Source organism: Osmerus mordax, chromosome 24 (assembly GCF_038355195.1).
Source record: "Osmerus mordax isolate fOsmMor3 chromosome 24, fOsmMor3.pri, whole genome shotgun sequence".
NCBI classification, from domain to species: domain Eukaryota; kingdom Metazoa; phylum Chordata; class Actinopteri; order Osmeriformes; family Osmeridae; genus Osmerus; species Osmerus mordax.
In genome coordinates, this window is record NC_090073.1 from 4,480,346 (window position 1) to 4,601,653 (window position 121,308).

The window sequence follows — 121,308 nt, forward strand, 5'->3', positions numbered from 1 at the left end:
TTACTTGCTTGAATAAACCTTTTTACCGTCAGAAGTGGGACGCGGGGTTGTCCAGTGTTGTGTTTCAATGGCCTCAATAATGTGAGGTGAAAGGGACATATAGCCACCCCTAAATATTTAATCCTCGGTCCATTTTTAATGATCAACATTTTAAGGGCTTGCTAGATCTAATACCAAAAAACAATGCAAGTTTTTTTTTTAAGTCGATAATAGAGTGGTCATTAAGCAATATTCGTTGGAAAATAATGATGGGCCTACCCTTTAAATAGGTTACCATTAAAACAAGTTTTTGGAACCATTACATTCAAATGTGGGTAGAATAGAAAGTAAACGTGTATTACTTTAAATACATGTTACAGCCCTGTGTTTACATCTGCTTACAAATAAGATGCTCTCATTGCTTTTTAGGTGGAACTTTGGATGATGTTTAAATGCCAAACGCGATATAAGCTATAGCACTAGGCCTATATATATAGCACTGTGCGAAATCTGCCCCAATTGTAAGGAAAACATGCTGTCATATGCCCATTTGTGTATTTAATCAACAACAGATAAAAATGCATGCACCCATCGCCTTGCGGGTCCTCATTTATTGATGATTGCGTATGAGAATAAACATGTATGGCCTATAATGTATTCTCCAATTAAAGGAACCATTTAGGCTATTCAACATTTAGTTAGGTTGCATGCGTCAATGAGAACGTATAGGGTACAGTAAATGAGTGCCTCCCTTAAACTTGCTTTGCGAGTATTAGTGTTGCTGGTGATGGTAGCCTATTTGGTTACCCGTTCTCATGAATGCGTTTCAGATTGTATGATGCGTGTGTTTATTGCGAGCAGAGGTGGATCCTAGCCTACAATCCAGCATCTCTCATCATGCGTGTAGCGAGCCGCTAAGGGGTTTGATCTTTTGACTGGTGGGCTGACAACACTCTTCACCACACATTATCAGATGCACTTGTGCCTCCAGCTTTGAGTAGCGAGCGCCTCGTGTGAAAAAATGAATGGCTACGGATCACCCTACCTCTATATGGGGAGCGCCGTGTCCCAACCACGAGCACCTCTGCAGAGGACCCCCAAGTGCGCGCGATGCAGGAACCATGGGGTGCTTTCCTGGCTGAAGGGACACAAGCGCTACTGTCGTTTCAAAGATTGCACCTGCGAGAAATGCATTCTCATCATCGAACGACAAAGGGTCATGGCCGCACAGGTAGCGCTGCGGAGGCAACAAGCAAACGAGAGTTTAGAGAGTCTCATCCCGGAGTCTCTGAGAGCCCTGCCCGGCATGTCTGTGCCTGGGGGCGCTGAGATGAACCAGAGACCACCGTCGCGCACCGGGGACTTAGACCTGAGATGGACTACAGAGCAAGCGGCGAATACCCAACTTGTCGCCGGTAAGAGATGCATTTTATTTATATTTTTATTTATTCATTTAATCCCAAGATCTGACTAGCCTATGTCACATGACTGATAGATTACTTCTACTTTTTTAAGTGGTTGACATTGAAAATACTCTAATGATAATTATACTCAGTTATTGCATCAAAGGTGTTATAAATTACATTATTAGTATTAGTAAACAATTCCTGATTTAAAAGTTCTCAAAATACATCGAATAAGTCCTTAATTTCTCCATGTATTGTAAACAAAAGTTGTTGAACCTTTCATTATTTATATCATTGTTATTATTGGGGCGATCATTGTCAATATTTGCTGAGGCTATGTTTCATATTATGTAGGTCTAAACCAGCATTTGTATGAAGCTCACCTAAAATACTGAAAGTGAAATAATGAAATAAAAATGGTGTTACTATTTCATAGGAAGGAACCTTTAATTGTGTATTTGATCTGATGGTATTAGGCCTTCTATGTGGTCACAGATTGACTTATTCATAACTTATATCAGTAACCTTAAGCTTCCATCAGCTTCCATCAGTGTTCAGGAGTAAGGCTTGCATACATAGTTTAATCATCATGTTCGTATTCTGATCAATTGAAAATTGTTGCATCAAATTTGTACAGTAATATAGTATCAGTAGTTCAATTATTGCAAGTGGATTCTCATGCCATATTTCTAATTCCTGATTCGTTAACCAACATTCCCTAAATTCATGAGGAATAACTGGGATTGTACTTTATATTCTTTTTACCTGAAGCTTACCTAGAGAATTATATAAGACACTTTAGCAGGGGAAATTGCCGTTGGCAAATTTAGAATTGACGAGTACACTTCAGTGAGTTAAAAGATTACAGTAAACAGTGCTGGACAGGGTAGATCCAATGTAATCAGCAAAAACTTTGCAGGAAGTCAACTTCAAGTGAAATGTTACCAAACAACAGGCAGTCAGTTTACAAAATGTGGTTAAAAGGTATTGACTGGACATTCCTCACAGGTCAGCACTTTCTGCTAATAGCTTTGGAGAGGGAAAATCCTCATAAATCACAATGTCGGAAGACAAATGTATAACTTATAACCTGCATGTTGCCAATCTCTCTCTTTGATAAGGTTTGATCAAGTCATGGCATTAAACCTCAATTAAGTGCTTGTAAAATATGTATAATATGTAAATGTCTGTAAAATAGTATGTTCTCCCACAAAAAATTTATTTAAATTGTATAATTATGGTCTTAAAAGTCAATTCAATGTTTATATTTGATCTGCTAGGATGTTTAGCAAAATACAAGAGAAGACGAATCTAAAACATGAAAAATAAGAACTCTCGCTTATGCTCTCTATTCTATTTTAGATCTGAATGAGGATGTGTCTGGCGAGCAGTCTGGAGGTGAAAACGGGGGGACTTCCAGCGAGAAGGAGCAAGATCCTAGTAGCTCCCCCGAAGGCTCCAAACCAAACTCCTGCTGCAACCAGGAGCCCCCTGACATCCCTTCCCAGCCCGAGGAGGGAGGTTACACCCTGTCCAAAGTCTGCACCGCCGAGCGGGAGCCTAAAGGTGAGAGCCCTCCCAAGTACCCTGGAGAACCGAACCTGCTGATCGAAGGTCTTTCTGGGTCTGTCTCCCTACCGTTCAACCTCCGGTCCAATCGCCCCCCACTGGAGGTCCTCAAGAAGATCTTCCCTGCTCACAAGCCCCCTGTCCTGGACCTCATCCTCAAGGGGTGTGGAGGGGACCTGGTGGGGGCCATCGAGGTGCTTTTGTCGAGCAGGACATCAGACTCCAGCCGGCACCCCGACTCAGACTCTCACTCTGACACCCTCATGCTTCCCTCCAACGGCCATCTCTTTGAACACACCCTGGGGTCCTACCACCCCATGTCCAGCTCTGCCAAGTGGTCGGTGGGCTCAGCGTTCCGGGTGCCCGAGTCTCTCCGCTTCTCCTCCGATTCGCCCTCCAGCATGGTGCCCACGGGCGCCCTGGGCATGCCCCTGCAGCATCCCTCCTTCCCCCAGCCGCCCCGCTACCCGCTCATGCTGCGCAACTCGCTCACGCGCTCCCAAGCCAGTCCCTTCATGCACAACGACGTGACGCTGTGGAACACCATGACTCTGCAGCAGCAGTACCAACTCCGCTCCGCCGCCCAGTACGTCTCCTCGTTCGCCCCCTCCGCCGCGGCAGCCTCCGGGGGCGGGGTGTTTCGCGGCTCCCCGGTGCTGTCGTCCCGATCCCCGGAGGACCACCGGATCATCATCCAGGAGGACGGCTGCCCGGTGGTCAACCCCAAACCCAGCATCTACGCACCGGAGGAGGAGTACGATGAGCGGTCCGATTCTTCAGACTCACGGATCTTAAACTCCTCCACCTAATCATGAATGAATACTGCTATACGGCAATGGAGACACCAAAAAATGTATTGGGATGAAGATCAAATGAGTTTTATTGCAAGAAATATATTGAAAAGGGTACTTTTGTTTTTTGGACTTAACTTAAGCAGCTGCCTACTTGAATGTTGAATAGATATTATCCCGTAACATTATGTCATCATGGTATTTATAATATATCCAGTTAGCAAATGGATATGACCAAATTATTAATGTAAAAGTAAACTTGTGTTGTGAAAATCTTCATCTCCAGTATGCATGTGTGAAACTGAAATGTAAAGATCTTCAGTAATGCATGTCAATAGTATGCCATATAAACCTTGGTAATGCCACATTGTTATTAATTTATCCACCAAATAATATAATAAAATATATTAAGATATCAAGTATTTCTGGATGTTGAACTATTTTGCTGGATGCTGTGCACGTTCTGCACTGGGGTTTGAAATCTTATAATCTTATAATCCCATTTATTAAATATCAACTCGCATTTTCAGTTTTTTATTTGTCTGACAATGCATACACTCAAATGGTGTACCGTTGATAAAATGTCTTTGTATAAGAAATAATAAAATGGGTGGCCAAATCAATTTCCAGACCACAAACAATGGGCTATTTACTGAAAGGAAGACTATTTGATGGTTTCCTTTTACTGAATTTTTGAACACATCACCATCAGATCAGTCGTAACATTTTTACATTACTAAACTGTGTTTAAATGATGTTGTCCTCAGCCAATATAATGTTGTCTTGGTAATTCCTGATGATAGCCTATATAGACTTGCACTCATCCCCAATAACACATTCTCAGCTGAACATATAGTTCATGCTTGCAAAGTGCAGTTAGAAAATATTTAGACTCATAACATTTTAGCACAATTCAAGACAGAAATATCATATTTACATAAGTATTTAGACTGTATACTCAGCACTTTTAATTTCCTTCTGATTTGTGTTTACAGTCTTGACTCTTCTTGGTTGAGGTCCTGAGTTTTTTGGAACAGCTTTCCATAATGCAGACCATAGTCTCCCAGTCTGTAGGGACAGTATTGTCCAGGTGATGAGGAGTGCCTGAATTCCTCCAGACATCACATTTGGCATTCAGGCCAAGAGCAGTAGTAAATCTGGATTATCATGGCTTGAGGGTCCTTTAGGTGCCTTTTGGCAAACTCCAAGTGGGCTGTCATGTACCATTTATTAAGGAGTGGCTTCATCTGGCCAAGCTATCATAAAGACCCAGATGGTTGAGAGTTGCAGAGATGGCTGTTCTTCTGGAAGGTTCTCCAATCTCCACAGAGGTTCTCTAGAGCTGTCAGTCACCATCAGGATCTTAAATGGAAACAAGATGCACCAGAGCTCAGTTCTGAGTGTCACAGCAAAGGAATTACTTTAAATATTGTAGTTTTGTTCAGTATTTCTATTGATTGATGAGGAAAACAGTGAGTAAACATGTTTAATACTCATGTACTGCTAAACAAACAAATCCTGATTGGAATGCTTCTAATCTATCCGAAAGATAAGGGTGACATTTAATAACTCTTTAACAACAAAATGTGGAACGAGGGAAAGTGTCCGAATGCTCTCTGAATGACTGCGTTGACTACATTTTCATGCACAAACAAGATGTTTTGTGATCTTAGTACAGTACACCAACATACCTACAGTGATCTCACAAACAGGACACTGTATGAAGTTTAAAATCTGCCGGTGTATTAAGGATGTGCAGTGCTGCAAGTGACGTTGCTTGGATTGATTTTCGCGTTTGCGAAAAATAAATGGGCATGCACTATAAATACGACCGCGATGCCTAATGGTCTAGTTAATTTTTAGGCAAACCGGTCATCCAAACATATACACGCGACACTATTAAGTCGAAATTCTGTAGTTGTAGGCCTACTGCTCGGATGAATGATTCGTTGGATTTTAAAGTGCATAGCTTTCTGACAAACTCATTAAAGACAAGCGGACAAGGAAAAAGCACAACAGAAACATTGCCCCGAATTGAGTGTTGCAGGGATTATGTATGCTTGCCTTGGCGATCGGCTGGAACAGGATGATTGGAAGTAGCTGGCCGCTTCAACAATTAGAAACAAAACTTTTACTGAATAAATCTCATTGTATCTTTAGGCTTTTCGAGACCACCCATGAAATGTAACTGATCCGTTTTAAATGTGTCATCTTCGGAGAAACTTGGACAGCCTATAACTAACGTAATCAATTAACCTAAACTGAATATGGATAAACCAGCAACATCAGAATAGAATAGGCCTACTGGAAAGATTGACATAGGTAGAAGGTTAGAAGTGTTTGTAAACAGTCACAATGATCTAATAATTCAAATGACACACAACAATAGGTAGTTACATTTATTGCAAAAGAATGCAGATAAGACCTAACGTTTTAGAGAAAGTTATGACAATGATGCGCTACTGTAGTTGGGGATAACAAAAATAGTTCCAGTATTGTAATAGGCTATAGTGACATGGTTACGCAACGGGAAAGATATTTATGTTGTATTGCAATAGTATAGCCCCTCTACTAGAGGCACTAGAATTCTAGAAAATGTAATAAAAAAGTACATGTATGGACATCCTGCCTAAATGTCTATCTCTGTTTCCATCCCGTGCTATTCGCGTTCCTTTCCTTCCTCTCGTGCTTCAGATTGCTCAACTAGGCTTGACAAGTTACCTTCAGACTATTCCCAAAGAGGATTGGAACCTCCTAACTTCCACATGTATGGTTAGGTGGGCCAACCCAGATATCTGGCCCAGATGTTTGATGGTTGCTACACCTTCATGGCTTAGCACGGCAACGCTATGGGTGAAGGAATAACATCGTACAGATGGTTAGGTAGGCTACTAATGGGATGGGAAATGAATCAAGACAGATCTAATAACCCCTTGGTTACTCACTTATGTGGGACATGGGGCAGCAGATGTTTGGGTAATGAGAGGTTGCCATTATTATTAATTATGTATATTATTATTAGAAAAATTAAATGATAGGATTGACCAGTTGATGTGTACCGTATAATGGTAGGAATTGCTTGATTCATTCACAGTTGGTCGTTATGTGTCACAGTAGGCTACTGGCATTGGCCCCCTCACTTTTAACCCCAGACCTACTTCCTAGTAATTAGGTGTTGAACAGGAGCTGTGAGCTTTCACGAGCCATGGCCCAAACAGAAGCTCCTGCTCCTGTTTCAGGAATTCTGATACAGCTCAATCCTGCCCCCAAGTGGCTAAGAGAAGTACTGTTCTACATCCTTCTCTTGAGTATATATGCCTGTTTTATTTACTTCCTGTTCTAAACTGTTTTAACTTAATTACGTTAAATATTTAAAAAAAATATTGATATGGGCTAGAGGAAACATTATTTGCAATATAGTGTTCAATACATGGAATTGAATCGGAATATTAGGTTAAACGTTGTGAAAGTTGCCCATTCATTCCACAAACTTCACTAAGGGAACCTGAGGGGAGTATGCTAGTTTGCAACATCAGACACGTGATGACTTGCAGTCACTGCCAACTTTAACCATGTGTTCCATTCTGCGATAAGCATGGTCCAGTCCACAGCCGATTTCTCATGGAGACAAACATGTACCACTGTAGGCTATTGTAGAGGTGCTCAGGGTGTGCATAACTGATAAGCTGTTATTGTAACCAAGCCTACATCTTTTGGCATTTGATTTGAATTACATTTAAAACTGTGTTTTTTTTTAAGGCTCCTAGACGTTAATGGATGAGGAGGGACATATAATCCTACTTAGTATTTTAAATTAACAATGTGAAATAGACAAATATTTTGTGCAGACTTCCGATCTGCCACGATCTTCTTCAAAGCTAATTAACATAACGGTACCAAAGATCCCACATAGCCAACCTCTTATGCGTAAACAGCTCAAGTTTCACTTTACTGCGAGGCGAAAGAGCAACTTGTATAGCGAGTCCCACGAGAACCAAATTGCAAGACATTTGTTAATATGACTAGCGTATGGTTTTCGCTCAGCATTAGCAATTGCCCAACACCGATTAATATCTACATGATCAACAGATGTATATCAGCTCAGTTTCTCGTGTAGAACAGATAGCCTAAATTTAAAGAATTAGCATGTTCTATTTATAAATAGAAAGTCGGTCTACTTGATGCACATATTTTGAATCGTTCATATAAAGTACAGTAGCCTGTAAATGGCTTGAGGTCGCCCTACCTCTGAATAAATAAAGAAAAAACGTTTTTTTTCTTCTTCTTTTTTCTTCCTGAAAGGCCAACACCTCACAAAGACTTGATGCGGTACTCATAATTAGCCATCTATCTATTTTGAAGAGAGTGACCGGGCAAGATCAAAGCATTCTTTATAAGGATTGCACCCAGGGTAGCTCTCAAGGTAGCTGGGTCGTAAACTTGCCAATAAATTAAAGAAGACGAGGAATGGCGAAGCTACACCTGCATAGCTGACGTCTTCACCACATGTGAAAGTCCAGCATGTCTCAGTTAAACCTTGTGTTTTCGATATTCTTATATTTTATCGGATAGACCTAGTCTGTTCATCTTCCTGAAATACAATCTACATCAATCAACCAGGTTTATGCAACATTATAACCTTGTAATAATCTATTGATGTTATGTTATCTCTATACAATAACATTAATCTATCTATAGCCTATTATGTTACAGATGCTTAATAATATCAACCTAAGGCTACTCACGTTTAGTTTCACTCACGCTAATAAGTAGCCTATTTATGTTTGCACAAAAGAGGAGGGCAATGATAATGAGATCATCATGCATTGCATTTGGACGAATTACAATATTTTAGGCTACATCAAGGCACTATGTCCTAGGCTTAAAACATTATTATCATCGTCAACAGCCAAACGGATTGAATGTGAACGAAGGCTAATTTAGCCATTATGACAATACGTGTGCTATCAATAGAAAATGTAGGCCTACTGTTATTTAAACATTTTAAGTTTACTGGCCAACAAGGTGGACACATTAGAAGGTTGAATTAAACGTTCTGTAGTACACTAAGGCAAACGGAAATGTAAAATATATTCTGTAAACTGTAAGCATGTATTTCTTCGCATGCAGTAGGCCTAGCCTATGGTCTCGTAGATTAGGTTCCCACAAGAATAATGCTTGAATTCCACAGATGTCACATTTACATCGCATTTTCTTTTCAGGCAAAGGGCGTTAAAGTGGTGATATTGATGACTAATTTGATTTCACACAAAGCCGGTGACATGGGGCAGTGAAAGTTTTGTTTTGTGTCCCGCATGCTGACAATGTGCTTTTACAAACGCGTTTGTTGTGAAAACATTCTTATCCCGTCTCATCTGTAGGCCTACTCAGTCTCACCATAATTTGTTCGTGAATACTGCCCAAAACAGTTTGAAGCCCAAACAGAACAGTTCAAAAGCTTATCAGCCTCACAGGTTAGATAGGCGATACCTGATCAAATAACTGTGGACATGGCATCAACTTGTCACCACCTGATCCATTCTCATCGAACTAATTCATAAGAGGCTTAGATTGTGTTTTAACAATGTGTAGAATGTGTAGAACTAAACATAAAGTGAAAAAATCTCATGTGACTTCAAATTCAGAAAGTTTATGAAGTCGATAACTCTTGTATTGAAAGTAGAACAAGAATGGGCAGCATTAATCCTCGCAATGTTGCACTAGACCCAGGGATATCAAGCTATTAAAATAGCGCATCTAAGAAAATTACACAAGTCTACAGTCTATATTCAATAAAAGTTCCAGTATTTCTTTGTGTTTATTCTTTTCATCGATACTATTGTGCACGGTCTGTTTAAGACAAATTCTTATAGTCATACCTCTTAAAATGCGTAATTCGTAGGCTAAGACACTTGCATATCCTAATTGTTTATTAACTATTTACTTGTTTTAATTTGTAACATCACGTCCCCAACAAGAAGGAAAATGTAGGGGCAAATAAGATCGTGATGTTTAAAACCAGCCAATCAAAATGCATTCAGCACACTCCCAAATTCCTCATAGGGGTGGTGCTTTCACCTTGCTTTGGAGAAAACTTTGGAGCACATAGAAGTGACAGCATCACGGACAAGTCATTACTTGAAGTGCAGAAATGAACACTTGAACAACTTATTTGACCTGGCTTGGAGAATTTATAAAATCTATTGTTTCAACATTTTGTCTACTTTGGCAAAAACATGTAAATATCTGGATTTTACAAAGGCTACTATACCTTGAACCATTGGCCATCTTCATCTTTATATAAAGGTAAGATATTGTTTTACGCATTTATTCTAAAAGCAATTTTCAGAACTATATGCCATATGACTTACGAGTCTTTGTTGTAAGCTATATAATGCAAATAAAACTATGTTTGTTTGTGTGAGTGTGTGCGTAAGAACCCGTAACAGCCACCCTACGCGTTTTTTACTGACTTTACTTTCTGTGTTTCCGACAATTCAGGGGGCCCTGAGACAGACCGAGGCCACGGTTGCAGACATGACGGAGATCTCCGGACCCGAGTTTGAAATAGATGTGGAGAGCTTGGAAACGGAAAGTGACGACCAAGCAGAGTGTACTGTCTCAACATTATCCGTCGCAGGAGAGGAAAATGCTGGAACCAAAAGCGATGATAAATCGGGATCTATTATTTGTTCGGGCGACCAGAGGAAACTGAGCCGAACACCGAAATGTGCGCGTTGCAGGAATCACGGAGTGGTGTCATGCCTTAAGGGACATAAACGTTTCTGTCGCTGGCGTGACTGTCAGTGTGCCAACTGTCTGCTGGTAGTGGAAAGACAGCGCGTCATGGCAGCGCAGGTAGCACTTCGCAGACAACAGGCGACAGAGGTATGTATTTTCCATAAAGGACTTAGGTGTTCCATGTTATGTCTTCATGTTCCTAGTTTGAGAATTATTGCCAGATAATTTTTATACTTTGAATGTCATCGTTAGTCGTGTATAAAAAATAAACTGTTCTTAAAAACCTTTAACTGTTTGGATATTCACGAAAAATAGAATTAATAGGGCATGCACAATCCTAACGCAAAAATAAAAAAATACTAATTTATTTAAAATGTATTAGGATAAGAAAGGCATTACTGCTAAGCAGAGTCCGACTGAGAGGAGGACTATATACCAAAGACATATTCGACCATCAACTATGCTGGCAAAAAGTATTTTAGAAGGTAAGTTCTAAAATTCAATTATCTTTTTTTTTTCTTTTTGTTTGTTTGTTTTGATTTGTTTAGTTGAGTTTTTTTTTTCTAGAGACCAAATACTGCATCATGCTTTCTTCAGGATCTTACTTTATACTGTACATCCTTTATGTGTTCTTTTCTAATTTCTCTTTGTCTTGGATATTTGTCCATTTAACTTTTCACTAACTGTTCATGTAATTTTGGTGGCACATACATCTTGGTTTAAACAAGCAAATAATGTAGACATTGATACACTGAGTTGCATGACAGCACCACTCAAAAGTGACTGAACCATAACATTAGTTTCAGCATAGGTTTTAACATTGGTTCAGCTGTGACCCTCATTTTCTTTTACGATACATGCAAACACGTATTATCGTTTTATATTTTCAGACTTTTCTTACTAGTTATCTTGACTTTCATTCAAATTTTTATTTTATTTCAAAAAACAAACTGACGCTAACCTTACACCTTGCAGGATACCGCCCGGTTCAGACAGACCCATATATGGGGGGCAACCCATCTCTCCCTCCACCTCTGAGCGACAGGATGAGGAAGAGAAGAGCCTTCGCCGACAAGGAGCTGGAGACCATCATGCTGGAGAGGGAATACAAAGAACGGGAGCTTCTAGAATCCAGCCAGGCCGCTACGGCCTCCCTGCTCTTCCCCGGCAGCATGGTCCACCACGCCACCGAATACAACTCCTACAAGTCTGCTTACTCATCCGGCGCGCAGATGGAGCCCCAGCCTAAGGACATGTGTAACTTCTTAGGGCCCAACTGCCTGGATCTGTCCATGCAGTACACGGCCGGCTCGGCCAACGTGGAGCTGATCTCATCCAATGTAAGCGTGGCTACCACCTACCGGCAGTACCCCCTCCACCCGTCGCGGGGCAGCTTCATGATGTGGCCGCGCGGCACCGCCAACCTCAGCGATGCTCTCCTCTACCAGCAGTGCCTGCTGAACGCCACCGCCATGCAGAGCATGAAGCCCGCCGCCGCTCTGGAGGCAAAGATGACGCCCGCCGCCGGCTCTGAGAGCGCTCTTCCGGAGCAGGACGGCGCTTCCAAACTGGAGGGGTCACGAGCTGCCCCTCTCCCCGACCCGGACGTGCTCCAGCACGGGGACCTCTATGCCATGGTTGCCCAGGGGGGACCCAGAGAACGATCGGCTTTCTCCCCCCCCAAGAGGGGCTTCGGACAGGCCTTCCCCGTCACCCCCCACCCCCACTCCAACCCCAACGCCCCCGGCCACGAACGCGTCCTGGCCAAGGTGAGCAAAGACAGTGCGAAGCACTCGCTGTCCGTGAAGCTCAACTCGTTTCACTCTCTGTTCGAGCAGAGCCTCAGTGAAAAGGTCGGGGCGGGAGCGAGGGTCGGGGTCGGGGCCGAGCTTAGGGGCCCTTACTGTAAAGAGCTCCTGGAGGAAGCTGCTCGCAAGTACAGAGAGGGCTCCAGCAGAGACAGCCACAGCTTGAAAACAACAGGCACGGACAGGTACGCTAAAGACTTTCTGTCCAAGCCAATGGGGACCAAGATGGCATCCAACGAGGCGTTGTCTTTTTCAGTCGAGGCCATCCTAAAGAGACCCTCGCCTTCTATGAATCGAGCGTTGCAGTAAATCCACGGGATTGTTTCTGGTGGTTTATGCTGTCAGTTCCACCCCAGGCTATGTTACACCTTTAATTCCTTTTCTTGTCTGAAATGAACGCTGGTTTCTGAAAGTCACTGTGCTAGTAGCAGTTGTGGGTCCGTGTTTTAATGCACTTATACAGTGTCTTGTCCCCAAAAAAATACACACACACGTCGTATTTTATATCAGCATTGTAAATTACTTTATCATAAAATATATTTAAGCATATGATTTAAGATGTTTCTTTTATGTTTCAATAAACATTTTAAAGAGTAATCTCCTCTGGTGAACTTCTTTGTATTTAATATTATGCTTTAATTAACCACATCAATTTAATTTAAATGTTCTTAATGTTTGCATGAAATGGATGTCATGTTAATGACACTTTTGTGTGAACCTACGCATTTCATTACATCAAGGGCGGTCGTGTATGTGTTGTAATGGAAAATGCAGTAACGACATCTGATCGCTGTAGTAAAACATCCTTTCGGTTTTCTGTAATTATGGAAGGTAACAGATTACTATACTATCAGTTCTAACTATTGTGCTGCTTGGTGTTGAAAGAGCATCATATTAGTGACTGGCCATTACATTTTAGAATCTCTTAAATTAACTAGACATCCCAAGATAAGGTAGTGATGGGGAAAATAATTGATGAAGACAATTTTCTTTTTTGGGGTCATATGCTATTACTTTTCCTCTGTGGTACGAACTGTTGACATTAATTGGAATCCACAAACAAGGATCTAAAATATCTTGCTGTTTGATATCTGTTGATGTCTGTGTTATGAACCCCTCTTTCGAGTGTCGTACACTATACTTGCAAATTTAAGTAGTAAAAGTAGCCTTCTAAACCTTACTCCATTATTTAGGCAAACAAAACTGAATATAACAACTTGTTGTCATTAGTGGTTATCCGCTAGAGTCTGAACCATGACTATGTGACAGGCAGTGTGGCCAAGGCACTATATGTTATGACGGCAATATGAGAACACCAAACATTATATAGTATTCTAAAGATTGTATATTTTATTTAATTCTAATTCCACTTAGTACTGCTAGTTTATGTACCCTTAGTATAGATAGTCCACATATTTAAATTTTAGCTTCCTATATGTTTATTGTATGCACCTTCCTGCCAAAGCATATTCCTTGTCTGTGCAAATTTTCATGGCGAATAAATCCCATTCTGATTCTAAAATACAATTCAAAATTCTAAAAGCTTTTTTTATCTTGTTTGTTTGAGTAGCAGGCTTATGTGGGAGAACGTGAGAGGCTCGTGGACGAGTGACCTGACAAAGATGGCTACCACAGGCCCGGTGAGGGGGTGAACACTGATCCACGGGGTGTAAACGAGACACCGAAGAACCATCAGGTAAATCTACCCAGTAAGTACAGTTATCTGTAGTAAACAGTCAGTCGATTGGAAAAAGGTCCAGTATTCTGGGTCTGACTTACAGAGAGTGTCTGTGTTGCCAGAGAAGGATGCACACTCATATTCAAACACACAAACATACTCTTATGAATTACTGACACATAAAGTGCATGAGATACAATTATGTATCCATACTGTGTTATACACATACTGTACATTAGCAAAAGATTGATGCATATGATTAAATTAAAATAATTGTTTTAGATACAAGTAAAAAATAATTTTTTTATTTTAATTGACCAGATTTGTTTCAGTGGGGTTGTAGTTCCATTCCCAAAACATGTGTACAGATTCTTGATGTAAGTTAGAAACAGGAAAGTTTTAGCAGGTAGCTAAAATAGAAGCTGATTAATGGTGACACGGGTCATGGTTAGTTGTTGCCACTTGTGAACCAACAACTAGCTTTGGGTAAACTGTCAGTACTGGAAGGGAGTCTTCATAAGATAAGATATACTTGTTCATAAGCATTCCTATCACCTTAGAGCACAATCACACTCAGAAAACAGAAAGGCAAATTGCCCGAAAGCACTGGAAAGAAGCAAACCAATGCACACAACACTGAAAACCATGCAAAGCACAACTGAAAACTGTCCAGCCATAAGAAATAAGGCAAAACCAAATGTTAAACATGGAAATGTTGCTGTTAGGGCCTCAATAAAGGTTGTTCAGTTATTAGTTGTTGTTATTATGGCCTGATTTCAGCCTTTTCCATTATGTTACCACTCACCTGAAGCACTGTTGCAACTATCCCGGGCCGTGATAACACATCTACTGTCATTTTGAACACAACACCTGGCATTTGTTTGATTTACATATTTAATGACCACATAGATTTGTAAAGGACAGATGTTGTCTGTTTGTATTACATTTTGAATACAAAACAATAGTGTCTGAGAAAGAGACAAAAAAGGATTAAAACAGCTATACCCATTCTCCCCTGTCAGCTCTTACTTATTCAGATGAAAAAGAGAAGTCAACATTATTAGTCTCCAGGCCCTTTTGTTACTTTTCATCATCCCATCAACATGCTATGTTTGATCTGAATTATATCATTGTAGTTCAGTAACATTTGCATATGAAAACAAAACAAAACATTCTAGTGCAGTACTCTACACTTCATAAACTGTTAATGGTGGATTTTCTGTGTCTGCTTGAGGATTGAGTCTAAAAATTGATTTGACATCTGGTCTTGATGTCATTTCATTCAATGTGGATTAGGGTTGCGGCCAAAGGTGGAGAGGATTGCGCAATTTCCCTATCAAGTCCACAACAGGTCTATTCATCTCCTGCCCATATTACATTTGGCTGCCCTGCTTGTGACTTGCATTCGTTTATTTCTTTAACCCAATCTCAGTGTCCATAACCAGCCCCCCCCTCTCCACCCCTCCCTCTGTTCTCCCACCCCGATCCTTCCCTCTACAGGTGTTAATCCAAATCACCTATCCCCTTGTTGACTTTGTCACTCCAATAACTCACAGTAACACAAAGGTATCTGATTTGCTACAATCATTTGCACGTTAAGAATCTATTAATCTAAGATGTATGCAAACTCCCTTCTGCCGCACGATACGATACAGATGCACACACGGCTGGTTATTAGACAGACACGGGCGCGCGGCAGGTTATTGGATACACATGCACACACACCGCGGGTTATTTTGACTTGGGAAATAAATGGCACATGCTGTATTTTGCATTGGTGTGAAACAGGTGTGAAGAGCAGGGTTGGATCCCTATTCATTTGCCCTCAGGTTGACAGGACTGTTTTCCTTTCGCCCGCCAGCAGCAAGCACAGGAACACCAGTCTGTCCACATATTCCTCCTCCGAAACTTGTAATCTAATAAGACATGTGTAGCTTTGGAGCAGTTAAGTACCAACCACTTAATTTAGACGTTAGCTGGGCGGATAAGAGTTTGGGGGGCTGAAAATACCTATGGAATTACACCAGATTGTTCGTGTTCATCCACACATGCACATTACTCTCACACTTGTATGTACTGTTAGTGCACACACTCACACACACATTAACACACACTTATACTCATACACACACACACACACACACATGCATGCACATGGACTCACACACATGCACATACACACATGTACTCACACACATGCACGCACACACACACATGCACTCATGGACATGCACGCACATACACACACTCACACCCACACATACACTCACACATATGCTTGAATGCACACATGCACATACATCTCATCTCTATCACTACATACTGAGAAAATAGTGTGTCCATTTTAGTGTGGACTGCACTAGCTTTTGGCAAGACAGCAACATCTAAATAATCTGTGTACCTCTTAATTAACCAGTAATTTACTTTTGTTTCACGTGTACAATTCCTTAAGTCTTATGTATTGACTGTTGCTTTGACAGAAGGGTGGATTTGTGTTACTGACATTTACTGTGTTTTAATGTATAGCTATTTCCGACAGCACTCATTTATACTTCTTTTAGACCTACAAGAAAATCAAGGTGAAATGCAAATATCCGAACTAAACTAAGTTAAGAAAACAAGGACATTTGCAAGTTCATGCAAATAGTTGAACATCTATGAATACATTTTGGAAGCCTCAAATGGTAGGAAAGAAAAAAAAAACGTTGAGATCCTGCCTTGCTACTTGCCATCCAGCATACAGTGAACATAGCAGTTCAGACACTGAATTACAGTAAGTCTTCGCTTAATTTAGTATATGATAGATGTTTCCTAATATCTTTGCACCTAGTTTGCGCAAATACTTTCAGAATCCCTTATCGGTGCGACTATTGAAGATGTTGTTAGTGTGTAGTGTTTCCATTCCTTCTACTGAGCCATGGCACTGCATTTGCTAGTCTAAAAGTAAATGTAAATTCTATGAAAAAGTTCTTTGTGTTGCATCTTCGGCCAAAGAAAACACTATCGTTGTCAATGTAGCAAGTGGTTGCAAGCAAGTCAGGAATAATTGCACGGCTATGAGTATTGTTGGGACTGTAATAACACCACCATTCAAGTTATCACATTTACATGGGAGCAGTGGGGCTTGTAGCAAGCCTTGCGTGTCCAACTTGTTAGGTTCACAGCTGTAAGGGGAGAATCATGTTGATAAATGACCATAGCACCTGGTTTGTGCTGTCTTAACACAAGTAAACACGGGGAATGGCCAGGTTAACACTTAGATATACGGATTTGCATAACCTAGTATAACTTCATTCAAATATATTCCCTTGTGCAAACAGAACATGCTGTTTAGAGAAGTAAATATAAGTTGTTGTTTTTTCCCTCGGGCTAGAAAGATAACAATATAGCACATATTCCAATAGAAGCCATGGTTCTCAGCGATGGTAAAAATGACTTGAAATTTGTCTCCTGAAGTTTGTGGAGTTTTACATTTGGTGTGTAGAAGGCGATTCTCAGCATACAGAACATTTGAGATTGATAGTCAGGGTCTGTACTACCTCCTACCTAGAGCGATAGCATCCATAAAAAAAACTAGTAACATGTCATCTCTACCATAAACCTCCCTATGTATTGTTGCTAAATCCAAAGGTGGGGCTCATCCGTGACATTTGGTCTCCATAACGTTCAGTTGCTTGTTATCAACTAGTTAACAGTGGCCTCAGCAGTGTTCTAAGAAAATGGGACCCCCTTCCTGCACTCACACTGTCAGGGTTCACTAAAGTCGGCAGTTGGGACGTGTAATGACTTATTGATGATAGTTTAATTGATATCAGATTCATTTTTTCTGGGTTTAGTAGTTCAGTATCAAACATAATGGGATACGACCAACCAAGTTGACCAAGTTTCAACATAAAGTTCTGGTGAATAATAATGGAGAAAGTAATTTAGCCAGATAAAGAATACTCTCTAATCTAATCTCATTCCCTTTATTCATAATGTCACATATTCTCTTTGGGGGTGCAGACTTGTGGGAACGAGGGGTGAGATGTTACGTGGGTGTTTGTGTGTATTGGAGGATTTGGGGAGGGAGTCACTTAATTTTCACAGTGAGGGACAGACAGGGACTATTTTACCTAAGTGTTCATGTGCGGTGTTTGGGTGGAAGCCAGGTAACATGGGATCTGGAGTTTGTCACTGCTGACTGATTACTGACTACTGGCCATCAGTAGCCAGATATATAGACTTGGAAAACTGATGTGTAATATTTCACAGAATCTATTTAACCCTGTGTAATCCACAACATAGGAAGGTTCCAGAAAAGCAGGATGAACATGCTCGGCCACTAACTTTCCAAAACATTTTCTAGAAACATTTAATATTTGTGTAAATAGCAATACACATTTAAATTGACATGTATTTGTACCAGCAACACTACAAGTACATTTTTTGTTTTGCCTTATGTTTCTTAGTGTTTTTGGATCAGTTGACTTCAGTCGGTATTTAAAGTTGACGTCTGTAGAAAAATGTAATTCTGATGGTGTTTGAATATGGTTTAACCTTGGAGGTGAACTGACAGAGCCGGTTGCCACTGTGACACTTAAGCCCTGTTTTGTCAACAAAGAGTGTGCTATTCTCAGTGTTTTTGCATAAACACACCTTGTTTCCTGTACAATATAGTCTGAAGAACAGAATAACTCACATACAGTAAACACACATTGTATCCTGTACAGTACGGTCTGAACAGGTTTATATTTCTTATCTCCTCGGGTTTCCAGAAAGGGCAATAGTATTGGTATGGCATGTTTTGTCCTAAAGGTCTAACAGCAGGGTTTTTAATTTCTGCAATCAATCATGTACCTGAAAGCCATTTCTTAACATGTTAGAAGTTACACACATCTTGACAAATTCTTGACTGCAATGGAGAGGGTAATTCGGGGAATCAAGTGGCTGAGCGATGAGGGAATCGGGTTAGTAATCCGAAGGTTGCCAGTTCAATTCCCGGTCATGCCAACTGACGTTGTGTCCTTGGGCAAGGCACTTCACCCTACTTGCCTCGGGGGAATGTCCCTGTACTTACTGTAAGTCGCTCTGGATAAGAGCGTCTGCTAAATGACTAAATGTAATGTCAATTCTGTGTTTTCACTTTTGAGTTCATACCTTTAATCTCACCTTCACAATCATCAGTTATATTTTAAAAACAAACAAATATATGATCATTGTGAATGTGATATTAAATATGCATTTGCTACAGCTCAAGTAAACGTCTAACTTATATCTAGACTATAACAAAAAAAAACTTATATATAGCTCAGCCCAGTATAACTCAGAACATTGTAGTATCATCCAATAGTTGCTATATAACTTGCTTAGTAAAAAAAGTTTTCTTGATGATTCAGTTATGATGATAGTACCATTGCAAACACACTGGTGAGAGAATTTACAGTTTGCTTGTTTCATTGGTGGAACATATACTTGAGTTGAGGGCACCTCAATGTCTGTTGATCTCACCTTCAATTTCTAATTGAGAAAAAAGAACATAAAAAAATATTTCTGAAAATTAAATGCTTGTTTACAAACATTGTTTTGAAACAAATCTAAAAGCTTCTATTTATCTCCACCGTACAACTTTACAAGTGACATTTTCATTGAACTACACAAAGTGGTTTTAGGGACCTGCACACAGACACACAGGGGCTCCATCTTGGAAAGGGAGTTTGCACAGTTCTTGACTTGTGCAGTTCATCACCTGTAAGTGTCTCAGCAAACTCTTCATTGATCTTAATGAATGCAAAGTTGACCCAATTTCAAGGAGACTGATTGTCCATGTTACAGAATAGCCACAGAAATGGCATGTATTTGTCATAATATGTTTTCAAATGATTTACCACTTGATTTATAGTGGACTTAATTTACAATAAAAGGACAATAGTAATGAAACATGACTGGTGGTATTTACTGTGAGTAATTCACCCTAACCAGCATTCTATCCTTATGTTCAAATATTGCTTTTATGGACCAAAATATTTTTTGCCCAACTAATCCTGCCAGACCATTCTTCACAGTCCAGAACCTTCTGTGTGTGTGAATGTGAAGACGTGTTACTTCAGAATGATGCAGCTTTCATGGTACAGTTATGTTAAAGTAAGAGCAGTTTTGACACTAACTACGTTTTTTTTCCTAGGCCCCTTTCTTGACATAACCTCACACACCTCTGCTACACTGCCATTTTATTTCCCGGGCATAAGAACTATTAGAGTTGGTATAGAATATTAATGATGAAATAGGATCTTTGACGTTCTGGCATGTCAAGTTCATAACTGTAAAGTTTGATGTGGTGATGTGGGTCTGATGTGAACTGATTTATACTGCAGATCTCATCAGTGAAAGTAATGAGGCCTAAAATCTCCTTACCTACAGAACTATTCCTGGTACTTGAATCCATGGAGTATATCAAGAAACCAAAACCCCCATTATCACTCCTGTGAGAATGAACTGCAAATGTGCAGTGCATCAGATAAAAGGAGCAGACCTAATAATGTCCCCTTTTAAACTCACAGGGGAAGGAAAAAAAATGAAATGAAAATTGAATAAACTACGGTTGCATTATGGATGTTAAAAAGGCAAACTATCAGCTACATTTATCAAATTAAAGAAACAATATTGTGCATTTCAGTAGCTCACAAAGTTACCTTTACTTGGAATTTTTTTATGAAGAGAGCGTTTGGAAGACAGCGGGAGGTCTGCTAACATGTGCTGTTCAGATGTGGCTCTCGGCCTGAGTTGTGGGCCTGTGCCTTTCAGAAGAGATGTTACTTGTGTTACAATAATGGATGAACGATTTATGCTTGTTCTACAATGCTCTTCCAGTCCCCTTGCTTAATTCGGTGTTAAATGTTTCTTGTCAATAACATCACCCTGATGTCATCCATGTTTAACAACTTGACTCCCAGAGCCACAGGACCTCTTTGTTAGGGTTCATTGGGTTGTTGGCCACCTGGACCACATGGCTCTGCTTGCCCAGTTGTGTTTAGCCTGGTGTCCATCTCTAGGAATGTTGGTGGTTTCAAACTTGTTTAATTTCACAATGATGGAATCCACTGTAGCTAGTTTTATAACCTTCTCTAACCTCCTTGGAGGACTATGGAGAGTCCCTAAGACTTCTTCACTTGTCCATTGAGTACACGATGTTTAGAATACAATAGACCAACATACAATGCTGCGACAGGTGTGTAGCTGTGGGCTGTAAAATCCTTGTTTGTGCATCAGTAGTTAGAGTTGTATGCGGCAATTTGATTGGTCATTTTCTTTCATTTGAGACTTTTCACAAACATTGACCCAGAACTTTACGTGTCGTTAAATGTAATATTTCTTTGGGCTTTGACAGTTGATGAAAACATGTTCCACACTAGCCTAGGGCTAGGATGTAAACACAAAGGACTTCTGCTTAAGTGCATGATTGTCAATATTATTATTTTTCTTTTTTCCCCCCTGTAAACTCCCAACCCTCGTATGCCCTTACCAATGAGGGCTTAACCATGGTAGGCTTCTCTGTCGAAAGGTCACATGATCAAATCAGCCAATGGGATTTTGCTGTAGCATTGACGCTGAAGTAGGCAAGATAATGACGGTCCAATTTTGAGATTTTGTGGCCAACTAAGAACATAGAAAATAAACACTATGCTTCCACAGAGGGTTGGACGGATTCATCCAATATGACGATGACAGCTCTTAATGACGAGACATACAATGTGAATGATTCAAGTTGCTTGGACTTGATAACAAGGACGCCATCCTGATCGGATATCAAGAAGATTCTGGCTCTGACCACTAAATTAATGGGAAAGACAGACACCATGTGTACTATTTTACAGAGGGCTGCTCTTTTGTTTTCTCTGTGGAAAATCCTTCTCCATACCACCGTTTCAGCTGCTAAGCGAACAGGAAGGAGTTATATAGGCCTCTAGCATGACACGTGTAAGTAGATATAGCTGCATTTGAAGTTTTTAAAGCTTCTGCCTGAAAGATTTAGTATTAAGAGGGGGAATGGTATATGGCACCCTTGCAAGGCCGCTTATAAATTGGAATCAAGTTTTCAAAGGAAATAGTAAAAACGATTTTTCTTTTCCCATCGCAGTGCCACGCTGATGGGTCCTTTCAAAACCTTCTATCGACATTCTTTTACGATTACCACTAAGTATCCTTCTCAAGTCTCTACCTTCAGTGTCAGAGCTCTCGGGCTGAGGTAACCTTTTTTAACAGTCCAATTTGACCGATTTGTACATCACATTATGATATATATATGTGGTATTGTTTGGAAAGGGCAAAGAATAATATTGGGCTGCAGAGGATTATAAAGCCATAGACATCCCTACAACTTGACCAAATTGATGATAAAACCAAAGTGTGTGTAATGGCTTGGATGGCTTTTTAAAGTCCTTCTTTTGATTATGGTGATGTCATACAATATTATATGCATGCTGTTGCCTCCACATCAAAATCGTTTGATTCAATTTATCATTGCGCCATTCGCTTTATTACAGGAGATGCATTTAGCATGCACCATTGCTGAATCAAAAAGTGAACATCACTACTTATTAGCAGCCTGACACTGGGAATTGTTGTTGCCATAGTGCCGAAAGATAGTCCTCCATAGCTGGTGTTGTTGTTTTCTGGGCGATCTGTTGGGTCGTCATGTGGATGTTTCCGGTTGTGTTGTAAAAATGACTGTGACGCACACACGTACACAAGAACGCATCTTTTTCTGAAATATTGTAGCGAGTACATCTCAGCAAGCACAGTTGGATTTGTAAAAAGTGTCACTCGTCCAGAACAAACCATGGGAAAAAAAGGAGATTATACTTCTGCATGAACTGTGAAGAAAAACCAAATGAAGATGCGTCCCACTTTCCAGTCCTGTCTGGCCACAGGACCTCATCGTTGTGCCAGGTCATGTTCTCTCAGGTTGCAGTCTTCTGGCTTGTCCTCCTCCTCTCACTTTCACTTCTTCTCTGCCTCCATCTGCACAGTTGGCATCCATTGTTCTCCAAAACAGAAGAGCTCACCTTTGGCTATTTTGCTAACGCTGTTATTGCAACTGGTGACCCATGTGAGGACTCAGTATGTCAAATTAGTGATCTGAGTTTAGCATTCTGAATGGCCGTGTTTTCCATCGGAACACAAGATATTTCATAATTCAAGATTTATTCTTGAATTGTTTGTATTGTTTTGGAAACAATGTGTTTTAGAACATAAGTGAAAATATGGTAATATGTTTGAATTTGTGCTAAATAGATGATAAGGTGCATGAGTTTCAGGTTTTGGTCATTGTGTATTCAGGTCCAGTGTGTTGGTGTGTTAACAGTTGAGAAAAAACTGTAAAAAATATCTATTTATTTGCTGGTGTGCATGTCATTTAAAGACACATTTTCCTCTGGACAAGACAGCATCGTTTTGAACAATGTTTGTCATTGCAAGAGATTTGTGGAGTTTGGGGTATTGTATGCAAGTTGATTTGTGTTTTAAGTTATCAGACATGCTTTCAGAAAATGTGTGTAAACAATCGAGGAAATCGGTGACTTCCTAGCTCAAGGAACCTTCTGGAACTTTTACTTTCCCTTTTTCTATTATATCCCATAATGAGCCAATAAATCAGTCCACCAAAGCTGCATGAGTGGCCCAAACCGCGTGGGCCCTATGTTATGTTTGCAGGCATCGCCAGAAGGTTAAGTAGCTTGTTATTTGATTATCTCTAGGGAGTGGCTTTATATTCTGGAGTCCTTTTAGTCCATGAATGAAAAAACGAAAGTGCAGGCCCATGGCAGGAGAAGCTAACCTTGTGAAGCATCTTCAACTCTCTCACGTCCATATTGTCTTTCGCTTCATTTACCTCTGTCTGGATTCACTTTCTAGCACATCCCTTTCTCCTCGCAGTCATTCTCTTTCTGTCTTTCTCTCGGCTGAATCCATGAGTGATGGCCTAACAGCGTGTAACCCAAGTGGTCTTCTTCAAACATTATTCAACGTCTCGAACGCTGCTCTAAACATTGGCATGTCTCCTCGCACACCTTTGAGACCGGGGGCCAGTACCCTTCTTTAACACAGCATTTGTTCATGAACACTGTGACGACAAGTGTGTGAATAGTGAAAACATCCAATTCAATTGACTGGATTTGTTTACTACCTTTACTTCGAAAATCAGACACTCGTTTGGTTTTATGCAACCTCTTACCTTGCAAAGCGCAGCAAACAACACATGATGACATATTTTGCCAAATTGTCTACATATTGAAGGATGTGCAGTAGATGACTGATCTTGTATACCTTAGGCATATTTGTTCCCCGACATGAGTACAAATCACTGTACATAATTGTCTCTTCAGTGTCTGCAGACTAAGCATGGTCCCACGGGATATCTTTCATTGTCTGAAACCTATAGGCCTCCCAAAGCCTGATTTTTCTAAACCCTCCCCTATCGCTTTGTCGTATAGCCTTACAACTTCTTAGCCATGCTAAGTCCGTATAGGCCTGGAAAGGTAATCCTTAAGGAGACTGATGCAGAAGCGCCTGAAACAGAGAGGCTTAGTCTTCGATATCATTGACCATGCAAGCCTCTGCACGCCCCACCTCCACACGTACTCATACACACAACACAATACCCAAAGACAATATTGCGCAAAACTCCCATACAAGGCCCATACAAAGTGACACCGTTGAACACTTCTGAATGTGCGTTTGCGTGTGGGAGTGCTTGAAAGAGGGGTAGCTCGAGAGAAAGTGAGAAAGTCTTTTTAAATGGTGGTAAAACTGGATAATAACACAGAGTTGATTTTTTCCAAACTCTTAACAAAGTTACTGGAACAGTTTGCAAAACTACAGCCTCTATGGACTAAACAGTTTTTTTCATGGCTTTGGATTTGACAGATCTTTGCAGATAATCGCCAAGTGACGGATCATGCATGCAAAGACATTTGTTCCCTGGTGTATTGCAATAGAGAACATGGGCTTCATGTGGATGAGAACTTGTGGCTAAACGCAGAAGACAGGATTGAATAGTATCCCTGTATAGCTATTTCTATATCAATTGGGATCCGACAGATATGGATAGTTTTTAGACACTTTACTTTGTGTCACAGTATTGGCATTGCTGTTGTGTATGTTGGAATGACAGTACTCTATGCAAAACAAAACTAAAGTATACAGAAGCATATTTCAGAATCTATGATTAGTTGCTGTTACCATTGTTGCCATATACTGCAGTATTTTGCAATGCAGTGAGTTGCCATTCTCATTTTATAAAGGAATGTTATTATTTACGAGATCCACAACACAAAGTGAGATTTATGCAGTGCAAAGTTGCATGATCGTGAAAAGAACTAAAGCAAGAGTTTTAAAAAGTAAACTCGGTATTGAGAAACGCATCTAACCACTGTTTATGACCCAGATCAACACAATCATCTCCTAAACTGAAACCAAACGCAGTCAAAGACCCTTCCCTCCTTCCTTGATTACAAAGAATATCCCTTCTCCAACTAGTGATGTTTTATGCATGCAGATTATCTTAGACATTAATATTGCAGTTAATGTGTGTGTGTGCAACAGAGAGACAGAGATAGAGATGGATTGTTTATCAACGGTCCCTCCCTAACAACACACGTATCGCCCCTGCTATTTGAACAGCAAAGCCCCTGATGTTGACCCCCTTCTCCTCAACCCTTGTGTTTATTCATTAGGGTGAAGGAGTTTGCTTTCACTCTCTGGCGTCTATGCGAGTGGTGTTGCGTGAGTGATATCTGTGTATCGCCCCTCTGGTGTGTGTGTCTTCTCCCCTGGTGGGCTGCTGGACGTTAAAGTGCCCCTGGGCCCTGCTGAGAGAGGCCTCCTCCCAGGTCAGCGGCCCTCCCCCCACCCCTCCCCCCACCCCACCCCTCCCCCCACCCCCAATCTAGCCTGTACTGCGATGACTAATCAAGCTGTGTACACAATCTACTGTGTCAACAGAGGACACAAGCCAAATGCAATAGCAGGCTACTTCATTTAAGTCGCCGTTGCCGTTTAAAGAGGCAGTTGTTTGGGTGAAAAGGGACCACAAATCAAAGAAAATTGCCTCATTACTTTTGTATGATAAATGTTACATGGTGTTGATTGATTTGAAAATGTGAAAGATGATTTATCGTTGAGAGAGCTATGGGAAAACTGTGATTGAACAAATGATTAGGGCTAACTAATGACATTTCCCTATTAGCTTTTAACTAATTCACTCTTTGACATCTAGTAAAGCAACAGCTTCAGTCAGATCTCAGAGAATCTCATTCTGCCCATGCACGATGGTTTTTAATTAAATGTAATGCTGTCATGGTACTCCATCATACACAGGTACACAAACCTGGCTGCAGTGTGACATGGTGACATATGGAACAAAAAAATCCCCTATAGCAATGTGATCTAAATACATTTCCATATTTTATCATTATCTTTAAATTACTATTACATTTGCCTATACTACTCAAATATGAAATATTAACGACATTTACTTTCAAAACCTGCTTCAAAAACAATAATGTGTTATAAAGGTTGTTGTGAACAATACATCAACACTGAATGTTTATGTCTGATTTGATCTCTTTGATCACTTCATCGTGAGATGCAGAACAGTGTCCTAAGGGTTTTCCCTTTTTGTCTTTGTCCTGCAAACATATATCCCTCAACCTCATCATAAAAACCTTGTATAAAGCAAGGTGTAAGTCTATGTGCATGACCTTGTATAAACACTTCCCATAAAAGTTAACACAGAGGATTTTAAGTTTAAGCTCCTTGGTGTGAGCTCAATTGATGACCTGCCCAGATCTCGTCTCGTCCTGAACGGGGCCAGCTGCCTCCCCAGCCATAGGGTGGTTCCTTCAATCTAGCTCGGCCAGTATGACACAGCTATATCCACAAAGGGGTTACAATGCCTCAGGAATGCTCACAAAGCTATAAAAGTGTAAGGGATCTGGAATCTACATCGGGATAAAAGGACAGCAATAACCAATGCTGGAGGTTTCCCTTTTGTTTCTGGACGTGTCTGGTTTGCAAGGGGTGGCGTTGACCTCCTGTCTCTACAACTCCAGGTTTAGCAAACCCTCAATCTCTCCCTCCACCCCATCTCTCCGCTGCCTGCTCGCTCCGATAACTCCAGAGATGGCACGGGGGGGTAGGAGGGAGAAAATATATAAAGGAAGTCGGGTGATGTGATCCACTGAACTAATCTTGTTCTTGGATACTGTAGCCTGTGAGGATAAATCAGGGACGGGTCGTCCTCTTCCTCCTCCTCCTATGTTCCTCCTGCTCCTCTCCGGTTTTTCCCTTTCTTCTTCAAACCCACATGTGCTTAATATATCACCTCGAGTGTATCACCTTCTCCTTTTTGTTTATCATCTCTGAGGATAACCATGTGGAATCCTCATCTTCTCCCCTTTCCCTTGTCTTGAGGATTTCCAAAAGTATTTTACAAGCGACTGGTTACTGAGCCTAATGGTTTGCAGCAGTGGAGCTGGTAGCGCACATATGATATCTTAAATGTAACAATCAAAGAGGCATGCAAGATTTTGGTATTTCCGTGGCCTCACAGATGTGCTGTAGAATTTTAGTCCAAAAGCCATAACGTCAGATCGGCGCCCCTAAACCCCCACCCCACCCTCCCCCCCCCAAAAAAAAAGAAAAAGAAAAACTTCAAACAAACTAACATCTTATTGCCATATGTCAATAGATCATAGTGAAACACTCAAAAGTGCCTGGTTTCATCCACGACAACGTATACATCCATGGCTTCAATCGTTTCAGTGTGTACTGTATATTTTCAGTAGCAGGACAACAATTAAAATGTATTGCATATGGCGGTCTGTGCGTTTCTGTTTCCATTAGCAAAAGGCAAACATATATATATTATGAACTCTCATTGTTGAAGGTATTTTCCCTTGTTAGAACGTATTTAATGCTTCACTATTCCTATCCTTATCAACAATATCGCTAAAGGAACTGAGAAAGATGATTGAATAAATACGTAAGTTCAGTATTAAAACCCCCCAAACTGGATTTTATCACAGCCATGTCACAAGAGAATAAATCTCCCTGTTCAAGTGCATGGAGAGACTAGGTCAATGGACAGTCAATGAGCTTGTCAGCCACAGGGCTCCACGGGGGGACCAAAAGCAGCGTCTGGCAGAGTTTAGGTGTGCTTGGTGCCGTTAAAACGTCTGCACCTGTGTGTTTCTAAGGTAACCCCGAATGGAAAGATTTTTTAAATGTTTCTAATCGCATGTCGGTGCAGGGTAAAGACACTGAACCAGGATTAATCTCAGTGCTGACTTAGATCCTAATTATATCATGGATAGAAAATACCAATGGAAGAAGAAGGCAAGAAAAGTTGTGATAATACTTAACATGATATTAAGTGTTAATACAAGTGTTACACAATGATCATAAGACAAAAGCCAAGCACCTCTCATATTTCCTAACCCAAGCAGAACTTCCTTGTCCAGCTTTTTCTCTCGTTGAATGAAGATTTGTGGCCGCAAAGCCTCTTTCTGATTGGCTAAGTGTCATTGCAAATGGCTCCCCAGGGAGGAACTGATCTCCATCATCACTGAGGAGAAGTCGACCTCATGATATTCTTGTGAGAGCTGCAACAGTGCTTTCGAGTGCCAATGTGTTTTACAACACACACATTTGTGTTTGGACAAAACAGTAAGTGATGATGTGTACCATGTAAACACCCAGAGGGGCGTTGGGACTGGAAGCGAGGATGCGTATGGGGACTTTCCATGAACTAGATACTTTTGCTCAGTTTCAACGGGATAAGCTGCCAGTTAGTGGAAAAAGGCTAGCTTTGTTGACACATCAAACAGATTGTGTCACATTCAATGAGACCCCTGTGCTTGGTTGGTTAACAAGCTAAACAGTTTGCGCACTGTGTGATGTTTACTGCTCTCAAACAGACTTCCAGACTGGTCGCAGTTAATCCTGACATCACGGCGAATATGCCTAAATCAGGGGTAAAACCCCAAACCATTTTCGCTTTCACTCAGATAAGGTTATCTAATAATAAAAAAATTATGACCAAAATGTCCTTAATTAATCAATCATCTAATTAAGTGTAAGACAGCTTGTTTGAGTATTTGGATCACCGTTGATGGTCATTTTATATGTCGCTTCGGATAAAAGTGTCTGCTAAATGGATGAAATGTAATGCAAAAATGTCATGCAATATTATGACTAGACCAGAAGGAAATGAAAGGAATGGTCTGAAGAAAGGGGTTGCTACTAAAACGTTGAATGAAACGAACAGAAGCTTCTGCAATGTATTTGATGGCTGCATGATGCCTGTTTGGATCTAACGGATACAGTTTGAGAATATTCTGTTTTCTTTGCTTTTCTGCACCCTTGTGGTCTTTAGGGGTGTCTCGAACAATGTTCATTGGATCTTTATTAGTCAGTAAAGAGCTGTGATGTATGGAAAACAACTTTATTACTAGCCGCAGTTTTCCCTTGGCTGTTAGTCAGTTCACACCAGAACTAATCCATCTCCATCTGAGGTCCGGGTGTGAAGGCTATAAATCTACAACAGGAGCGTGGAGAGAAGAGTAAGGATCAAAAATGGAGAGAGAGAGAGACGGGAGTGCATGCAAGAATTAGAGGAAGAAAAGAGAAACGTGGCCAGTTAGCCGGAGAGATAAGAGATGAGGCAGAGAGAGAGAGAGAGAGAGAGAGAGAGAGAGAGAGAGAGAGAGAGAGTAGAAAACAAGGGAGCGAAGGTTTGAAGGAGGGGGAGGGAATATGGTTTCGATACAGAGCCTGTGAAACCAGTGCAGAGAGTGATAAGAGCTCTTAGAATATGAACAGTGAAATAAACAGAGAGATAATATATCAGACCAGGTGGAATAAAATGAGACATAAAGAGAGCCTGGAGAGAGAGTTGGCCATGCATTCTATCTTTCCGTATCTAGGTCTAAATCTATGGGAACCACATAACTGAAAGCGACCCTATAAACAGAGAACCGTGCTTCAGTTGGGAAGATAGTTTCCTTTTTATGCTTAGTACTACAACAGAGATAGACTATCAAAGTCGAATTGTTCTTGTTCATCTCGGAACCATGAAATCAGAGAGGGTCTGTAATTCCATGGTCCTGGTTTATGAAATGCTCTCGAATTGTTCAGACTGCGTCACGACATTTTGTTAGGTTCATTTAAATATAACATTTTGACCAGCCCACTGACCAATCAAATTTATCGAATCCAATTTTTGTGTTGATATAATGGTGAGTTTAGATGAGTTTAGATGCACAAATCATGCCGACGACCATAGAAAACACAATTTTGTAGAGGAGTAGAAGTGGTCTGGGTCTGTTCTTCATGGTTCCGGCTGGACTCCTTTATTCCTCAGAATTCATACTCAATGTTACAGTATACTGAACAGTGACATTCCAATTCTGTATTTTGAACTGTGTTGCAACACTTTGGGGAAGGCCTTTTCCTGTTTTGGCTTGATAAAGCCCCTATGTATAAAGCAAGGTTTACAGAATACAGAAATGTATGCTTTACAACAATGTAGGTTCGCTCTCTTGGAATTCAGGTGTTCCAAAACTTTTCCAGAAATCTTTACCACAAAATCATGTTCCATGTAAGCAGTTACTTTGTGCCATTAGAAGCGTCCGCTCAATATTTGACAAAGCAAGACATACATTTATTTATAGCAGAGCTTGAAGCCATCAACAAATAATCCAAAATATTTCTGTTCCTAAATTGTGCTCAAATGGAACCAACTAACCTCATTCCACATAATTACCCTTAAATGTATGTAAAAGTGGCAAAGGTATGTGTCTAGATTTATGGACTTCTTTGTAGTTGTGCAGGCCTTTTAGTTAAGGCAGGTTAAGTCACTGACTAAAAAGAATACCTTGCAGCCCCCAATACCCCCCCCCCCCCCCGACCCCACCCCAACACACACACACACACACACACCCCAACACACACATACACACCAAATGCACAACTGCCCCCCACATACGGGAAAACTATAGGAAGCAGTTAAAATCCCAACCTGGCAACGGCCCTTCTTGACACCAAGGCCCTGGAACTCTTGACGAGGGGTGCCTGCTAAAGAGATAAAGTCTTTTCCCCAGCTTCTGTTACACCTCTCCACCCCCTGTGCACACACACACACAAACACCCCCAACCCCTTAACTGAAGTCTGTTTATTTGCTTACACAGCTTTCCAATTGCCCAGCCTAGTCAATGACTGAGGGTTAATGGCCAACCAGCACCTGTCTTGGTCAACCCTGTTTCTTACAATGTCAGCTACTTCTTAATGACAGAAGGGAAAGGAACACACGATAATGTTTGAGCTGCCCGAGCCATCTACCATCTATCTCTCTTCCTACCCTGATCCACAATGGGTTAAGACTTCAGACCATCTCAATTTAAGATGATGTGCAAACCAATCCTACCAATCCTAGCTATTTAGAGTTTTGAATCCCAATGTGTCAGATCTAAGATATATAATGATACATGATATTGTTATTTGACATCATTACATCATATTTATTATTATAATACTAAAGCTGAGTTCCACAAAGTGAGATACTTGTTTTAACTCTTAAGTGATTTCCATTATCTTAAATTGAGATGTATATCAACAGATGGCCACATAAATACATACAATAAATGTTCCATGTGAATAACCACAGCTTTACTTGCACAGAGGGATAGTGTAGTATACCAAGAGGAATAATGACATCTAAATCAAGATTCAGCTGTTGTTTTAACTTTTGCCTACTTCTGTTTCTGCTGCCAGGCGGACTTTGGCTCTAGTTTTCCCACCTCTTCAGAGGCCTACAATCTGCACCAAATGTTTCACATTACCCGGTGTGAAAATCCGCCTATTCTCTTGGATTTTTTACAAGTCCATGCATCCCTAGAAACTTGATATTTCATATTTCATTCTGGTTTAAGGATGTCATTGTGAGTGGACACCAGTTCACATGCAACAGGCCCTCCTTTGATCAGCTTGACCAGAACTAATTGCACAGGGAGAACCAATTTTAAAAGAAATTGACAGATTTCATGGGAATTGACTAAATGAGGTAAGCTTCCCAAGTGTTTTCATTAGTACAAATGTTTAGTGAATACTCATTTCAGAATTTATTGTGTTTCGTCTTTAAGATAAAGTTAACAGTTATAAGATAAACAGAGGCTGACACACTGGGATCACCAAAAACGTTCGTTTTTTGTCACACCACAAGAGTATTTCTGTGAGTAAACTATGATGAAGAGAGTCCAGGGAAATCAAATATCTCAATTTAATTCTGCTTCAGTAACACTGACACACAAATAAACAGTATTTGGTAACATAACATTAACATTGTTCCCTTCTATAAAAGTATTTTCAGTATGTATTGGCCTGGTGTGTCCAAGTTAAGTAATTACTGATGTGTCCAAAAATAACAACCCCTTTAGGCTTGTAACACCACAACTATAAAATCCTTATATTCACTTCCATGGACTAGATATCAAGAGGTAGACGTAAAAAGAACTTTAAGCAGCATAATCGTTCTTATAGTTTAAGAGGACTCTGTAGGGACTTGTTTGGGAAGGGCACATGCTCCTTGTGAAGTATGTTTTCATCAGTTGTATGGACAGACATCCCCAACTGTGTTCTATTACCAACATTACCTTTGATTCTCAACCACTAGTCTTTAGTGGAAGATCTAACTTCATGCAAAGCGCAAGAAATATTTGACCCACAAAAAAGCAACACATGACTGAACTAAACAAATATGCCAAAGAAAATCAAATGATTGGTATGTATCCAGCCTTGACCTGCACAGTTTTGAGGAGCGTTTTTGAAAGGCGGACAATTTTACGGTTCTTTAAAGCAGGTCACTTATGGTCACAGCAGCAGGTGACTGGAATGAGGTCATGATATGGTCATGTGGGGGGGGATTTGAAACTTAGAAGCAACTGCTGTGAGAGAAGGTAAAATACATCAGAAACCTTGCCAGTGTTTTTTGTCTTCCCCTCATCTCCTCTTCAGGTGTCGTCTAGCACATCACATTTCTGAGTGATGTTCCAGGCACTGTATCTTAAAATATGACAGCGAAGGATTGATAGGGATGTCCTCAGAGTTGCCAGGGTGACCGGCTCTTTGTACGCCACCTGTGCACGTGTATTTTACGTGTTCGGTTTGTTGTGCACTGCTAATGTGAGTTTTTTTGTAATGGTTTTATGGCTGTTATTTCTAATACAGTACATGTAGTCATTTAGCAGACGCTCTTATCCAGAGCGACTTACATTATCAGATTGCTGTAAGTATTCGTAACTGCTCGTCGTTTCTTGAACTGTAAGTCTAAATATAAGCGATGTATTTTGTGAGGTCTTTTTGTTTTCCATCCCTTTTCTTTACATGTCTTTACAAAGAATTGAACTTGGCAGTATTTTGCCTGATCTCCTTGTTTGATAGTCCTTCAAACCTGTGGCCAATCCTCCAAGAAGAGCCATGGGAGCAAAGTGCATTATGACTCCATTCTGTAATGAGGCTGAAACACACCCAGTGTCTGGCTGGGGGAAATAGAGACTCAAACCATTTTAAAACCAAGCCTGAAATCTATTCTCAATTGCTTCGAATTTTTACCGGTTATCTGATATGATTAATTGAGGCAATAAAAAAAATATCAGTGCAATAAGTATGTGTGAAATTCTCACTGCTTGGTGCTGTTGCTTTCAAATGTGAAAAGATAAATGAGCTTGATGAGTTCTCCAATTTCGACTTTGGCTTCCTGCATCTGGTGTTCATGGATCTGGCAAATGGAGCTACTTTACAGGAGCCATGAGAAATTCCAACATCAAAAATGACTTTGTTAGGGGTTCCTTCTGAGGGGATGCGAAAGGAAAAGAAGAGGGAAGGAGAAAAAGAAAGAAAACATTGGTAATGGATCATAAATTACACTTTTTACAGGGTGACGTGATTCGATCTGGGTGTCAGCTCTTCAAAAGTGATTGGTGAGACCAAAGCCAATGCATTTTCTAAGCCCATTCTACTACAGATGGGCTCATGAGTTATGCATTGCATAAAGGTAAGAGGACAGTTAGGCAGAAACAATTAGTCTCAATTGACCCAAACACCAGACCACTCCAATTATTTTCAAACCACAAAATTCTGATGTTCTGTGGGAAATGTTTTATGACTTATTTAAAGATTTGGTTGAAATACATATCTGTTACAGAACATGTTTTTTTTTAAGTAAAACATGTTGCATCAAATAAACTAGGCCTATGCAGTCAAATCACAGTATAGGGCAACACTTCACATTGAGATGGCATCAGCTACCATATAACTAGATGGCAATACATATAGTAAAAACATAGTAGGTACATGGGACCTGCTATGTAAGTACATGTATTAAGTGTTAGCAGTATAGGTTGATGAAAAAGGCCCACTACGGGGAAGGGGTGCCTGGGCTAAGTGGATGTTGTAAAGGGGCGGTTGAAGGTTGTCTAACCAAAACAACAAAATGTTAACATCCACTTACCCCTTACCGCTAACCCTAACTCCTACAGCAATCACTGTGGCCCTCCATCCTCGTGTTTCCCAACCAAATGTCTCTCGCCTCTACGTGCTCCTAGTTCCAACAGTAATCATCAGATTACCCATGCCCAAACATCAGAGGGTTTCAGGAGGCTTCTCAACAAGTGCAGCCTCCGCATACCACACTTTAACAAGTATCTTACCACATTTCCACTGTATCCAAGTCAAACCACATGGGCCGAGGAGAGGGGAAGGGTTTCCAACGCTTCCAGGATCGGGCCATTAGTCATGTTGAAATTCTTGGAGAAACAACATGTGGAGCACTATCGCCAAGGAATTAGAAAACATGAACCAGGGAACTGACACAGTTTTACACTACATTTGTAATTTTTTCAAACACTAATTATAGGTAATGCATCGTGACTTTTAATGTGGTCGAATTCACAAATCTAGCATAAGACTGTGCACATGCATGATTTTTATCCTTTTGTCAGCGTCCATGGTACCAACAGTAGACAGCAGGGTCATTAGTGAATAATAACTAAACTACGGACTCCAGTTGTTATATGTTTGTGTTATACTGCTAAAATAGATACAAAATAACCTTCTATAAGCCCAGGAGTAATTTCCAAGTGTGAAAAGTCCATTGATAATAAAGTACAGGCTTCTTTCCTATGAAGGGATGAATAAGTTGCCTTTGTGATTAGAGACAGGCAAATGAAAAATGTTCCTCTGTTGACAGGTCCCGTTGAAAGTAGCCGTGACAGTGAGTACAAAATGATCTACGTTCAAATAGCTTGAGTCTTCCTCCTTCACAGACATTTTCGGTTCTACACAGCATGCTCATATAATGGTTAGCCACCTGGCCCAGCACTGTTTTAATGGGGGAATTTCAGACTAATTCTGCCTGGAATGTCAGATGGCTTCCCAAGATGATGCACCTGATACTAAAAAGCAGTTCACAAGAGTTCCAGAACAAGACAGATAGCTCCCTTGCGGAAAGCTTCCCCTTCTTTCCATATTGTCAGCTCAGAATCCCATTTTTTTCCCTCTCCGCCTGCTGGCATGTATTTGACAACTACCTATCATATACCATTAATTTCAAACATATAGAGGGAATCCTGGGGGGGTCGGGGGGGGGGGGGGGGGTTCCACACATGTTGCAATCCCCCAATCCCTCTTTGCTCAATTGTCACGATAAACCCCCCCCCCCCCCCCCCCTCCAAACTATGAGATAGATATATAAAGTTTTTTAGGATGGCAGAGTTTTGGCATCAACTACTGAGGGAGAACACCTCTGGATCAGGTCAATTAGAGTTTGCGTGCCCGTGTCCAGGTTTATGGTGGCTTTTCATTGGAACAGAAACTCTTTGTTGGTGGAAGAAGCAAGGCAGGTGTTCCCCTGCCCTCGTCCTGGACCCATGTAATGTGATGAAGTCTGGGGCTTGCTCCAGATGCGTCTTGGGCGATTTCTAATTAAAGCATACAGCATACATAAGCATGGACTTGCGTCACATACAAAGATCACAAGAGATGCATCATTGAAACAAAGCTTAGATATAGAATTTGAAATGGCTCATCAAGAAAACCCCATGTTCTTGACAGTTGCCAATGTATGTTGAGTGCCTCTAGCCTTCAGCACAGTCTCACTTCAGGGGTTCCTCACAAGGGTAACTATATCAAAGGACTTCCACCTCATTCTGTGTGTGTGGGAGTCTCAATCTTTACTGCCCCACACTCTTAACACCTAAGGAACCACACAGCTGACAAAGTGCCAAAAGTCTTAGAGTAATGCTTTGTGGTGTTTATTCTTTGAATCGTTCTGCAATGAATTCAGATGAACAAATATGGCTGACGTGGGTTTGAGCATAAAGTACACTGACTGGTATCAATATAGGCATTGGTCTAAATTAGTCCATATGATTCCACTTACCTGTAAAGGCAAGACGCTTCAAGAGGTGTATTAAAGAAGTGTATGCTTGGCTGAATGCAATAATAGAACTGTGTATCGGTAAATAGCCTGACCCAAGTTTCATCACCTGCATAATAATGTTGCTAGAGACAAAGTTATGTTTTGGTCATTTTTGATTGTGCTACCATGCCCTTAACGGTGTATCCTCAAGCATAATCCGTGACCCGTACCATCCTAACACTATTCCAGCTGCTGCCGTCTGGCAAATGGTACTGCAGTTTTAAAGCCCAGATCAACAGGCTCAGAGACAGCTTCTTTCCCCAAACCATCCGACTTTTGAACGAATAAGCCTGATGGTGTTTCTATAGATTATCATATAGTTATCATTAAAGTACATTTATATAAAGTTGCAGTGAAATGATATCATGTTGTACGCATATGTGCAATTATGATATGTAATTATGAATTATGATTGTAGTCATGTATGATTGTATGGCTGTGTGTAATGTATAATGTTTTTCTGTATTATCTATAATTGTATTGATTTGATCTTAAATGTATGTATTTTCTTGTTCTTTTTTGTTTTTTTTTCATCATCATATCATCATATGTAGGAACTGGAATGTAGTTACATTTCATTAGGATTTAGTGGAGGTTTGGCTTTCTAGGGGTCAGTGAAATGTAAAAAAAAAAATGTATCTTGTTTTGGCAACACAACCTTCAACTGCCCCTTAACAACATCCACTTACCCCTTACACCCCTCTCCCATACTGTGCATTCTAACACTTTTGTAATAACCTGTAATATACAAAATACAATTTAATTGCATAGCAATGTTTTTACAATAAGTAATTACATGTCGTTAATGTAAACGTTTTTGAAGTGTTCAAACTACTCGTCTTAATATATTTGAGTGGCAAATCATACATTCATAGTTATTTTTAACTTGTCAGTATGCTTCCACAAGGATTATATGTAAACATCTCTCCTCATTATCATGCTGATCAAATTCCCTGTATATCCACTGGGATTAAAGTATCCAGGTTAAATTGTCTTACTGCTAGTTATGTTTCTTAGACAGCATTTCCAACCAAGGTGACTCCTCATTGCAACAATGTTTTCACCAACTGTCCCACAATCGGATGTCTGTGTTTGCAAAACAATACAATATAATACAAATGTGCCATGGCTAGCTGTTGCTTGATTACATAGTCCAACATTCTAAATACTGTAGTAACTGCAGTTTTACCTTTTACTCCATAACTACAGTTTTACTCCATAACTCCTATATACCAGTCATTTTACTTCTACTAATTTAAGTAAATTTAAGTAATAGTAATTTAACTTTAAACCTCTGATCGTACCACAAGTAAAGAGTTTAAAAAAAGGTTTATACAATTGTTTAAAATATACCAGACTAGAGAGCTAGTCCTGTGCAATAAACCCATCTTCTTGGTAGCTACAATATGACATTGATACAACAATGTTTACTTTTGGTGAAAAAGTTTGGCCTTTATCTGATTTTCAAACCATCAATATGCCATCATGATATCAATGATGGCGTGAACTATAAACTGATTTTTGCTTTGCATATGGGGAAAAGTACCCTCTAGTCAGAATCTATGTTTTGATCAACAACTCAACAAGATCTGTTCAGATCGAAACAGCAACAACACCTGCAGCCATGTTGTTTGGCCATGCTCGGTTGCCAGCTTCCCCACTGATGGTGAGAGATTGCAGGGGTATTTCTCCCAAATAAAATGACCAACACACCATTGCAAAGATGATGAGGGATGTGCAAACTCTGACTGCACTTTTCTAACAGAGACTGTAGTTTTCTTACCTGAGTGGTTAGATTTCATTAATGTCATCAAATTGCATGGCCTGAACAAGATTATGTTATCACCAAAAACGTTTAGACATTTTAGTGATGTCATAGTTATGTCTGGACCTTGCTATGCACTCAGTTACTGAGAACTTATGAACCATTTACAAATATGACTTCACTTCTATCTGAACTTTTGGTTTAAGTGTGTTGTTATTTCAACCAGAGAAAAACAAAAAATGACAAAGACCTGACGTATGGGTGCAGTATGTTGTTTCATCAACATTGGTAGAACATTTGTCAGTGCTGCTTGCAGCTGCTAGGGTACGTTCTAAAAAAATTGTATTTATGACTTCCCCATCTGCAATAGTGGTTTGTTACCCAGGGGGTCATGTATTGCAGAAAATATTGGTTATGTAGTTTCTTTGTAAGTAAAATATTTAAATATCTATCTGTATAAGGCATTTATCAATATATATTTTATTTGTATGAAATCTGAAACAGCTCAGTAATTTGTTTTAAGTATCAAGGTCATCGGTGTAACACTGGTCACATTGTTGTGATTGCAGCCATTATTTTCTTTGTAAAGTTCGGACTAACTGGACTATCATAACATTGTACCTATGCTGTGAGTTTACCTGGACCTGATAGATCAGATAGTCGGATAGAAGTTAGTGTAACATTGAAATACAAACATAGTAGCTTTAGTTTACTACAGAAACAATGTGTGTACATAATGTCATACTGATGTATTTTGTCTCCGATTTGTTACACTTATGCCGATATTCAGTAATTGTTGTGTTTTTCTCACTTACAATCCATTTTTCTACAGCTGTATGTAGTATACTAGAACAATCCTTCAGAACAGTATAAAGTATTGCAAATGCCATTTCCAGGCACAGAAACATTACCGGTCAGAGTAATCTATGAGCTGTTTCAATGCAGAGTACTGTCAGTGTAAGCATGACTTTGGCTGATGTTTTGCTCTATTGACATAAACCATTGGTTTATTGAAGCTGTTAATTATTATTAAGGCTTACGGCTTATGCTGAAGGGATTGCATATCTGTTGATGCAACAATTCTTCTTTAAGGGTAGAGTTTTGTTTATTAGAAATCCATATTTGACATCAAACAAATGCTACTGCTCTGTGTTATGGTTCAACTATATTTCTTGTGTATATAACAATATATATTTTGGTTTGGCCATCATTGTTTATTCACACTGTCATATTTTCTGCCGATTTTCCAGTAAAAAGCCTGACCTGATTTTCAGGTATTCGGATATTATTGTTAAATAGAAAGTAGTGTCACTGCAATTGGGGCAAATTATCTGTACATTATTTAAATTAACAATAGCTTTGGGATAGTACATGAATTGGAATTCAATCTAATGAGGTTCTTTGGCAGGCCCCTTTTGCCCCTAAGCAGCAAGTAGATCATAAAATATGACCACAAATTATAAGAGGTTGACTGGTGACATATTGTCTTGTAAGTGCCTCACCCTCAGTTAGGAAATGTGATCGTTCTACAGAAAGTGCAATTTGATGTTCAAAAATGGCAAGCACCCACATAATGTCATCCTTAAGAGGGGAAACATTAGACATTTCAAAACACACAAACCTTTCCACAGTGTGCATTTCTAAAATCCTCTTTGTGCCACACACTGTACATCACTCATGCACTTTCGAAACAAACCTCAAAGGACCACAAAGCCCTGGGCATTTAAATACCGGGGCATTTACCATGATGAAATAAGAGTTCACTTACAACTAGTACTTTTAGGCCTCACTAATCCTGAAATATTGGTCTGTGACGAATGTCAGAATTTAGGAAGAATTCGGCTCCAGTTTCAAGGCCTTATCAGTGTAATGCCTGATGCAGATCCCTTAGTCTATGATGAACAACCATTGAGACAGTGGCAGGTCTCCACATCCCTCCACCTCCTCTTATGCTGTCTTTCACAGAAGCAGCACGCCGCCTTGTCACTTTTCACTGGACTGCCAAAGTAATAAGCCACAGTTGGTGATTTTGCTTTAGTGAGGACCCTTCTGCTCTTTTAATATTTGTTGTTGGTGAAGTATGGTGGAGAAACATTTGTCATACTGCTTCACTAATACTAACACACTGATAATACACACTGTTGATAGTGGAAGCAACACTAATATTATAGAATAAAATATAAATACATGTCCTATTCTATGAGTTGTCAACTATTGTCAATGCAATTAATTTACAAAGATTAAGATATTTTGCAATTTTCTGAAAATAACATTTAAAAAAAGAAACATGTACATATAAATGTCTTTATTTACAGTAAACAAAAGTTTCATGTCATGAACTGGCAGCAATGTGGAACAATTAAATTCTCAGTTTTACATAGGTTGTCATTGTGAAAAATTGAATTTAATCGCATACTGTATATACAATATTATATATGTAAAATACACAATTAGGATAACAATAGTATGAACAATATTAGATAATGTACAGTCATTTGACAATCTAAACTATTGAAAACTAAAAATAATAGCAGCAAACGGGATCTGATGGAGGGTTTGTGACACGTGGTCGTGCAGGAGGTGGACCCAAATTCAAGGAGAGGCAGGCAGGATCAAAACTATAAATATTTATTTTCCAAAATAAAGAACCCAGACACAGAAGGAATGCTCACATAGACAACGACGCTACCAGGACAGACAAAGAAAGCAGACATATCTACAAAGGGCAGCGTGATCACAATGGACAACAGCTGAGGGACTGGAACAAGACACAGGAGTGCAGGGAACCAGGGGAGAGAGACAAAACAAGCGGCGGAATACACACAGACACACACACACACACACACACACACACACACACACACAGGGAGACAGAGAATACTAGGGGAAGGGAAAACCAGGGGAACTTAAAGTACTGGGGCACGGCTGTGGCTGTGACAAGTTGGGATGTCTGTAGTGCCGTCTGTACAGAAATGTTATGGTCTAGGAATGGAAACTATTATTGTGTCTTCAGTCATGACTCCCTGATAGTAAAGTTTACAATAGAATATGTCAGGGGTGAAAAGATGTTTTACACTATCTTTTGGGACTTCTTATGGATGGAGTCAGTGGGGGTTACAAAGACTTGTGCCACACTCAAATGTGGGAGTGATCAGGTTATGATGCATAGGATTCATTCAACCCATAACTCCTGCTTTTCAAGACACTTTCTTAATCAGTCTCAAGCAAATGAAACTCAGTCTCAGTCTTCAAATCAATATGGTACAATGTGAAGGTCGGAACTCAACCCAGACTAACTCAAGCACATGAACATTTGTAATTCATACAATTGATACAAATACAAGCAATGGACACACAACAACAGATGGACAGGACACAAACAGGACACAACAGCAATATGATTGGACACTGGTAATCCTTTACTGAAATGTATTAAATGCACTAAAACACACACTTATCTACATACATGCTACTAATATTCAGATGATCGCGTATGTAGTAGTAGGTGGAGTTGCTGAAGTAGTAACAAAGTCACACATAGCCAGCTCCATCCTGGATCAGGCACTTTGCTTTTCAGGTATACCCATGTTGCGTAAGGCAGCGCAACCTGACAGCGCAAACGGAGGAAACTTCAATGTACTATCCAGTGAGGGAAGGGATTACCCCATATTAAATGTACATGAAAGAGTGTTGAGTAATCTACAATATCTCCCACCCTCCTTCGAGCCTTCCTACTGACCACTGTCAGAATGTTAGTCTAGTGTAGCTAGAGAAACCAACAAGGGTGTTCATCTCCTCCTGTTGCTAGGTTCCTCTGGAAGGGGGCATCGTACAGCTTTAAACGGTCATTAAACCTGGTTTCCACATGGTCCTTCCCAGTGAATTGTGTGAGCAAGATAGCAAATTGATAATTTTGCCCAGAGCGTTTGTCACTTAACCATGGAGACTGTTTCGAAGCCTGCAGTTCGAAAACATCAGCTTGTCTTTGTTAATTTCAGTAACTTGGCATTACACAGATTTTGTGTGTGAGTGTGTGCATGGGTGTAAGAATGAGTGAGTGACACAAAAGTGTAAAGCTATAAGCAATTAGTTTTTGCTACTCAGAAATCCCAATTGTGCATTTACTGTGACTTAATTTTTTTTTTTACTTTTGCTGTCACATTTTTTAAACTGCTGTCACATTTTACACATTGTATCCAAAGTGACATACAAACAGGGCATTGTGCTGTTAAGAGATCTGAGCTGTTTCAACTGTGTAAACAATCTATTCCTCTTCCAGAACTTGTTTATACGGGTCTCCTTATCTTTAACATTTCACTGTTTCTATGGCAAATAGATTTCCACTCCCTTTCCCAAATGTGTCTGTCATCACTTTCAATGTATTTGGCTGAGGGCCAGCTCTGTCTAAATTACTTTCATTGATGGATTTATAGTGTGGTGCTTGAGCAAGCCTGCATTGCCATTTGCCAAATCCCTGTCAAATTGCACAACTCAGACATACAAAACACCATTTAGAAAACACAATTAACAAATACCCTTTCCTCGACTGTAATTTGAGTCCAAATGAAAGTGGAACTAAAGTGACCTGACAAGTTAATACATTTGGCGAGATTCTTAAGCGGCACTGAAACATGGGTTGATCACAGATGATCTGCAGTAGTCTGCGTTCTGTGGTTATGAGTGGTTTTAGGAATCTTATTTTCCATTTTGTTATCAGTTTTGTTTCACCCTAATTGCTCAATTAGGAGGCTGATGCATGGACTCCATGTATTCCAGGTGTCACCTTCAACCCTGCCTTTGTTAACAGTAGTTTCCTTGGAATATGTGTTGCAACATGGTCAGGGTCACAACAAAAAATAGTTTAGTAGCAGATAAGTTTGATGAAAAGCCACAGCAAATACTTTTTTGTAAGTCTCAACATATAGCATACAATTGTGATATCTTATTTTATACTGATCAGTAAAAGAATGGGTAGTGTGGAATTGGGATTGAAAAGGTTAAAGCTGAACACCTATCTAGAACAGATGAACATCAATGCCTCTCTGCTTGGTGTGTGAATGCTTTAACAAAAGAAAGTTTCCGACAAAGATGACAAGCTTGCTTGTTCGTAAATGAGTTATTTCAAGAGTCAGGGTGAAAAAGTCCCATGCATATCTGCACTAAGTAAGGACATAAACTTTCAATAATGACTGCCCTTTTGAAGAGCGCACATGGATTTGTAAAGTAAAAGAAAAATAGGACATAGGTAAGGCACTTTGACAGGCTCTCTGTATACAGCAGAATAACAGATTAATTGCAGTAAAGGGCGGCTGACATTCCTGTCAATGGGCTTTCATTGACTTTGTCAGGTAAACTATTTGGAACTTGAGTTCAATAACCAGAGACTCAACTTTCTCATTGTGCTCTCAAACAGCACCTGAGCCTCTTAAAAAGACAAAGGTTATTAACAAAACATAAACCATGTTCTGAAGAACATGTCTGTCATTACCTGTGAAAACAGTTAAGCCCTGGACTGCAAAAATCACGTAAGACTGACAAAGCATTTCTTTGAAATCCGATTGCACATGCTTGTTGATTGTAGTATTGTCAACCTTATCCTATACATTTACACAAACATTAATAACTTCTCAAGGTTGATAGCCAGGACATGTTACAAAGTCAGCCTGATTTACTCTCTATTTACACACCAAATAACATCTCCTGATATGACAAATGTATTTATACATCTGTCTACATTCACATTCTGAATATATTGTTTCAATATTTTCCATGACATTTGTACATTCTCTAAGGTTATCTTTCTATCCTATTTCTGTTACGTTTAGAATGGGGTTGGAATATTATGGATATAATTCCATTCAAGTGGGGGTTAGACTAGGGTGAAAAGTAATGGTAATAACTAGTAACAAAAATGTATACAAATAAGTACTGTTCTTGGTAAGGGAGGTTTTGAAATCACAATGAATAGATTATATGTTTGCAAATATAAATATTTTAACATACCAAGGAAGTCTGCAAATGTTTTAAAGTTGAAAGTGTTTGTTAACATTCGGTTGGTAAAATTTACTTTCAGGATTTACAAACCTGCCTGATGCATGACTTAGTAAGATCTATAACAGAGTATATTAGAAAATATTCAAAGTCAGAGCACATTTTTAAGTAGTAAAGAAAATAACAAAAATCTAACTATCAAATGATGATTGAAAAAAACAATACATTCTTCTGCAACTGTTTTGTAAACTAGAGATCACCTTTGACATGTTGAACTAATGGGTCTGACACCTCAACACATCTATTACATAGGTCAAATGTCAAGCAAAGATATTGACCTCACCACCACCACCACAAATATTCATTTCTACACAGTCTGTCACATCCTTCTGAGAACTTTCCATTCATGTTACAAACCAATGTTATTATAGTGGACATTTGTTTTGGGCCTGTAACTTTGCAACCATACTGCCATTTGTTTCTCTTTGTCCAATTGTCCAAAAAAGAGGACATTCCGGTACACAGCTTTATAATGATATCACAAAGGTGAACGACCTCAAGAATAGCAGATTTCAAAGTGTTAATTTAAGACCAGGAGTGTTCATTTCTCTCGTTGTTATTTAGGTCCACTCTCATGAGATGGACCTACAGTATATAAACACTCCTGATGTTAAATGAACACATTTAAATGTGCTTCTAGATAGTTATTTCCGATATAGATGTACTATACTTTAACAATTAACTATGCTGTAACATTTATTTCACTTAAAACATATTGTTTTCATGTTTTTTACCCAAACTTAAAATATAAAATGTGAAATATTTTTCCCTGGTTCTCAGGAGGACATGGTTAGTATACATACTACATTTGAAATTCAAGACTATACTCATGTGAGCATGACAGTAAAAACATAGCACTGTTCAATTAAATCCAATTAATTTGGTGATCTAACTTGCAGTACTTCAATATAGGTGTTTTACTCTCATATCATGTAGAACTATCTCTCAGACACATATTAGAAACACAGTGGAGTATGTGAACTGCATAGGGGTAATATTGTAAAGATAGAAGTGGCTTTAACAGTTTACAGATGTGCAACATGTGCTCATGGTGAGCAGGTTTTTTCAGTACACAGAAAACTGCAAGGATTCTCTGTGACATGAATAAAACACATTGTGGCTTAACACAACCAGACATGCTTCTGCAAAAGTAAAAGTTGAAAGGATTGAGAATGTATTGAGAAAATTCACCAATAATCCCCATTGTTAACTTGACATCTGGTGGCTGCCAGTAACTGTTGAATTGACATAATTGAACAATTTGTAAACTCAATTACAAATTATTGTTTGAGTATTGTACACAGTTATGGCTTAAGTCACTTTACTGCTCATGTATTTTAGATTGTGCATGGCTGCAACATGTTTTAATAATTAACTTACCTGCAATTGAATTTATAAATAAGACAGCTACTATGATGTCCATAAAATTAAGACTTGCAGTGTGTCTCATTGGTGTGTTTGTATGGGTTCATGTGCCACCAGATGTCAAGGAAGTTGAATACTAATATTGAACAGAATGGTTTCAAAATGACTGACAGAACACCTGCAACAAAGGCTACTACAAAGAACCCCGCTCTGACAGCATTTCCTCTCCCATCAGTCTCGTACATGACCTTGCAACATCTTGGAAAAAGATTTTTGTCCAGTGCTCTTAACCTGATGCTGGTCCCAAGAGAATGATGAAAAGCTGCTCTTGCAAATTGAGCACCAGCACACAGAATTAAGGGTCAAATGATTAAGGCCATGGCACACCTGCCCATAAATCTTGTTATCCTCTTAACAGGAGCTCTTCAAAAGTGGAGATCAATAATAAACAATGGTCATGGGGCTGCAGGATAAAGGTATGAGAGCAGCCAAATAGGCCATGCAGGATATTTAGGACATCCTTTTATTGCGACAAGAGAGGCCAGCCTGGACACATTGTGACTTCCAGAAGTCAAAACCAGAGCTCCTTAAAAGATAACATTTGATCTTTGGTTCCTCCACCCCTACCTAATGTGTAGTATATTACTGTGTCTTATTATCTATTCGAGTACACCAACATACATAGTTGAATAGTTGTTTAATACTATTGACAAAGCATTAGGCTGTGACATTATTCTAGATATATCCTTATGATCAATGTTGCTATTGAAATTGTAGTATTGCCATATTTTGGCAATATAAAACCATGGTAGTTGGTGCCAGACGGGCTGGTTTGAGTATTTTAGAAACTGCCGATCTACTGGGATTTTTATGCACCAGCATCTATAGAGTTTACAGGGAATGGTCCGAAAAGAGAAAATATCTAGTCAGCCGCAGTTCTCTGACTGAAAATGCCTTGTTTATGACAGAGGTCAGAGTAGAATGGCCAGACTGGTTCGAGATGATAGAAAAGCAACAGTAACGCAAAAAAAAAGTAGTTACAACCGAGGTATGCAGAAGAGCATCTCTGAACATGCAACACGTGGTACCTTGAAGCAGATGGGCTTAAAGCAGCAGAAGACCACACCGGGTGCCAGTCCTGTCATCTAAGAGGTCACAAGTCACACAGACTCACCAAAATGGGACAGTAGAAGACTGGAAAAACATTAAACGTAGGTAACAAGAAAACAACAAAAAAACACAGACATCCAAAAAAATTCTTACAACACAAAATAAATACAAACATTTTAACATTTATTTTTTTAAATATATCTAGCTAAACACACTGGAGAGAGGTAAGATAGCACAATCACTCCAGTCACACAACTTTCTGTCACTACAGCAAGGTTGTAGTGTATAAATAGGTATGTAGCTATAAACTTGTGTATTTGACCCAATACACACTATAGGCATATATTTCACTAAGAAAGTTTCTAATGACTAAACCCAATGAAGCAATCGAGATCAGTTACACAAATCTCTAGGCTCGGCTACATGTCAGGAATCAGTTTACCAAATCAAAAAATACTTGCCAATGCTTTTACATAAAAATAGATGTTGAAATAAGTGGTCTGAAAAACATATATAGAGACAGAATAAAATAAAAAATAAAAATCAGTAAATAATAAGCAGATATAGAAAGAATAAGAGAATTGACTGAGACCTACCATCATGTTAGGCTATTTGATTTACATCACCACATTGCTAATACCCATTATGATAGTTGAATATACATTTTAATTTTAACACCCACGAAAGGTTCCACTAACCCATTACCATGACCCATTGCAGTAAACGTTTCTGTTCCATTTCTATTTAATCAAAAGCCACTTATTTCTTGAGTGTAGCATGGCTTCGGTTGGTCTATTCAGTTTAGGAACAATGGGCTTTAAACAATACACTGCTGGTGAGTCTGTATGCTGCACCTTGGAAGGATTTCAAGGTGAATAGAAACCACAACCACTGATTTTTTCCTGTCAAATGACTGTGGGCTGAGCCTTTCCTGGTGCAACCCTAATTTGAAGTGGTGGGTTTAACCACTTGAGTTAATTAAGGCTGTCAATTTGATTAAATTTACATTGGGAACCCTGTGAACATCCTTTTCCAGGCCTTTAATAAAGGATATGCTTTTGGAAGAGGGGAAGTCTTGATAAAAGTTCAGACAAGTGCTTTGTTTATTTATCTAAAGGTTATTCAAATATACTTAAATTCTCTCATATGTGTACCTAGCTTTTGTCCTATGATTCAAGTAAGGTTACCGAAATAGGAATGTATTGTTCATCACCTATGTGTGCGCCAACCTTGTAATCGTGCTATATACTTAAAATATGCCGTACTATTAATAGTCTGACACATTTTATGTCACAATATGCTAGACCATTGTTAGGTGGGAAAGAACGCTGTGGGTGTGTTTATTGTGTATATCTATACAAGCAATACTTGAAATCCATATGTGTAGCAGAATTAGGCATAACAACTGACAAATACATTAAATATAGTGCTCCGGCCTATACAATATCAATAGAATGCTACTATTCAGGAGTGGTACAGTAAATGTAAATAAACATCAAGAGTTATATTGTGTCCAAATCAAATAGGCCTTTAGGCTAAACAAAGTCTTCCAATTTCAAACAACTAAAAGGACCTGTGATAACAGCTTTGAAACAAAAGCAAAGGTTTTGATGTTAAGGAATACACATGTAACTGAACCTGTGCGTATTTGCATAGCCTGCCTTTCTCCATCATTAGGTTTTCTGCAATGTAAATTGAGCTTGGCAATAACTCAAAAAACGACATGTTTGTTTAGAGCTCAGGAATGGCTCTTGCTTGTGTGGCGGGCAATATTTAGTGTCAGTTGCGATTATTCTGGGTAATGCAATGCCTTGTAACCGGTAGCCTATATATGATAGCCGACCATGTGATTGTCTTAAACACTGCTGCCCCCTTCTGCCTTTCCGGTGTAAGTCTATATAGGTAAGCGGAGGTTTTAGAAAATAGTCAAGCAAACTTGCCCTTAGGTTGTCATGAAAAGCCAACACTTAGATGACAAATTGGGGGCAATCTGCGCAATGGTGTAAACCTGTAATGTTTGCCGTATTTTTATAGTCTATGAGCAAAATCTAGGTTGATTAATAGGCTAATGATCCTTGAAACGAATGCGGAATTAGTATTTTTATGATTAGAGATAAAATATTTGTACAATTTCCACCACCATGCAAGACTAGTAATAATGCTTGATGATCGTTCACTGGATGTTGTCAACAATAATTGAAACGTGTTGAAAATAGCAGACATTCGTAGTATATTTACAGTCATTGGTTGGAAGTCATGTATCAGTAGTCAGACAATTTAGGCTATTCAGTATATATCTCAGAAACATATCTCACCATGGGTGTTGATAATATCTCCACACATGTTTTAAATTTATAACATTTCCTTAACTGTACGTACTGCGTAGATTTCAGCAGTCCTAGAACCGAGGGATAATTGACGTTTTGTTAAACCAATCATTATACGTATGGGGAGGTATTTCCTGTGGTCCTGACAAATTAGATATGCAAACATAAAAAATATCCTACAAGTTATAAGCAGAGGGGATACAGACGTTACCAACAGCCGTCATCTAAAGTAGACATTCGGTTTTCCAATGCATTTTCTAGACTTTTTCAATTCGACATAAAGGTAGAGTAACCAAGTTAAAATCTACTTATTTTAAAGCAAAACAATCCCAGAGTTAACTTTTTATTGTTTGCTCCGTTATATTAGTAGCTACTCGCTTAGGAACGCATAATGTAGCTACTGTAAGTACTGTACAGGCTGGCTAGCTAGAAAACACTGGCTAATTTCTGCGATAAAAGTTAGCACTAGCTTAGCTAGAACTAACGAACCAGCGTAGATGAGGCTGTCAGTTTCACTTCCTATCCGTTTTGTTGTTGCATTTGGTGGTCGTAATCTTTTCGATTAAGCCAGTTATGAGTTAACTATAGCTAGCAATGGTCACCACCATGTTGTTGAGACACGAAGTTCAGTTGAGTGTCGGGGGGAAGCCATTATCCAATCAGCTAACCCTGAAAGATTGCTAGACTAGTCTAGTACAGTAAGCGATATCTGCCAGTATTCAATACATAACAAACTAGAAACAGGGGTTTCAAAACTTTTCAGATCAAGTACCTACCACCTCCAATTAAACCGAACCATCAAGGCTACAACCTAGGCTAGCTACAAGTCGCCGTCTGACGCAGACCTCAATTTCAAATGTACCTACCGTATTGTAATTTGACAGATAGCAATGTGTTTGTGTAGAAATGTAATTAGCCTAAGGTAAGGAATGCCACATTCCCACCAATATCTTCAGCACAGATATTTTCATCAGTCATTTCCATCGTTATTGCAACAAGTAGTGCTAACACTAATATGCTACTCATCCAAAACACAATGTGTTAGATTATGTATCAATGTCAATGTCAGTTATTTGAGTATGTTAACATATCAGGTATCCATTGGAATAGTTAGACATGGTCTTGATGAATGCCTGACTATATAGTTAAGAACAACTATGAATAAAGTTCTTTAATTTAGGGAGTCGTTTGTGTAGCCTAGCCTGTATGGCTAATTAATGAATCTTTTTATGTTTTTCCAGCAGACCTAACTCTACTGGTAGATGTCCACTTCTACCGACCTGACTGGGAGTATGTCCCATCCTGGTCAGTCTCCAGGGGCGGGGCAATCCCCAGGGCCTGTCCTGGGACCTAGCCCTGGTCCAGGTCCTTCTCCTGGCTCGGTTCACAGTATGATGGGCCCCAGCCCTGGGCCTTCCAGTGGGCCTTATACCATGCAGAACCAAGGAGGGGGGGACTACTCCCAGGACAATGTGTACCCCATGCACAAGGTACAGTACCCAAGCCCTTCTATCACTACGTGGAAGTGTCAGAGTCAGAGGGAAGTGTGTTCCAGAAGTAGCTGGCTAATTTAAAGAATCAATCTAGATAGTTATTTTTCCCAGAGAGAATGTTTGTATGTCATTTTCGTTGTTGTTCAAAACACAAAATTACAATAATAGTTTAATTCGATTTTAAAACATGCAACATTGGACATAAATGGATATAAAAGGGATCCTACAATTATTCTTATTTTAAGTTTCTAACACTCATTGACTGGCAGTTACATATGTCATTTTTATAATAATGTATCTGTTTTTATCCATACCATTTGAGAGAAATTAATCTCTTTTGATTATTGCGATTTCATCATAATTCATATTTTGATGTCTGACGGCTTTTTCAGCCCATGGAAGGAATGCATGACAAGACCATGGTAGATGAGATACACTATGGTCAGATGAAGGGAGTTGGGATGAGGTCTCTCCACAGTGGCATGGGGCCACCACGGAGTCCCATGGACCAGCACAGCCAAGGTAAACTGCTGACACTCATTGAATAGACTTTTACGTTCAAAGGTAACACTCAAACACATATTCAAGATCCCTGAGACATTCAGCTCCCCCTCTTCTTCCTAGGATATCTGTCCCCCCATCCCTCTCCAATGGCGGTCCACGAGCACACCACCAGCCCAATGTCAGGGGGTGGGGGTCCAACACCGCCTCAGATGCCACCCACCCAGTCGGGCCCCTTGGTGCCCATGGACCCCCAGGCAGCCATGCCTATGGGGCCGCAGGGGCGGGGCCCCTCCTCCTTCAGCCCTGTTCAACTTCAACAGCTACGGGCCCAGATCTTGGCCTATAAGATCCTGGGGCGGGGCCAGCCCTTGCCGGAGAACCTGCAGCTGGCTGTGCAAGGAAAGAGGAGCCTTCCCACCATGCAGCAGCAGTCGCCAGCGAGCGCCAACCTCTACAACAGACCTCCAGGTACGTTGATGATCAACACCTCCAAGACAACTCTCCGTGATATTACTGTGTAATGCTGGAAAGCCGCAGAGACAGTTCTGTTAAGTAACGTGAATTGTGAATGAATGAAAATCACTATAAAAACATGAATCACTTGGATGTCATAGCAATCCGGGTTCTAGAAAGAGACTCTCCATGTGTTCACAGTCATGCTAATGCCACCAGTTGGCGGTACCCAGTCAAGCCTCTGCCCCACCACTGCCATGCAAGGCCATGCCCAGAGTGCTGGGTCCAAACAACCACATGAAGGTCAGTATGGCACAATGGAATAATGTTATAGATCTGGAATTAACCGACAATCGTCAGATAGTAAATACACCGTTTGCATAATGATGCGCTGAGAAACAATTTGGTCTGAATTTCAATGCACACTTTGTACATGCCTGATTAAAGCCTTCCAATGAAAATGTGTCTCATAACACATAGGTGTGCATATGAGCAACGGAGAAGTATTTGGCAGTGTATTTTGATTTCCCTCAACGGCCTGTTTTTTTTAGACAACTGCTTGATGTGAATAGACCACTGACAAGCCACCTAGCCTACACATGGATAAACTGGCTGCCCGTGGCATGTGTAGAAGTTGACACTGCTATGACACTAGGGCGCAGAAGTACCATAGACGACCTTTTGTAGGCTTATCTGTTTTGAGCATTTGACTAGATTTCAGTGTCCATTATTTCTCCAGGCCTGAGCAGCGATTCTTCCTGCAACCCTCAGAAGCTCCTTGTCCCGTCCGCTAGTGGACGACCATCTCCAGCTCCAATTCAGCCTCCGGTAGTGCCACCTGGGCCCATGCCTGGCCCCTCTACTGCCCAGCCGGCCCTGGGGCAGCCATCGCCCATCCTTCAGATGCAGCAGAAACAGAACCGTATCACGCCCATCCAGAAGCCCCAAGGGCTGGACCCTGTGGAGATCCTGCAGGAGAGAGAGTACAGGTACCTCCCCCTGTCTCCGTCTGCATCTTCCCCAGACAACAGAACCAATGAACCCATATTTGCGTTTATATGGCTTGCATTTGGTTCAGACCTATATAATCCTTTACCTGTGGCATGGTATTTACAGTGTAAGTTGATGTGTCAAAGGACTTTGCAATCTTGGGATACAGTGGAAATATAACCAATCAGTTTTGGAGACTTTGAATGAAAGTGCCGACCAGACTATAATTATGGTCGACTGCGTCAACAATACAACAATCCATTGAACTAGTGTTTCAATACAACCTGTATCATAACATTTTTGAGATAATCGCTACACCCTAAGATAGGTTACAATGTTTCCAATGGCTCACGATAATATCGCGACTTTGTGACGCAACTTTGTGACGCAACTTTGGGTTATAAACGTTGATCGTATCACTTACAACATCGCTGCATAGCAGTGTAGCTACTGTACCTCATTAACTATTATAGCTCATCATTATCCCTTATAGTTTATCATCATCCCTTAATGCGGGTATAATCCACACTTCTCTAAAGCCAGATACAATGATATGCGAGTCAATAAATAGACTTCTGTGTTCACTTACACTAATCACAGTCCTGCTTGGCGGATGTCGTGTGGCGTTTTTTTTTTTTGGGGGGGGGGTCATTAAATCATTGAAAAGTGTTTTTCATTGAGTTTGACGTATTTTCGACGTTAGCAAAACCTTTTGGGATAGTGCAATGCCGTTTTCCTTTCCCTGAAATTGATTGAATTGGGGCCTGGTCTCAGAATGTTCCTCTTCGCAGGCTGCAGGCTAGGATCGTCCACCGGATCCAGGAGCTGGAGAGTCTCCCAGGCTCTCTCCCACCGGACCTGAGGACGAAAGCCTCTGTGGAGCTGAAAGCCTTGCGACTGCTCAACTTCCAGCGCCAGGTAAAACAAATTGACATTCGAGTCATTTTCATCCAACGCTTTTATCCGTCCTTAAGTCGTATACAACTGGTGCAACTAGGAGGTACAGCGGAAAATCAAGGGTCAGAAGTGCATTTTTGGGTGGTGGAAGGAGAGAAACGGCTGATATTTGTCAAACTAGTAGTTGTGAGCCATGTTCGGAACATTATTTTTTCTTGGAGGGGGGGAGTTTGGGATATTTTGTCATGCGTTAATCGAATAAAATAATGGGAACAAGCCGGGTGCCAAAACGGAAATACAAAACCACCAAGATGACGACCATCAGGGCCTTCAAGCCGAGGAGCGAGGGGTCGGGGGCTTGGCTGAGACACCAGAAGAGCACGCTGCTGGTGTCGACTGGACCAGGCAGCACGCCAACAAGACTACAGCTTATTCACAATCACATAACTATCACGCTGTACGACACGTGTAGCAGGGGCTCGCTTGCACTTTGATGGTAGGCCCGCATATTTGTGACTGTGACCACTCAAACACCATAAGGAAAACGGTAAGGAAAACAATGACATGACCTCATCTCAACTATCCGTATACGTTCCACCAAAAAACGTTGTGTACAATGATGGTTGTCAACTGTTCACGTTCAATGTATAATATATTTCATCGATTGAAACAACAACAAAAACGTCCAGTACGTCCTAAAATGTGGTAAGATGCCCCTTGTGTACCACTCCCCCCTCTAGCTACTTCTCTATTCTCCTCTTCCCTTTAGCTGAGGCAGGATGTCGTGGCCTGCATGCGCAGGAGCACCACGCTAGAGACGGCGCTCAACTCCAAGGCCTACAAGCGCAGCAAGCGCCAGACCCTGAGGGAGGCGCGCATGACGGAGAAGCTGGAGAAGCAGCAGAAGATCGAGCAGGAGCGGAAGCGGCGTCAGAAACACCAGGTGAAACCTGACGAACGTTACTCATCCACCGCTCATGTTCCCTTGTTTTCAAGGAGAACGTCCGTAGAAGTTGCCGGAATTTCTTTTTTTTTTTTTTTTTTTTTCTCAAAGTTCTTCACGTCTTTTATATTGTACCACGCATGTGGGTGCAATAATCCAGTGTCATCTTCAACGACTCCATGCCATCACACCCCATTTTTGGAACACCAATACCATCGTACAAATATCTGTTTTTTTCCCTACAGGAGTACCTGAATAGCATCCTTCAGCATGCCAAGGATTTCAAAGAATTCCACAGGTCCATGGCCGGAAAGATCCAGAAGTTATCCAAAGCCATCGCCACCTGGCACACCAACACCGAAAGAGAGCAAAAGAAGGAGGCCGAGAGAATCGAGAAAGAGCGAATGAGAGCGCTCATGGTAAGAGATTTATGCATCATGACTTCAGCTCGTTTTCACGCATATTCCCACATCCTTATAAAACTCTGTATGTGCTTTCCCGACACATTCCCAACAATATGAACGACCTAACCGCATTCTGTCTGACCCCAAGAACGAGGATGAAGAGGGCTACCGTAAACTGATCGACCAGAAGAAAGACAAGCGTCTGGCCTACCTGCTGCAGCAGACCGACGAGTACGTGTCCAACCTGACCGACCTGGTGTACGAACACAAAGCCGCCCAGGCTGCCAAGGAGAAGAAGAAGAAGAAAAAGAAGAAGAAGAAGAGAAAGGTCCAAAAGGCTTTCAGGCGCCGTCGTTTTTTTGTGACCGCCGTTTGAGAGGGTGTGTGATAACAGTCTTGTGTGCTTGGTTCACAGAACGTGGATGGGGATGGTGAAGGTGCGAGCGCAATTGGACCTGACGGAGAAGTAAGTTCGAATCCAGAATCCATCTTGGGAATCCACGTCTGGGAAATATTTGAAAAGCCCTATTTTGAAAAGCCTATGTGTGCCTGGTTTTAAGATGTAAGGTTAAAAAGAAACTTGGAGCTGCAACTGAACTAATCATGTTGTTTCTGTATATGGTGTTGATGGATGTTGTTCCTTCTCATTTTCAAAATGGACAAGTGGCCAGCAGAAAGTTTTTTTTTTTTTCACTTTTGGTGCAAAACAACTGACTCACACAATAAGTCTTGTTGTTTCTATTTTCGTATCGGTTATTTTATATATTTATTAATTTGTCCATTAAATGTGTATTCTGCTTGCCCTCCTTTTCCGGAAACATGCACATTTCTCCACTTGGGTATTAATTAAATGTTATCTTAATAACGACTGACTTGCTCTGTTGGCATGGCAGCCCATGGATGAGAGCAGCCAGATGAGTGAACTTCCTGTCAAAGTCATTCAGACGGAGACTGGAAGAGTTCTCCAAGGGACCGACGCCCCCAAGTCCAGCCAACTGGAAGCCTGGCTAGAAATGAACCCTGGGTAAGAGAATCGAACTTTAGATATGTTAATTGTGTCGAAGTTTATTTTTATTTTTTTTCAGTAATGAAACAAGACAAGAGAAGCTAACAGTGTCTGCCTCACTGTTTTTGATCCCAAAATGTACAGACCTTTACCACGCTGTATGGTTTATAACAAACATGAATGTACAGTACCTTTCAAAAGTTCGGAAACACCTATCCTTTATTCAGTTTTGAGAGACACATGCACCACCTCGCGTCATTGTTTTTAATGCATGAATTCCATCACTTAATCAATCAATAAATCGCTCAGTCACGGTCTGTACGGCATTTAACCTACATGCATATAATGACTTTGCATGTTCTCCAAATATGCCTTTTGTGACAGTTTGATGAAAATTAATCTTTTGTACCAATATCTGTACATTTTGGTAAAAGTAAATCTTCATACTGTTAATATGCCTAGTTTGTTGCACATAAACAATAGGAACAGGCAAAAAACTGTAAAAGACTAGGTGTTTCCAAACTTTTGACAGGCACTGTACTTTTTGTCAAATTGTTTAATAATTAACTGAGCAATTCATTGGTTTGTTACAAGTAGAGTGGTCTTTTATGTTTGTCTGGTCTGTTTCCCTCCTGAATACAGATATGAAGTTGCCCCTCGATCAGACAGTGAGGAGAGTGGCTCTGAGTTTGAGGAAGAGGTGCGTGCCCTTGCCTTGTCACCTCTGTGATTGTTTCATGGCAAACCCCCACTTTTGATCTCACAGTCACTACAGGGTTTGAGTCCCACTCTTTTAGACTGTAACTGGCTGTTATCTGTATCTGGCCGTCAAAGACCCCTGGGATTTTTTGCATTCAGACTCCCTGCACTTCGAAGGGAACTTCTAAGATACACTTCTTTTATTTTGTTTTTGAAGGATGAGGAGGAGGTTTTCTCCAGAGCGGAATCTGAGGAGAAGAAAATCCTTGATCCGAACACCGACGAAGAGTTTGCAACCAAACACATTATTGAGTATGTAATTATTTAACAAATATATAACAGATATAACTTCCCTCTAAACCTGGTGTGTCCTGAGGCTGAAATTAATTTGACATAAAAAGTCAAGGCTTCAGGCTGTGTACTATTTCATTAGTCTTTAAAAATAAGCAAATCTCACAATCTCGAAAATAATGCATTTTATCCTAAGCTTGCACAGTGTAACGTCATGCATTCATCGTATAGCAGCATTTGTCGACCCAATCACATGACATTTGAATTGTTTTAACATTGGTTAAAAAGTCTTTCCGTACGGTCATGCCATCCAATGACATCCCTTCCTTCCAGGTCGGCCAAACAAGATGTGGATGACGAGTACAGCGTTCCCACTGGAGAGACCTCCACGCAGTCCTACTATGGAGTGGCTCATGCCATCATGGAGAGGGTGGAGAAGCAGTCGTCCCTGCTGATTAATGGAACGCTCAAACATTACCAGGTACGGTGCGCCGACATCAAGCGCTCTCGGTGTGTTCAGGAAACCAAAACGGTTGAACCGTTGCTAAAATGTTGTTTACTCTTAACATTAGAATGTATATTATTGATAATGACTAGCCTAAATATATAAAAAATAAACCCCATGACCCCCACTTGATTGTCGGCAGACATTCGGATTTAATGTTAGGGGTGAACTTTAGTGCACGTGTTCAGTCAATGCAATTTGAAGTGAAATAGTTAACATTTCGCAAATTAAACAAGCAAGTCGATTACTCATTGGATTATGTGTATTCATATAAGTAACTCTGTGTCCTTGTGTCTTGTGTTTAGATCCAAGGACTGGAGTGGATGGTATCATTGTACAACAACAACCTAAACGGCATACTGGCTGACGAGATGGGCCTTGGCAAGACTATTCAGACCATTGCCCTCATCACCTACTTGATGGAAAACAAGAGACTGAACGGACCCTTTTTAATCATTGTCCCGCTTTCGTAAGTCGAACTACACAAATTAGTTTTGTTCGCATAGATTACAGAGTTAAATGCTGGTGAACATTTACTGTATTTTAAGTGTTCACAGAACGCACTTTTACTTGAAGTAAAAAGTCAACTTTAACATACAGATTAATCAGAAGGTCCCTTTCTCGTTAAAATTAAATGCAAGTTGATCCCTCAGTAGCAAGTCACTCTTTTGTTTCACGTAGGACCTTGTCAAACTGGGCTTACGAGCTTGATAAGTGGTCGCCGTCCATAATCAAAATTGCCTACAAGGTGAGCTGCATAAATCTGTTCTCTGACAAAGTTTCAAGATTTTATATTCTCCCTCAACTATCTCAGTGTGTGTGTAAACATCTTTGTTTTGATGACCTCTGAAAGGGCACCCCTGCTATGCGGAGGTCACTCGTACCTCAGCTCCGGTGTGGGAAGTTCAACGTTCTCCTTACCACGTACGAGTACATCATCAAGGACAAGCAAATCCTCGCCAAGGTTTGACAGATGAACTTTCCTCTCTTAGACACACACACACACACCTGGTCTCAGTTAACACACATACACACTTGACACAGCCAGTCAACAGATTCCCACGCAGATTCCCCAATCACCAGCTCCTCACTTCTCTACAGATCCGTTGGAAGTACATGATTGTGGACGAAGGCCATCGCATGAAGAACCACCACTGTAAGCTGACCCAGGTCCTGAACACCCACTACCTGGCCCCAAGACGCATCCTCCTGACAGGCACGCCCCTCCAGAACAAGCTGCCCGAGCTGTGGGCGCTGCTCAACTTCCTCCTGCCCACCATCTTCAAGAGCTGCAACACCTTTGAGCAGTGGTTCAACGCTCCCTTTGCCATGACGGGAGAAAGGGTGAGGCTCTCAAAGGGCAGTGTTATGAGACATGACTTCACTTTTCTTTACAGAAACTAGAAGCTCAAATGTGCAGATTAGGTATTGTGATTGGACCAAAAATGAAACGTATCAAGTATATTTACTTCCGAATTAGATGAAAAATATGATGAAATATAAGCGTATTGAGAAGGTAATTCAAGCCCTGAATTGGTTGGTACTACCATAATACATCAATTGTTTATTTCACTTTAAGTTCCAACCACCCTGGCGAAGGCTTGTTAGTGGTCTCAGTGCATGTTGTACTGAAAGCTGTTTCTCTCTAGGTGGACCTGAACGAGGAGGAGACCATTCTGATCATCCGCCGCTTGCACAAGGTGCTTCGTCCGTTCCTGTTACGAAGACTGAAGAAGGAAGTTGAGTCTCAGTTGCCAGAGAAGGTTTGTTGGGGTTATTTAAAAATTCAGCTAACTTTCTTGACATTGGTAAGGAACATTTTATTACGGTCATTAAAAATGACCCCCCATACACTTTTCGTTCATGGTGTCCGTACCCCTCTGTCTGATTGATGTTGTCGTTCGTCCGCACAGGTCGAGTATGTCATCAAATGTGACATGTCTGCCATTCAGAAGGTTCTTTACCGCCACATGCAGAAAGGCATCCTCCTCACCGATGGTTCAGAGAAGGACAAGAAGGTTAGAGACTGAAACTGTCCCCTTGTCTGTGTCTCTTATGCTTTCTCTCCTCATTAGTCCTCTGTTTTTTTGCTGCAAGAGTTGCTTTAGATCCTGGCTTGCTTTTACCATCTATTCTACCGGGTGACCAGCACAAATCTTATCTTGCAGTTGAAGAGGACAGGCTTTATAGATCTTTTTTTTTTTTTATAGATTTATTTTATCCATAGTAAATGATCACACAGGATTAGAACTCATTTCAAGTTCATGTATTTTCTTAAGGGTTAGTCTCAACAGACTGGAAAGCTTGGCTCTCTTGAATCTTTCCCCATTAATGGGATTGTAGCAAGTCATTATCAATGGTTCGTTGTCTTCGTTTTGCCTTGATTTGCATTCCTTTAACTTTCGTTAGGGCAAAGGAGGAGCCAAGACCTTGATGAATACTATTATGCAGCTGAAGAAGATTTGCAACCACCCCTACATGTTTCAGCACATTGAGGTTTGTACCGCAGGCCCAAAGAAGTGGGCCCTGCATACACAGCTAAGTGTTGTGACAAGAAGAACTATTCTTGTTAAATGTAACTAACTGACATTTTGGCAAACTCTTCTTTCAAAGGAGTCTTTTGCCGAACACTTGGGTTATCCCAACGGCGTCATTAGCGGGTAAGCTACTCGGGAGTGTACCCTGTTGAGACAGGGAATCCATTTCAGTGACATGCCTGGTCATTACCACAAAATAGTTTTGTCGTTTTCCAACACTTTTCATCCTTCCAAACCCGAAATATGGATTTGACCTTGAAGCTTTACCTGTGTTCCTCCCAGTCACGATCTGTACCGGGCATCTGGCAAGTTTGAGCTTCTGGACCGCATCTTGCCCAAGCTCCACGCCACCAATCACAGGGTGCTGCTCTTCTGTCAGATGACCTCCCTCATGACCATCATGGAGGACTACTTTGCATACCGGAACTTCCTCTACCTGCGTCTCGACGGTGAGCAAGCTCGCACACCGTGCATGTTGAAAATCGTTTTTTGAAGGAATTCGAAACGATACAAGATGCGTCCGAACTGCTCTGCCATTGTTGGCATAGACGAATAAAAGAGAACGAAAGTGGACGCGCGGCCTCGGACCACCACCCGCTGTACCTCAGAGCGGTTCCCCAGATTTGAGTCTGAGAGAATATTGTTCCGTTTTAGGTACCACCAAGTCAGAGGATCGGGCTGCGCTGCTCCAAAAGTTCAACGAGAAGGGATCTCAGTACTTCGTCTTCCTTCTGAGCACCAGAGCTGGAGGTTTGGGCCTCAACCTGCAGGCTGCAGACACCGTTGTCATCTTCGACAGCGACTGGAACCCTCACCAGGTCAGCCAGAGTAGGGTCCTAGATAGGATAGATATAGAATTGGGGTATCTTTTCTCTTCTGTATACATTTCGATGAACGTCTCAAGGTTGAAATGCTTCTTCCATCCCCCCCGGTTCTGGTCTGCTGACCCCAGGACCTCCAGGCCCAGGATCGCGCCCACCGGATTGGGCAGAAGAACGAGGTGCGCGTGCTGCGTCTGTGCACGGTCAACAGCGTGGAGGAGAAGATCCTGGCGGCGGCCAAGTACAAGCTGAACGTGGACCAGAAGGTCATCCAGGCGGGCATGTTCGACCAGAAGTCCTCCGGCCAGGAGCGCCGTGTCTTCCTCCAAGCCATCCTGGAGCACGAGGAACAAAACGAGGTCGGTGAAGATGTGCACAAACAGGAAATGGTAGGCCAATCTAAATCTAACTATTCCCTTTTTTTTGTCCATAATGGTTGAAAATGTTAGAGCTGCTTGACAGTTGTACTTTGTAAAGAATTGTAGTTGTATAGGATTGTGATCAAGTTAAAACCTAGGTTTGGAGTTCTAAATGTGTTCGGTAAAGTGTACAGATGTTTCAGATTTGTATCTTTTGATCTGTCTTCAAAGGCAGTTTACTGTCTCCCAATGTTGTTAACGGTTTCAAGTTGTCTTGGATGAGCCTCAAGCCCTAACCCTGCGCAAAATCAAGTCTATCCAAGTTGTACTAACTGTTAACACGTCACTGCAACCTTCAACGGACGGCTACATCGGACCTCTGTTTGATGGCAGGAGGAGGACGAGGTCCCTGATGATGAAACCCTCAACCAGATGATCGCCCGAAGCGAAGATGAGTTTGAGCAATTCATGGTCAGTAAAATATATCCCAGTGTTCTGGCCTGCGTACTGTTATTTTCAAAGCCAACTTTCAGTGGATTGCATTTTTCTGAGTTAGCAATGATAAACTTGAACTTGGCGGAGACACCTGTCTGGGCGGCCAACTCTTTGATCATTACTACATTATTAACAGTAGAATATCATTCACATTATTTTAGCTATGAGCTATAAGACAGATCTATACAAAATGCCCCCTTGTGGAAACCAAATACAACATCAGACGTAGCTTTAGCAAATGTGGAAGAAATGATCAAAAGTAAGAAGGGTAGACAGAGCACAGACTAACTGATGACTTGTGTTACAGTGTTGGGAGGGAGCATTGTAGCGCTAGTGACACACCAATTGACAGAGAACATTGTGATTTAAATGACAACTAATTAAATGTTCATTTATTTGAATAAATGTCAATTTTTTTGTGACTTTATTGTTACTTATGTAATATCAAGAAATATTGCAGGAAAATATATTTATTTTTGTTTTAAGAGAGAACCTTCGGACCCTTAAATCGGGTAAATCTTTGTGACTGAAACAAATGTCAATCCAACCTTTTTGCTGATCGTGTACAGAACTTTGTTCATTTGTTAATTCAAAGAATGTCATCTTCGTCCTTCGCCCTAGCGCATGGACATGGACCGTCGTCGCGAGGATGCCAGGAACCCCAAGCGAAGGCCCCGTCTGATGGAGGAGGACGAGCTGCCATCCTGGATCATCAAGGACGACGCGGAGGTGGAGCGGCTGACCTATGAAGAGGAGGAGGACAAGATCTTCGGGCGTGGCTCGCGCAGCCGACGGGACGTGGATTACAGCGACGCGCTGACTGAGAAACAGTGGCTGCGGGTATGTTACCATGGAAAGGGTTCACACGACTTATAGAAGAGACAGAATTTATTTATTTTTTACACGGAAAAAGGCAATCTATGGTACAGTTCTGTTACTTATATACATAACTCTGATAAGACGATTCGCAAGAAAATGCATATAAAACTGCAGATTTGTTGTTGGGCTCCGATTTGTTTATAGCAGTCATTTATTTTTCTCAAACTAATCGCATGCCAGCATTTATATTTGTATATTGATATAACTACGGGAAGTGAACTTATACACAAACATAAGACGGGCTAACTAGTCTTGGAGCCAAGCCCTTTCCCAATGAAAAGCGCTGCCCTTCCACAGGCCGTCGAGGACGGGAATCTGGAAGAAATGGAGGAGGAGATCCGGGTAAAGAAACGCAAGCGCAGGAGACGCCAGGACAAGGACCCGGAGAGGGACGAGGGGGCCCCGAAAGCCAAGAAGCGCCGCGGACGCCCACCCGCAGAGAAGCTGTCCCCCAACCCTCCCAAACTCACCAAACAGATGAATGGCATCATCGACACTGTCATCAACTACAAAGATGGGTAAGGTCCAGTAATTGCTGGGTAGTTTTGGTTGCGGTGAATGCATGTTTTTTACCTAACAATCAGTTTTGTGTTTGGACCTGTGATCTTACAATACTTCAAGATCTTTGAGCATTTGTATACAACATACTTGTCTAACCTTTAAACAGGTCAGGGCGCCAGCTAAGTGAGGTATTTGTTCAACTACCGTCAAGAAAGGAGCTTCCAGAATACTATGAACTGATCAGGAAACCTATGGATTTCAAGAAAATCAAGGTACAGTTAGCCCCTGTTGTCAGACTGCCTTCTTCATTGGTCCGTTGTAAGAATTTATTTTGGGTTAGGTATTGATTTGGAAGTTTTCCATTTCCTGTTGCCCAATTCCACAGCACTGGAACCATTAAAGGTTTAAATCTATTTTCCCTGACTGAAAGAAGGTGAAAGTGTTGTATTGTTTCCCAGGAACGTGTAAGGAACCATAAGTACCGGAGTGTGGGGGACCTGGAGAAAGACGTGATGTTGCTCTGCCATAATGCCCAAACGTTCAATCTAGAAGGTTCCCAGGTCAGCTCCCCTCCTGAGTGTATCGTCCTGGACATTTTCACTGTACGTTTGGGACCAACTAGTCCCATGTTAGACGTGGCGTGCTGTAACACTTGTTTCTATGTCTCAGATCTATGAAGATTCCATCGTGCTCCAGTCGGTCTTCAAAAGTGCCAGACAAAGAATTGTCAAGGAGGAGGAGAGTGAAGAGGACAGCGAGGAGGAAGAGGATGAGGACGAAGACTCTGAGAATGAGTGTAAGATGGCTGGTTGTTCTCGAGGCCCCCAGACTACGATACGATGCACTGTCAGCCCCCACTAAATCCGTGCATGCACCAGAATGCTAGCAGTTAGCATGGAGCGTTAGCATACCCTGGCGCATTGGCTAGCACACCGGAGGGCTCGGATAAAAACATCTGCTAAATGAATACACATGTAAAACACACGACAGTAGAAGTGTAGGAAGTCTTAACCCCTTAACACCGATCTTGAACACGCGGCGGACGAGCGAAACAGGCGCAAAATATAACCTTTGACTGTCGCCTTCAGGCTAACTCTGCTATTTTCCCCCCATCGACAGCCACGTCGGTGCGCGTGAAGATAAAGCTGAGCAAGAAGGACGAGCACGGCAGTGACAAAGGCAAGAAGCGCCAGAGCCGGAGCAAAGCCAAGCCGGTGGTCAGTGACGACGACAGCGAAGACGACAAAGAGGACAACGTAGGTGCACCAATCCCATGGCTGTGTTACCTCGACTTGAAAGACGAATGGAATGATCCTCCCATGTTCCTCTTGTCTCGTCCATTTCTGGCTGTGACACTTTTATCGAATCATTTCTTCAGTGCTGTAGGCTAGAAGGGGGGTTGTGGAACGGTTGAGGCACAAATGATGCCGTGGTTTGACTTGTTCTTTAGCTTTACGTGTCTTCATTCTCTTGGTTTTGTTTGCTCTGTTGTAATCCTGGAGACCAACAACGTACATTTATGCTCCATCAAATCCTTCTGAGAGCAGTTGTTTTCCCTTCTGAGGATCGTGTTAGTATTTCAAAGGGACCACATACCCACGTGGGGTCTCACACAAGTAAATAGTTGTCCAGACTGTATGGTATAATCATCCTACCCCTGCCTCTCCATCCTGGTTTCCGGGAGTGTTGATGTATCCAGGGGTGACAGCGTGGCCCTGCAGGGTCCATTGGTATTGATGATGTCACTGTGTCTTGTGTCTTTTGCAGGACCAATCCGACGAGAGTAGGAGCGATGACGAGTGAGATGAGGATGCACAGCACTTATCAAAAAGAGAAATATCCTTTTTAGAGAACTTTTGATGTTTTTGTTTCTTTGGCTCTCTGCTTTTGGTGTGCCCAAATGCTCACCCACCAGTTTGAGTTGGGTTCTTGTGTTGGAGATTGAGTGTTAGCCCTGTATTCACCACTAGATTGATGTAGAAAAGAGGGCAAAGGGTTGGAAAAAATACGCTTATTTGTTTATCCAAATATTTTTACTTAATAGATGATAAAACTATATTTTAAACTTGTACATTTAATTTTATAACGTAGTAAAATAAATTATATACTTGCTAATGCTTTCATTATGATGGTTCTTAAAAACTGTGTTCATATCTTTGCGACTGCATGCATAGAAAAAGTCAATGCATTTCATATAACATAGTCCCCTAGTGAAATGAAATGTATTAAAATATCTTCAAATCTAACAATAATACTGTATTCATGCCCTACAACTGCAAATAATTGTGAGTCATCTTGGCCGCTATTTTTGGGTGTGAGTTTTATGAATGATTGTGCTAATGTCCCGAAACCCTGATACAACTGATCTGAACGCAATCTAAATGCAAACACAACGACAGTATTATTTGTATGGAAACATGAATGTGAAAAGAAACAGTGCAAAATGATTGCAGCTTGGATCAAATACCCACAATCAGGCAATTATATAACAATCATTACAGGCCTATGCAGTGCCCTGGAAGACCTCTGGTCCATGGCCTGTTGGTAACTACTGTCTCAGTAAGACCATGGTAAATTATAATCGAAAGTTATGTTTCTTCTCAGTTGCGCAGTCCTCAGTGAAATGTCGGATTAAAGGGGTATTCCACAGAAATTCAGATGTGAAAGCTCCCTCCATACTGTTATTGTAGATTTCTTATTGGAGAAGGGAGGAGGAAAACTATCTATACACACACACTTGTAATACCTTACATAAAAACAGTATCTCTTAATGAACATCTTGATATTGTTACTGGCTAAAATGTCTGTGGTACAGGTATACTGTAATGTTCTTAAAAATCACACTTTTTGTTGTTGAAATATTAGCCACTAAAGGCCTCTTTGTCTCCATAACGCAAAAGCAACATGCAAAGGAGGATGTTGTTAGGTGATCAACATTGGGACAGCAATTTGTATTTTGAGGTTCCGCACAGAGTTTGCGGGACTCCTATGGGTGGAATAATTGAATATGTTGGGGAAGGTGTGCAATTACCTCCAACAAAATAAACACTTCTGCTTGAGATATTAAACACCAATGCGAGGAGCATAGAAGTCAGGAAATGTTGTGGATGGAAAAGATTTTACGATGATACAACAATCATATTAAATGAAATTAATTTACTGTAAATAAAGGTCTGTGCCATTTTCATATGTACATTACAAAGGCTTCTACACATACAACATTCCTCCTGATACACTCATAACCTGATCCACCGACTCTATGGCGAACTTTACACGAAACTCACCTGAGTTGGCAGGGAGAAGATCAAAGCAAGGTGCCTTTCCCTTCTGTGCTGTTCCGCTATAGCGTTACCAAGAGAGGCTACAAATTGTTGGCAATTTGACATTATTTTTCTGACCATTCAGACTTTACATGAGCAGTGTTTTAGATTTTTCAGTACATTTTTCAAAGGTGAATTATACTTTTGTATGCTATTGCCAAGCAGCACAGAGTTTATGCTGGTGAACTAAAGTGCTGCTCTTGACTTTTGTCTTCATAAGTCATTAACATTGCTATTGAGCTCTATCTATTTCGCTAGCTATCTGTGATTGTTCTTGATGGCATATCCTTTTATGACATGGTTGATATTGAAAGACAAAATTGTTTTGCATGTGTCGTGTGCATTTTGCTTGCCAACTCAGTTGTGATCCTAGATTTCTGTGCACATTGTCTTTGTGGTTTTATCTCTCTCACCAGAGCAATAAAATGGTATCAGTTATGACCATTTTCCTTTTATCTTTTGCCTTTCTTAATGTTTCAAACTTTGTATCCATTACAATAAAGTATGAATCCAAGTTGTGGAATAATTTGAAGGAAGTGGTTTCCTGGGAGTACGTCTTTGACTCGTCCTGACTTTTCACTCTGTTTAGAACTCCCCTGATGGCTGATGATCACTTTTCTCATAGTGCCTGTCATTCATAAATCACTCCAAGCTATTCCAAAGGGACACTTCCTAATATACTTTGTGTATTCAGATTAAAGCTGAACTGAAGTTGAACTTATGTAATTGGGTAAATCCATAACATACTGGTAAATAAACAACATTCCTCTGGAGCCGTCTGAAATTGTACTGTAGCCTCCTTTTCTCTTTTAGGGCATGATGGATGTCTTTGGCCTTTATCTGGATCCCCAGTGTCCCACACTTGGGAGAAGTGGAGTTCCTCTCAAATCAAACAGCTGGGCGAACCAAATGCCTTTCTATTCTGTATTCAAATGATTTCAAACTGAGCTAAATTAAGCCACTTCCATTGAAGTGCACAGGTCTTTTGGACCCTATTCGTATAGTTCTTTGAAGTGCCTAGCTGTTTAGACTGGCTTTAGAATGGGAAGAAAGGGATAAATTGGACAGTAATCCTTGTCTGAGTGCCAGAGATGTCAGCTGGAAATAGTCAGGTGCCAACGCAATTCCTGCTATTCCTCTGTAGCCTTTGTTGGGAGGCTCCACCATCATCACATTAGACTAACGTTCGATAGTGGGTCCTCCCAATCCTGCTCTGATTCAAGGCATTTTTCTCATATCTGTTCAAATGACTCATGTATGTTGAAATGAAAGGGCCAGGTGTTCTATCAGAGAGCCTGGTTATCTGGTGTTGTATCGCATTAACTTTCCAGTGTGAAAAGGCCTTTGAATACTAACTCTTGCACCACTTAAAAGGACCGTCAGGAAAAAGGCATTGTCCCCTATTGAATTCCGGGGTTCACTACCAGTTTCATGCATGGTTGAGACACGGCTCACTTATCTATACTGTACTGAGCTCTCCGGCTGCGGATGTATGCCAAAGACACAAATGAATCCAGACAACAACATCTAAGAACAAAAGCAATCCAGTGAGCTATATGGCAGTCATTTGATGCTACACTATCAATTGGATAGAATTAGATAGGAGTTGATCATCCGTAATCAGCGATTTTGTTGAATTGTATTGACGATTTGGAGTTTAATTCTTAGTTTTGGCAAGTTCTTGATCATGTTACTAAGGTGGAACCTGTGCATTGCACTAAACTCATGGCCTTGTTCCAGGCTTGGTGCTCGTAGCAGAAGCGTATTCTCTGTTTGGGTAGTAGAACATAACAAGACAGACTGGCTGATGGAGAACAGGAGAGTTTCCTTCTCTTTCCTACAGAGAGCCCAGTCTTGACAGTCTAACATGCAGCCTAATATTTTCCTCCCATATATTTGTACTGAATTGATTCTCAAATATAAAACAAAGCGCGCCCTCTATCAGTTTATATCTTTTTGTTCATAAAATCATCTATTCAAGCATGTGTGATTTAGCCTATGATGTTCCAATACCCATACTACCATACTATTTAGTATGCCTTTGCAGTTTTTCTTAGTCCTGGTCCTTGGGAACCTCTGCCTCTGTTTTTGATGTTTCTCTCTGCAACACACCTGGTTCAAATGAATGGATTATCAAGCTCAGCAGAAGTCTGAAAACAACCCATTCATTTGAATCAGGTGTGTTGGATGTTTAATACCCTATGCCAAACATGTCATGATGCCCTACAACATCCTGAAACATTTGTAGTATGCAAGCCAATGTTTTTCTGGGATATACAGTGCAATAATGGACCAGTACAAACCTGCTCCACTTATGCATAAGGTAGGATATATAGTCTCAAACAGTTCGAATAGTATGCATGCTGCATGCAACAGCAAGCACCTTGTCAGGGCAGCTGCAATACCAACTAAAAGTACAAACTAAAATGTTACAGTCTGGACGCAGCCTGTATCTGGCAGGTCAACACACAGCATGAGGAAGTGTACAGTACATATCATATGTTTAATGCATCCGAATCATATCCGCACTCAACCAAACAAAAAATATGACGAATAGGCCAACTCTTGAACCAGTTGAACCACAGAAAACAAAAAACAACATAATTGACACGTTCGTTCTGTTGCCCATGTAAAACGTATTCTGCTGTCAAGTTATGGTGCCCGATGAGAGAGGAGCTGTCTCTAGAGACAGTGCTGAACTGAAACAAACAAACAAACTAAAATTCGTTTGCTAAATTACCACAGATGTGTTTTGATTTATTGGCATCGTTTATTAAGCTTTCTGCTTAACTGTGTGTCAGACTAATGTGTCAAGTAATATGTCATGAGCTGACAATCGAGTTTATGTAGTCTAGCCTACATCAGTGTGCATATTGAGTTAAGACGTTGGTGCTTTATTGTGTACGAACATCAAAACTCAATAGCCAGTTCAGTTATTGAGATGTGTGCTTACGGTCCGACCTTCTTTGAGGCAAATGTCGGTGCTATGAGTATTATCAAACAAAAGCAATACCGCAAATTTGTATGCTAGCGGACTATATTGTTCTTGTAATTACTAAATCATGGCCACAAAATACTATCCGGGTGCCCACGATTTTCCCACACGTCACGTCCCGAACTCCGTAGGAAACAACTTTCATGAGTTTTCTTTCCCTGTCCCTCTCTTTCTGCACCATGTGTTCCGATAGAGAGAGAGAGAGAAGACGGTGACGTCACGGTAGGGTTGATCTGGCGTTTATTAGCCAGAGCGAAATACCAGGTTGCAAGCTCATACCGCTCTGTTCGATCAACAAGGGCTCACCCCAAATAGTCTGGTAGGGATGGTTCACTAACAAACTCTTTGAAACGGCACCCGACATTGACCTAACTGTTGCAACTCGCTCTAAAGTTTATTCAACTCTGATTTACTTTCAAATTCAGTTGCAAATTTTCTAAATCTGTCTTGAAGAGCGGGATTACTTTTCGGCTGTTTTCGTTCTTTGAGTAGTGAAAGTGTTTCTTTTAACTGCTAATTTGGAATAGTTTGGTGTTTTTGCGTAACAAGTAACAAAACTCGTGATGGTTCTCCTGTCACTAATGTTAGTAGTTGTAGGACTTGTGAGTGTGACTTCAGCTGACAAGGTAAGTGCTTGTCTCCTTAGTTTACTGTTTCTACATTTCGTAAAGTTGAGATTGAATAGGAACTGAATATAAAGTTGCTGCTAACTTTAAAGTGTGTTTCATAATTGCAATCATCATTTAACTGTCGAATTTCTGAACCTGAAGAACTCGAGAGTTTGCTGGTCAGTGACTTGACCCGCAGTCTGACTTTGAAAATAATGTTTTTATACTATTCAGCCTGTATAACAGGCACTCAAATAGAAAGTAGGTTTTGCCAGAACCTTCAGGATAGAAGGAAATGGTGTAATCCCGGTTAGAACTAATTCGTAAATGGCTTCTCATTTGCCTGATTGATATCTAACCATATACTGGTTTTCTTTACAGGCTGGTGAAGTAGATGAAGAAGGTAAGACGTTTATTTCAATGCTACATCTTGAACTAAATCATAAAGAAATAATGCGTTACTCTACATTTAAGAAGCACAACATGTGCACTCATGAAGTAATGTGGGATATGTAAATGTGTTGTAATACACCTTTTTATTACATCACTAAATCATTTCAAGGATTTGAGCAGACAAGAGAAACCTCAAATCCTGCACATCTGTTAGCTATTTTGAGGTTAAGAAACAAGTGAACTGCAAAGAGATCTTAGCAGGATCCCTACACATCCTGCTTATCTGCTGGCTGCCTTAAAGTGGCTTAAAGTTGAGATGCTTCATTCTCCTTATTTATAAACCTTGACAGATTGTCATCCCCCCACAACCCCCTCCCCCCCCCCACACAACCCCCCCTCCCCACCCCTGACATACTAAGAAAGACCTCAGACAAATCTGCAAACAAGGAAATAATTGATCGACTAGAAAAATGTACCAAAAGCACAGAGCAAAATAGAGAGGCTTCTCTGAGCTCTGTCCTAATGAACCCCCAATGGATGAGAGTTGCAAGTTCTGACTTCTCAATGACCTGTGATTGTTCTGCGAAAGGAAACACCTGAGAAACAAATGTTAAGTTATATGAAGGTTGCATTCTGTTTGCAGTAAGTAGTCATAATATATTCTTAATGCATTTGTCAAAGATTGCATATGTCCACACCATTCATCACAGTTTGACGCAACAAATATGTGAAGCTCACTTTTGCATTTAAGCTCTGAGTTTTTGCAAAGTAATAACTTTTGCATACAAAATGTGTGAAAAAGCACAAATAAACCTTGCTTCTGCATTGGTAGTTAGGATCGTGGTCATAAGAATTTCCTGTCTCACGAGACTTTAAACAAACCATAATTTACAACATCAAACATTGTGTTATGTTTTCAATTATACACAACAGGCTTGTTCTCTAACATCTTGCTAAAATTAATGATCAAAACCATCCACGTTTTATTGGTTTGAGTTTCTTCCAGGTCTATTCTTGAGTGTCTTCCAGCTTTGTTGAGACTCTCAAAAATATGAAATAAGATTACATCAGCTGCGTACAAAATAGGCAAAGGCCAAAATGTGTTGAATGGGAAACTTAGGTTTTCTGTCTCTCGTTGTGTGCTCTCGCAGATCTGCTTAGGAGCAGGCTGAAGGAGTATGGTCTCATCACGCCAATCAGCACGGACTCTCAGGGACGCTACCTGTCGCATCTCCTCTCGGCCAATCACAAGCAGCGGGTGAAGAGGGACCTCCGGTCTGACGAAGCGGAACGCGGCGACGAGCGCCTTTTCTTCAACGTCACCGCCTTCGGGAAGGAGTTTCACCTGCGTCTGCGTCCCAACGACAGGCTGGTCGCCCCCGGCGCCATGGTGGAGTGGCACGACGAGGTCCGGAGCTTTGACGCGGGCGAGGGCAACGTCACCGGAGGCGCTAACAGCCGCACGAACATGTCCGACGGCGGCACTGAGAGGATACTGAGGCGAGAGCAGCTCAAAACAGACTGCACCTTCATCGGAGACATCACCGATGTTCCCGGGGCCTCGGTCGCTATTAGCAACTGTGATGGACTGGTAAGCGTTCTCTCTACTTTAGCAGTAAACCCTGCTACCCCCCCCACCATCACCACCCCTCTGTCCCACCACAAAAGATGGTCGACCTTTTCAAATGAGGGTCAGTGGCTTTAAGATGGTCATAACTTTGCTCTTCTTTCACAAGTCAGCACTTTTAAAGTACATTGTGCATCAGATATCCCTTTTGCAGACAGCTGGACGAGCTTTTGTCGCGGTGTTTGTCACGGGTGAGTGGTCGTCCATTGCTCAGTGCTACTGTGACGTATTACTCCCTGGCCAGTTCCTCTCATAAAACATGGGCAGTCATTTTGGTCGACAAACCTTGCATCCTTATCTTCACCATTACCTCCCATAATGCACTTGGCCAGGGGTGACTTTCAGCCCAAAACGTTCTTATTATCCCTCTAAAAGATGATGGTAAAAGCGTGAGAACAGTCTATAAGAAACACCCTAGTGGTTTCCTTTAGGCTAGTTTCATAAAAGCAAACAATGCAATTCACAGCCTTGAAGTTAGTGAATAGTATATAGAAGCACTCGTATGTGTGTGTGTGTGTGTGTGTGTTTGTGTGTGTGGGCTTTCATGTTGGTATGTTTGTAAACCTGCACAATTTCCTCAGGGGAAGGCTATAAATATCCACTTCATCTCATCATACCAAGTTAAACCTCCTCTGAAGATCAGGAAACCAACTCGAAAATTGAGCAACAAGTAACAGGAACCTTACCAATATAATTATAATATTGTTTTTGTTATTATGTAAATATAATAATAACACAATAAAGGACACAGGGAGAAACAAGTAATCTGCTGGTAAACAACAGGCAAACAAGGATCTACACAAACATACATACCTGAGGACTGTTTGTTTCAGCATATGAGTTTTACCATCCATTCACTCATACATTTCTACTTTTATCTCTATTCTCACTGCATAATTGTATCCAGACTGTAGTCTTCACCTCACAGTATCACCAACCGTGTCTGGAGGAGGGGATCCCTCCTTGAATTGCTCCTCAAGGTTACTTCGTTTTTTCTCTGAGTTTTTCCTTGTCTTCCTTGAGGGTTTTCGTTTGGTTTAGGTGCAGTTCTATGGGCGTCTGTGAAGCCCTCTGTGACATTACTTGTAAAAAGGGTAAAACAAATAAAATTGGATTTGATGACTTGGGGGTGGGGAGGGGGGTTGAAACTGTTATGCTTGCTAGTGCAGATCCTAATACTCCTATAATGTTTCCTTGATGACGAGGTTGGGACTGTGATACTATTGCAGGGGCGAGAGGGGGGGGGGGGGGGGGGGGGGGGCTTTAATGATATGCTTTTGTGCGAGGCTGCTTTTACTATAGATGGATTTAATGGGTGGGAGTGCAGAACCTGTGATGTATAGCTGAGTTCAGCCACCCTCTGTGGAGTCGTCACATCTGCTGCCGAGCCGTTCCCATGCTAGGCGAGGCTGCTCCCAGCTCTGAGGCGTTCACAAGCGCGGCTGTCGGAGCCGGTGAGGACTGTGGTTCACATCTTGAATTTCCAAAGGCTTCTAAGTAAAAATAGGTGTCGGTGGGACGTCGTCACCATTCTAGAGGTGTAAATATAAAACTTGATAAGGTGTTATTTATTCAGCCCCATAGGGAAATTACTTTGTTCCAGCAGCAACTCTAACTAATGGCAGGTGTTGCACGTATATATGCAGGTGTTGCACACAATAAAGTAAATATACAGAGTGTAGGTACAAAAATAAATAACGAACAGAATTGAAATGGATATAACGATATAGATATTTCGTAAGCTGTACAGGAACGGGATACAACAATAGGAATAGTGGAGAGGCAGCAATTCCGAAATGTAAGTCACATTGTTACAAAGATGCTTTGTGCAAGCGTATGGCAGTAAGCAGGAAGGATTTTCTGTCTGTCATTGGTACGCTGGGGCATGAGAAGTCTCAAGCCGAAGGTGTTAGCCAAACAGAATAGTTATGTAATGCATGCGAGGGAATCATCCAGGATGTTCGATATCTTTTTTGATTGATTGTCATTGTCACCGATGACATTTGCCCTCTGCGTTTCTCCCAGTCTGACGTCCTTCCTCAGGGGGCAGCCAGGAGCAGGGGGCAGCCATATTAGCATCACCCGGGAGCCCAGTCCAAGTGCTCACACATGTCCTGGCCTGGGACATGGGCAGTAGAGCGATCTGTTCTTCTGTTGCATGAGGAGAACATGCAAACGCCATGCTTCCAGACCACGCCCACTTTATCTTCTGACCACGCCCACCACCGCTCCTGGCCACGCCCACCACCGCTCTTTTGACGTGAATAGGGTTGGAATGGGGGGCCGCTCCCCTGATTCCTGAATCATCGCCTCAGTTGCACTGACATTGAGGGGGAGGCTGGGGGGGTGGTGGCGTCAGCAGACTCAGTGATGACGTTGGAGCTGAGCCTGGCCACACAGTCGAGGGGGAACAGGGAGTAGAGCAGAGGGCTGAACCCACACCCCTGAGGAGCTGCAGTGTTGAGGAAGAGTGAGGAAGAGTTGACATCTCCCATCTTCATGACCTGGGGTCCTGTCCGTGATGACATCACTGTCAGTGCATGGCAGCCCCAGTGATATTTTTTGTATTCCTTTTTAGCTCCCCTGAATAGGTTGTGAGGTTAGGTGTCTTTTTAAGCTTGAATTTGATACATTCAAGGACACGTGTTCATCATGGCATTGGTTGGATTACTCAGCGGGCTGTACTTGTCCCTATGCAAGGACTTGAGACGTGTTGAAATGTGTATCTGTATTGTTGTTAACATTTTGATGATGTTGTTTGTCTTTTCATGAATGAGTGGTTACAATGTGACCAGTGTTGGTGTGTTTTTTAGGTATCTGTCTTTTGTGGGTATAACTGCTTCAGTAGCAGTTGTGAGTTGCTTACCAACAAGTCTGAATATATTGAAAAATAAAAACTGAAGTATTGGAAAAAATAGATCTAACACAGTGACTGTTCTTATTCAAGAGCAGTAAAGGGGAATTATTAATATATTTGAATTATTTTCCCAAACACTGAGAAATGTTACCAAAACAGCAAATCTAATGATGCTCTTGTCCTTGTGTTTGATCTCCAGAGGTAGGCCTAACCCGCTGTCTGTAGGTGCAGGTTTAAGTGTTCTTAATTCGAACCAGAGTGTGCTAGTCAGACACAGCACAGCTGCAGCCTTGTTCCTAAAGCACATGAAGCGAAGATTTCCTGTCTTCTGGCTGGGAAGAAGAGAGACGAGTGTTAAAAAGCAGCTGGGAGAAAAGAACATCATCGGGTTGGGGTTTCCACAGTGATATACCGGTACACTGCGAGACTGCTCCATGTGACAGTGAAACGTGCAACCTGTGGAAAGAATTATTGGAAGAAGTGTTTAAATAGCTCCTTGATAAAAGTTCATGAAATATTGTGTGCAATTCCTCTGTTCTGAATGCATTGCTATGGAGTAGAAAATGAATGTTGGCTTTTTGGAGGATGTTGTAGGGACAGGGGCCAGCCTTGCTCTTAAGAAGGTTGACAGACTACAGGTAGTGAAAACACAGCATTGCAGTGCGTCAAAGCTAAACGTTGCCACTACACTCAGTCTGTGGAAGTATGTCCTTTGTGAGATGTCATGCCTAGAACTCTTCAGTCCTGCAGCTGTCAAAAAGCAAACTCTCCTGTCATTTGATATTTTTCATGCCACCTCAAGTGTATTTGGCAAAGTATATGGAGAAGGATATGGGAGTTTTAGGAGGACTGCTGTAAGGATAGTGGCATTTTTTTCAATACATATTTCAAATATGATTTATTATATATTTTTAATACATATCAAAGAGCCACAATCAACAACATGGTCTTGGCTGAATCTTGTAATTTTAAATGAGTCATAGCATGTAATATGATTTGTTGACAAATATGTCAACAATATGGGTGAATAATAATAGTTCATCCGAACTGATTCGCTTTATGAAATAAATGGCATTACCACCACACCAGTAATTGAAGTGAAAAACGGTTCTGTGACTAATTAGTGATGCTGTTTGAAGTATATTTCTAAAGCATACAAATCTATACCAATGATATGAAGGAATTTTGTGGCAAAGAAAGAAATGATTTTTACCACGTTACCGCCAAGGACAAGTAGTATTTACATTTGCATCTTGTGCACGGGCGATGACAAACATGGGCTAGGAAAGCATGCGCAGGCTTGCTTGTTTATCCAAATTGTGATTAAACAGAGGAACGGTGAACCTTCATCTTCTATAATCGGACAACAATAATAGTGTTGTAACTAATGGTTCCTTTCTCAAACCTAGGATGTCGCTGCATTGTTCAGATTCCTCCCAAATAGTATGCTGCCTGTGCAATCTGTAGCTGGACCTGTTCTTCTGTTTCAAAAGATCTAATGACAGTGTTTAATCCTTGGAACACACCTGGTCTATATATACAGTAGCTTTCCAGAAGGATGGGGGGAGATTTACAAGTACAGCAAGTCTGTCATAAAAGAAAAGTCAAGAAGGAGACCTATGGCTAGTTATGTCCGTTTCTCAGTTTCCTGCGCAAAAAAAAGGAACTATGGCACACGTAACTTAACAGGCAGACAAGACCAATTAAGGGAAGAATGCAATTGATATAAGTTGTAAGCTGACTTGTTAACATGACATTTTGTCAATGTCCAGCAGTCTTCATGTTTGACTTCTTATTATTCTCCCATCTGCTAGCATCCACCCTATTGGTTCCCAGTGTGCAGGACAGATTCAGGTGACCTGGCAAGCATATAGCTTGCAAATGCATACAACCGTGAACTAGATTTTCTCGAACAACCAAACCAGAGACCCCCTCATGCCCTGCGTAGGTGGCACTGTCATCCTGGAATAGACCGCTCCCATCAGAATAGAAATAATTAAGAATCATAGGTGATCACTCATCATAGGTGATCAATTAAAACAACCTTGATATTGATTTGCTTTGGCCCCGTCCCTCCAACGACTCAAGCCATGCAGGAAAATGCCCTCCTCTGCATTACAGAGCTGCCTGACTCCCTTCTGGTAGGGGTCAAGGGGTCGTGCCTGTACCTATCTCCTGGTGTATGTCACACATTGTCGTGGACACTCTAAAGAAAGAGGGAATGATTGGCGTAGATATTTATTCTGATACTTTGCAAAAATATCATACCATAACGACTCCACATTTGTATCTTAACATACAAATTCCAGCCTAAATGCATTGATATTTGCTCGGCTATCTGCTCAATTACTCAACGTGTTGTCAGTTCTCATCTCCTATGGTGAGGTACAAACTGGATGATGTCTGTACCATTGTGGGGGCAGTTTCTCCGAATTGATGACAGTTTCTCTGTATGGATGTTTGCTGCTGCTATTTGCTACCCCAAACGTACTTATGTGTCTATAACAATGACATGGCAGCATGCCCGGTGACTGTGGCCTCGGCTGCAGGGTGCAGGGGTGACAGCAGCAACCTCACTTATTTCTCGTGCCATCTTGATCCCAAACCCAGCCAAACTGATCCTGCTCCGGAGTTCAGAACAAGCTGAAGGTCCGCAGAATATTTCTGGAAGGTGTCGATTCAAAGATGGTTTGTAGGCTGTCACTGCGTGGTGTATTGTGGAGGCATACGAATACAATATTGTGTCATCAACATGAAAATACAGATTGCTATTTTGCACATCAGTGGCTACATGATTGATATAAGAAGTGCAACAGGGGTCACAATTAATACCGGAGGAATGCAATTTGGATGGGTCTAGTTTGATAAATCAACTAACAAGGCATCTCAGTGGTGTTTCTTATCAAGGGCACACATAATTCATAAGAATGGATGTTGCACTGATGGAACAACATCCACTGAAACCTCGGTGTCTGAAACTGACATGTCTTAAAACGGTTGTGTTCGAGTTGTTGGGGAAAAACTAATTGTATAGCCCCAGTGAGCGCCTGATGCTTTCAAGTAAACACGCCTCAGCCTGGGTGACGAGGTGAAAGTTGAATGCTCTTCATGTCTTGGCCACATGAAGGATAATGGTCGTAACGACACTGTCCAGAAGGTCACTCTGATTATGAATTTAATGTTGTTGTGATCGACTCAATGTGTGGATCATGTCTCAGTTAGTCAAGTGACGGTATTTGAACTGTAGTTGCATGTAGTTGTACAGTTTTTTTTGTACCAATACTGTACTATACACTTCCCTTAACCCAATACAGATTCCTACTTTATAGTTAAAGAATACATTATTAATGTCAACTTAAGCCCTTAAGTTATGAAGGCATGCCTCGAAAATCTACAGCAATTTTGGGAGGCACAAGAGTAGTATTCAGTAATGGATCTTGATTTATTTTATCCGTTTAGCCAAAAACTTGCCTGTTCCAGTCTTGACTACAAAGCTGTTTGGATAGATATGGTTTGAGGTACACAAGGGCAGGTACCCCAGGATATGCAAAGCTAAGTTATTTCTTTTAAAGATTTTTTTTTTCAGTAGGGGCCAGTAAGTGGTAGTTTGGTGTGTGCTTCTGGGCACTTTTATTGATATATTTATGTGTTTATACATTTTTAATCGTGACCTACATAAACCCAAGGGGACGCACATTTTCTGTTGTTGTTTTAAACAGACATTGAAGCCCATTCACAGATTCTTGGTTTTATTTTAGGTAAAGTGTTGACTTGTTACCAACATCTCAAAGTAGTAGGTAAATGTTTGCCCTGTTTGGAGGGCTGTACAAAAAGAAATGGTTGAGCCAGATTAAATGTTCTTTTTTCAAAATTTATAGAAAATGAGGCTACACCCAGCATGACCTCTGCTTTTTCTGACCTTCATACATCTCATCAAACATCATCCAGTATTACCTACTCAATGCTTTAGTCTTTCCAATAATACTGGAAAGCACTCCCACAACAAATATTACATTTACGTGTATTCATTTAGCAGACACTGTTATCAAAAGCGATGTACAAATAGTGCTTGATTAAAAGGAATTATAAGCATCAGTATAGCAGATTATCAAGGACTACAAGTGCACCACGGCCTGTCTAACAATAGCGTGATCTGAACTACAATACAACATTATTCCCCAGATCAACAGATCAAGTCAACAAAAACGATATCAACTGGACTACTACTTTATAAATCGTGAGATTCTGCAGGGGAAGTCTTTGTTAGAAGACAGAGCCACAACAAGATCTCACATACCTCACGTACCAAATCGTCAATTTCTCATATACCACAACAGGTGACCGTTTTTGACCTTTAAAGAAAGAAGAAACGGTATTGCAAGCTATGTTTTAATTTCTCCTGTGTAGTGTTTTGTGTTGACCCATTTACAAACACGTTTTCATTGCATGTCTGTAGCCTGGTCTTTTTTTGCGTGACGCCTGTCATAGCAGCTTACAAAAATAAAACGGAGATTTCTTTTAAACTTTTACTTCAAAGTTTATAAGGAAACTTAAAGGGATTGAGTTTGTGGAGGGTGAAATGTGACGTATTATTGTACTCAGAGTATTAAGAACTGTAGTTAAATAGTTATGTTTTCAGTCGCGTATCCAGAACATTTCATGTAAGGTGGCCAGATGGGTCCTTTTATTATTATGGGGTGGCACATCTAAGAGTGCGCATTTGCTCACCTGTCACAGTTTGAAGTGGTGATATCTAAGTGATAGGTGATATCTAATCTGAGTTGCAGTGGTGACTTGGCATTTCAGCAAAAATACCCCAAAACAGGCTATATAATACAAATATTCCGAGTTACAGTGAAATGTAGAATGGCCGGTCATGGCCCCTAGTTTTGGGTTTAAAGGGTTAAAGTACCTTAGTTCAGCTATTTATATTTTTCTGGTGCCCTGCAAAAAATTATTTGTTCCGCTGTACTGAAGTCCCCCCGCCCTCCTCCCTGCCTCCAGCCAAGCTTGTTTATTATCATTTAGCATCTATACTTCCATCCATACTTGCATTTATACTTGCATCCTCCTTGGGATGGATGACTTTGACTTACTTTTTTCTCTCGCTCTTTTTAAAATGTTAGAAATCTGCATGTGTGATTTTTCCTGTAAGTTCTTTTTAGACCTGATGAAAATGGCAGGTAATGATGACGAAGGTTTGAGCAAACACACCTTTAAACAACATGGAGGGTGAAAGGTGGTAGTGTCTTGGCTGAATTCAGGCCTTTTTCAAAGTGGCAGTACCATATTTTTTTAAGAAAGCACGTTTATAACGGCTCCTTAAGAAGTTTATACTGGAAGGGCTGTCTTTGAAAAACTGGCCCCTTCAGTTGAGTCCCGTATGTTTGTCTTGGCAGAGGGGGGGGGGGGGGGGGGGGGGTGTCTGCTTGGCTTGGGCTGGTTCTGGGGATATTAAACTGATGGTACACACACTCTTGATCTCTTCAGGAGCTTGAATTGAGGAAACAATAGGCTGACCGTTTTGGTCACTTGGCATATGTCTGCAACATTAAGGAAGCTCTTGATTGGATTTTTCAACACACAAGGTGGAAGAAGCAACAAAATAGTCACGTTTATCTTTTATATATGCACAGGAATATTTAGGTTTTGTGTATTATGTGGCATTTAATAGTGGGCAATCGGGAAACCATAACCAGGATATAGGTTGTCCTTAATATTAATATAATAATAATTTTATTATGATATTATAAATTTTATCACAACCCATTGGTTACAGAGAGGCTGGTTTAAGCATCCTTTTATTAAATATTTTCTTATTAGGTTATATTTGTATGAATTGGGAATTTAATTATGTTCATGGATCTATTTAATAGTTTTTGAACCCCTATTCACACTTATTTTTTGTCCTAATAGAGGCTGAACAAACCCAGAGTTAACTCTCAAGCAGTTGTTCAGTTGAACAAATACACTCAGCGAGATTAAAACTAGATTGTACAGCTGTTGCATCAGCCAAACACTTCTAACAGACACTTTTTAGCACACTACTTTCAAGTCTTCAGTCACCTTGTTCACTGATCAGATGAAAACACATCTAAACCTCACAAATGATGAGTTTGATTTGGATCATTCTGGAACCAGTTGGTTTGAAAAGGGAAGGAAAAGGCAACACCTATCCGCCAAGTGATGGTGTGCCTGCTCAATGCTCAACCGATTCTGCCATCCCTCCCTGTTTCCTCTAGGTGGCTCCGTGGGGAAGAAGAAAAGATTCATCTTAGAATATTGTCTTTCATGTTAGTAAATGTTTAGACAACTTGTCAAGATGTGTTTTCCTTGACTAAGTTTTATGGGCATTCTCTTACCAACTAACAGCATTTCGGCACAATGGTCCCTATTTCTCCTTGCTGTGTGGATGCCATACCCTGGTCATTGGCCACTGGTTCATCTGGCTTAGCATCACGCTGCCCTGAAATGTAATACTCTTCTGTTATATCCAAGTGACATCCATTATGCTTGGCAAATTGTGCACTACATTCCATTCCATAAAGAAAGCACTAGATTTTAGAGGACTGTATTGTAGGGCCCCTCAATCTGTCCAAGTATTGGCAACAAACTTTCATGCACACAAATTAAGCGGGATATTGATAGAAACTGATCGACAGAGTATTGTCTCTGAGATGTGGGGGCTACGAATGTCAATCTTGACATAATATTAGACCTACCATTGCAAATGATGTGAGGTGCTGCTGTTTGCTCTTTATATTGTGTTTATAATTGTGTAAGATTCGTCTTGTTGATAGTCTTCATTCAAATGGTGTTTTAAGAATATTTGATTGTGTTTGAAATCCCTCATGAAGAGGCCATTTAAGAGGCGTGGCACTTCTCTTGATGTACCCCTCCTCCCAACACCTCCTCCTGACATTCCCATAACCTGCCCCACCTGCCCCCGACCGTGGCAAATGTGGAATCTCCGCAACACGTGTCTGAGACGGCATGGAATATATCACATGACTGGAGCGTTTGATTTTAGACTGCCGGGACAGTAAACAGCGCCAGCATAATTGAGATGCATTTCTTGCCACTTTCAACTTTAGTTAGCCAGCTCATACGTTCCACAGATATTGCCCACCTAAACCAGGAAAACATCTAGGAACTTTGTTATTGCTATTAAAAAGTGAATTTAAGGAGAGAGAAAAAACATGTTCATATCTGAGTCTCGGCTTTTAGAATAGGAATTGGTCTTACGAGGAAAAAACGTCAAAATTGTTATGATACAATATTGGCCTTATCGATGACTTACAACGCAGTGAAATTGCTCTCCGAGTCCTTTTCTGTGAAAATAGGAAGCCATTGGGAAAATCTTGGCTGGAATGAGGCAAAACTGTACTCTCTCCGGAGCACACAGGATGGTAGTGAGGAGGCCAGGGCCAAGTTAAAGCCAGGAGAGTAAGAGAATCAGATTTTCGAGCACATTCCAACCTGGCCTCTGAGAGGCAGGTCTGTGTACATGAGGCCTGTGCTAGGGTTGGAGAACGGAGGACATGAACGGAGGGAGTGTTCCAGAAGGCAAGCGGGTGACGAGTGTGCACATGCACATGCACATAACACATATCCACACTTTAGCCTTATACTAAAATTACATTCCCGTGACTATCGGCTCAGTTGCATGCAATTAACATGAACACATTTAAAGGTGTAATTTACTGTGAATTGTTGTGAATTGTTTTGTTTTGACCAAATTGTATGTGAATGCATGTGATGTCCAGCATACATGTTGATGTTTCCATTCTATGATATAAGGATTCTTTTTTACAGCTTGCTTAACTTTTAGGGACCTAAGCAAGAATCATCAGGGGTGACTCAGTAGGCAGATGGCTCTAAATGCACTTTTTAAGTGTCTGTCCTGGTTACTTAGGAAAGTGAACTTTCTTTAAATTTTCATTTCATTGAGGTAAAAGAACTGTAAATATCTGAGAGCTAGTGTTTTTAGGGAATAGTTGGCCGAGGAAGTCCTCTTGGCACAAGCATTTGGATCTTGTTTAAATATTGTATCTTTCCCTGAACCCAGGGGACAGTGAATTAGACAGATGTTGGGGTTTGTGCTTTGAAACAAATGTGCTGTGTCTTGACTTCTGTCTCAAATCAAGATAACAGTTTGGGTCCTGCCCGTCCATCTTAGCCATGTCTTACGAACCTTAAAATAACAAAAATGGAAAAGAGGAGACTACTTAAAACTAAAGGTTGTAGATCTTCCCTAGTTTTCACAGCAGCTGACATTCTTGCTTCATGCGATGTGACTCCCAGGCAGGAATGATTCGCACTGACTTAGACGAGTACTTCATTGAGCCGCTGGAGAGGGGCATCCAGGAGCAGGAAGAGCAAGGCAGGGTCCACATCGTCTACAGGAGGTCCGCAGTGCTCCAGGCCCCCTTGGAGAGCTCCATGGACTGCCAGGTGGAAGGTAGGATTGAACACAATTGCCTTGGTGACTGTATTACATTTGGGGTGAATTGTCATTAGTAGTGCAAATGTCATGTCAATTGGACTGTAATAAGACCTTATGTGGAAGAAATTCATGTGCAGTGGATGATCTGTGTATGGAAATTGCATTACTGAACCAGATAGCTAGAAAGATATGTCGCCTTGCAACTTGAAGCTCAACTCAAACTGCAAGTATCTGTGGAAGTGTATGGGATGAGTGTAAAAAAGGTGGAATTGGTTAAACTCACTTCTAAGTATAAATACCACCATTCCCAAACATCAATTGCTATTAGAAGGAACACTTGTGAGTGGAAATGACACCTGTGACTTATGGTACAGTCATCAGGATAGAGACATGGAGAATGGAATTCAATAAAAGTAAAATATTCCCCACTTAAGTAAAAAAAAAAAATAGTCTTCTCATTGTTTTGAAAGTGGAAAGCTTAGATTTTTCTGCTTTCCTTAGATTTTTTAAATATACCTCTTCTGACATATCACTGATCTTTGTTGATGTATCGTGCAACTTGATCATAATTATGTTATTTGTTAATCATACTTTCTCAAAGCTTAAATTAGAGAAAAACCTAAACAGATTGTTTAAATAAAATACAACATTTAGCTCAGGTCAACGACTTTGGGGTATTTCGCATTTTATAAGCTATTCAGCGGCTAGCTATATTATCTTACATACCTAGAAATCACATAGAAATCTTGAAGGGTAGTTCTATGAAAAGTATTCTGTGAGTATTCATCTAAATTAGAATGCAGCCTAGACAGCACTTATGAATAGGAGCCCAAGCCTGCTCAGAGGAAAGAAGAGCTAGAATGTTCTTCAGGTATATCACTCGTTATCATACATTTTGGGGATTTCTTTTCCTGCTTCTTTGATTATGATGATTTTTGAAAAAGTTTGCTTGTTTGACCTAGTTTGACGCTCATTTGGGGGTGTTCAGTCAACCTAGTTTGCCTGTCATATAACCTCTCAGTAGCAGTTGCTGCAAACTGTAGTACCCAGAGGCATTCGGGTGGTCAGGGTCTGCACAACACACACACACTCCTTTTACAGGGGCAGCGCTTGCCAACATAAAACCACGAAGCGCAGTATCTCCTGAGTGCACGAGCTCAGCAGGTACCCTTTAATTCCACCCGCTGACACATGGAAATAATTTCATGGGACTTAAATTGTAAAATGCTTCTAACAGCATTTTTTCTCCTTTCAGAGAGAACGCACTGTTGGGTAACTTTTGCTGCTTGCGCATTTCGACTCAGTCGGGGCACTTCACAAAAGGAAACTACAAAGATTTCTTCCAGTCATCAAAGCCAATGTAATTAACTTGTGGTACATGTGGCAGAAGGGCTGAGAAAGCTGTTTGCATGACAAATAAATTGCGAGTGCCAGATCAAACCCAGCCTATGAAACACCTTGTTATATTCAGCTACCTAAGCTACCTAATGGAAATACATGGAAAAGTAACTAGACAGGGAGATTTTTTTAAAGTTTAAAAGTAGACCTGCGTTAAATTGAATATATTGGAAAGTGACGTGCTAATCACAATGTTTATGGCAACTATGACTTAATAACAAACATTCTATCTTTGGAAAAAAAAGTCTGCTATTGTAATTGGTCTTTTGTATTAGGTCTGAGAGTCTGTTGTGAAAGTAAATAACCATTTCAGTAAAATACCTGTCCGTTCCGCAAACCTTTATCTGTTTGATTAACAGAGCATGGCTTTGAAGTGTTTGTAGACTGAATTTAAATCGACACAAGACATTCCCTTTCTTAGTGTTCATGAATACATGCTTTTCCGGTACCCAACTTTGTAATCATCACATTTTATTAGGGGATGAGACAAGGGAGGGAGTGGATTATTAGCTGGAGATAAACAGTACAGGTAGGAATCCAATAGAGAAGTAATTTGTAGCTTGCAGCATGGCTCCCCCCCAAGCCACTGTGCCACGTGTGAGCTCCACTAACCAACCCCTGCTCCCTGCACTTCAGTCGGGGGGGCGTCTCAAGGGAAGGGGGCTGCCTCGCCCCCAGCGGTTGGGGCGCGTGAGCCTGCGTGTTCGTCTCCGTCCGAGTGTGTGTGTGTGTGTGTGAGGAATTAGGATCTGAGACACTTTGGCACTTGTAAGGAAAGCATGTGTGTGCAGATGAGGGGAAGTCCCGCACGTTTGAAGTAGGTACCTCAGAGAGCGTGTTGACTCTGGGGCCTGGGCCTGAGCCTGGTCCTGTCGCACAAGAATGCCTGTGTCATGACGAGAGCGCAGGAGAGGAGGAATGCGCTCCACAATGCTAACTCTGTCGAAGCCAGGACCATGGCTGAGGTCACGGACATTTCTTTGAGCCACTCCGCACAATCAATCAGTGCCAGTGTCTGCTGGCGTTAGTGTAGCTGGGACTGAAATGTGAAGATTCAGAAGCTTGCATGGCATAGATTGGTTGGGAGATCCGAAAGGCCAGTTGATTGTACATTCTTGATTAATCTATCTACCTTTTCAATATTTCATGAAACCTTTTGGATCATATTTATATTGTTTATTATTGTGTGGTTTTCCATTATTCAACTAGTTATTATCATCACTCTTCTTGAAGAGAATCATATTTTAGGGAAAATATAATAAAGCAATATTGTATAATATTGGCTGCAATCTCTCACTCTTTCTGTTTATTTCCCAATAGTATTAATACTCATTACAGTAATTATTATTAGTATGAATAATTAGGCTTACTTTGGCGTCTCTGGTTCTGCAGAGAGTTTAGAAGTTAGAGTAAGTTAAAGTACTTATAGCAGTACTGTGCTGGCCTCATGGTCTTGTTCTCTGTTGTCCTCCCAGAACCGGAGCTAGGCATCCCAGGAGTGTTGGATAATGTTGCCAAACAGGTCAACCAGACTGTCCGGCGGCGCCGTCATGCCGGAGACGACGACTACAACATAGAAGTTCTGCTGGGAGTGGACGACTCAGTGGTGCGCTTCCACGGCAAGGAGCACGTCCAGAACTACCTTCTCACCCTCATGAACATCGTAAGTAAACGCCGCCCGCTTCCACCGCGACCCCCTCGCCGCTTTAAACTCCCATCGAGCGGACGTCAAGTGTGGGTTGGGGTAAGCTGACGCTTTCGCCGACGCAACCGCTTGGCGGAGAGAGGCCGCGTAGCGGGAGGGGGCGCCGGGTCAGGTCGCGTCCCGCTCCTCCTCCCGACATCCTCCGACCCCGCCTCCTCTCGACACCTCCTCTTCCCAACAAGTCCTCCAACCCCGACACCTCCTCTTCCCGACAACTCCGCCACCCGACACCTCCTCCTCCTCTCGACGGCACCACATCCCGACACATCTTCCTAACGCCTCCCTGCTCCCCGTGGACATGCCTGCATGCATCTCTCTCTTCTCTCCCTGGCTGTCACTCACTGTCACGCTCCTTTTCCTGTCTGCTCCTTTTCGACCCTCGACCCCCACCCCCCCCCCCCCCCCCCCCCCGCTCTCCCCCACTGATGTCTGTTCTCATCTCATCATTACTCCAGAAGCCGCTATCATCACAATATCCCCTTCTGCAGATCACTGTCTTGTCACCAGAAATACACTTGGACATGATTCGGTCTGTCAGGTGATGATGGAGAGGATGTGTAAACAATTTCCAAGGACACTTTTGGAAAGGGAAATATATATTAGGGCATTTTTATAAGGTCCATGTCTCCACCTCCACAATAACATTATAAAAATGTTTATCCCTACATCCTGGGTACCTGTGTCGTAGGCTATATATCTTAAATTATCGAACGGTCGGTCTGTGCAATCCATGCATTGTGTTGCGTGAATACATCAAATAATGGTTACCATGATTACCATTTTACGGCAGGAATGTTTAGATCACCAAGAAAGCCACACTTTTTCTCAATTCTGCCTGTCACAAAGACTAAAGCTCAACTGGTTGGGCTTGCGGCTCTGCGAGGTGGAGACTCGGCCTCTCCGCCCCATGGACAGTTCAGAATGACCATTGGGTTACATTGTCAAGACTGCCACCTACTGGTCACGGTTTGTGAAGCTAATTGATGGTGAGTTTCAGTTGATGAGCCTGGGGTGCCGCGCTGAGTCAGCTACTGTACATCCAGAAAGAGGAAAGAGGAAAATGATGTCTCCCAAACCTGGTATGAGATGAATGGCTCTGTGACCATCCTCTACGAAACTAGCTGGCCATCCCCTTTGACTTGTATGACTTTCAACCCATTCAGCCAATGGTAGTAGGTCTGTCAAGGGGTCTGAGGCTAACATATGTAGGCCCTACTGTAAACTCCTGTAAATAAATAAGGAAGTACAATGCACTGAAGTTAGTGCTGGGTCAGTTCTAGTGCCATCTTTAATGTGACATTTCCCAAAGATTTTCAGAAAGAAATCACATACAAGTCACTTCAGCGTCATCTCATTTGTACATAGAAAACAACAAATAATTTCAAAGAGTTCAAAGAATTACTCCCGTGTGTACACCATACAACAAATAATGTGTTCTCTAAGACATGACTGTATCTTCTATATTTCTACTTAGGAACCACGTTATTTACATTTCACCAATCGAAGAAAAACGACATGTTGAACTAACAAGCTGCAATAAAAAGTATTTTCAAAGTATAACACATTCCGTTCAAATGATACCCCTTATCTTATTTAGCAGTTTTATTAGCATACCCAATAATGGTAAAGATTTGCAAAAGACCATCACTTTTGCAACATTTAACAAGAAAACCAATGAATTACAATTTATGGCCAGAAACACAGTCGAGTGCTGAACTAGTCACCAGTTGGTTATTGAATGTTGCAAACAGTCTCACGCACACAGGCGAATCCAGAAGGGGGGAGGCAGAAAGAACCAAGGACAGCCCTCGTTGATCGACCGGGTGTGGATGTGGGGGGCACTGTGCAGCTCTGTGAGGGTGTAATGAGTGAGTGTTGTGGCATGTCTCCGTTAGTTTTGTTTAGCGAAGCACAAACGATAAAGAAAATAATGAGAACATTCATGGAGTCTATGCGAAACCGGTCTGCTCATAGGTATGATCCCGCATTGTGTAATCTGCTGTTTGGCAGCTGAAAGACTGGACCACTGCTTGCTGGTTGATATTGTTTTTCGGAATTAAATTGACGAGTGTTTATTTATTTAAAAGTAGAGTTTGTCTCTGGCCGGTCCCATACACAAGGACCTGACGTAAAAGCGTGGAGCAAGGGAGCATGGATGAGACCTGTCTTAAGTTGCTATTGCTGGACTTGAGAGATCACAACCAAGCGTGAATAAAAAACACCTACACAAAATGACGAAAGAAAATATACGAGGATTTATGGTGAAATACATACCAAATGTAGGCATACAGAATGCTACACCGTCCGAAAACCCCTCTAGTAGGCTACAAAAACAAATATGCCAAGAGCACATAAAAAGACAACACTTAAATGGAAATGGCAAACAGAAGATTGAAGCTTCAGAAACTCCAACCAGCACTAAACCAGCAGCCGCGCTGGTTGAATTGCCTCTGACAGGCCAACTGCCCCTAGCTGACAGACTGTTGAGGCAATCTGCGTTTATATGCCAGTGAACATTTGAATCTTGCACTTGAATACCCCATTTCCCCTCTCTCTCTCTCTCTCTCTCTCTCTCTCTCTCTCTCTCTCTCTCTCTCTCTCTCTCTCTCTCTCTCTCTCTCTCTCTCTCTCTCTTTCTCTCTCTCTCTCTCTACTTCTTCCCTCCCCCTTTTGTGGCCACAATACCCTCTTTGTTTGAAGCGAATCCAAGCGCCGGCGTTCGTAAGGTTTCTGCTGAGCTGTTGGGGTGCCATGCTGTCGTACTGCTCTTCCTCTCAGCATGTCAGGAATAACGCCCACACAAAGTCTCCATAAACAATGAGAGATGGACATGGTGATTGACATCGCTACTTTACCGTAACCCGACATTAACTCTGTCATCTGTTGGGAATATTGGGCCCTCCCACCCAAACAGACTACAAGATGCAAAACAATATTGCAACACATTATTGCAAATACATCAATGAGCAGCTATAGGCCTACCTACTTTTCTCAAGAAATGCATTTCAAGCTTAAAATGTGTTCATTGTTATATCAGGAACTCCAAAGATGACCAAGGGAATGTTTATTGGCGAACAATTAAACAGCCCATTGCTGGAATTCGTTTTAACATTTAAAGTTTGGCAGTTTGATAAGCTCTGGCCTTATCAGCTTATCACACAGCCGATCTGTTTTTTGTGACGTATAAGGACACATTTGTGTCGTGCTTCGTCAGCACGTAAATATGCGCAACCAGAAACGTCTTAGATGTTGGGGTGAGCAGGGGGTGTCGTATCTCTGTGAGAGCCTCCGCAGATGTGGAAATACCCCATGTGCATCGTCTGCTAAATAAAACATGTGCACGTCTTCGTCCATGGGTAGCCTTAGTGAAGTAACCATGGTTTTTACACCAGAACTGGAGCCAAATACATTGCAGATGTTCATTCAGGATCAACTGTGTAGTTGTCGATGTGGAACACCCACAGACTGGCCGACGGCATTAACGCGTAAAACAGCAGAGCCACTTATATATCTTGTAAATGATATCAAGGGTTTACTTTGACCTATTCCATCCTGAACTACATTATCAACAAACACGTGTGCTCTCATGCATGTGGTTTATCACTTTGTGGCCTAAAATATAGTTAGCCATTTACATCCTGTTCCCTTTTGGAAAGCATTGATGCAACGATGCAGATACATTGGAAGACAATTCCTCAGGCTAGAGAAAATCTTGGTGATGCCAGTGGAGGTTTCATATTGTGACATTGTACTCTGTGTATACGTTATATTGTACTCTATTTATTGCAAATTGGGTCTCTAGTATAAGTTGAGTCTCCCTTGCCTGTGTGCGTTTCTGGTAAAGACTTCTATGGGCATGAATTTACCAAGTAGAAAACAGGGTTTCACCAAGATATTTTGAAGATTGTGCCTTCAATCTTCCTATCAGTGTATACAAAGTATGTTCTAGCATCAATATGTTTAGCAGGAGAAGCATTTCTCATATCATATTAGAAAGCTTACTCTGGCAGACATGATATCAATGATATCTTTGATGATACATTTTCAAATACAGTGTTGGGGTATGAAAGGTTGAATAAGATGCCATTCAGCACCTTGAACTGCCCTTCTAACGATGTACTAAAGATGCACTTTCTAATGATCAATCTACGTGTGGGAAACAGATGTAACTCCATCCTTATAAAGGGGAGTCAGATGGCTGAGCGGTGAGGGAGTCGGGCTAGTAATCTGAAGGTTGCCAGTTCGATTCCCGGACGTGCCAAATGACGTTGTGTCCTTGGGCAAGGCACTTCACCCCACTTGCTTCGGGGGGAATGTCCCTGTACTTACTGTAAGTCGCTCTGGATAAGAGCGTCTGCTAAATGACTAAATGTAAATGTATAAAGTCACGATGCAACCTTACATGCATCGTCCAGCCATCATAATCGGGAAACCGGACCCAGATCATTAGGAGAACCAGATTTGCCACTGTAGTACCCATTGTATTGTTAATACAGTGCCTTGACTACACTTGGACGGGCATTATTCTTGCAGCTCTCTGCGACGGCGAACAAGTTGTACATTTAATCACGTGTATTTCTTATCAAGCATCAACTGTGATTCCACTAAAAGACTAGAAGAATATAAAAAAACTGAATTGATAGATACATACATTATTTCATTGCATTGATAGTCACCAGGATGATAAACAAAATAAAATTTAAAAAAATATTCTAGTATAGCACCAGACTAGTGAATATGTAGGCACTAGAATAAAAGTGTCGTATAACAGTATGCTGAAATACCCATAAACTAAAGGAGCAATTGTATTTTTGTTTTTAATTGGCTGTTTCCTTTCTTATCTCTCTTGTCTCTCCCAGGTAAATGAGATCTACCATGACGACTCACTGGGTATCCATATTAATGTTGTCTTGGTGCGGATGATCATGCTGGGCTATGCCAAGGTGAGATGAACGAAAGGTTGAATTCTTCACCCCGTCCCATGTAAAAATGTTGGCAGTAATTCAGTCAAAGGAGACTTTCGTCTCATTAGACCAGAGAAAATGCATGGCACTGGATGTATTGTCTTACTTGATATACGATATAAAATACATATGGTAAATATTTTTCATGTTTATACATTGGCCTGCCTCTGATCTTGTTAACGAATTACATGGTCCTCTATGACCAATATGCAGGACTCACTGTAAATGTTATTCATTTAGTTTGTGTTTAGTACACCAATGCAATTCTGTAGAGGCATCCGTTTTTAGTCACCTTCGGGAGGTTGGGTTGTGCGTGTGTTTGTTGCTAATGTTGGTCTCTAACGACGCTCTCCCCTGCCAGTCCATCAGCCTCATCGAGCGAGGCAACCCATCGAGGAGTCTGGAGAACGTGTGTCGCTGGGCTTTCGTGCAGCAGAAAGCTGACCCGGACCACTCGGAGCACCACGACCATGCTATCTTTCTCACCAGGCAGGGGTTCGGCCCCACCGGCATGCAGGGTGAGGGGACCCACACGGAATGAATTACATTAACATTGAATGATGTGGGGGTTTGGGGTGGTGGGGGTGAAACAGCTGGACAGGTGAGGGTGATTGGCCACAGACATCTGCCACATTTATATCAGGTGTTTTCTCAAATGAATACAGATGGATATGTGTTTGTGGAAGGGGACCAACTAAAACTACTGAGCCTAAATAGGTCACCATCGTTCTGTTTTGGGACAAAGCCTCTAAACGGCAATGAAAATATAATACGAAAAGTGTTTTTTGTTTTTTTTATCAGTATGCTTTGTAGCTCATGACTGAACTGACTGAATGCACGCTTATAGTTGAACAAACATTTGGTTATCTAGAAATCTGAGTTGTAACTATGTTACAAAAGGTAGAATTGTGATAACAGCCCTTCATTTCTATTATACCAAACATTTGATAAAAAATGTCAAATCAGAGTCACTCACTGAAACACACACTGATGTTAAAAGCTTTTATTCCAAACATCTTATTAAAATGTAAATATGTCACGTAAAACAACTTCACTGACACATATCACTATTTGATAACGTGTTATTTGAAACGCAGGCCTCCAATATCAGTGTGGAATACATCTTCACACAATTTACCACACTTTATCTAAGAGGGATTCTCCAAATGCATTTATGTTCGGACTCACAACTCCAAAAAACATGGAGAAGACTGTAAACGTAAGTGGGTACAGGGAGTGCACGATGATAATGAGAAAACTCCTATCTGAACGTCAGCTCACTAAATCTTGGGTCAAACACCACATCCATGGTAGTGTACTACCCTGCTGACAATAATAATTTGGGTAGATTTGTGTCCAGAACTGCACAATCCCACTAGACCCATCCCAGGATTTAGAGACACTGTTAGATCCCATCTGTTGCCAATCTAGTGTCCTCAATGCCCCCCAAATAGGGAGTCAGGTGGCTGAGCGGTTAGGGAATCGGGCTTGTAATCTGAAGGTTGCCAGTTCGATTCCCGGCCGTGCGAAATGACGTTGTGTCAAGGCACTTCACCCCACTTGCCTCGGGGGAATGTCCCTGTACTTACTGTCAACTCGCTCATAAAAAATCTTTCATATTTCTAAATCCAAATGTGTGCCTCATCCGGGAGTGTTCTGAGATGTGTTTGGGTTGGTTGTCAGGTTTGCGGGGGGGGGGGGGGGGGGGGGGGATCACTGTAATGGGTTGTCATGGTGTGAATAATGTAGGTAATCTCTGCTGTAGACCTATGGAGAGGCACAAGCTTAGGGGGATGTGAGCGCCCAGACCTCCAGGCCTCTGTTGAACGGAGCAGCTGGCAGCGTCAATTATTTGTCTCCTGCCATCTTTGTCTCTTTCGCCGTATTGCCCCTTCCTCGTCTACACCCCGTCCTCTCCGTCATTTCATCATCTCTCCTCCCTCTCTTCCTCGTTGTCTCCTATCTGTAGCTTACACTCCTTCCTCCATCTCTTCCTGTCGTTCCAGGGTACGCCCCGGTGACAGGCATGTGCCACCCCGTGCGGAGCTGCACCCTGAACCACGAAGACGGCTTCTCCTCCGCCTTCGTGGTGGCCCACGAGACAGGGCACGTGTAGGTTCTCGAATAAGAGTCTGTGTGCTGTCTTTCTTCTGTGAGCGGGAATGCGTTATGGTTGTGTGTCGCGCATGACACACAACCATATTGCGAGTATATGCATTTGAGTTCCCTTGCGGGTGTCTGTATGAATGGAAAATCCTTGTAGGGATTTGTGTCTCCTAAGTGAGATGACATTTTTCTGAATAATACAGGGTTTGCGCACAATGTTTTCACCAGTGTGAATGCCTTCAGACTCCATTGCCATAAATGACCTTTCTGCATCATAGCCTTAGGCAATGGACTGGTGAGACTAGCTTCTTTTAATGCTATTGTTTATTTACCAACCAACACATTTACCAAACCCGTATCCAGGGTGAAACTAATTTGAGCTTGCTAATAATTACTTTTCCGTTTAATGGTGAGAGGATGTGAATGGATGCAAATTAGTGTCCATATGTGTTTTGTGTGTGGGTTTGCCTGCGGGGTGAGGAAATGCACTCACCCAGTTTGTTGCACAATGTATGCAGTACATCTGAGTGAATACAACCCACACTATATGTAATCCACATGATTTAGCCGGTCTTGTGTGTTGTGCTGGTGACAGACTGGGGATGGAACATGACGGACAGGGGAACCGCTGTGGAGACGAGACAGCCATGGGCAGTGTCATGGCTCCCCTGGTCCAGGCCGCCTTCCATCGCTACCATTGGTCAATGTGCAGTGGTCAGGAACTTAAAAGATACATCCAGTAAGTGTCACTTTTTTTTTTTTTTTTTACTTAACTTTATTTAACCAGGCAGAATAATTAGGAACAAATTCATATTTTCAGTGATGGCCTGGCAGGTACTTTCTGATGTTACATATTACTTATGTCACTTACAGAAGATTTCAAAAGACAAGGCGTTCTTAAAAACGTGTATTTTAAATGCACCCAAATTCAAAATGAGTCCAATAAATTATCCTTCCACACGATACCAGACAATACCCCAAATTAGCAAACCAAACCATGATCAAATCTTTATTCTGCTAGCAGAGTGTAAACTAATAGTTGGCCATGACAGTTTGTGTGATGAAGACTACTTGATTACAAGCCATGTTGTGAAAGATTAGTGCAGCAATAAAACATGAAATATATTGAATGTTCCACACGAGTAATCGGTCGTTTCTGTATTGAATAGTTGATTATAATAATAATCGATAGGCCAAGCTTTAGCCATGCATGTGCACTGTAATAATATCATTGACTGCAGGCTTTGGTTTTAATTTACAAATATTGGATTTTCCAGTGGCACCAAGCATGTATGATTGATAAGTGGAGCGTGCTCATTAACTCTGCGAGTATATCCAGAGGTGATGGCAATCAATTGTATGGATTGAAATGATTTTGAAGGTTCCCTCTCCTGTGTAGACCTAATGAACCCTGGGTCTGCGACAAACCTCCAACCTACGAATGAGGACAAGTAGATGTTTATCTGTATCTGTACCAGACAAATCCACCATCTTGACAATAATTATCCATCTTTGCGGCATTATTTCTGTTTTTAAATGTTAGACACCATCGCCGTCAATGTTCAATATAGTCAATAGTCAATATTTTGCTCTACAAATCTAGTGAATGCTGTTCATCGTTTTAGTCTTCAGTGATTGTCTGTGTCTTACAGTTCCTATGACTGTCTCCTCGATGACCCCTTTAAACACGATTGGCCCCAACTACCTGAACTTCCTGGCATCAACTACTCCATGGATGAGCAGTGTCGATTTGACTTTGGAGTGGGATACAAAATCTGTACCTCAGTGAGTTGAACTGCAGGAACTCTAATATCACTGGACAACTGGACCTTTCTTTTTGAATGTTGCTCTATATTTTGACACGTCTCACAATGATGTGACCTTTTTCCTCTTGACAGTATATTGCTTAAGTCAATGTTTACGCAAATTTGACCCAAAATGTGTTGCACTGCATGTCATTGCGCTCTTGTTCTACTGTATGAGGGTTTTCACATTTTGCTCTTGTTGTTACATTTACCCTGTTACGGTGGTCAGTCAATTCTCTTCAGTAACATGCTCCCCAGTCCTGTTCAATATTATATATATATATACACACAGTATATATATATATCAAAATAAAGTTATGCATAGAGATTGGCTCTTCACTTTTGACAGTAGTGCTTCGCTTTGTAAGCTCCCTGGTTGTTTACATTCCAGGTTGAAAATGGCTGCCAAGCGATGACATGTTTTCATTCTCCCCGCTCCTAGTTTCGCACATTCGACCCATGTAAGCAGTTGTGGTGTAGTCACCCGGACAACCCGTACTTCTGCAAGACCAAGAAAGGCCCCCCCCTCGATGGGACAGAATGTGCACCTGGCAAAGTGAGTCCAGTCTAGTTCTTCCTCTGCGACGGTGGTCTCCCTTTGTTCTGGTGACTTGAGTCTCTCCTCCATCCCTCGAACTCGCACAGTGGTGCTACAAAGGTCACTGCATGTGGAAGAACGCCAACCAGGTGAAGCAAGATGGCGCCTGGGGTTCCTGGAGCAAGTATGGCTCCTGTTCGCGTTCCTGTGGTACCGGAGTCCGCTTCCGAACACGCCAATGTAACGCGCCGTCGTAAGTGCGACTAATACACACATTTGCAGATCTGTCATAGTTAGCATGCATTCATTTGAAGGTCAGATATTCTGTGGGCAGACTGTAGCGCTATACATTTTCATGTGCAAACCACTGCGGTAGTTGCATCATTTAGTTTAATCTGTAGCAAAGGTGGTTTGTTCACATGATTCACTGTGAACACACACAGACACCTAGATCGTGTACTTCATCTGATTCGACTTTGGTCTTTTACCAAAAAAACAGTCCTTCAAACGGAGGCCAGGATTGTCCGGGAGTGAACTTTGAGTACCAGCTCTGCAACACTAACGACTGCCTCAAGCACTTTGAGGACTTCAGGGCCCAGCAGTGCCAGCTCCGCAACTCCCACTTTGAGTACCAGAACAGCAAACACCACTGGCTGCCCTACGAGCATCCAGACTGTAAGTGTGAGATGATACCCAGGGTTCTCATTTCCTCTGCTGCCCTGGCTTCTCCGACCTCTGAGTATGGCTGCTGGGGGTGGGCTGGGGGTGGGAGTGTGGGTGTGGGTGAGGGGGGTGGGGGGGGTGCTTGAAGGCAGTTCGTCACAGGAAGTACAGCCTAATCAAAAGAAACACGGGATGTGCTGTTGAAAACACTAACCGCAAAGCACAGGATCTACATTACCCTCACGTTGTGTTCTACACTCTTGATCTGGTTGTGTGTGTGTGTGTGTTTGTGTAGGGGGGGTTGAGATGCAGACGGTGTGTGAATGTGACAATGTTTGCTCCTAATCTTCTCCCCTACCTTGGTCCTGTTGTGTGAGCAGAGAGAAGCGTGTTGAGTGTACTAAGAAAGATCTCCAAGGTGAATACTTGGCCCTTTGAAACGAGATGGGACACTACTGTGAAAACACCCACATTGGCTTGCAATATACTTACATGATTAAACTCCTCACGGAGATGATTATTCTGGCTTAATGCGGGATCACTAGGAAACAGCCAAGAGGAACAGGACCAAAAATAACTTAGATTGGGCACCTTTCCCTTAGGTCAATTCAGTTTCTGAAGGCAAGTGGTATAAGGGCCTTTAAAGTAAAAGTTTTATTGTAATGTTTTGTGTTCAAAGGTATCTATTTTCATGGTGTTCTATTGTACTTATTCTAGCTAATAGGAGATGTCATCTGTACTGCCAGTCCAAGGAAACAGGTGACGTGGCCTACATGAAGCTGCTGGTGCATGATGGGACACGGTGTTCCTATAAAGACCCTTACAGCATCTGTGTGCGTGGAGAATGTGTGGTAAGCCGAATGTGTGTTTTCAAAAAGGGAACTATTTTCCAGACTGAAAAACATTCACCTTCTGAGTCTTTCATATGTGTTGATCATGTAAGTTAGAAAACAGTACAATTATTGATATGAAGTTTGTTTTTATGAACCCCAAAATATTTTTGCCTCAGAGCTTCTCTGATGACAAATTGTTGCAGCCAGTCGTCTTTTGCCAATAGCAAATGAAGCATTGTCAAAACTGTAAATTGTTGGTTGGCAGCTGAACCCAGCTGGCCAAGACTTGCCAGGAAACATCCTCTTGTCAGATAAGAGTTACCAGTCCTTCATTCGATTATTTTCATCCAAACGGTTAAAGATGAAACGCGTGTGTATCTAATTGTTCTCCTCAGAAAGTTGGATGTGACAAAGAAATTGGGTCCAACAAAGTGGAGGATAAATGTGGCGTTTGCGGAGGCGACAACTCCCACTGCCGCACGGTCAAAGGAACGTTCACTCGAACCCCCAAAAAAGCTGGTAGGTGCCATGTTACATCCAAACGAATCGCAATCCCCAATGCTCATGACTGTCTTGTATGCACCTGTCCTCTCACTTTGTTTCTCAATGTCTACGTTTTTGCAATACGTTCAGAAATTCCTAAATACAATGCAGGCTGTCTGTGAAAGGTATCTAGGGTTGTTGTTTTGGAGTGGGACATTTAACATGTGTGTGCGGTACTAATATGTGTATAAACAGTACATGTTTATGTGTACTGTACAGGTATTTATGGTTTGTATTCTTATTTGTTCCCAATTATAATACCAGTGCTGACTTGCCCAGGGACTGCAGGGGAGAATGACCTCTTCAGTTTACCCTGGCATATTTACCGACATGTTTACTTGATTGTGATTTGATCTAAATCACTGTGCATTATCTATATCAAAAAAGGCTGAACAAACTATATGCCTGACCTGCCTAAACTATGTGCACAGCAGAGCAACTGCTTCCCCTTAAATCCTGACATTTCATTCCAAGTCTCAAGGTCATACTAACTTACTCACACAAATTCTCCTCACTGGATGAATGCGCGTACCATGTAGGCTGAGGCCTTACAGCAGTGGCCTCGAATCTGGGCCCTTTGCTGAGTGTCCTCCTCTTCCTTTCTCTCTGTCTCCCTGCCTATCCTCTTACACTTTACTTACAAACTGTCTTTAAAAAAAAGGGAACAAATTCCAGAAAAAAATACATTTTTAAACCCTTACTTCACAGACGGTTTTCCAAACCTGCCAGGGCCTCCATCACTGTATCTGCTGTCTTCGAGAGAAAATATACTTTCTGTTTCCTCCAGTTATCTCAACATCTTCACGCCCTTGTGGATGTTTGTTTATTATTATTTTGTGTTAAAAGTATTTACGGGGTGGTACCCACTGCGTCGTAAATATCCAGAACATCCACAGAGAATTCACAGTTGGCTCCTGAATCTGATCAGGTCAGGACTGTTATGTCAGAACATCTGGATCGATAGGGCCATGCTACCCTTAACATTACATGCATGAATGGCCCGTGAAGGCATGGAGCTACATACATAGCACTCATCAACTGCAGAGTGTTAGGGTTAGTAGGGTTTTTGTCAGAAAGGCAGACTTTTTGAGGCAGCCAAAGTAGCCAACGACCGCCTAGTTTCCTGCCTAAGCTCAGCTCTTCATTTACAACAGACAGTATTGCTGTCTGTTACAACATGAATATGAGTAATGAAAATTATACAATACTATTTTCATCTTAAGAATGTAATAGTGACTTTAGCACTTGGAACTACCAAACAACAGGATAGCCAACCATCCTCAAATGGGATTTGCTAGATGAAGTAGTCTAATTGATATTCTTTAGTTATCCACAGTTACCTGTGCCTGAATTTCATCCAGGTTCTTTTATCAGAGAAAGTTAAGGTAATTTCCCCCCTTGTGTTTTCAGTAATGCATGCCTTTACAATTTACATTTTGAATATACTGTGCCTCGGTCAAGTACTGTAATGTCAAATTAAATCAAAGTCTTGCAGATGACCACTTTGCTGCTGTAGTAACTTAATCTTCCCCTTTGCTAGACAAGCATTTGTGAATATGAATATAATTCTACAATTCCAAATTTTTGATACTGATATTCAAAGCAAGTTTTCATTTAACAAGAGAAGAGACTTGAATATGTGTCTATGAGTTTTACCTAGCCCATCAGCACTGTAGTGTTATGGGCAATGTTTTGAACGTCTTAAAAAAATGGTTGTTTTATTAATTGGCATCATAGGTATGGCTTTTTGTTGTCCAAGCTGTTCCTTCCTTAAGTGACTTACGACAGGGTTGTTGATATCAAGCATTTGGAAAAGAGTCGACATATGCTAACTTGTACACCATCCAAGACTCAATGAGATGAATTCTCATTGCTGCCACCCACAAGGCACACACATACTGCAGGACTGGGATGATGAAAAGAAACACCTACAGATTTGTTAGTAGGACTGTTGCTATTATTATACTTTGTTGACAAATGCCAAGCAAAGGTAGCTAATGAGGAAGATGAAGTCATGAGGGTGATTTCTTTTTTTGGGCTAATTTCTAATGTCAACTCTTAACATGAATTTCCTATGTGGATCATAACGCATAATAACATACAGGTGATAGACTGACAGAATGTGATGGTTAAATGACTTTGAAAAGGTTCAGTGAGGTCTTCATAAATCCATCATAATGCATACATTCAAATAATCTTTGAGCAAGATTTATGTCATAAACACACAGTGAATAAGTACGATTTATAATATAATATGACATACATGTATAGGGTCACATAGACCACAATATACAATTCCCTGTTAAATTCTTCAGGATTTGGAAATGTACAATATGTAAGCATCATAAAGGATTTATCAACATTGAATTTAGCCTAACCAAAACCACATTGAAATAACCTCGCATCTCTAACTGTCTTGTGTAACGCTAATCACTCACATTTTTTAACAGGAAAACAGTTAAGCAAGAGATGCCACAAAGAAATCCCTTTGTTGGAAAACACAATCTGCAAGTATCCAGTGTTGCCTGATCTAACTGTTCTTCCTTCCTCTTTGTACTGTTTTTCCTTCAACTAACTGCTCATACAGCTATTGCAAGTCATTTAGCAAGGTTAAAACAGGGAGGTGAACAAATACCATATCACAATAATTTTCTTTGGTGGCTCATATACATTATGTTAGCATTAGACCATGATTAAGTACATGCTAAAGTATTCAAGTATCAATGGATTACACAATTCAGTTTGTGTCATTATACGGGGTATACGAAATCAAGTATATTATTCTATGTATATGACACATACATTATAACATTATAACAGTATTTGACTCAGGCATGACAGTCTGCTGCCATGGTAATGGCAGTATTCCTCTTCCAAATGTGCCAGCATTTTTTGAGTTTGTGGAAGCCATTTAGGTTGAATTGGTAGTATGATTTCCTTGGGGGCATTGCAGACACAACACACACAAAACAACATCTGGGAACATTTCCCTCTAACCATAATGAGATCAGCATAAATATATTTTTATCACACCCAATGAAACCTAAAAGGTTAGTCTTAAATCATGAACCAACACTAATTCTGGTCATGCAAGAAAAAATGCAAGTTTGCTTGCTGTGTCTGCTAAATTGTGAACTTTGTAACACTTTTCATCTTCATCTATTATTGGCTTTAAGGCCACAACAAATTAAAATGCGTTTTCTAGGAATCAGAAGTGTCACTCCTGCCAAGGCGAAAAGATATTCACACAAGGGTCATGCAAATTCTGCCATGACTGTTTGCTTACTTTTTCTAATGCAAATACCTTTTCTTCTGCTACACTAATCAAAACCCTTAATCCGGTAGCCGAGAAAAAAAACAATGAAGAACCAGGAAACACTTCAAAGACAACTAACTGATTTATTTGATTTCAAGGGAAGACGAGAGGAGCGTTTTCCCTACCTAAAGGAGCGCGAAATGTGTGCCTCAATGAAACCGAGGATTCTAGAAATGTGTTTGGTAAGTCTTGGACGGTTTGCAGAGTGGTGGACATTATATGAATAGAAAATGAAGACGGCTCTGTAGCTCTTGCTGAGCTTTGCGGAAATATGGCTCAAGGTCCTTTCATTTATTTCTCCCATTACTGGTAACGGCATCAGTGTATGTCTGAATTTACCATCGACATTGACGAGTAGATTGTACTTTTACTTCACTGTAATGAACTGAAATGAATGAAGAGCTTTTTTTGCCATGCTTCGGCTTGTTGTACTGTATTGTACTTCATAGACTTCTCTGGCCATTGATTGATGCCATCGAAGTTACGATTTTTTCCAAAACGTAAAAATCGCCAGATCACAGTGATGTCCACCTCTGCAAACTTATGAACATTTATTTTGGTTCCTGCTAACTAACCTGCTTCTTTTATCTTTCCCAAACAATTTTGCTTCTTCTGCTGATACACATACGTGCAAAGGTTACCTTAAGATGTTTCTCATTCCACCTGGGGCTAGACATATGATCATCCAAGAACACGAGGCTTCTCCTCATATTCTTGGTAAGTGTGAGTCCTTCTGTTGAATGTTTGATGGCAAATTAAGATGAAATAGAATGGGCCTAAATTAACTGTCATGAAAAAAATAAAAATAAATTTACTGTCATGAATATTAAATATTGCTTACTGAAGTATGCATACTACTCATACAGAATGTCCTCCAGAGTGTTTTGTTTTGTGACAGCATCTTGCTGTCTCTTACACAACGGGACTCTGTTAAAAAGCAACAACAACACACAGTGCCGTTCAAAATAGATCATGGACTCTTCTTCTAGCTGCTCAGTGTTGCAGCAATATTAACCTCTTTTTTTATTCACTTTTTTTTATCTAAATATTTGGCTGAAAGGCTCTACATGTGACCCTGTGAGTCTGGTAAAGTGGAGTTCATAACCTTGGGCAGCAAACATTGAGAAGCCTAGTATTTACACGTACATTTAGACTACTGAACAGCTTTAAGTTATGTATGTGGCTGCCTGATGTATTTACGCGTTGTCATATCTATATGACATCGCTTTGTTATAGAATTCTGTCTACAGAATTCTTGATAGTACTATCATACAGCAAGTTGATGCCGCCATGTTTCCATGGTTTTATCCTCAGCAAGTGGGCATGATTAATACGCCCAGTTTCCCCCCTCTTGTTGCTGTGATACTTGTGAGGATTCTTTCAAGCATTTCAAGGAACAAAACTTTCAGCCAGCCCAAAATGTACAATGCACACACACTGACTAAGTCAAATCAGTAGGAAAGCTGATAACATCAAAATGAAATAGTGTACGGCTACAATAGAAAAGGAAATGTTAATTCTGATCTTTAATTTCTCAGAAAGTCTCTACAATATGGATATTTGTAGCAAAATTCATTTGAAAAGTAGTCAGTCATGCCTAAATATAATTGTGTGCCTCATTGCCCAGGTGCAAACTCCATATCTGTCAAAGGGACAATAATTCACACTCGAATAATCTGTTCATTTAGCTGACGATTTATCCAAAGCGACATACAGGGGGATTTTTGAACCTGTGATTCAGATGCAGTCAGATGCTCTGCCACTGAGCTTTACCCATCCCCAGACTCAAAGACAAGTCTGTTTCATCCCAACTGTGCACTAGCTCACTCCTCACGGAACCATCTAGATGTCTTCATTGAAATAGCTTGGTAATGTTTTCTCAGGAAAACCACAACTTTGCACTGTAACAAACCCTCCATACCCAGCCTGTAGAGACAGCTCTTCTTCCCTGCTCAAATAGAACGTGCATTCATGCATAGCACATTGAAGCGTATTCATTATGGTGTCACCTATCATAAGGTGACAGTTATTGATGGATAAAGATTAAGATATGCCTGACACAGTTTTTCATTTGCTCTGGTAGTCTTGTCATGTCCAACTGTGTCCCCATACTGAGTCATTGGTCAGGATGTCATGCATGTCAACAGAAATCTTACCTACTGTAGATGTTAGTATAAAATAAGACATTTAATAAACAGACCAATGAATCATATCGATGGACATAAATAGGTATAGAGTAGATATAGAATATCTACACACCTTTCAAAAAAATCTACTCTACAGCCTGAATTAATAAATTACTTTTCACACCTGTGAAATGTTGTGGCATATTATGTGTAGCTAATTGGATTTTCTGTTTATTAACTTGGAATCCAGGCTGTAAAGTTGAATACATAATATTATTCCTATTATTTCAAATCATATACATACACTGTGTATGTATAGACAGTATATATACATTATATATACTGTAAATATTAAATACAGTATATATGCATACAAATATACATATATTTGTATAGAATATATACAAAACTAACTATAAATCCTTAGAGTACAGTAGTTCCCAATTTAATTTGTGAGGTTTCTGCATTGTTAAAATGTGTAATTATAAATCAAATGAATGATAATGATAGAATGATACAAATATGACTCTTCTTGTTGTTTATTTCTGTTTTGATCCAGCTATATATGGATATTGATCAAACTACTTTTTTTTAAGGGCATGGTAAATAAAATAGAGTGTCATTAGCTCCTAACAAATGATTGATTGCAGCCATCAAGAACCAAGCAACAGGGCATTACATTCTGAATGGTAAGGGAGAGGAAGCCAAGTCAAAGAGCTTCATCGACCTCGGCGTGGAGTGGGACTACATCATTGAGGATGACGTGGAGACTTTGCATACGGATGGACCATTACACGACGCAGTGGTTGTTCTGGTAACTATCATTCGTCCTTCCCTAGTTACTGTTGATACACTACATCTCATTAAAACCGTACATGACAAGATGAACTCAACATCTTAACACCAAGACAAGTACAGTTTACAAAGTAGAAGCTCTGATCTTGGAAATATTATACATGATAAATGATTTATAATCGTATGCAATTTCCTCTGTAAATTACACACCTGCTCAATATAGACACCTGCTCAGTCAACACTTCAAATCACAGAAGGAAACATTGAGTTTTTCCTTGAACTCTTGAGTCCAAAAAAAAATCCTGATTAAATATTTTACTATTTTAACACAGATGACAATTACTCTTTTCTATGTTTTACAGATAATACCTAAGGACAATGAGACCAGGTCCACGCTCATGTATAAATACATAATTCATGAAGACTCTGTGCCAATCAATAACAACAATGTCATCCAGGACGACACCTTTGAGTGGGCTTTGAAGAGTTGGTCTCAATGCTCCAGACCATGTGCTGGAGGTAAACATATATATTCATATAAGCTATATGAAGTTTAGCGATATCTCAATGTTGGGATTAATGTGATAACCAAACTCAAGCATAGTAAAAGCGTCCTGTTTTGGTGTAGGTTATCAGTACACTAAATACGGATGCAGAAAGAAGGGAGACAGCAAGATGGTCCACCGAAGCTATTGTGATGTCAGTAAGAAGCCCAAACCTATCCGCCGAATGTGTAACCTCCAGGACTGCACCAAACCACAGTGAGTACCAGGCATTTTACCTGTCTGCCATTAGACAGCATCATATGAAACTCCTCTATGACACCATGTCAACCTGATAGGCTTGACTTGGGAGTGGAGTCACTCCAAAACACCATACTTAAAGTAGCTTCGGAGAACCATGCTTCTGAAAGCAGAGAAGGAGCCGAAGGGAATACGTTTCCCGCTCATGAAAGACATGAACTGAACTAACATGAGGAACTTTGACTGAAAATCCAAGGTTTTAGCCTCGTCCTTGCCGGCTGGCTGAGTGAGGATGGGAACGAGGGCTGGTTTGTAACAAAGACGCTCCAAAAGCCAAGAGACATCAAAAGGGATACATCAAACGTTTTTTTGAGGCTGAGCTACTAAGGAAGCATGTAAGCGGACCAACTTCTGCTGGAATAGGTTCTAAGGTTCTTGAAAAAGAACCAACCATCCATCTGTCCCACACCCTGCTACTCTCACTCTTTCATGGACTCTGCAGATGTTATGCAAAGCTACCCTGAACATATCAAATATTGGTTGCTTGGCTACAACTGCTATGCTATAATTCTTGCAATCAAGATATCGTGAGGCAATGTCACATTTAATCTCTGGGTCCTTTTCAACTTTTTGGGGGGGCACTGTTGACCTTGTCCATCTATACCATACCTCCCAGCGTGTTCTCGTTGAATTTCAGTGATCCCATTCGTCTTTGTATTGTTCTAGGTGGATCTCTGAAGAGTGGGAATATTGCACGAAGACCTGTGGCAGCCTTGGTTTCCAGATCCGGACAGTTCGCTGTGTGCAGTTCCTCCACGAGGGGACCAACCGGTCGGTTCACAGCAAGTACTGCAGTGGAGAGAAGCCTGAGAGTCGAAAGCCGTGTAACAGAACGCCTTGCCCAGCCCACTGGAGGACTGCAGACTGGTCAGAGGTATACATCGATGTTTGTTATATACTATTATTATAATTAGACCAATACGCTGTTCTTATTGGTCCAGAGAAGTTCTCAGAAGTCCGCAAAAACGTTTGCGGACTTCTGAAGGTTCGCAGAGGTCTGCAAACGTTTTTTACGGACCTAGCAACAAGCGGTTGCCTCGGAGATGTAGCGATTGACCTTGACATCATGGCGTCTGCTCCGGATTCGTCGTGTTTGATTTGGGATTTTCCCACGTATTGTTGTCGATATAAGAAACCAAATGTGGACTTTTCAACAGGTCTGCAAACGCTTTGTCGCTTCGATTTGTTAAAACGTCAGTCTCTGCTTACAAAGGCATTTGCAGACCGGTCGAAAAGTCCACATTTTCAGTTTGTTACAATGTTGCTTGTTGACGCTCTAAGTGCTCAAAGTTGTTGTCCACCTGGAATGATGTGGCAGCACCTCTGTTGGTTCACATGGCCAGCACAGACGCTGGCTAAGGAACGGGAGCATGTGACACTTTTCATGTCGTCGTCTGGACAAGCCTTGGTTTCTTGTCCTAAATGTTGCTGTCGACGGCTGTTCCATAGTTTGGACTAAAGCCAGTGTCTGCGTTTGAATCTTTTGCAGTGCTCAGTGACGTGCGGTGAGGGGGTGGAGAAGCGTATCGTTACATGCCGGATTGGAGATCAATGCAACGGAGAGAGGCCAGAGGCCCTAAGACCCTGCAGATCTGGACCTTGCCGTGGTAAGGCACAGGAGAAGACCAGCACAATCTCAGACACGGTTGCTAAAGTGTATTCACTCGATAGATGGTTAGACGATGCAACATGGCTGTCTTGATGTGTTTTCATGCAAGTCAGATACCTTTGAGTCAGGAAATGCACGCTATACTTACTTAGAGCCATACTTTATGAACATTTATTTACCACAATACAGCTTCTGTGCAGAATCGTGTTTACTTGTAAACACCTAGCTAGATAGGTGCAAATTGACTAAGGGCACAACTAACTTAATTTGTGATTTCAGTCCAGTCATAAAAATCCTAAATGATAATAGATGCTTTAATCCTTGATTTGCAGATGAACCCTGTAATGGCGATAAATCCATATTTTGCCAAATGGACGTGTTGGCTCGATACTGCTCCATCCCCGGCTACAACAAACTGTGTTGTGACTCCTGCAGCAAGCGCACAGGCACTCTCACGCCACTCCTCATCGAAGCCACAGAGATGGATGAACACGTTCGATTCGGGTCCGCCTCCAAGCTCCTCGAGATATTAACCGCCTCGGCCGACTCCAACAGCAGCCAGGCCGCTCCTCTCCGTTCCCGCCAAGGCCCGAAAGAACCTCCGAAACCGGGCAGCGCCGCGAAACACATGCCGACCGCCCCCCCCAAAAAAGGCCCCTTGCAGCCGCACATCTCCCAGAAGTGGGTCCTACCGCACAGCAAGCCGGTTGACAGGAACGCGCCTGCCATGGCGTCCACCCACAGCCTCCTGGCTGACCAACGAGCGGACGCCGCCGAGGTTGAAAGGATGGACCGCGGCAGAGAGAGCAGGTGGCCCACGGCGTTCTCCGAGGTGGTGAGATGAAGCTGAAGCCCCTCCCCTTCTCTGATATTCAGACACCCGGCTTCATACAGGGGTTTCACCTCACGCCAACACAAATACCAGAAAAACGGAGCGTTTGTGACAGACAGAGATAATAAAAAAAAAAGTGCTGGTTCACTTTCCTTTAAAAAACAAACAAAAAAAAACAAAAACATCCATAATCTTCTCCCCCCAACACTTGTCTGGAACTTTACTTTTGGTAAGGCTGTTTGAAGTAAAATGCTCCAAAGATCTTAATAAATGCATATGGACTGAAGCCAAGAGACATTAACAGCAGTACTCCAAATTCTAGTTATATAGAATTTATGCATCTAGTCTAGATGTATAGAATTTAAAGATCCAGTGAATTTGTATGGTTACTGGGACCCTTTATTCCATTACAAATATAGATCTTACAATTATATTTTCATGTCGAACATTCATGTAGAAACTGTGTATGTACTGTGTAATTTCAGCATTAGCAGATGTCTGTCAATGTAAAAAAAAAAAAAACGAGTCAAAATCTTAAATATGAACCTGCAAACACGATTTGTATAATGAAAAGAACAATTTGTGCTGTTTAACATGATGGCATTTCATACTTTTTAACCGCTTTCAGTTCTAGTCTTGTTTTGGCTGGTCATTACTTGCAAAATAAGGCCCTATTCAGATATAAACAAAAAGCTTAAATATATCAGGACCTTTATATAGTACTTTGCAGACGCACCTTTGACAGTGATCACAGCTTTGAGTCTTCTCGGGTATTACTCTACCAGCATTGAACACCTGGATTTAGAACGTTTCTCCTATTCTTTCTTGCTCAAGCTTATTCAGAGGTGGGAAATGCTAATGAACTGTGACCTTAAGGTATTTCCACAGATTTCTGGGCTTGGGCTAGGCCACTCAAGGACATTAACAGGCTTGTACCGACACTTGTCCCCTTCGAGAATGTTGCGTGTCCTCCGGAGGTGGCTCTTGTGAAGAAATTCTATTTCTCGCTTTGTTTATCATTTGCTCAGTCGTGACCAGGGTCCCAGTCCCTGCTGCTCAGAAGTGTTCACGTAGAGGGACGGCATTAGCCAGTGGTATCTGGTTTCCTCCAGATGTAGCGATTGGTGTTTAGGCCACTGAGTAACATATTTTGTCTCATCAGACCAGATCATCTTTTTCCTTATGCTCTCAGATTCCTTTAAGTATGGTTTGGCGAATTCCATGATGTCTGTCAGATGCCTTTTATTCAGTGTATTCTTCAGCCAAAATGGCTTTGGTCCAACCAACTCTCCCATAGCAGTTTGTCATCCCTGCAGAAGATCTTTGAACCTTGGGAACCTTAAATACTGGGATTCTTGATATCCTCCTGTCTATTTTCTATAACCTTCTCCCTTGTGTGCCTTTTAAAATCATCTCAATCCTCTTACTTCTGCCATGTGAACTCCAATAATGTTCTAGAGACATCTCAAGGATGCTCACAGGAAGCAATATATATCTAAGCTCAGTTTGGAGTGTGATGTCAGTGTATGGATTGATACTTACATAATGTCTAGATATTTAACTTTGTATACATTTGAACAAATATGTTTCTTATTTTGGGGTACTGTTGATACATAAAATCGTTATACATTTTAATAAAAATAATAAATACTATAATACTATAATGCAAAAATGATAAAGTATGAATACTTTGCAGAACGCTATAATTACATTATTACAACGTAACATAATGTTATAAAAAATGGGGCGCCCCTGTGGCTCACTAGGGCAGAGCGTGTATCACATAGGCCTTATTGAAGCGGCATGGGTTCACATCTGGCCTGGGCCCCTTACTGTATGTCTGCCCCTGTCACTCACCTGTCTTTCCTATCACACTTAACTATCATGCTAATAAAGCATATATCTTCAACCAATTTGTTTACAAAAATATGTCAAAGTTATAAAAGCCATAAAAAGCCTCACTGATGAAAATCTGAGGAGATATATTTCACATCAGTAACTTTTTGTGTACAACGCCATGGTTTATGGCTAAACTATGTTACTGTTTTGATATGTTCACGACATCATAACTCAACACAACTCAACATAGTGTCCCAGTAATAAAATGTAGAGATTGTCGGGAACACATTTATCTCCAAGTGTGATCCAAACTATTATAAACACACAAAGTTAGACTTAAAGTCCATTAAGGTGGAACATATTTTACTGTATCTTCAACTTTGTCTGAAGAAAGCTTTGAGAAAGAGCTGAGAGGAGAGCTATTTATTATAAAATTATTTTGTCACAACCACGATGCATTTGACTGCAATAGCAATGAAACTGTGTATTATGTATCAGCAGCGTTCATTGTGCAACCACCGTACTAACTATACTTGTATATAGGATTGAGAGCATTCTATTTATTGAGAGTAAATGGTTCTTCTCACTTCTATGTTCAGTGAGGTGTACATAGTACTGTATACTAAATTAAAAGAAATAACTGGTAGGTCCACATCATTCACAGGCCAATGCTTCCATTATAAAGGAATTGGGACTTGAGGAGTACACAGTGGTTGGTCTGGAAAGAAAAATGTGCACACAGGTTGTACATGACATGCTTTTAAAATGTTTCAGTTGAGAAAGCTGTTTCTCACAGCTGTTTTGAGAAGGCCTTAAACACGGTTGTATTCGTCACAGCCAACTGTAGAGTAGATCAATTGTTTAGTTGATCAATTGTGTTTTCACATGTTTAACAAGACGTGAGGATTGGTATTTTGCACAAGCAAGGCAAAAATAGATATTAGAAATTTTTAGTGGTAAATTGTGTTTAACCATTTTGAAACACACAATGCTATTTTTTTTTTTTTTACTATTTCATTTTGTTTACTCCCTGCCTATATGACACTGCTGCTAATGTTATGCAAAGCTTTTAATGATCAAGAAGATACTAGTATTTTAGATGTTATATTGACAATCCCTAAATCTCAGACAGATGCATTCTGCATAGAGTATGATGAACTTTACGCATCCCCAGAGCTACCCATGTATTTAAAGCATTTAGGAGCTGATGCATAGAAGTTCTTCTCATCTCTAATTGCTTGTCTACTCTACTTGTTTTTGTAGAATGAAATAAAATGTACACTACTGATGCTGTTTGTTGTATGGGGAGCACATACTGTAGTAATAAAACAATATACTAATTATTTTGTCACTCTTCATCCATATCATGTTGGCTTGAATTAAGTTACACATGCCACCCACATTTGCTTAATATATTTATTGCTTCTAAATGTATCACATAGAAGGGACAAGATACAGAGATCCAGTTCAGTCAGGAAACACATTTTGATGTAACCATTTATTGCATTGGAAATAGTTTAGACTTTGGCAGAGTGCTTCTATCGAATAGGAAACTCATTGCCTTTGACCAGATAGGGAGCAAATAAGGTATTTTGTACAATATGCAGGTACATACCAACATGTGGTTTTGTAAGCATGAGTGTTAGTTAAGGCATGCAACTCTTATGTCGCCATAGGGGAACGCCTTATGAACTTCAATTAACACACCTGCAGTTGATTGGGTGAATCTGTTGCGCGTCTGAGCGTCTGTGCTACAATGTCAGTATAGAAAATGTATACATTTCCCAAAGAAAGAAAAGCACCAAACAAATATGTGTAGTTTTTTAGGTTGGCTGCCATGATAAGAATGAAGTGCGGCTTTCGTTTTCCTCAAGCAAGGCTAAACAGTAGTTAGTCGAGGTGAAGCTTGAAGTGCAGCGTCTTGAGGCCATGGCGGATGGTCCATAGGAACGGAGAGGTGCGTGGTTGGGCGTCGAGGTTATTCCAACACTGGAGCATGGAAGGAGTAGCACACCATGGTGGGATTGGTAACCTGGGCCCGTGTTGTGCCGAAAGCGTCCTAGTTGTCGTTATCTCGCTCTTAAAGGTAAGCTCCGTTCACCAATTTCCCAGTCCCGAAATACAAGGATCTACACTCGAATAGACAACTTGACCTCAACTAATTAACCGACGTTTCTGCTATAATAAGAAAAATTGCCTTTCAATATAAAAATGTGGCAGGCATTATTTATTAATTTAAAGGCAAATGTGCCATAGGCCTACTCTAAATATTTCAGTATCGTGTTTAACAGTATGAAAGGCATGAAATATACAAACAAAATTCAGACCACATGCTCCTCTAGATTTAACATCACTGCTCCAACTCGTTCGTTGCCAGTGCCATGGACTGAATAGAGTACAAAATTGTATTTTTGTGTTGTATTAATAGAATGTTACACAACTAACAACAAAGCAGGTTGGTCTTAATCTGACCCATATGACAGATCAAACAACAAATTAAATGCAATGGTGATCGACCCAAAAGGTCAGAACATGTTGACTGTAGTTAATACCAGCGATGGTAAAATGTGTATGTAACCGTCCTCTGGCCGTCCCCATGACAAAGTTGGCATGATAGAAATATCATGCCAACTTTGTCATGCACACGTTGGTGGTAAACTGGGGTAGGGATGTCGATAAGTCAGAGGCCATAAACTTCACCATGTTTTTCCCGATGTATCTGTGTCGCTCTGGATAAGAGCGTCTGCTAAATGACTGAATGGATCATTGAGACCTGAAACAGCTTATCGCAAAGGTCAGGATCGAGGTTACCGGTCATCCAAGCACTAACAGATGTATCCGTGGAGTCACGGCGGTACAGGGTTGTTGTGCAAATACGGTTATGGCACTGACCTATATTGTAGTGACGCTGGAAGGGGACAGTCAGGGATACACTGGAGCAGAATTGATAATGAGGGGGGTGGTGGGGTGGGGGTAGAATACCCCAGTAGTGTGGATAGAGAGAGAGGATTCTGTGAGCAGCCATGCACAGAATTCACGCTACAGTTCACAGCACAGCTGACTGAGTGCACGACTGTCATTCAGCAAAGGGAGCTGATTTCACATCCAACCACACAAGGAATAAACATGGATATTTTGATAACAAACAGGCCCTGGGCAGTTCTTTAAATCAAAATCCCAATGTTAGGTTAATACAAGGTCTTCCTCTAAATACGTTGAATAATAACGTGGCTGTTTTTATTCATATCTGTAAGAAAGTGTGGCAATGACCTTGTAAACATTTCACAAATTGTATGTAGTTTATGTAGGTTTAAAACTGAACAAGGTACAACATTGGACATCGTTTCCAAAAGCCTCTGGACAGGTGTTTCCTGTATTAATTGACAAAGATGTAAGCTGTCCCAGTTGTTCCTAGCTCAGTGCACTGAAAATGTCACCCCTACAGCTAATGCCAAATCAGGTATATGGTTTCAGTTTCATGTCTGTATGAAAACTGTATAAATGTGTGACAAGTGTATGTCAATATGAGAAGTGTGTAATCATTGTTTGCCTTGTAGTTTTTAAAGAGAATAATGACATGAGACCAACATTTTATTTAAAGACAGTAGCCAACCAATGTAGATGACAGAAGAGTCGAGTATAGAAAGATGTGGCAGTAATTCTCAGCCAGTCCTTTCCCTCCAATCACAGGGTCACCCAAAGCAGATTAGATTATAGTTGCTTTTATTGGCCTACGTCACAGGACATAGCTAAAGCCACATCGCTAATATCTAGGATTCTTAGACGTTGTACAATGCAACAAATACTTCATCTTTAGATGTATTCTATTTATACTGTAGACAACTGGCATTTATATTGAACCAGACATGAACCAATAGGAGTGCAGAAGCAACAACCATGAATAACATCATGAGATCCCAATCATCATTAGTGACTTGATATCCATGGTAAGAAGAATGTTAATGTGTTTACATCTTGAGACCTTTCCTTTTAAGGTTTACAGCATGCAATATAAAAGAATGGCATAGTGGATTTATTAAATACACAAATCAATAGAACAGCAAGCTATTCATCGAGGGGCATGGCTCATTAAGTTCACTGGCTTTCCGTATTGTTTAGCCCTCAATAAGATCTACTGTTGAGATTTCATGTCAGTGTCCATAGGACAAGGAATGCCAGCAATTAATGGTCAATTATATGACCCTATAGAACCCCCTCATAATTAAGCATTTAGTGTTTGTTGCACGCTTCGTTGTACTGGTTTGTCAAGTAATCCACACTCATTTTCACTATTACTACTACTATTTCACTGTTCTTTGAGCTGAAAGTTACCTAAAATTGAGATATGATCAGAATGTCAAATAGTTTTCATATAAGAGGCAGACTTCCAAAAAACGTTTGATTTATTGTCTTTGCTTAAACTCATTAATTCCCAAAGTTACTAGTACAATATAGTACATACTTTTGCAGAAAGTAAAAAATGCTCTAAATGACTCACAAGGCTAGTAATCACATAACATAATGTTAAACATGTACTGAAAATGTACCAATTCAATAGGGCACCACTAAAACTGCACTGTATAGTCTCTATGAGAACTCAGTTTGAATGAGATGTTTTGAGATATAAAATCAAGCTAAGAGCTCAATAGAATGTCGTATAAACACATCCTCCATTTCAGAGTTACATAAGTCCGACTGAAGCATCTTGATGAAGTAAATGCAGTACAACCAGAATGAACTCATGAAACCACCATGTTTGCGTCATGTTTTTGCATGACGTCTAACGTTTTACACAACTCCCCCCCCCCCCCCCCCCCCCCCCCCAGAGGATGTTTACAATCCTCTCCTCAAATAGAGAACACAGTCACACTATCACTGCTTCGAGAGACCCTTTTCAGATCATCCATGACTACATCTTGCTCAATGACCCGTCCATTGTCGTCCACAGTGTTGATGGACAAAGGCTTTGTGCTGGCCTGGGGGCTGGCGGGTGGCACAGAGTTTTCCAGCGCTCCGTGTGAGTAGGTCTGTCGGCCGTGCCCCTCGGCCGTGCCCAAGCTGAACTTGAAGACCGCCTGGAACCCCCGGCGGAAATTCTCATTGAAGAAACCGTAAATAATCGGGTTCACGCTACTGTTGAAGAAAGCCAGCCAGTGTGCAAAGGGGTAAATGTAAATGTTTATGACTCGGTGCTGATGCTCGGTGAGTCGGGCATAGTCACTCAGCATCATCAGTGTCCACAAGGGGAGCCAGGACACGATGAACAGTAATGCTACGATCAAAAGCATCTTAATGACCCTCAGTTTTTTCTTTGACACCATATTGCGGTTATCGTGGCCAGGCTTGCCAACCGTTGGAACCGCAGTTTTGAACAGAGTAATGCCGATACGGGCGTACATGATCACAATGAGGGATAAAGGCGCAAGGTAGATGTTGGCAAACAGAACTGTGGTGTAAATCTTACGCATTTCTTGGCTTGGCCAGTTTTCTCTGCACCAGTAAAAAGGGCGTGTTTGGTTGCCGTCTCCCAGTAGGATACGGACGGTTTGCTCCTTTGTCACTTGTAGCATGACCCCAGAGGGACACATGATGGACACAGCCAGGAGCCAGATGATCACTATGATCACTGTGGCTGTTGACAGAGCAAGTTTTTGCTTGAAAGGGTAGACGATGCATCGGAATCTGAAAAGGGGGGGAAAAAGACAAGTCTTTTACAGTGGAAAAGTGGTGTTTCGTTTTTCACTCCTACAGTACGAACAGCGTAGAGATTTACATTCATAATGTCCTAAATTGATGTTGAATTTGTGAATTATTTATGAAAATACAAAGTGAAACACTATCTTCTAAACTAGCTGCTGCACTGTTACTCTATATTACCCACGGCTAGTCCTTCATGTCATAGCAGTCAGATACTGAATTAGCTGTGTAGTCCTGCGTTAAAACGGTTATCCAGAATGCTAAATATTTTAGCAGATGCGTTACTTGAAAACTAGCTAATATGTGTACATATGTGAGCTGATGTTCTAAAGGTCTTTGTGATTGTCTGTGATATGGCAGAAATATTTTATAGTTTCGGGGGGATTTTGACAGTCTTTGACTAAACCATCACTTTGATAATTAATGATCTACCCATATCAACAATGCTTATGTACCTGTATCAGAACCTAATAAGTATTCTGCAGTAATTTTTTAGAGAATGTTGGGTGAGAATGTCTCATTAAAATGTTTAACCATGAAATGCAGGATGTGATCCAATACATTACACAACAACAAAATATATTGGCATTACCTGTCAACAGCAATGGCAACAAGAGTGAAGACCGATGCGGAAACCGAGATTCCTTGAACCATGCCACTCATCTTGCACACCAAACTTCCAAATGGCCATCCTGTCAAAGTTAACAGAAGCTTAAACATTGGAATACAAATATTAGTTAAGTAATAGTTCTCCTATATTGGCCCCCATTTGGGCCAATATAGGAGAACTGTACACATTCTTCCCTGACCTCTCTGTAATGAGACGATCGAGCACTCTCCTGGAGAATGTGAAGTGCCAACATATCACAAAGCACACACATAGCATGAAGGAATACTACATCATTGGAAACAAAAACATAAAATAAATACAACATTTTACAATGAATGATAGTATATACATGACTAAGCATTTAACAGCAAACTGGAAAATGCCACTGCTACCATCACCTGCCTAAAAGGGCCTATATTACCTGAAACATCTGTTTTTATGTCAGACAGTAGCTGTAAACATTTCTGTCAGTTCATCAAGAGGCAAGTTGCTGGCTAGGTAACCCTGCCACTTTTGCATTCAATCGCCTTCAATATCGACGAGCCCTAGTTTAGAGAGGGGTGTGGTGGGGATGAAACATAGATATATTGGGATAAAAGTGTCTTGTTACTCACCTGTAATTATGTTATCAAGAAGTGTGGTAGGCATACAGAAGATCCCAACTAGAAGGTCACTGACTGCCAGGTTGAGAATGAACAGGTTGGTGACAGTCCGCATGTTTTTGCTCCGCAGCACAAGAAAACACACAACTCCATTTCCAACCATGCACACCAGGAAGATTAGAAGGTAGGACACTATAAATATGGCTGCTATGGATGGCTGGTGAAGGTAAAATCCCACATAGGTTATGTTGCTCTTGGGTATGAGGTGTTCCTTGAAGGTGTCTGTAAAAGTCCTGTTGTCATATACAAAAGTGATGTTTGTCTCAAGTCCGTCATTCATTTTACACCTGAAAACGGGAGAAAAGGTTTAGAACTTGACGTTATTTTGATATGAAAGGGGAATAGACATTTTGTGGGAATTAGCAAAAATGAATGGGGACTTATCAGTGTCATTTGCAATAATGGTTTGGAGTAGGAGTTATAGTAACAGGAATTTTTGGATTGATGGGAAAACCTTATGAACATTCCACAAGAGCAAACAAGCTTAAACCCAAATTCTTCTTTGACCGCAAAACACTTGAAATGCTTTTCTTTATATCGTTTTTTTTACTAAACAGAAACTAGATAGTAAACTACATTATTTTAATATTTTGCTAGTTATACCGAATGTAGTTAATGATGTTGATCTCAGTAATATCATCCAAATGTAACAACACATGGTCCTTGGGATAAATACCATGATGTCTGGTCTTCATAGTCATCAGTGTGAAGGATAATGTTCTTACGTGTGGTGTCGGAATGAAAACATCATGCAATGGAAGCATGCAAATTGCATGCAGTGAATTACAACTCTAATGAATTTCAAATAGATCCTTGTACACTTTTCACAAGTCCCAAAATTGGCTTTGAAGTACAAAACTTAATGTACAAGGAATGAAATGTGGGCACTGCACTGATCCTAACTATAAAGGCAGGAGTCTCTGTCTGTGTCTTGATTATCTCTAGAACCGGGCATTATATGAAGTTGAAATTCGGCAGGTGTATTGCTCAACACTCAAGGAGGTTTTGCATCAACTGGAAAGTTGTTTGGATGAGCCAGGGGCGTAGCCACGGGTAGGCCTGGGTAGCACAGGCCTACCCAATTTGTTCTAAGGCCTACCGGGTGCACATCGCAAAGTAAATAAGTAAAAAGAAAAACTGAAAAGATGCCTATCCATATTTTTCTGGGCCTACCCAAAAAGATTATTCTGGCTACGCCCCTGGGATGAGCGTTTCTCAACCAATAAATCGAAACGTGTTTGCTGCCATGTTGATCTGTGCTAAGCCCTGCAGCCATCGATCGAGCAAGAACGGGAACTGCACAACAAGTAGAACACTTGTATTTTGTAAATTGAAACAAAACTTTGGTATCTCCAAGCTGGGAATGCTGCACTCTTTTGGCAAGATACTTCAGGCATGACCCTCAGACTTCAGCGGACATCCTTTCCACGATCACACCAGATGTGTTGATTAGAGGTCTAGACCTCCCCCTTTAGGGGACATAATACTGCATGCATTCACAGACCCAGAACACTCATTCTCAGCAGTGTTGAACCCATGTTCCTGCATATTGTGCAATTGCTGCCACCAGTCCCCAGTTCTTCCATACCATCTTCTGGATCATTCCTACAGGACGTGTTGATGCCCTGCAGGGCAATTGTGTGACACAGACTATTTAGTTTTTTAGATGGATTTTAACCTTTGGAAAAGTTTCCAGCCATAGTCTGCAGCATTTTGCATGACCAACTGCCAGATCCGTCTCCAAACTGCACACCCTGAGGTTTCTTTCTGAGTTTAAGGGAGTTTTCTTGTGGTCTTTGAGAGTTTAGATTTAGTTAGTTTGCCCTTAAAAAGGGCTATAAACTAAGTATGATTTTGATTTCCAGTCCATAGGTGGGATTTATTTCCTACACTCCCTGCCTTATTATTGTATGTACTTGTCCTATGCTCCTTCAAGGCAATGAGTTTCCCATTAGAGTCTTGATGAGTGTTTTGTTATAGCCGTTTTTAACGTTCTGCTCTCATGGCCCACTTTTATATTTTATTTCTTTGGCTTTGCAAGTTAGGACGACGCAAAAAGAAAGGGTTTTGGAAATGATTGGAGGAAACTGTGTTGCACTTCGAGATTAACTCTCACTGAAGCACTTTGCATATTCATTTACAAATAGGTTATAGAATATCACCTTTGCAAAGCGGACCTATGTAAACCGACACTGAATTTTTCGATAACGGGGACATTGACTTTAGTCTCGAAAAAACTAAATACTGCAACGACATATTTGTAGTGGAATATAAACGATACAGTCAATAGCCTATCAAACGATGGCGAGGTCATAAAGATGGATAGTCACAAAAGTTGATTTATTTTTAATATAGTAAAAACAGGTTATATAATTCAATATTTTAAATAAAACAATACAAACATTGTTTCTGCCCACTCAAATACACTTACCTTTGTTAAACGCAGGAGCGAAATGTCCATTAATTTATTAAATGAATCCTGTGAATAAGGCATGGAGAACAGTTTTCCTTCAAATAACGACTAAAAGTGTATTTGAACGGCCGTGAAATAGGCGAAATGATAACTGTTATTGCCGTCTCATATGTGCGTAATCCTGTAAGCGCCCTTCTCATGATGCCTCAACTAATGAAACAGTACAACTCGCGCAACCCAGTAGAGACGAGGGGGATTACGCTGTAGTGTCACGACCAGGGGGGTGGTGGATTAATCATGCTTATTAGTAGCTAGTTGTTGGTTTATAAACATACTATAGGCTACCCGAATTTTTCATCACAGGAAAAGCAGATGTTAGCCTATAATTGTAATTATTAGTATATGGGTAGATATGCAATAGCATTTTGAAATGTTTATGTAGGCCTAATTTAAATTGGATTATTACAATTATAAATATGGACTCTCCAGGTTGTCCTCTAAATGTTATCGAAAGTCCAAAATGTTAAATTACACTCCTCCGATTGAGCCAATGCCATATCAGCAGTAGGGGGCACTGTCAGCTAAGGTAAGAGGTATTCACCATGTTAGAGTGCATTTCAATGAAACCGTTTTCCCCAACATAGCATGCTTTATTTGCCTTTGAAGTTGCTTTGGTATTGGTAAGGTTTAATACTCAACTCAGCTGTTTGTCAATTTACTAATGGCATATCCTGTTAGAGAACTTTCAATGGTGATATAATTGCTTTTAGTGTAATAATCAGTAATAGAAACATCTCGTTTCAAATTAGGCAAGTTATTGATCTCTACCTGGACATAATCAAACCTATAGATTAATAATGGTTAGTAAATTCTAAAGTCTTTGGTCAGGAAATATTGAGATTCGTTATTTCTTTCAACAGAAACATGTTTGTGTCTCTTGATATAAAAAGTAGAAACTACTTATGTTTTATTTGGCAGTAAATTATATATCAAGGCCTGCACTTTTATCCAAAGCAACATGGTCACATACATAGGGAGTCAGGTGGCTGAGCGGTTAGGGAATCTGGCTAGTAATCAGAAGGTTGCTGGTTAGATTCCCAGGCTGTGCCAAATGACGTTGTGTTCTTGGGCAAGGCACTTCACCCTACTTGCCTCGGGGGAATGTCCCTGTACTTACTATAAGTCGCTCTGGATAAAAGCGTCTGCTAAATGACTAAATGTAATGGTCAGACCTGGGGCTCTACCACTGAGCTACAGTCACTGTTTGCCTTCATACTGTGTGTTTCTAATAACAGCTTTACATTTTCATTTCCATTCTCCTTTACAACCCTATGAGTTCTCAAAACGATTTTGCTGGTCAGGGTTGCTATTATACTGTTTCTATATATTGGTTGTATTTCAAATATATCCATATTTTGCCAATCTTATTTTTAGCCTCTAAACTACAAATTCCTCAATCATTTTCAGGTTGTTCATTTCATGATTCTTTTCATATGCATCTTTGTAGATGCACATTACTGCATATGGCACAAGGGGGTGCCATTTGTATTACCCAGAAAAAGACTTTGGCTAGTCTTTGTCAATGAATAAAGCTGTTTTTTGATCTACCTTATAGTTATAGCAAAATTTATAATTGACATTATAGAAACAGTGATTGTTGATATTGTAATATAATTATATTACAAGTATTTAATATATGAAGATGTTACAAACAGGCTTGCAATGTATTTGTCTTTCCACGCAGTAACAAAGTATATCTGTTTCTTATTTTAAAGTAAATTCTTGATACAGCCTTAAATATTTGTATGAACAACATTTCGTTAAAGCCTTGCTAACGCTATTGTTACCTTTTTATACAACCCAATTTAATTGGTGTTCTACTACAAGTTGAAACAGAAGAGGGATGGACAACATACGATGTACATTTGATTAATTCAGTTTGTTTTTAATATACATTTCATTTGAAAAATAGAAAGTCTAAAATAAATCATTTCATAATTCCAATTGTATCAGTATTCAACACTAATTAAACTTTAGTTTATTGTACTTACATGTTACAGAAATAGTCCAACATGCTTACTGTATATTACTGTATACAATGTATATTTCAACTAAGTATGTTCCAGACATAAGTTACACTTATATCCACACTCAATGGTTATAATACTGATTTTCAAACTGTATAAATTATTTTGTGCTGATCTATTGAGACATAAAACGCTGTATGATAAGAAATAATATCTTGCATCTTGTGTTCCAATATTACTTTATATACAGGATATCCATAGAAAGAAAAAGGTTAAATGGTCACACAGAGACATAAAACATAGGGAGTTGATATGCTCTTCAGAATTGACATATGTTATCAAATATGTTGCCACATAAGCCATGTTGGCACTCACCGAGCAATACTGACCATCAATAGTCAACCAAAAATTCCAGATGGCAATTAAAAACCTTTTTTTTTTTTTATCCCATAACAGGGACATGCATGGCTCAACTCGGTGGCTGGCCAAAGTCTACGTGCAGACTGTATCTGGGGTCCAGGAGTGGCCAAACCAGCACGCACGCTGGAATGAAAGGGCTGGAACATGGGTACCTGCACTTCACTTCTTTGCATTGAAAGTTAGTTTCAATGCCAAGGAGAACAGCTGTACCTTGTTCCAAATTCTGCACATGGTCTGACTCCTCAGTGCCAGTTAAATGGCAACTGTGAGATGCTCTGTAGGCTGAAGCTCAGCTTTCCACTTTCAAGGGTTGACATTCATTTAGTTTCGTTCCCTTGTAGGATGATTTGATTGCAATGATTGGATCCCCCTCTGTTAAGCCACTTCGGTAAATTACTTGTGTGCAGTGCAAGCAGTTGTTTGATATGTATCGTAGTTTGATCAAGTTTGGCTTAAGAAAACAAATAGTTATCTGGAGGA

At 40.9% G+C, this 121,308-nt stretch overlaps 5 protein-coding genes across 8 annotated transcripts; 4 read left to right on the forward strand and 1 right to left on the reverse strand.

The window, feature by feature from the left end:
* Positions 1 to 1,000: 1,000 nt before the first annotated feature.
* Positions 1,001 to 3,763, forward strand: dmrt3a (doublesex and mab-3 related transcription factor 3a). The gene is made up of 2 exons (XM_067228257.1): positions 1,001 to 1,394; positions 2,748 to 3,763. Exons 1-2 carry the CDS (start codon positions 1,001 to 1,003, stop codon positions 3,761 to 3,763), a joined length of 1,410 nt encoding a protein of 469 aa, XP_067084358.1.
* Positions 3,764 to 9,863: 6,100 nt separating this feature from the next.
* dmrt2a (doublesex and mab-3 related transcription factor 2a) lies at positions 9,864 to 12,891 on the forward strand. The gene is made up of 4 exons (XM_067228025.1): positions 9,864 to 10,051; positions 10,247 to 10,633; positions 10,869 to 10,971; positions 11,462 to 12,891. Exons 2-4 carry the CDS (start codon positions 10,283 to 10,285, stop codon positions 12,601 to 12,603), a joined length of 1,596 nt encoding a protein of 531 aa, XP_067084126.1. The 5' UTR covers positions 9,864 to 10,051; positions 10,247 to 10,282; the 3' UTR covers positions 12,604 to 12,891.
* A 36,409-nt stretch (positions 12,892 to 49,300) lies between these two features.
* smarca2 (SWI/SNF related, matrix associated, actin dependent regulator of chromatin, subfamily a, member 2) lies at positions 49,301 to 66,925 on the forward strand. 4 transcript variants are annotated; one of them, XM_067228422.1, is made up of 34 exons: positions 49,301 to 49,384; positions 50,343 to 50,591; positions 50,987 to 51,116; positions 51,219 to 51,566; positions 51,753 to 51,854; positions 52,291 to 52,540; positions 53,333 to 53,459; positions 54,208 to 54,381; positions 54,627 to 54,800; positions 54,934 to 55,113; positions 55,201 to 55,251; positions 55,679 to 55,809; positions 56,434 to 56,491; positions 56,708 to 56,802; positions 57,115 to 57,262; positions 57,592 to 57,755; positions 57,968 to 58,034; positions 58,140 to 58,250; positions 58,388 to 58,630; positions 58,936 to 59,049; positions 59,200 to 59,304; positions 59,696 to 59,782; positions 59,900 to 59,946; positions 60,106 to 60,272; positions 60,478 to 60,641; positions 60,776 to 61,033; positions 61,397 to 61,474; positions 62,120 to 62,338; positions 62,675 to 62,895; positions 63,045 to 63,150; positions 63,337 to 63,438; positions 63,548 to 63,674; positions 63,998 to 64,134; positions 64,646 to 66,925. In XM_067228422.1, exons 2-34 carry the CDS (start codon positions 50,364 to 50,366, stop codon positions 64,679 to 64,681), a joined length of 4,749 nt encoding a protein of 1,582 aa, XP_067084523.1. In that variant the 5' UTR covers positions 49,301 to 49,384; positions 50,343 to 50,363; the 3' UTR covers positions 64,682 to 66,925. The 4 variants fall into 4 exon arrangements, with proteins under 4 accessions (XP_067084523.1, XP_067084526.1, XP_067084525.1 ...); XM_067228425.1 differs by having other exon boundaries at positions 60,776 to 61,003; XM_067228424.1 differs by having other exon boundaries at positions 51,771 to 51,854.
* A 2,831-nt stretch (positions 66,926 to 69,756) lies between these two features.
* Positions 69,757 to 107,466, forward strand: adamts3 (ADAM metallopeptidase with thrombospondin type 1 motif, 3). The gene is made up of 22 exons (XM_067228426.1): positions 69,757 to 69,819; positions 70,183 to 70,204; positions 71,346 to 71,785; positions 82,983 to 83,139; positions 85,998 to 86,185; positions 91,087 to 91,170; positions 91,553 to 91,709; positions 93,198 to 93,303; positions 93,893 to 94,036; positions 94,950 to 95,082; positions 95,545 to 95,658; positions 95,748 to 95,893; positions 96,140 to 96,315; positions 97,021 to 97,154; positions 97,532 to 97,655; positions 101,632 to 101,712; positions 103,772 to 103,935; positions 104,279 to 104,435; positions 104,545 to 104,677; positions 105,386 to 105,593; positions 106,209 to 106,326; positions 106,661 to 107,466. The coding sequence occupies exons 1-22, from the start codon at positions 69,757 to 69,759 to the stop codon at positions 107,170 to 107,172; spliced, it is 3,561 nt and encodes a 1,186-aa protein (XP_067084527.1). The 3' UTR covers positions 107,173 to 107,466.
* Positions 107,467 to 113,846: 6,380 nt separating this feature from the next.
* Positions 113,847 to 116,248, reverse strand: npffr2a (neuropeptide FF receptor 2a). The gene is made up of 3 exons (XM_067227957.1): positions 115,921 to 116,248; positions 115,289 to 115,388; positions 113,847 to 114,681 (listed from the first exon to the last, which is right to left on the reverse strand). Exons 1-3 carry the CDS (start codon positions 116,246 to 116,248, stop codon positions 113,847 to 113,849), a joined length of 1,263 nt encoding a protein of 420 aa, XP_067084058.1.
* Between the last annotated feature and the right edge of the window lie 5,060 nt (positions 116,249 to 121,308).

Coding starts and splice junctions, on each gene's coding strand:
- dmrt3a (XM_067228257.1), top strand. CDS start 1,001: ATGAATGGCTACGGATCACCCTACCTCTATATGGGGAGCGCCGTGTCC. Junction 1,395..2,747: donor GAATACCCAACTTGTCGCCG/GTAAGAGATGCA, acceptor ATTCTATTTTAG/ATCTGAATGAGGATGTGTCT.
- dmrt2a (XM_067228025.1), top strand. CDS start 10,283: ATGACGGAGATCTCCGGACCCGAGTTTGAAATAGATGTGGAGAGCTTG. Junction 10,634..10,868: donor GCAGACAACAGGCGACAGAG/GTATGTATTTTC, acceptor AAAATGTATTAG/GATAAGAAAGGCATTACTGC. Junction 10,972..11,461: donor GGCAAAAAGTATTTTAGAAG/GTAAGTTCTAAA, acceptor TACACCTTGCAG/GATACCGCCCGGTTCAGACA.
- smarca2 (XM_067228422.1), top strand. CDS start 50,364: ATGTCCACTTCTACCGACCTGACTGGGAGTATGTCCCATCCTGGTCAG. Junction 55,114..55,200: donor AGAAGAAGAAGAAGAGAAAG/GTCCAAAAGGCT, acceptor CTTGGTTCACAG/AACGTGGATGGGGATGGTGA. Junction 57,756..57,967: donor TTAATCATTGTCCCGCTTTC/GTAAGTCGAACT, acceptor TGTTTCACGTAG/GACCTTGTCAAACTGGGCTT.
- adamts3 (XM_067228426.1), top strand. CDS start 69,757: ATGGTTCTCCTGTCACTAATGTTAGTAGTTGTAGGACTTGTGAGTGTG. Junction 94,037..94,949: donor GAACTTAAAAGATACATCCA/GTAAGTGTCACT, acceptor TGTGTCTTACAG/TTCCTATGACTGTCTCCTCG. Junction 97,155..97,531: donor GTGTGCGTGGAGAATGTGTG/GTAAGCCGAATG, acceptor TGTTCTCCTCAG/AAAGTTGGATGTGACAAAGA.
- npffr2a (XM_067227957.1), bottom strand. CDS start 116,248: ATGAATGACGGACTTGAGACAAACATCACTTTTGTATATGACAACAGG. Junction 115,389..115,920: donor TCTTGATAACATAATTACAG/GTGAGTAACAAG, acceptor TAACTTTGACAG/GATGGCCATTTGGAAGTTTG. Junction 114,682..115,288: donor GTTGCCATTGCTGTTGACAG/GTAATGCCAATA, acceptor CCCCCTTTTCAG/ATTCCGATGCATCGTCTACC.